General features: G+C 43.7%; 2 protein-coding genes and 1 long non-coding RNA gene across 6 annotated transcripts; 1 reads left to right on the top strand and 2 right to left on the bottom strand.

The window, feature by feature from the left end:
* Positions 1 to 27,625: 27,625 nt before the first annotated feature.
* MMADHC (metabolism of cobalamin associated D) lies at positions 27,626 to 50,620 on the top strand. 4 transcript variants are annotated; one of them, XM_069982682.1, is made up of 8 exons: positions 27,626 to 27,694; positions 31,091 to 31,133; positions 32,723 to 32,867; positions 35,880 to 36,097; positions 37,196 to 37,304; positions 42,755 to 42,885; positions 48,158 to 48,244; positions 50,144 to 50,620. In XM_069982682.1, exons 2-8 carry the CDS (start codon positions 31,125 to 31,127, stop codon positions 50,336 to 50,338), a joined length of 894 nt encoding a protein of 297 aa, XP_069838783.1. In that variant the 5' UTR covers positions 27,626 to 27,694; positions 31,091 to 31,124; the 3' UTR covers positions 50,339 to 50,620. The 4 variants fall into 4 exon arrangements, with proteins under 4 accessions (XP_069838783.1, XP_069838781.1, XP_069838782.1 ...); XM_069982680.1 differs by lacking the exon at positions 27,626 to 27,694 and adding an exon at positions 28,011 to 28,106; XM_069982681.1 differs by lacking the exon at positions 27,626 to 27,694 and adding an exon at positions 28,036 to 28,110.
* Positions 50,621 to 67,387: 16,767 nt separating this feature from the next.
* On the bottom strand, positions 67,388 to 90,102 carry LOC138802101 (uncharacterized). The gene is made up of 3 exons (XR_011364688.1): positions 89,957 to 90,102; positions 70,212 to 70,256; positions 67,388 to 67,617 (listed from the first exon to the last, which is right to left on the bottom strand). It is a non-coding gene; the product is annotated as an uncharacterized lncRNA (long non-coding RNA).
* A 400-nt stretch (positions 90,103 to 90,502) lies between these two features.
* On the bottom strand, positions 90,503 to 136,703 carry LYPD6 (LY6/PLAUR domain containing 6). Its single transcript, XM_069985080.1, has 6 exons — positions 136,595 to 136,703; positions 113,004 to 113,134; positions 110,715 to 110,882; positions 107,623 to 107,721; positions 95,409 to 95,539; positions 90,503 to 92,975 (listed from the first exon to the last, which is right to left on the bottom strand). Exons 3-6 carry the CDS (start codon positions 110,830 to 110,832, stop codon positions 92,805 to 92,807), a joined length of 519 nt encoding a protein of 172 aa, XP_069841181.1. The 5' UTR covers positions 110,833 to 110,882; positions 113,004 to 113,134; positions 136,595 to 136,703; the 3' UTR covers positions 90,503 to 92,804.
* Positions 136,704 to 144,179: the final 7,476 nt, after the last annotated feature.

The raw sequence follows: 144,179 nt of genomic DNA, 5'->3' as shown, positions 1-144,179 counted from the left end.
AAAAGTATAGGCTCCACAATCCTTCACTGTGTTATGCCCTTGTGTACTAACTGTGCTTTATTTGGGTAGAAATATACCACGTATATATGTATTGTTGCCATATATTGCCTCCTATACACAGCCAACAACATTTTTGGCAATTCCAGTATGAGCAACTGTAACATTCCCATTAGTCCATGAAAGAGCGATTCCTACGACCTGCGATATGATCTTTATAGCGGCCCTGGAGCTAGAGCTTCACTTTAACTGCCTGCTATGTAACCAGAATCTTTTGATGTAACAAAAGACAAAGAACCACAGACAGTAATATGTACCTTAGAGGAGTTTTATTGATCCTTCATTTATTTCTATGGATTTCGCCAAAGGCTAATTGACGAACTGATTTCTACAAACCACTCCAGAGAAAGAGCAGCGGTGAATGACTGTATTCACTTTGAGTCGTGAGCGTGATAACAATAGATATTACAGGCCGGCGAGTTCTAACATTATACATGGCGCGGAGCATTCATCACAACTGCTCCTGGTGTACCGGGAATTAAAGGAGTTTTCTAGTCTTACATAAATCACGTTTAACCTCCGTATGAATAATTTCTGAAACTTTGACCGGAATTTATTGTATTTTTTATTGTTTGTACCTTTTTTTACTCCACTCTTCTAATTATTCATCCAAAAAGCTGGTGCAATAAATCTTTTATGTATTTTTGACACTGTTTACACCCCTTAAGGTGGCTATGAGTCATGAAGTGTAGTGAATGTGCAGAACATTGGAGCATAGCACAGTATGACCAGACAAGGAGGACTTGATATTCCCATGGCACGTCCATTTGTTATGCAATGCCCACTGGGTGTAATTGGTTGTTGCCCCCACGTCCTGATTTGTGCCCGATGCAGTTTATCTGTTTACTATATATTAGGGGTACTCTGAAGAAAAAAAAAATGTTTTTACATTAACTGGCATCAAAAAGTTTTACTAATTTCTCAGGAACTGTCCGGAGAAGGAACAAATTCCCATAGAAAACCTCTCCTGCTCTGGACAGGTCCTGACATGATCAGAGGTGGCAGCAGAGAGCTCTGTGTCAGACTGGAAAGAATATATCACTTCCTGCAGAACATACAGTAGCTGATAAGTACTGGAAGACTGTTCGTGCAGTTCCTGACACGAACATTGGTGGCAGCCTGTGTCACCCCTTACTGCTGTAACTCAATGGAATTAATATAACTTTATTAAAGCTAGATTTTAAAAGAAAAAAATAACTTTCCGGAGTACCCCTTTAACACAATTCTCTGATGTAGCAAAACTTGTAAGTGCTAAGATTTCCTGCAGCTTGACAACCAGAGTTTTCAATAGAAATAAATCTTGGAAAAAGTTAAAAGGGAGAGCTACCTCCACCACAGGGCGGGATTGACCGCCGCAGTTGTACTTAATACAGTACACTGCAATACGATCCATTGTTCACCGGAGACAATACAATGACTGCGGGGAAATGAAACATGGGAACAAAGATGGAATTCCTTACCCAGAGAGCGAGAGCAGAACGTAAGAATGTAACAACAGACCTGAGCGGCTACCTGAACAAAGGAGCATTGTGCGATGGCCAGCAGGCATATAGAGCAACACAATGTAAGACTCCATCTGGATGTGATACAGCTATGTTATAATGAGAAACCAGGGAACACAAACAGCAATAGTCAAGATTAGAAATTGTTATTGAACATTGCATGTATATATTTAGTGAGGGAGAGAAGATAGCCAGATATCCCTCTCTTCAGAGAAGGAAACCTGTTGCCAAGAAGTGCCTCCCAGTGGGGAGAGCACCAAACCCCCCTGATACGTAGTCCTTCAGATCCTCACTCTGTTGCGAGCATTGGGACCTAACCAGGGAAACACCAGGGTGTCCCCAATATGTCAAAGTCTAACTCTGTTGCGAGTGTAACGACATACAAGGGTTATCAAGGCTAGGCATCCATCCACAGACAGCTGAGTACTCCATTGGATTTTTTTCTATGATCTTCCTGAGTTCAGTGATTGTTGTGTTTTCTTGGTCTAATTTCCATTGCTCCTGGTAGCCAGAATCCTGCTCCACACTGACGAGGGACAAATACCCCGAAACAGCTGTCTGAGGATGGATGCCTAGCCTTGGTAACCCTTGTCTTATGTTGTTACGCTTGCAACAGAGTTAGACTTTGACTTATAGGGGCCACCCTGGTGTTTCCCTATTTAGGTCCCAATGCTCGCAACAAAGTGAGGACCTGAGGGGCTATGTATGAGGGTGGTTTGGTGTTCTCTCCACTGGCAGGCACCCCTTGGCAACAGGCCCCTACATAGATAGATAGATAGATAGATAGATAGATAGATAGATAGATAGATAGATAGATAGATGTAGGGCCAGACTGGCCCTTCTGTCAAATGCCAGATGGGCCTGTGCCCTCTGTGGGCCACTCTTCTCCTCCCAACCAGTGAATCAAGTATTGTTCTTCTATGTTGTGCAAATAAATACACAGACTTATAAGCAGCTAGAAGCTTTGATGATGTCATTAAAAGTTCTTGAGCGCTAGCCAATCAGCAACTTAAAGGTTAAGGACCTTTGCATGAGGAAGAGAAAGAGGCAACAAGCAGTCTGTAAGAAAGCTTTGCTAAAGGCAGAGAGGGTCACAGAGAAAAGCTGGTAGTGCTGAGCAGATGGTCTAAAAAAGAGACCCATAGACAGTAGTCTATATTACAGAGCAGGAACCTTGAGCAGAAATTAGGGACCTTGGAGTCTAATCAGTTTAATGTATACAATCTAAGCATACATTCAATGACAACATTCTAAGCCTTCAGCCTATGTCAGCATTCTAAACCTACATTCTATGCCAACATTCTAAACATAAATTGTCAACATGCTATGCCAACATTCTATGTCAAAATGTTGAATTAAAGGCATATTATTATAGAAGGTTGACATAATATTCAAAACCTACATTCTAAGTCCACATGCTATGCCAGAATGTTAACATATAATGTCATAGAATGGTGACATGGAATATAGATTTACAACATTCTAAGTAAACATTTAAGACCACATTCTACACCAACATTCTATGACCGAATGTAGGCTTAGAGTGTTGAGATAGAATGTTGGTTTTGAATGCTGGCTTAGAATGTTGACATAACATTCTAAGCCTACATTCTATGTCAACATTCTACAACAACATTCTAAGCCTACATTTTGTGTCAACATTATAATGTTGTTATGTGGGCTGGTGGGGTAGTTTGTGTGCCAGGGCAGATTTTTTTCGTCCTAATCCAGTCCTGGATAGACGATAGATAGATAGATAGATAGATAGATAGATAGATAGATAGATAGATAGATATCCAAAGCAAAGTACTGCAGCACTCCAATTTTCGGCGAAACAAAGTTAAAGTGGTTTATTCAATCCATAAAGCAGGCAATGCGACGTTTCAGTCTCACCATTGAGACTTTTTTCAAGCATGTGAACATATTGCAACACACAGGTGTATTTATATCAATCCAAATCAAATACAATTACAGTGAAAAGGTCGTGTACATTATTCAGAAAAACATTCCAGTGTTAAGGTTAGATACATTCAATATCTAACTAGTGTTAAGACATGAAAAATGATCATTCAAAGATCGTGTAAAGCTAATATATACAAATATTTAAGTAAATTACTAACCTCATTTACTCAACCTCATTTACTTAAATATTTGTATATATTAGCTTTACACGATCTTTGAATGATCATTTTTCATGTCTTAACACTAGTTAGATATTGAATGTATCTAACCTTAACACTGGAATGTTTTTCTGAATAATGTACACAACCTTTTCACTGTAATTGATTTGTAATTGTATTTGATTTGGATTGATATAAATACACCTGTGTGTTGCAATATGTTCACATGCTTGAAAAAAGTCTCAATGGTGAGACTGAAACGTCGCATTGCCTGCTTTATGGATTGAATAAACCACTTTAACTTTGTTTCACCGAAAATTGGAGTGCTGCAGTACTTTGCTTTGGATATATACATACCGGCTGATCTCCGGTTTACCGCTGGCACCCGTGCATTTACAAAGAGTGCTGCGTTATTTGCTATCTTGTAGATAGATAGATAGATAGATAGATAATAAATAGACAGATAAGATTATATGTAGATAGATAGATATAGTTAGATTAAATAAAAAAGAGAGATAGATAGATAGATAGATAGATAGATAGATAGATAATTCTGGTCTCTTGTCTCTAGTAGATAATAAGCATGTAGCTCACACCAGACGTCACTTTTAAAGGGAAGAAATGACAGACAATGCACCAGAGACTCAGCCCCCGAGTCGTTTGACATCCCAGACACAAAGAACATCATACGTGTAGATAAGAAAATCCCACATTCATCCCCCCCTCCCGTCTATTCTGTCACCAAAGACCCCTAACACTTTGTAACATTAGAAGAGCAGACTTCAATGGTTCACACAGACCATGAATAAACACCGTCCTCCCTTCCTATAAGAAGTTTGGGTTATCATACATTTTCATTACTCCGGCAATATTTACAGGATACAAAAAAAACCCTTAGTCTGCAGATTATTTCAATCTGTCATCTATTTTTATTTAGAACCACAACAGAGACCCTAGGGCAGCCGGTACCATTATTATGACAGATGTGGAGGGGGGGGGATGGTCAGACTGCAGTGCTAAACATACGGCTGGAGACATCCGGCCATAACATGGACACAGAAATGCCCCACATATAAACCTAACAGGGAGCCGGCTATAGGGGGCGCTAGAAATAAAGATTTCTTCCGTCTGGAGGAGAGCTAATTCTGCAAAGAATAAGGAAGGAGCAAAACTAGTAACCAGGGGACCCAGCTGCAACAACTGGAAGAAGAGCAATGTATTGGGTGGACGCAGTAGAGAAATTGGTGTACCCTCGCAGGATTTGGGGAGGTTGGTTCATAAAGGGTTCATTTGGGCTGGAAATGGTGAGTTAGGTCGTAGTGGCTTATCTCTCTGAGAACAAAGGGGCAGTAAATATCCTTCACCCTTATGACCACCAGCATCATATGTTGGTGAAGTCTTGGGAGACCAGGGGGGGGGGGGGGGGGGGGGGGGTGGGGGGGTGTCGGCCATGTCTTTATCTTAAGAATACACCTATGGCTTTTCACCACAAGAAGTTTTTAGAAGTTTATTTAATTCCGTAATAATTCTAGGTATATGGGCCAGCAGCTACCCACACCTGGCCACTCAGCACCATCTGATCTGCTGGTCCAGCAGCCCCCGGCCCAGGACCACTTTCAGTGATCTGCTATCATATGGAAGCTTCAACCAGTTTGTGTATCCTGAAGTAAGATAATGGAGGAAAACTAGAGAAGATCGAATATCAAGCACGCTCAGGTCCGATCCCGAACTCTCGCCATCTGATCACTTGTGGCTGCAGAAGTTGGATGCAGCCCTGTAGAGTCCTGGAAAACATGGGCACAGACGTAGGCCCTAGCCTCAGGGGTACATACAACTTCTCCAGCCACAGGTAATCAAATGCCGAGAGTTCGGGATCGGACGGCCCTGAGCATGCTTGATATTCGCTCTTCTCTAGTGAAAACCCAGAGGTCGCTTAGGCTCTGCTCCAGGGTTGGGCCCAAATCCAGACTGGTTGGATAGCACAGTAGTTCCATAGTTGCCATACATTAAATAAGAACAGTGATAATATAATATGTCATAATTAAATATACTGTTAAAGGTACATTTTCAGAGACCGACTTTAGGGCACCCACCCACCTCTGGTTAGTCCCACCCACCCCTGGTTGGTCCCACCCATCCCTGGTTAGTCCCACCCACCCCTGGTTGGTCCCATCCCCTTTGCTACGAGATAGTAAATACTTGTACATGATGCCTTCTCCAGAGGAAGACCAATTGGTCTATTAAAGGGGGAAACAAGCAGCGGCCCTGCTGTCACTGATAGCAAAACTCAGCACTATAGGGGCAACTCCCTAGATTAAAACATATAACCTATCCAGAGGAAAGGAGGGATCCCTTATCCCCCCAGCTGTCGCTCCATTCACTTGTCATAAGAATTCCAAAGAACGCTAAGGACAGTTATCTTTAGAAGTCCTTTAGAGAGTGAAGGGAGCTGAACCCCCCCCCCCCCCCAAACTACTTGTACCTTCGGATAGCTGCTTTTAATCCAAGATCTGTCCTGGGGTCCGTTCGGCAGGTGATGCAGTTATTGTCCTAAAAAAACCACTTTTAAACTTGCGGCCCCGTGCCCAACGGGAGTACCTGTGCCCTAACATTGCACCACTCCTCCGTCCCTCCTCCCCACCCTCTTCATCATTAGGAATGCCACTGAAACATTTTCTACATGCTGAACATTGCACAGGTCCTTAACGATCCAGCCCATGTGCCGGGCTGCCACAGGTGGGGAATAAGAGGCAATCTGCCTGAAGAATTCCTAATGATGAGGAGGGTGGGGAGGAGGGACAGAGGGGTGGTGCAAAGTTAGGGCACAGATACTCCTGTTTGGCACGGGGCTGCAAGTTTAAAAGTTGCTTTTTTAGGACCATAACTGCATCACCTGCCGAATGGACCGCAGGACAGATCTTCAGTTAAAAGCAGCTATCCGAAGGTACAAGTGGTTTGTGGGGGGTTGTCAGATTGTAGGTACAGAGTCGCTTTAGGGAGCGTTGGGGGTCAGACCTCCACAAGTTTAATACTTGAGATAACCCCTTTAAAGGGGTACTCTAATGCAATGTTTTCCTTTCAAATCAACAGGTGTCATTACAGATTTGTAAATTAATTCTATTTAAAAATGTCAAGCACTCCAGTACTTTTTAGATGCTTTATGTCATGCAGGAAGTGGTGTATTCTTTCAAGTCTGACACAGCGCTCTCTGCTGCCATCTCTGTCCATGACAGGAACTGTCCCAAGCAGAAGAGGCTTTTTATGGGGATTTGCTGCTGCCCTGGACAGTTCCTGACATGGACAGAGGTGGCAGCAGTGAGCACTGTGTCAGACTGGAAAGAATACGCCACTTCCTGCAGGACATACAGCTGCTGATAAGTACTGGAAGACTGGAGATTTTTAAATAGCAGTAAATTACAAATCTGTATAATGTGAAAAGTTGATGTGAAAGAATTTTTGGAGTGCCCCTTCAATACTTCTCTATGGTCCCCCCTCCCCTCTATGTCCACCACTGTCTCCAGTGGGTTATCAGGGTTATTTTGCAATGAATGAGCCATTGTGAGGTTATGTGCAGACAGACACACCTTCTATGGGCCGGGGAGAACATTCACTCACAATGATGTTTAATCACATTGACAAGACATGAAATACGCTGGGTCTATGGAGGATACTTCACAACTCCACATACTTCCACCCTGACATATTTCATCTCTGCCCCAGAGACTGGGAGGTAAGAGAAAATACTGAGGAGAATTTCGGGAAAGAGTCCAAAAACAATGTACCTAAGAGGTAGGAAGGTGGTGGAACTGAAATGCGTCGTATGAGGAAGGAGGCTTTCACCACCGACTAGTCGTATACAGCACAAATGGTGCTGAGTGAGATGGAGGTGGAGGGGGGGGGGTCTTTATTTCATCAGTCTTCACCATAGAACATAATGTTATTCCCATAGGGGCATGTAGCTAAGTAGGGGGTACGGCGAAACATTTCAGTGTATAATGGAGAATAAGTTAACATATAGACCCTTTACAAGGTAGAAATTGTATACAGATGTAGCAGTGCTGGATCAGCTGGCGTTGCATAGTTTGTGCATAGAACATGCATTAGGGCAGAGATGGGGAACCTTTGGCCCTCCAGCTGTTGCAAAACTACAATTCCCATCATGCCTGGCCGAAACTTTTCATATGTTGTAGAGGCATGTCAAAATTGGTGATCAGACAAGTGTTTCGGCCCTGACCAACACATTGGGAGTTTGTTTCGGTAACATGGCACAGAGTTAGGAGGGTGCGCTTGTCTCCAATATTACAGCCTAATATGTAACACGGGCAGTAGATGAACACTCATGTGATTTCACAGTAAACCAAGTAATGGCTCCTCCTTTGGGAACATATATCGGCTTATGTAGTGCATATGTCCCAAGTCAAAATAAACCTATCTTCCCTGAATGGCCCATCTGTTCAATAGTGCAAAACAGAATAATAGAGCAGCCTGGGAGGAGGTCAGTCCGCTCCGGGAGAAGAGGGCCATTGATTTCTTTTCACATTCCTTTAGAGACTCCCGAGTCACATCACCCACAGGAAAGCATCTCTATTCCCTAAAAACATCATCGTGAGTGATGGACGACAACCAGTGACCTCGATATCGGGCTCTTAGTCTTTAATGCTTGTGCTTTGCCATTACATACTGGATGGAGGAAACTTGCTGTTACATTAGTCAATGATGCCCCTGGGTTATTGCTGATCTTATAGACCCGCTCTCATAATTGTGATATTAAACGCCAAACAGAAGCAAAAATGTCTGCAGGCCCCAATGGAATAGATGGGAAATCTAGTAGGAATAGTTCATGTATCATTACCCCAGAAGTCGAAGGTGGGGACGGCCCTAGCTAATGCCACCCCCTACATCAAACCAGTGTAACAATAGATAGTATATAGAGTAGAATTCCCTCTATCTAACATTACACAGGTAGCTATTAATAGAGAGGCCAAATACAGCATCCAAAAATTAAAAGCATATAAAAATTAATGGTGGCAATCTGCATATTTTAGGGGCGTAAACTGGTGTGGGGAGGAAAAAATAAATAAATAAATAAAAATTATATATATACACACACTTTTTTTATACAATATAATAATATATTAATATATAAAATTCAGTCTCCTTCCCCCAGTTCTCAGCTACTGCTTTCTGCTGAAGACACAAAAACTGTATCTGAGCTTTTCTCTGTCTCCCCCTCCTCCCCCCTCCCTTCTTAGATGGTTGATGTAAACAAGTCCCTATCTGCAACTTTGTGATAACAGGAGGATATATCACAGTTAATCAGCAACTTGACATCAGGTTAACCCTCCCGGCATTACAAAGAAGCTACAATATTGCAGATAAAGCCAGCCAGGGACTTGTTTACATCAGCTGTCTCAGAAGCGAGGGGGGAGGAGGGAGAGGGAAAAGCTCACACACATTTTTGTGTCTTCAGCAGAAAGCAGCAGCTCAGAACTGGTGGAAGGAGACTGAATAGATAATAACAAGTATGGAAGGAATTGTTAGACATATCAAAAGTTAAAGAGAATGTACCATCAAGTACATCCTTTTTAACATGACCCACGGATAGAATGGCGCCGTCACGGGGAAGCTTGTGCCACAGTTCGTTTTTTGAACCGCCGCCCGGTTTCCGTGTACGGTGCCGTTCTATCTACAGGTACCAGGCCGGGGCTGAAGCACTGGAGGCGGGCCGGCTAGCTCGAGGCCGGCCGGCCCGCCCCCAGTGGGAGGGAATTCCCTCCCCTCCATAATGCGGCTCCATTAGAATCAATGGAGCCGCGTCATGGAGGGGCGCGGGATTCCGCCCACTGGGAGCTAGCCGGCCCGCCTCCAGTGCTTCAGCCCCGGCCTGGTACCTGTAGATAGAACGGCACCGTACACGGAGACCGAGCGGCGGTTCAAAAAACGAACTGTGGCACAAGCTTCCCCGTGACGGCGCCATTCTATCCGTGGGTCATGTTAAAAAGGATGTACTTGATGGTACATTCTCTTTAAGTTTGAGTGGAATACCCCTTTAAAATATAATAAAAAAAACATAATATAGGTCATTATTACATTGAGTAGCATAAGTAAGTTGGCGACAATACAACTCTACCACCACCAATGACTGTGTCTAGAACTGCAGAACTGTTGAAGTCCTCGTCCTGATACAGTTACATATGACAACACCAATGTTACAGAGTCTCCCCTGGTGTCTGTTGTGAGGCATATTAGCATTAGAATTGACATTACACTGGGAGAAGATGTAGTGTCAGTAAGGGCCAGTTCACACAGAGTAAAACTGTCAATTGTTCCGAGCGGAGAGAGGAGGCACCAAGCCCTCCTATACACTGCATGTTTGACACGGAGGCAGGCTACTGGCTGCATCGCCAGCTTCCCCAAGTGTAATAGCTAAAGGAACCTATACATCTTCAATAACGATAGTTCAGACTCCTCATACACACCCATTCAACACGACCAAATGTGTTCTCTATGAAGAGGGGTAAGCAGACAGACTGCTCTGGAGGTGGCTTATCTCTCCAAGAACAAAAGGGTCAGGCAGTAAAAATTCATCATGCATAATGTGTTAGTGGGGCCCCCATACACTTTATACCATAGGGCCCAACTGCCCCTTTTGCCCTCAGGTGCAAGGATGCTATACGATACTAAATATGCATCTCCTCCTCTTCGCTGCAGCATACAGATAGAAGCAAGGGGAGAGACAGGAGGGAGAAGGGCACTACATGCCAGACAAACAGGGGTTGTTATTTGGCCCCAACCTTTAGAAGAATCCTAAACGGCCCCCATGTAGACTAGGAAAGTTGAATGATAAATAGAGCAGACAATAAGCATACAAGTGGGGACGTTTCCCCTAATAGAACATGGCTAAATTATAATAACATAAAAATCCCAAATCTATTCATATTTAATGTAATGGAGGTAAAGTGAAATCCTAAAGTAAACATTCATTAGCGGCAATCTGCTCTAATAGGGGTGGTGGAGGGAGTGTTGGTGGTGGTGGGGGCTGATACATCTACATAATGTGATTCTTAAATAGTTTACAGGCGATTTGTTTTTGTCATAAAACAGCCGCAGAGAGTTACCCCCCGCTCACACCCCGCACCGCCATGTTAATAACCTGCTTTAAATTCCCATTATAGCTCAGTGTGGCCGGAGCATCTCTCAGACAAAGCGAGGATCTCCTGGTGTGATAAGATAGTTATCGCTCAAGAAGCAACTATGTATAATTCATTATACGCCAAGCCTTTCCTATCCCCCATCCTTTGTTTTATTTGTAATGTTTCCAGGAACAGAGGAGTCGTGTCAAAAAGCTACTCTTCTATTAATATCTATATATTTATTTATTTATTTCATTTTTATTAATATTTTACATGCATGTATATTTATGAAACTGACTACAAACTATAAAACAGCTTTGACCCCCATCTACAACCTTTAAGGGGATCTAATAGCAAGTGACCAATTTCCCTGCAGCGCCACCACACGAGAAACAAAGCATTACACTAATCTTATTAAAGGGGTACGCCAGGTACAAAAAAAAAAAAAAAAAAAAATCAGCTGGTGTCAGAAAGTATGCATATTTGTAAATTACTTCTATTTAAAAATCTCATCTTCCAGTACTTATCAGCTGCTGTATGTCCTGTAGGAAGTGGTGTATTCTCTCCAGTCTGACACAGTGCTCTCTGCTGCCACCTCTGTCCATGTCAGGAACTGTCCAGAGCAGGAGAGGTTTACTATGGGGATTTCCTGCTGCTCTGGACAGTTACTGAAATGGACAGAGGTGGCAGCAGAGAGTGCCGTGTCAGACTGGAAAGAATACACCACTTCCTGTAGGACATCCAGCAGCTGATAAGTACTGGAAGGCTTGAGATTTTTAAATAGAACTAATTTACAAGTCTGTATAACTTTCTGACCTCAGTTGATCTGAAAACTATTCCTTTTTTTTCTACAGAGTACCCATTTAAATCAATGAAAGCCTATAGTACATGGATGATACCTGGAAATGAAGGGGAATCTACTGGATCACTATAGATTTTGCTTGGGGCTACATCAGGGAGTGGAGTCTAAGGGCCCTGTTACATGGAGCGATAATATGCCTGATCAGGCTGATTCGGCAGATTATCGCTCCGTGTAATAAAGACAACGATTATCAGCTGATCATGTCTTTTGGTCCTGAATAAAAATTATCTACATGTAAAGTTGATGTACGGCCGACGGCTGATAACCATGTAAAGTAAATAATGAAGTTATACTTACCTGTACAGGTTCCCCGGTATCATCTTGGCTTCTGCCCGCTGCTGCCAGTCTCTGAAGTGATAGACTGCTCATCCAATCACTGGCCAGTGACAGCACCACGGCCAGTGATTGGCTGAGCGGCCCCCTCACTTTAGAGAATGGTTCTGAAGTTCCACCGGCAGCTGTGAACAGTGGGCAGAAGCCAGAAGAACACCGGGGAGCAGGCAGGAGCACTGGGGAATGTGGACAGGTATGTATACACTTAACCTCTTAAGGACATATGCCGTACCCATACGGTGGGGTGGTTACGGACAATCTGGGGTGGTTACAGACAATCTGGGGTGGTTACGGACAATCTGGGGTGGTTACGGACAATCTGGAGTGGTTACGGACAATCTGGGGTGGTTACGGACAATCTGGGGTGGTTACGGACAATCTGGGGTGGTTACGGACAATCTGGGGTGGTTACGGACAATCTGGGGTGGTTACAGGCAACCTGCTGTGGTTACGGATAAACTGAAGTGCTAATAGGTAATCTGAGGTGGGTACCTGTAATCTGGCGTGGTTACGGGCAATCTGGAGGGGGTCACTGGCAATTTGGGGTGGTTAGAGGCAAGGTGCAGTGGTCAGAGGCAAGGTGCGGTGGTCAGAGGCAAGGTGCGGTGGTCAGAGGCAAGGTGCGGTGGTCAGAGGCAAGGTGGGGTGGTCAGAGGCAAGGTGCGGTGGTCAGTGGCAAGGTGCGGTGGTCAGAGGCAAGGTGCGGTGGTCAGAGGCAAGGTGCGGTGGTCAGTGGCAAGGTGCGGTGTCAAAGGCGACGTGCGGTGGTCAGACGCAACCTGCGGTGGTTGTGTGCAATTTGGGGGGTTACATGTAATCTGGCATGATTACGGGGAACCTGGGGTGGTTATGCGCAACCTGCGGTGGTTACGGGCAACCTGGAGGGGTTACAGACAATCTAGAATTGTTACGGATAGACTGAAGTGCTTATAGGTAATCTGGGGTGGGTACATGTAATTTGGGGTGGTTACAGGCAATCCGGGGTGATTACGGACAATCTGGAGGGGGTCACTGGCAACGTGCGGTGTTTACGGGCAACGTGCGGTGGTTACGGGCAACGTGCGGTGGTTACGTGTAATCTGGGGGGTTATGTGCAATCTGAAGTGATTGCGGATAACCTGGGGTGGTTACGGGCAACCTGCGGTGGTTATGAGTAATCTGGGGGGGGTTAGGGGTAATTTGGGAGTAAACTGCAATTATTACTATAATAAAAAGTGTGTGTTTTATTTTTTTGTATGTTTGTCCCTTTTTGTACTTTGCACATTCATTTTCACTGTATTACTATGATTACTGTGATATTTTCTATCACAGTAATCATAGTTTAGTGACAGAGACCAAATTGGTCTCTGTCACTTTAAATTTTCAGAGCTGGCTGGTTGTGGAGCGCATGCGCACTTCATAACCAGCCAGGACGTCGAGGAGGAAGGAGCTCCAGGATCAGGTGAGTATATGGGGTAGGGGAGGGTGACTGGGGGACGGGGGGCGACTTGGGGGGTGGGGGCACATCACTTTATCCCGGGCACTTTTTATCCCCTGTCACCATGAATGATTGGTGACGGGATAAAAAGTGCCGGGGAGCACATGGCACAAGCGATCAGCGGTATATAGTATATACCGCTGATCGCTTGTACCGGGACCCCACAGGGGGGTCCCCGAACACTGCCCCATGCTCTCCGCTACCTCCGGTGGCGGAGAGCATGTGGCTTTCATTCATTTTCACTTTAAATCACTGTGAACAGACATTAGTCTGTTCACAGTGATGGCGGCGGCCATCTTGGATCTTGGATCTGATGGCCGCCGCGGCGTGGGGGGGTTAGTTACCGGGGCACTAGGGGGGCTGATCTGGGGTCTGATTTTACTTATTTCATCTCCCCCCACCGTGGATTCATGGTGGGGGGAGATGAAATACAGCGGCGGCACCGGCCCAAAACGGCGGTCACTAAGGGGTTAATGGGGTCAGGTGCGGGATCACAGCTGATTCTCATTATCTCCGGTGCTGTACTCAGATGAGAGCGGGATCGCTATCCCTGCAGCGATCCCGCTCTCATCATAAAGCCCCCTGAAGTCAGGAACTTATATATACATTCCTACTGCACGGGGCATGTGCAATAGGAACGTATATATACAGATTGCTGACGTGAAGGGGTTTAACACAAGGAGGAATAAACAAAAACGCAAAAACGAAAATTGGCTCCTTCCTTAAGAGGTTAAAGTGTCACTGTTGTTTGTTTGTTTTTTTTTTTTGCAGAAATCAATAGTCCAGGCGATTTTAGGAAACTTTGTAATTGGGTTTATTAGGCAAATATGCCATTATCTGCATTCAAAAGACTTTCCCCAGGTCCCCCCCCCCTCCCTCACGTCACATCTTATGCATCAGACACGCACCTGTCTGTTCTATGGAGAGGGGAGGGGGGAGGGGGGAGGAGGTTGATTAGTCACCAGCAGAGAGTAGAAAACAAAGGATTACACAGTGGGAACTGTGTGAAAGCTGGTATTTAGAGGTCAGAGAGGTCAGTGCTGACTTCAGAGAAGATATCCCTGTGATGTAGCTATAAATTAACTCTTTTTTTGTCCTGTTTTGGTGCCTCATCTCCATCCCCCCCTCCCCTCTCCACAGAAAAAAATGAAGCAAGGGTGGAGAGCTTCAAACTGCTTTCTCATGATAAAAATGGATTTTTCGGCTAATAAACCCAATTACAAAGTTTCTTAAAATCGCCTGTACTATTGATTTCTGAAAAAAATAAATACATAAACGTCAGGTACTCTTTAATTATTTCACACAAAAGGCAAGGACTGCATGGACATCGATGACGATAGATAGATAGATAGAGTGGTTGCTGCACGATTATTGAGATGTGTATTCTAGCAGATCAGCACTTGTTTACTTTACTGATTGGGCCGTGTAACACAGCCCTAAGGAACTTATCTCATTCCCATTAGGGATATTTATGGCACATATATGCTATAGTATATACAGTACAAGTTATAAATGTCTGATGCAGTTCCCAACTTTGGCACTGCCACTTATGTTGGGATTGAGGATCCCCTATTATCTGCATAGGTGATCTGGGAGTTTCTGTAACTCCCATAGAGGTAAATAGGAGGTGTATTAACAGCTTGACACCACTACGCTGTTTTTGTAACTTGGGAGATATAAACCAAAGTGGTCTCCAAAGAAATGAGCGGAGGTATCCAGTGCAGTACAGCAGTGTTACAGCCAGAGGTCAGGGCAGGCAGAGGTCAGTCAGAAGGTCAGGACAGGCAGCATACCAGGGGGATATTCGAAAAAACAAGCCGGGTCAAACATATAAAGAATAACTTTACTATTCACTCATAGTAATAAATCTTAATTATCAGGCACTGAGGAGAAGAGAAGGGGTCCTTAAATAGAAGTTAAAGGGGTTATCCAGCGCTACAAAAACATGGCCACTTTCCCCCTACTGTTGTCTCCAGTTTGGGTGGGGTTTTGAAACTCAGTTTCATTGAAGTAAATGGAGCTTAATTGCAAACCGCACCTGAACTGAAGACAAGAGTAGGGGGAAAAGTGGCCATGTTTTTGTAGCGCTGAATAACCACTTTTATAGCAGTAGTCAATAGCAATATAGCAGAGCTGAAGCGTAATACGAGAGTGGTAAGAAACTGAAAAGGAAGCAACGGACATGGTGGGCATTGGGTGCGACAGGTTACATGTACTCACCCCTGGAATTGCTCCAAATCCCATGTGAGTCCTCAGTGGTTATGTGCAACAGCAAGTGCATGTGCCAATTGAAGCCAGTGACTGGCGGCAGCATCCTGTGCACTATGTGAGGTCATGTAACTGTACACCAATGAGGGTCCCACAGGCCAGACAGCTTTGGCTGTCCAGGCATGATGGGAATTGTAGTTTTGCAACAGCTGGAGGGACCAAAGGTTCCCCATCCCTGTCTTAAAGGGGTAGGTCACAAATAAATTATTCTTTTAAATTAACTGGTGCCAGAGATCTGTAATTTATTTCTATTATAAAATCTACAGTCTGCCAGTACTTATAAGCTGATATATGTCCTGCAGGAAGTGGTGTATTATTTTCAGGGTATTTTGGGGATTTGCTACTGCACTGGACAGATCCTGACATGGATAGAGGTGGCAGCAGAGAGCACTGTGTCAGACTGGAAAGAATACACCACTTCCTGCAGGATGCACAGCAGCTGATAAGTACTGGAGGACTTGATTTGATTTTTTAATAAAAGTAAATTACAAATTTCTGGCAATTTCTGGCACCAGTTGATTTGAAAGAAAAACATTTTGGGGTGACCTACCCATGCCATAACTTCATGGTACCCCTTTAAATCTCATACTCTGCTTTTAGCGGATGCTTAATTTAGTGTTCATCCTGAACCTCCTGGAGCATGAATATAATACTAAGATGAGAGTAAAGACTGACATTGACAATCATGTGATGCAATATAACAATGCATACCAGCACAAATGTAATGCCATTCAGAGTCTGTAGGAAGCGGGGTGTATTGGCAAACTGATACGTTCCAGGATAATATTTTTTTATTTTTGTCATTTTTCTATATCTAAACATCATATACGCTTATGTAATACTAGATTCGTTGCGTTGGTCGGGATTTGATGGCTGGTAATGCCGCTCTGTGTGCACACACCAGCATGTTACATGGACGTGTCTGGTTTCCATTAGATGTATACATCACATAACACAGCGCAGACATCCAGGCACCACCTGAAAATCATTATGGTTCCAATTAGCCGCCCGGACCCTCCGTAAATATGTGTTAAAAAAAAAAAAAAAAAGAATTTGACATGACAGACGTCAGTAATGGGATTTCTTGATCGTCTTCATTATACTTGTTTATTTCATTTTTCTTTATATGATTAACAGGACCAAAGGGAGATCTGCCCGGACCCCATCCAGCGCACAGAGTGGGTGACTTACAGGACCAAAGGGAGATCTGCCCGGACCCCATCCAGCGCACAGAGCGGGTGACTTACAGGACCAAAGGGAGATCTGCCCGGACCCCATCCAGCGCACAGAGCGGGTGACTAACAGGACGAAAGGGAGATCTGCCCGGACCCCATCCAGCGCACAGAGCGGGTGACTTACAGGACCAAAGGGAGATCTGCCCGGACCCCATCCAGCGCACAGAGCGGGTGACTTACAGGACCAAAGGGAGATCTGCCCGGACCCCATCCAGCGCACAGAGCAGGTGACTTACAGGACCAAAGGGAGATCTGCCCGGACCCCATCCAGCGCACAGAACGGGTGACTTATAGGACGAAAGGGAGATCTGCCCGGACCCCATCCAGCGCACAGAGTGGGTGACTTACAGGACGAAAGGGAGATCTGCCCAGACCCCATCTAGCGCACAGAGCGGGTGACTTACAGGATGAAAGGGAGATCTGCCCGAACTACATCCAGCGCAGAGCGGGTGACTTACAGGACCAAAGGGAGATCTGCCCGGACGCCATCCAGCGCACAGAGCGGGTGACTTACAGGACCAAAGGGAGATCTGCCCGGACGCCATCCAGCGCACAGTGAGGGTGACTTACAGGACGAAAGGGAGATCTGCCCAGACCCCATCCAGCGCACAGAGCGGGTGACTTACAGGATGAAAGGGAGATCTGCCCGAACTACATCCAGCGCAGAGCGGGTGACTTACAGGATGAAAGGGAGATCTGCCCGAACTACATCCAGCGCAGAGCGGGTGACTTACAGGACGAAAGGGAGACCTGCCCGGACCCCATCCAGCGCACAGAGCGGGTGACTTACCACAGCCTCTCCAGCAATCCATCTATCAGGAGGCCAGAGATAAAAGGACACTGACTTTTTGGGAAATTGTATTTTTGGAACTCCCATCATGATCTGACAGCAACAATCATCTCCAATGGATGGTTCTACAACTTTCGTAAAAGTACGACTCCCATCATGCAAACAGTAGCAGTGATCCCCAACCAGGAGCTGTCCTAAACATATGACTCCCATCATCCAACTGCTGCACTGATCTCCAATAGTAGCTGTCCGAAAACTACAACTTCCATCATGCCAACAGCTGCACTGATCTCTAATGGTAGCTATCCCAAAACTACAACTCCCATCATGCTCTGACAGCCGTAGTGATCTCCAATCAATAGCTGTGCCAAAACTAAAACTCCCATCATGCTATGACAGCTGCAGTGATCTCTAATAGTAGCTGTTCCAAAACTACGACTCCCATCAAGCCATGACAGCTGCAGTGATCTTTAATTATTAGCTGTCCCAAAACTACAACTCCCATAATGCACTGACAGCCGTAATGATCTTCAATTAGTAGCTGTCCGAAAACTACGACTCCCACCATGCCACGACAGCTGCACTAATCTTCAGCAAGATGATGTCGTAAAACTATGACTCCCATCATGCCTTGATGGTCACAACGATGCCCAACCAGTAGCTCTCCAACTATTATACAACTATGACTCCCATTATGCTAACAGCGGTAATGATCTCCAGCAGGTAGCTGTCCATCTCTCCCAAAAATACAACTCCCATCAAGCCCTAACAGCTGCAGGGATCTTTAATCACTTGCTGTTGCAAAACTACGACTCCCATCATGCATCATGCTGCAGCGATCTCCAACCAGTAGTGGTCCCAAAACTCCAGCTCCCATCGAGCCTGCGGCTGTCAGGTTATGTAGTTGTGGGACAGCTGAACGTTTACTGGTTGTAAAATATCATGGTGTTCGTGCATTTATATCGCTCGCCTGTATATGCAAATGTAAATTTTATTACAGCACAGGAAAGAATGTGCATGTGTTGTATAATTCATAGAAACATCCCATCCAGGTGTATATACAGAAAGAGAACACATTGTTACATTCACCTGGGTGACTAATCTGTGTATAGTGTGATCCTGAGGTCCTGTCACTTATCCCCTACCTCTTACTAAGGGTCCGTTCACATATCCGCGCCGCAGACTCCACTTGAAATTCCATGCAATTTCCGTAGTGTGAACGGACCCCAGTAGGAGATTAAATGAATTATATGAATGGCAAATTGACTTCAGGATCAGACTACACAAACGTGTATGTAGTCTGTTACCATGGAAACATGTAGGCACAGACACTTTTTAAAAAAAAAGATTAGAAGCAACAGAAATTTTTAGATGCAATGAAACTATTAAAAAAAATTGTTGTGTTGATCCTTTTATGGATCTAATACATAGCGTCATGAAGGCACGGGATACATTGGGACATGGGGTGGAGTGAGTCACAGTACGAGCAAAGGATTACTGCAAAATTACATCAGTGTTTCCCTATAGGTTCAAACAGGTAAGTCTTTGGCAATGTACTGTATATCGAAAATCATATTTCTCATAGGGAAACATTGAGGGTGTGAAATTATTGCACAAGGATGCCGCCCCTGCCTTAAAGGGTTGTTGCATTTAAAGGGCACTATGGGTGGTTTGCTTTAGGCACAGATGAGCTGCAGACATTCTGGTTTTATATAAAGGGATGGTTTACCATAGTGCAGGTGTGATTATGAGGGTCCTAACTCCAGGACCCCCAATGACCAGCAAGTGGGTTCCTTACACAATGATACAGACATAGCTGGGCATCTGTACATGCTTAGGGTCGTATTCCACGGGCCGATGGGGGGCCGATCAATAATGTAAACGATTTGCTCATTTACTGGGCCTATTACACGGCCTGATAATCGTTTAGCGAGGGCTGCAGGGACATCGTTACCAATGTCCTTGCAGCCCTTGTTTAAACACCATACTTTACCTAACCATGTTGCAGGTCTACTACTGCGCTCCTCTTCCTGCGCTCCTCTTCCTCCGGTCTCAGCAGCAGTTTCGGTGCGGCCTGTCTGAGTTGACAGACAGATGAGACGATCATCGGCTGATCATTGTCTCTATTTCACAGAGCGATAATTGTCCGAATAGGGCCGTTCGGCTTGATTATCGCTCCGTGGAATAGGACCTTAGTCTATGGTCAAGTCCAGAACCACCAACAATCATAAACTAATGGGCTATACCACAGCTGTTGAACTCACGGCCTTACAGCTGTTTCAAAACTACAAACCCCATCATGCCTGGACAGCTAAAGATTTGAATGTCCAGGCATGATAGGAATTGTATTTTTGTAACAGCTGGAGGGCCGTGAGTTTGACCCCCTGGTCTATACTATCATATGATATAGCTTTACATCCAGCCTTTTTATTTAGATACCTGTCCGCAAAACCTACCAACTTTGGCTTAACCGGCCAAACACCTAACATGTATGGTGGGTGCCCAAATCTCACCTCATGGCAGATTTTGGAAGAGTGAAGGATCAGACATGTTGGATTTCAACCGATCCCTCCTATTTTTCTATAGGAGTCTGAAGGCAGCTTTCTTTTCTCATTGAGAACACATACTTAAAGCGGTACTCCGGTTAAAAAGATTGTTTTGGTTTCAGAAAGTTATCCAAATTTGTTAATTGCTTCTATAAAAAAAAAAATCTGAAGTCTTCCAGTACTCATCAGCTGCTGCATGTGCTGCAGGAAGTGGTGTATTCTTTCCAGTCTGACACATTGCTCTCTGCTGCCACCTCTGTCCATGTCAGGAACTGTCCAGAGCAGTAGCAAATCCCCATAGAAAACCTTTCCTGCTCTGGACAGTTCCTGTCATGGACAGAGGTGCCAGCAGAGAGCACTGTGTCAGACTAGAAAGAATATACCACTTCCTGTAGGACATACAGCAGCTGATAAGTACTGGAAAACTTGGGGTTTTTAAATAGAAGTATGTTACAAATCTATATTATTTTCTGACACTAGTTGATAATAAAAGTAGTTTCTACTCTCCGGAGTACTCCTTTAAGACGTGTGCTTTGGCACGCGGAGGTCTGGTACAATCTGTGCCACACATAACATGACAGGAAAGATGACTCTGCCATGACTACTAGACAGAGTGAATCAGGAGAGAGAGGACCGGCAGGAACTATAGACTGTGGCACAGAGCCAAGGTCAGGATCATCTATAGCTCCATTATCCCCCAAGTGTCAGATATGGGCAGAGGTTCAGGCTGATGTCAACAAGAAAGGATATTACTATGGCCGGGTTCATGAGAAATATGCATGGGAGGTGCGAGTGGGGAATTACATTGAGAAATTTTTTCTTTGAACATCATGAAAAATGTTTTTGAAAAAAATCTTAGCTGTGACATATTGCCCCCAAAATCCATAAAGTTAGCTGTAAAGTTTTCCCTTAAAATTCTTTTCAGCCTTTTGGCCGCTGGTTACAACTCTCAAAGTGGTTATTATGTCACTTTCCTATTCTCCTGCTTAGTTACTTATCTCATCATGGCAACCCCTGTGTGTGTGTGAGTGTGTGTATATATATATATATATATATATATATATATATATATATATATATACTGTATATGTATATACTACCGTTCAAAAGTTTGGGGTCACCCAAACAATTTTGTGTTTTCCATGAAAGGTCACACTTCTTCACCACCATACGTTGTGAAATGAATAGAAAATAGAGTCAAGCCATTGACAAGGTTAGAAATAATAATTTCCTTTTTGCAGCAATTCCAGCAGTGCACACCTTTGGCATTCTAGCTATTAATCTGTTGGGGTAAGCTGGAGAAATTGCACCCCACGCTTCTAGAAGCAGCTCCCACAAGTTGGATTGGTTGGATGGGCACTTCTGGCGTACCATACGGTCCAGCTGCTCCCACAACAGCTCAATGGGGTGGTGATCTGGTGACTGCGCTGGCCACTCCATTACCTATGATAGAATACCAGCTGCTGCTTCTGCTGTAAATAGTTCTTGCACAATTTGGAGGTGTGTTTAGGGTCATTGTCCTGTTGTAGGATGAAATTGCCTCCAATTAAGCGCTGTCACTGGGTATGGCATGGCGGTGCAGAGTGACAGCCTTCCTTATTCAGAATCCCTTTTACCCTGTACAAATCTCCCACCTTACCAGCACCAAAGCAACCCCAGACCATCCCATTACCTCCACCATGCTTAACAGATGGCGTCAGGCATTCTTCCAGCATCTTTTCATTTGTTCTGCGTCTCACAAACGTTCTTCTTTGTGATCCAAACACCTCAAACTTGGATTCATCCGTCCACAACACTTTTTTCCAGTCTTCCGCTATCCAATGTCTGTGTTCTTTTGCCCATCTTAATCTTTTTCTTTTATTGGCCAGTCTCAGATATGGCTTTTTCTTTGCCACTCTGCCCTGAAGCCAAAATCCCGCAGCCGCCTCTTCACTGTAGATGTTGACACTGATGTTTTGCGGGTACTATTTAATGAAGATGCCAGTTGGGGACCTGTGAGGCGTCTGTTTCTCAAACTAGAGACTCTAATGTGCTTATCTTCTTGCTTAGTTGTGCAACGCGGCCTCCCACTTCTTTTTCTACTCTGGTTAGAGCCTGTTTGTGCTGTCCTCTGAAGGGAGTAGTACACACCGTTGTAGGAAATCTTTAATTTCTTAGCAATTTCTCGCATGGAATAGCCTTCATTTCTAAGAACAAGAATAGACTGTCGAGTTTCAGATGAAAGTTCTCTTTTTCTGGCCATTTTTAGCGTTTAATTGACCCCACAAATGTGATGCTCCAGAAACACAATCTGCTCAAAGGAAGGTCAGTTTTGTGGCTTCTGTAACGAGCTAGACTGTTTTCAGATGTGTGAACATGATTGCACAAGGGTTTTCTAATCATCAATTAGCCTTCTGAGCCAATGAGCAAACACATTGTACCATTAGAACACTGGAGTGATAGTTGCTTGAAATGGGCCTCTATACACCTATGTAGATATTGCACCAAAACCCAGACATTTGCAGCTAGAATAGTCATTTACCACATTAGCAATGTATAGAGGGTATTTGTTTAAGGTTAGGACTAGCTTAAAGTTATCTTCCTTAAAAAGTACAGTGCTTCTCCTTCAAAAATAAAGACATTTCAATGTGACCCCAAACTTTTGAACGGTAGTGTATATATATATATATATATATATATATATATATAGGCCAGAAAATCACCAATGCAGTTAGCTGACTAGTTCCCAGGCACTCCACCTCCCATCTACCTCTTTCCTCCTCCAGCCGTGTGGCCTCAGTTTGAGTTTCCACCCGTCCCATAGACTCTAGACATAGATTCTTTTTGGGCGAACGGCGGAATCGGTCAGCAAACACCATTGAGTTTATGGGACGAGCGGAACTTCAAGCGAAGGCAGTCCATCGGAATTGGCTTGAAGTCTCCGCATGTATTCTGCAGTGTGAGTGTACCCACAGAGTGGATGAAGAGGGGGATGCTTGATAACAAGAGAAGGAAGCATTTTGTCTAATAAGATATATTACATAGTTTATTATATTTGCCTGTACTATTATGTCATGCCAAGTTTGTTGAAACGACATGATGGAGCTAAGGCTGCAGTTCAGTACTGTGTACGTTCAGTTTCTGCACACAGCCTAAGATGCCAGTCCTTTGCTCTACCCCGCCTGTAGCTTCAAATCATGTCAGTCCCCTGAGATATCGAGTGTAAAAGTGTAAAATGAGCCCCCTACCATTAATAATACAGGTGTCTTATGTAGCGGAGGGACATTTGGGTTTCCTTTTGCAATAGGGTTTGGATGCAACTGCTACCTCTGCACCCTCCATAGCTTCTTCAATGTCTTTGCATATGGCCTTGGTGCATTTGAGATTACAAGGGTCGAACCTTCCGCCCTGCAGATGTTCCAAAACTACAATTTTCAGCACGCTTTAGCTTTGGCTGTCCAGGCATGATGGAAATTGCAGTTTTGCAACAGTTGTAGATCACATGTGTCAAACCTGCCGCCCTCCAAGTCCAAATCCCTACAACCTAGTATTATAGGAATATTCCTTCTTAGGGTGGTATTACACAGGCCGATAGGGGCCCGATAATAACTGTAAATGAGCGCCGATCTGCTAGATCGGCGCTCATTTACAGGGCCTATTCCACGGCCGGATTATCATTTAACAAGGGCTGCTTGATCATCGTTACCGATGTCCTTGCAGTCCTTGCAGTAATGTAAATCGTCAGTCGCCGGCCACGCACCACTTTTACGCGTAGCGATGCACGGTCGGCGCCTGACACTTACACATTCACACCTTTATCAACGATCAGCAGATGATCGTTGTCATCGGCTGATCGTCGTCATCGGCTGATCATTGTATTTATTCCACGGAGCGATAATCGGACGAATCGGGCCGGTTTGCTGATTACCGCTCTGTGGAATAGGCCCCTTACACTTTCCTCTTCTTCTTGGTGTACATTTTTAGTACATCCCCCTGCACCACCTATTTCAATGGTTAGCTCCATAGCATGTAAGGTCTCATTCACTTAGTATAATAGTTAAGTTGCATGGTGTATATGGGGCTTGTGGTTCTACGTCATACATATTGTCTACAACTTCCATTCCATGGCAGCCGGTTACTGTTGTGAGACATTGCACAAGGGGAGACAGGGGCTGCTTCCGTGTTCTTTGTATGCGAAAAAATAGCAAATACAAAAAAATGTGTGTTTCCAATAATTTCCTCCATTGTGTTTAGTTGCACACATTTGTCTTTGTTAGAGATCAGTGTGTGCTACTATGGCAGGAATGAGCCAGAGGGCATCCCTAACACTATACATAATATTGTAATAAGTGGGAATACAATATGCTTGACATCTATCCTTTCACAGCTTTGTGTTATTTTGTTTTTTTTAATGGGAAGCACAAGAGTGCCCCCTAGCGGCTGTAGATTGCAATATGTAATAAGATATACAGTACACAAATATTACTTCAATAGACAACATACATAGAGACTATCTACCTCCTAACATTACAGAAATAATACTGCCATGTACTGCTGAAATAAGGTCAAATACTTCTGGTCCATCTAGTCCACCCTTATGTTATCATCTTGCGATAGACATATGTTTATCCTATGTCCCTACCACATCTGCTGGGAGTTTGTTCCAAGCATCTACTACTCTTGGTTAATGTGTGAACCAATAAATGCTCCAGAATCCGCAGTGTCCACTCCTGCTGATCAAGGTGAGGAAGTTCTGAAAGAGACAAGGGGACCATCCTACTCATTACTTATATAGTGCTAACATATTCCATAACTCTCAGGATCCCACACACTCATTGCTGTTTCGGACTAATGAATTTGTATGAAATTTGTCTCCATGGTTACCCCATTACTTACACATCGCCTGTTACTGACACACATCTGCCTCCTCCCACCTGCCATCTATTTGCTTTCTATGTTTACAGTGATAATGTGTTGGCCTGGTGTGTACAGCATGTACTTCCAATGTGTAACCTAAAGTATAAGGAAGGACTACACTGCCACCTAGTGCCGAGATAGGGAAACTGTTCTACAGCGATATCTACATTTATGTGCCAGGAAAACAATTTGCAAATACTAAGTATAGAGATGGAATCTGTATGCCATCCGCATTGAAGGGCGAGCCTAGTCTGCAAATGCTAACTGTATTGTCATGCGGACAGGACGTTCTGCAAATATATGGACTGTGAAGAAAAAGAAAAAAAAAAAAAACACGGTTGTGCGCACTGCCCCATAAACATCAACAGGTTTTATACTCTCTGTAATTACAGACAGTATACAAAGAGAATTAACCAGTCACGTGAAGGAGGCCTTAAAGTGTCACTGTCAAAATAACTTTCAAAATCTAAATCATGGTAGATGTGATATAAAGCAAGTTTGCAATTTACATTCATTATTTTTGTTGTTGTTATCATGCTGTAAAACAAAGCTGTACTTACCAGAAATCCAGGTCCAGTCTCCTGAAGGCAGATACATAACAGCTATACTTACCAGAAATCCAGGTCCAGTCTCCTGAAGGCAGATACATAACAGCTATACTTACCAGAAATCCAGGTCCAGTCTCCTGAAGGCAGATACATAACAGCTATACTTACCAGAAATCCAGGTCCAGTCTCCTGAAGGCAGATACATAACAGCTATACTTACCAGAAATCCAGGTCCAGTCTCCTGAAGGCAGATACATAACAGCTATACTTACAAGAAATCCAGGTCCAGTCTCCTGAAGGCAGATACATAACAGCTATACTTACCAGAAATCCAGGTCCAGTCTCCTGAAGGCAGATACATAACAGCTATACTTACCAGAAATCCAGGTCCAGTCTCCTGAAGGCAGATACATAACAGGCAGATTTTCTGACTTGTGCTGGTTGTAAAAAACAGACTAAACACAGGAATTGCGGCCAGTACAGAGAGTCACGGCTCAATGTGTCCATCAGTCACCTGGCTGCCTTCTCTCTGATTGGCTGAGTGCTAAGAGCCGAGACACACCAGGGGCCCCCCGAAGCAAGCCGGAGCGTGGAGCAGGTAATGTATCCGCCCGGGCCGCAGGGGTTAATGGCGCTGCGTTTGACATACTCGCAGTGGGATGACAAGTATGCAAGGATGTCAGCCCATTGAAGTGAATGAGCAAGTATCTGCAGCACATTTCGCTGTAAATTTGCAGTGAGAAATCCGCTGTGGATACGGATGAAGAAAACTGATGCATTTGTGTGCATCCGTCTTTCCATTGACTTCCATTGTAAAAAAAAAAAACGGATCAAAACGGATCCGTTTTTTTTCTGACAGACACAAAAACGTAGCTGACACTATTTTTGTGTCCGTTAAAAAAAACGGATCTGTTTTTTTACAATGGAAGTCAATGGAAAAAACGGATCAAAACGGATGCACACAAATGCATCCATTTTTTGCAAAAAAAACGGATGAAAAAGCGGATTGCAAAAATGCAGTGTGAACCCAGCCTTAGAGGGGCCTCCCGATGGGGGTACCTCTCACCAGATCCCCTTCCATTGTGAGACTAACAGGAGGACAGGGAAGTTAAAGGGGAAATCCTTATATTAAAGTATTGTATTGCCTCCCAAATGTGCATCAATGCACAAATGCATCTGTTTTTTGCAAAAAACGGACGTAAAAAACGGATTGCAAAAACGCAGTGTGAACCCAGCCTTACCGAAGCAATCTGAGAAATGAAAGGCGAGCTCTTATAGGTTGCTATGGGCAACAACAAACATTCGTTACCAAGGGCAATTCGTTACCAAGGGCAATTACTGCTAATTGTCGCACTGCACCCAGGCTTGTAGCTCACAGCGATGGCAAGTACAACCGCTGCCCTCTACTGTCCATGTTCACACCATCAAAAACACAACCTCAAATGCCCCCCCAAAAAAGGGCGGTTTCCCACAGACCCGAAGCATCAGCCTCTTCACCCTCTGCTTAGAAAGCCCGGGAACGCGGCTGACTGAAAATAGCTCCGCCCACATCAGGGGGGCTGACTAAAAATAGTTCCGCCCACACCAGAGGCTGACTGGACATAGCTCCGCCCACACCAGAGGCTGACTGGACATAGCTCCGCCCACACCAAAAGCTGACTTGAAATAGCTCCGCCCATACCAGAGGCTGACTGGATATAGCTCCGCCCACCCAAGAAGATGACTGGACATAGCTCCGCCCACCACAAAAAAAGATGACTGGACATAGCTCCGCCCACATCATAGGTTGACTGAACATAGCCCCGCCCTCACCAGAGGCTGACTGAACATAGCCCCGCCCACACAAAAGGCTGGTCACATGGGCAAGATGTCATCAAACTTTAGCCCACTTGGATAGCATCTACTTACAATGCACACCACATCCGCGGTAAGCCAGATTCATGACAGGTTACCGGCCCCCTGAGGTGGCGGGCATGGCAGTGCAGCACATTGTCAGGCCTAGAATGGTACGGCAGGGGATGCGTACAGACACCGTGCGCTTCTCTACTGTCATAATAAAACTATACGGCAGGGGGAGACCTCTGAGCAAGTGTTGCTACCAATATCATTGAGTATGCGTCTATTGGTTTATAGACCCGTCAGTCAAAAACCGACACCCAATAAGATCCCGATGAAAGCCAACGCTTCCGTGTTTACAGCCAATCGCGGGAGAGGTTACATTTCACAGAGGGGCGGGGTTCTCTTAGCCAATCAGAGGGCGCGTGTGACGGAGGAGACTGGCACGGTGGAGGACACGGGCTGGTGGGCGCTTTGCTAGTAAGCGTGGCCCCCGAGGACAGGTAGGTGAGGGGCCACACCCTGTACCTGCCTCATACTCCTGGGTGTATGATGCAATATCCTGCTAGCAGCTGATCACTCTATTATTATTATAACATATGTTATTATGTAGCCTAATATATGGATGCGGTCACTTTAAGAATTTAAAGGGGCTTTCCACTCCATTTTTTTTTTCTTATTGGGTTAAAATACTTACATTTCAGGGATGGAGAACCTTTGGCCCTCCAGCTGTAGGAAAACTACAACTCCCATCATGCCTGGACAGCCTTCGGCTGTCCAGGCATGATGGGAATTGTAGTTTTCCTACAGATGGAGGGCCTAAGGTTCTCCATGACTGCTTTATCTGCCAAGGCATGATGGGAATTGTAGTTCTTCAGCAGCTGGGAGACTGACACCCCTGGTGTATATACAGTATCTTCCCTCTGATTCCAATGGCCGCCCTATTCTACAGCTTTAGTACTAAAACGCCATACAAGTGTAGAGTCGTTGCCCTTAGCAACCACTTAGCTCCCATCTCCATCATGATTATGAGTCCCAGAATACACAGTGTGAACACGACCTATGACTGTCCGGTACAAGTAGCCTGACCCTCCGTGTTTACAGCAGTTTAGTTTATGGTCGCACTTCTTTAGCTTTATGACTCTGTTGTTGAAATCTGAGACGTAGCGACGTGTATAGGGAAGCTGCCTGTTCTTGTCAGCACAGGAGTAGTTATGTAAGCGTCATCCCGGCTCAGTAATTTAAAGTGTCACTGTCGTTCATTTATTTATTTATTTTTTTGCAGAAATCAATAGTCCAGGCGATTTTAAGAAACTTTGTAATTGGGTTTATTAGGCAAATCTGCCATTATCTGCATTCAAAAAGACTTTCCCCAGCCCCCCCTCCTCTCTCATCCACTGCTCATTATCAGGAAATCATGACTCTTTTACATTAGTCAGGCCCTGTCTGATCTATGGAGAGGAAGATTAGTCACCAGCAGAGAACAAAGGATTACACAGCGGGAACTGAGTGAAAGCCGGTATTCAGAGATCAGTGCTGACTTCAGAGGAGATAGCCTGGTGATGTAGCTGTAAATTAACTCTTTGTTGTCCTGTTTTGGTGCCTCATCTCCCTCCACCCTGTCCGTAGAGAACCATGAAGACAGGGGGGGAGAGCTTCAAACTGCTTTTTCATGATGAAAATGCATTTTTTTGGCTAATAAACCCAATTACAAAGTTTCTTAAAATCGCCTGTACTATTGATTTCTGCAAAAAAAAAAAAAATTTAAACGACACTTTAAAGGGATCCAGTCGCCACCAAAGCACCCATAAAGTTATACATATTGTGTAAGAAAGCCTCCAGAAATGTATCTGACATGTACCCGCTTTCCCCATTTAGCTAGGCATCCTTATAGCGCTTTTATTTTTTTAGGCTATTTTAGGCGTAATTTTTTGCGCCATGATCAGTACTTTCTGTCAGTACCTTGCTTGCGTTTGTGTCTCTCTTCGAACACTTTTTATTAAAAATTTTTCTGCATGTGATGTGACCAAAAATCTGCAATTTTGCACTTTGGTGAGTTTTTGTATTTGCGCCATTTATTGTGAGTGATCAGGATTGTGATCGTTTAAAGGGGTTGTCCGGTGTTCAGCTTTTTTTTTTTAACATATTGCCATTGCTGCATATAAAACAATGAACACCCTATACTTGTCCCCTGCTGACTGCAGAGCCTCCACTTCTGAGACAGACTCATCCCAGGAATGACAGCCCGGTCAGCCAGTCACTGACGGACAGGACAGCACTGCACCCAGCGATCACTCCTGTCATGTGGAGGCTCTGCAGTTTTAATTTATATGCACCAGCTGCGGTATATTAAAAAATGCTGAACACCAGACAACCCCCTTAAAGGGGTACTCCGGGCTGGGTGTATTTTTATTGTATGGCCGGGAAGGGGGTGGCTATAGCGGTCCTGGATTGTGTCGCCCTGTTCTCCCGTCCCGCTGCCGCTTCCTGGTCTGAGCTGCAGCTTGAGCGGCCGAGGCGGGACCCCGCTAGGACCGCTAAATGGCTGTGCTGCCTTGAGACGTCACGTCTCCAAGCTGCAGATTAGACCAGGAAGCAGCAGCCGGATGGGAGAACGGGGTGGAGACATCCGGGACCTGGCGCTGGAACCAGGGAGGTAAGTGACCGGCGGCCTCTATATTCACCCCCTCCCCAGCCATACAATAAAAATACCCCTAGCCCAGAGTACCTCTTTAATAATCCAGGCGATTCCACATGTGGTGATAGCAAATGTTTATTTTTTATTTTATCTCTTTTTTTTTTTTTATAAAAAAATATAGGAAAAAGAGGATGGGATTTACTATGGGTTGGGAACAGCATCATTGTGTCTTTTCACAATCCCATCATGGGAGGCCGATTCCCCTCTCTCACCTCCACCCCCACCCCCAACCATACCAGCACCCCACCCCCAACCATACCACCAATGAAGGCTTTTTGACCCCGGTATTTAAATGCACAATGTCGGCTTATCGTGGTCTTTCAACAGGTTGAAAAATCACAATAACGGCCGCAATGATCGGCTGCGCATGTGTAATGGGAGCGCCGTCTGCAGACTACCACTTACTTTGATGGGAAGCTCCTCCCCAATCGCTGTCAGTGGGTGTAATAGCACAGACAGCGAGCACTGACCTGACAGGTTGGTGCTCGCTTCCTCCTCTAGTGTAATACAGCCCTATGGGTACGTGCACACACAACGGAAATCACGCAAATAACAGTGCAGATTCCGTTGCTGGTCCCCGCGCCCCCTCTTCACTCTCCACCCACCCCATAGTCTCCATTCTATGGTCAGGCGGATTCCGTCATCCACCAGAAGAATTGATATTACAAGTGTGCACATACCCTTAGATTGTAACTTATAGCTACCATGATTTTATTACCTGGTTGTACTGTATATATTATAGATGGTGACAACTTTCTTACACTCCAATTTCTTTTTTTTCTGTTTTAGGTAAAGGACTAAGGTATTAAGGAAACACAATAGAATGGCTTCTGTGAGTAATATACATTGTTATTGTGATTATAGATTTATCCATCTCTGAATATTGGGCCCTCTAACAGGGGTGAGACTACAACTCCCAGTAGGTGCCTGCAGCTGGCTGAGCATATTGGGCATTTTAGTAACATAACACATTAAAGATCATTAGCAGGTTCTCTAAAAGGGGTACTCCAGAGGAAAAAAAAATGTTTTTAAATCAACTGTCAGAAATGTACACATGTTTGTGATTTACTTCTATTTAGAAACCCCCAGTCTTCCAGTACTTATCAGCTGCTGTATGTCCTGCAGGAAGTGCTGTATTCTTTCCAGTGTAACCCAGTGCTCTCTGCTGCCACCTCTGTCCATGTCAGGAACTGTCCAGAGCAGGAGCAAATCCCCATAGAAAACCTCTCCTGCTCTGGACAGTTCCTGACATGGACAGAGGTGGCAACAGAGAGCACTGTGTCAGACTGGAAAGATTACACTACTTCCTGCAGGACATATAGCAGCTGATAAGTACTGGAAGACTTGAGATTTTTAAATCGAAGTAATTTACAAATCTGTATAACTTTCTAACACCAGTTGATCTTAACCCTTTTTTCTTTAGCATACCCCTTAAAGTGCACACATCATGCCCAGGAAAAATGTATACAGTCCTATGAGACCTCAGCCTGTCATCTTGGACGTTTTCAGGAAACTTTGAAAGTTGCACCAATATACGCAGAATAAACTAACTAAACTACTAAATCATCATTTTAGTTTCAGGTGCATTTATTGTATTGCCCGTTTGTGCACAAAACTTAAGAGATATTTCAGGGAAAATAAACTTGTCCCCTTATCCAAAGGATAGGGGACAGGTAAGAGATTGAGGAGGGGTCCAACCTTCACACCCCTGCTGAACTCTGTATCTGGCCCCCGGCTTCTTTGTTATGAATAGAGCCGCGGCTACAGTACGTGACTCCTGCCTCTATTCATTCCTATGGAGCTGCCAGAAAGAGCCGAGTAAGCACTTTCTGGTTTACTTGGCTCTTCCCAGCAGTTCCATAGGAATGAATAGAGCCACAGGTCACGTACCCGCGGCTTTATTCAAAACTAAGAAGCCAGGGGCCCGATACGGAGATTTCCGGGGGGTTTGGAGGGCAGACCCCCATGATCTTACTTGTCCCCTATCCTGTGGATAAGGGGACAAGTTAATTTTCTCTGAACAACCTCTTTAACATAAAAGATACTGGAGCTTACCATAACCATTACCCGAATACCGTAGCCCCAGTGATCATGTGACCCTATAATAGTTGTGTGACAGCAATTAGATGACATAACATCAATATAGGGGTAGTAACTTAGGCCTAGTAAATTCACAGGTCGGAGTTCAGAGGTCAGTGCAAAATAGTATTTGACGTGAGAAAGTTTGGGGGTTTTATGTTACATTCATAGGCTGATTCTCTGTTGAACAGCCCATTCAAGGGTACTATCCAAGTTTAGAAACACATGGCCACTTTCTTGCAGAAACAGCACCACTCTTTGGTTTGGGTGGGGTTTTGTGAAGTTTGCGAGTTTTGTGAATGTTAAGACTAAATTATACTCCAATGATTTTGTGTTTTCCAGGCTATATGTAGCAGAGCCAGACTGGTCACCTACCTCCCCGGGTTCTGCTCTCTCATAAGACGGGTGAGGGGAACCCGAGCTTTTTCTGCTGCTGGATCTTCAGGCTCTGATGAACCTTATATTGCTGCTACACCACCAGACATATGTAAGGCACCATGATACCTGATCACAGTCATAACAATGAGCTAGTGCAAAGCTGCAGATAAGCCAGTTGCATCACTGCAGATGGCTATTTAAAGTGTACCTGTTGTTATAAAAAACATTTGACGTGTCAGATAGACTTGAAACGTTTTTATCGGTCCAGGTCTGAGTGTTCAGACCCGTACTGATCAGGTGAACGAGCCGCGAGAAGTCCGTGCTCAGTGTGGTCCGCTCCCTGTTCTGTAAACTGCGTACAAAAAAAAAAATGGAAAACGGCTGCTAAATAGTTTTTTTTTTATTTGTACCACCTCATGAAAAAAGCTCTGCTATTATTATTGTCATTATTATAAGAGATAAATACACACAAAAAGGTTCGAGGGGGAGCGGGGTGATTTAAAACCTGGGCTGCGATACTAAACTACACCGCTGGATGTCGCCCTATTAATACTGAAACAACCCAGAAAGAATAAAAAAAGAAATTTTTACACAAAAAAAACAATGGGCTTCGTTCATAAAAATCAATTCATTTTTATTAATGTTTTTATTTATATAGTGCACACAGATTCCGCAGCACTTTACATAGTTTTTTGCCAATTATTGCTCCCTGTCCCCATTAGGGCTCACAATCTAAATTCACCTATCTGTATGTTTTGGGTTAAAGGAAAAGTCCGGCGAAAATTTTTATTACAGTATTGTATTGCCCTCCCAAAAGTTATACAAATCACCAATATTTACTTATTACAGGAAATGCTTATAAAGGGCTTTTATCCCTGCACTTACTAAAGCATCAAGGCTACACTTCCTGGATAACATGGTGATGTCACTTCCTGGATAACATGGTGATGTCACGACCCGACTCTGAAAGCTCTGCGGGCTGTGTCCCCCTGCTATCATCCTCTCCAGCAGCCACAACCTGCACAGCTCTGTGAGTCGGGTCGTGACATGACCATGTTATCCAGGAAGTGACATGACCATGTTATCCAGGAAGTGACATGACCATGTTATCCAGGAAGTGACATGACCATGTTATCCAGGAAGTGACATGACCATGTTATCCAGGAAGTGACATGACCATGTTATCCAGGAAGTGACATGACCATGTTATCCAGGAAGTGACATGACCATGTTATCCAGGAAGTGACATGACCATGTTATCCAGGAAGTGACATGACCATGTTATCCAGGAAGTGACATGACCATGTTATCCAGGAAGTGACATGACCATGTTATCCAGGAAGTGACATGACCATGTTATCCAGGAAGTGACATGACCATGTTATCCAGGAAGTGACATGACCATGTTATCCAGGAAGTGACATGACCATGTTATCCAGGAAGTGACATGACCATGTTATCCAGGAAGTGACATGACCATGTTATCCAGGAAGTGACATGACCATGTTATCCAGGAAGTGACATCACCATGTTATCCAGGAAGTGACATGACCATGTTATCCAGGAAGTGACATGACCATGTTATCCAGGAAGTGACATGACCATGTTATCCAGGAAGTGACATCACCATGTTATCCAGGAAGTGACATCACCATGTTATCCAGGAAGTGACATGACCATGTTATCCAGGAAGTGACATGACCATGTTATCCAGGAAGTGACGTCACCATGTTATCCAGGAAGTGAAGCCTTGATGCAGTAGTAAGTGCAGGGAAAACAACACTTTATAAGCATTTCCCGTAATAATTGTATATTGGGGATTTGTATAACTTTTGGGGGGGCAATAAAAATTTTTCCCGGACTTGTCCTTTGATTAATTAAAAGGTACCAATACAAACAACATATATTATATGTAAGATAGATTTAAAAAATGACCACAAGAATAAAAAACAATAGTATAAAAAATTGTGTCAGCTACTCTAACTCATTAACAGTGCTGTGGCTGTGAAACATCCTCTGTCATGACCTCCAACTAAATGGTAAAATGGGGGTACACATAACCTAATTGCATGGGGTTCTTATTATAACAAGTCTCACAGTGCCCCTCTATACCTTCCCTTATATTATACCAAGGAGTCTATGACTAGTTTCTATCACAACCTTGGTCCCTATTGCACTCACCCATATTGCTGTACACCAAGGAGCCGTCCCTATGTACGTTTCGCTAAATGAGCTTCATTAGGGAACTCTATCGTTATTATAAGAGGAATGAATATCGAGTTGTCAGTTAGTATTTGCTGTGTTAGAGAAAAGAATATCTGCCAAAAAAAAATTTAATATTCAAATTCCCCCTCCAATTTGCCTAAATTTCTGTGAAACAACTAAAGGGTTAATAAACTTACAAAATGTCCATTTGAATACATAGAGTGGTGCAGTTTCTACAATGGAGGGATTTATGGGGGTAACTAACATACAGGCCCCACAAATCCACTTCAGAACTGAATTGTTTCCTAAAAAAATTTTGAAGCCCTTTAACATCTGGATAGTTATAGGCATTACAAAGTTATTACTGCATAAAGTCAGACAGGTAAGGTTTGAAAAATAGACCCTGGGCATTAAGGCTAAAACAGGCTGCAGAGGTCAGGGGTTAAAGAGAACACCTCGTATAAAGGGATTATTCAGACATAAACTATAATTTAAAGTTATTCTATACGTCGTTTCACTTAGTTCAACGTGGTGTTAAAAATATATAATCTTCAGTCATTCTGCAAAAAAAAAGACATTCTCTCAGGTGTCAAACTTGTGGGCATTCAGCTCTTTAAGAACTACAACTCCCATAAAGCTTTGGCTGTCCAGGCATGATGGAACTTGTAGTTTTGGAACCGCAAGGAGGGCCGCAAGTTTGAGATCCCTGCACTACAGCTGTGTTCTCCAGCCTGGGACTTTGCAGTTGCTGCAAAATCACAACTCCCCTGATGCCATGAAAAGATTTCCTGGCATCATGAGAGTTGTAGTTTTGCAACAGCCGGAAAGTGGCAGACTGGGCAACACTACTGTACGATGTCCGGATCACAAGTATATAACATGTATGAGACCCTGAGGTTGTGTCTTCTCCCCCCAGTACCCCGGACAGTTTGGCCTGATGACGTAATGGGACCTTTTGGTCCCCAGGACCAGCGCTTTCAGCTACCAGGAAATGTCGGCTTTGACGCTCATGTAAACGGAATAAACGGGCAGAGGAAAGTTCAAGTGCAAACAAACTTACCAGATCTCCTGTCTGAACCAGCCGCCAGCGAGAGACATGAGTTTGTAATGGCGCAGTTTGTCAACGAATTTCAGGTAAAGCTCATCGATCAGCATGGAGATAATACGCACTACGAGGCGAATCCTTAGGGTCCTATTCCACGGGCCGAGGAGGGCCCTATCAACGATGTAAACGAGCGTCGATCTGCTAGATCGCCGCTCGTTTACTGGGCCTATTTCACAGCCCGATGATAGTTGAGCGAGGGCTGCAAGGACATCGTTACCGATGTCCTTGCAGCATCATACATTACCTGTCCAGGCTTCTTCTCCGTGCTGTCTTCCTCCCCGGGTCCCGCGCTCTATCTTCTGAATGGCCGGTCAGCTGAGAGGCCACACTCACAGGCCGCGGCAGTCCCGGCCTGTGATTGGCTGAGCGCTCCGTCAGCTGACCGGCCATTCAGAAGATAGAGAGCGCGGGACCCGGGGATGAGGACAGCGCGGAGATGCCTGGACAGGTAATGTATGATGATGCTGCTGCTGTCAAATCGTCGGTCGCCTGCCCCGCACCGCTATTCAACCGTAGCGATGCGCGGTGGGGGAACAATGATTTTAGGTCTGGCCCTAAATGAACGATCAGCTGATGACACGATCATCGGCTGATCGTTCTCTCTATTTCACCGAACGATAATCGGCCGAATCGGGCCAAATGGGGCCGATCCGGCCGATTATCGTTACTGTGGAATAGGGCCCTTAGCCTTTATTATCTCTAATAGCTTCACATTATTGATGGATAAAATATTGAAAATTACTGGAAGAAATTTTTTCTTGACTGTTAAGCCGATCATACACAGAATAGTCACATCTGGGATTGTTCCTGCTCTATGTTTGGGGCCACCTGATTCTTCCCCAATGACAGATGAGAATTAGGCATGTTACTGTATATCACATAGCAATGAAGAATCCTAGAGGAAAACTTCTGGAAACTTCTTTGATGCAATGCTCTTGGTGATATCTATGGCTTATGTTTAATATCTGGGCCAGTTCCCCAGTTGAGACAGCAGATGTCGCCTTCTGGCCGTGTCTGCGTTGTGTTACTCATATTGCCCTATGTGAGGATGTCTTTTCCTCTTTTCTTACTTCCATCCTCAGGAATACGTCAGAACGGGAGATTCTTCACATATTTTCTTCTTTCAGGGTAATGAAGCTTCTCTGCAGCAGCAGGAGGTAAACCGCATGGGGACGTACTTTGAAAATGCGAAAGTAGAGTGTGCCATGCAGTCCTGTCCAGAACTACTGAAAAGAGGTACTAAAGACAATGAGAAGTCCTATTACCGTAATGGGCTCCGTACACATTAGACAACGGACGGACAAAATAGAGCCGCTGACTAATGTGTATGGAGCATAAAATCCAATCGTAGCAGCACAGAAGTTTGTTGTTTGTAGTTTGGTTTATCTAAGGTGCTAGACTTGGGTTATAAGGTCCACATATCACTAAAGAATATATGAAGGATTCAACACTATTACAGAGGGATCCCATTTATTTCACCATGGGACATTGCATCATATGGTGAAACAAACGTGATCCTTTTTAATATACTCTGCCACCTTCATATATTTAGTAATGTGTTAGGCGGTCTTCTGGACCCCTCCCCCCAATATGTTGAATTTCAGTCCCACAACCCTTTTTTTTTTTTCCTTTTAAAGGGGTTATCCATGCTCAGAAAGGGGTAGCACTTCACTTCCCTGCCATCACTCATCTCTATCCAGCAACCCCATAGACTTATTATGGAGCCACTTGGACGGAGATAGCAGTGAGTCGCGTAGTTACATGTGCTGCCGCTCGTTCTTCTGATCAGTGGGAGTCCAGGCAGTGAGACCCCAACTGTTTCAAACCTTTGATGTCCCTGTGACATGTTGAAAGTTTTTTTCATTATTAAATTATAACAGGTAAGCGGTGTGCAGCTATTCCCCTGTAGTATTCCCCATTGCGTGCCGTATGTATAGAAATATTCTCTTCTGTAGGCATCGCTTCTAGGTAAGAATATCTCTCTTAACCAAACCAATTCTGAACCAATCTGAGCTAGTTTGCAGATGTCACGCAGCTCCATACCAGTGACTAAAGATGATTGACATCGGTCACAGTCAGCAAAGTGCACACAGTCACCAAGTCACCAGTCAACTAAGAGATTCTCAGTGTTGCAGGTTGAAATTAAAAGTGAAAATTAAAAGGAAAAACTTTTTATGATTAAGACATTTTCCTGACATTTATCATACATGTAGCGTTGGGAAGGGAGTATAGAGTGGGCTTATGAGATGGTTGGCTACCTTCAGCTCCCATACAGAATGGAGTGGCACCTCGTGTCATCCCGCAAAGGCATTCGAAACACAGCAGTCAGTCCCCTGGAATAGGCCTCTGTATTTTTATTTATTTTTTTTTTTTTACTGTGCAATGTTTCTGCTCTTGTGTAGTTTTTCTTACATGAGCCAAAACATTGCGCAGTGAAATGGGATTCTTTATTAATAGAGCTGCGCCTTCCTCACATACTACTCACTAGTAAGGTGTAGGGAGGTCTCCTGACTCTCACCCCAACTTGAATTTCAGTGCTCCAACCCTTTGTTCCCCAACGAGGTAAGCCATGATTTTAATAGTAAAGAAAAAGTGCACAATCGGCCAAGCTCTGCACGCAGATGTAGGTCATTAATATCATTGCACTTCTTCCAGAATTTTTGATAAAACATAATAAAAGTCCAGTTATATAGATAAGGATACGACTCCTGGCGGCAGTAATGTGTGCGGGTTTCCAGCTTATCTGAATTTTATTGCACTTGCTGTAAATCCTCACTTGCTGCTGATAATTAAAGGAGAAGTCCGGCGGGGGGTGTAAAAATCATTACGGGCAGGGGGGGGGGGGGGATAAAAAAAGACACTATGCTTACCGCTTCCCAAGCCTGCGCTGCGCCACATCACAGAGCTCCTCGACCCCGCCAGCTGTCATCTTCTCCTTGATTCCAGGTATGTCATGTTATGGGTTCCATGCCACAGAATGGTGGGATTTAGCTTGCTCAGCCAATCAGTGACTGCAGCGGTGTCCCGTCCCAGTCACTAACTGTCTGAGCCGGGCATCCGTCAGCCGGGTCGTGGTGTAACCAGCATGAAGTTTAGAAGACAGCCGGCGGGGTCCAGGAGCGGGATGCGCCTCTACTTGGGCACCAGGACAGGTGACTATAACTTGTTTTTTAATATCGCCCCACCCCCTGCCTGTAATGATTTTGTACTTTCCCATCGGACTTCTCCTTTAACGCCTGAGCACCTTTCCTCTATAGATGCCAGTATAGGGGACCGTTCACACTGAAGTGTACATCAAAGGAAGCTGGGAACATCCTACAGACACCTCAAGTGAATGAGGCCACTTCCGTACCTCTGAATTCTTCCTTTCTAAGGGTCAGTGCACACTGTGGAATTTGTGCAGAATTTCTAACTGAGTCCACTTGGAAATTCCGCACAGATACCGTAGTGTAAAGGGACCCTTACGTGGAGGATTTTTTGGGGGGAATTATAGACAAAAACAAAGTTGTGCGCTCCATTGCGTGACTTATGTAAAGAAATATTCTCTCCTATAGGCATCGCTTCTAGGTAAGAATATTTCTAAGGGTACAAACCCACTTGACGTATTTGCTGCGTGAATTAGTCTTAAAAATAAGCAGGCAAAACTCACGCTTTAAAAATACGCAATTGCGTATTTTAACGCAGAACAATTGTATAAAGCCAACCTGCGTTTTGCCTGCTTATTTTTAAGACTGATTCACGCAGCAAATACGTCAAGTGGGTTTGTACCCTAAAGGTTCAGAACCAAACTGAGCCTGTTTACAACATATAGATGTCACGCAGCCCCATACCAGGGACTAAAGATGATTGATACCGGTCACAGTCATTGTGGTGCGAACAGTCACCAAACTGCAAAGTCACAAAAGCATCAACCATTAGATTCTCAGTGTTTAAGTTAAAGGTGACAGAAGTAAATCATGTAACGTGTTTATGCCTCTGACATTTACCTGACATATACTGTAATGTGTGACACAATGTCGGGAAGGGAGTATAGAGTATGGAGTGGGCTCCATACATAGTAGGTAGAAGCTGTGTATTACAGAAGACACCTGCCGGCATTGAGCGGGGTCAGAGATGGTTCTGATTCCATTTGTTCAGCTTCACCTTGCTACGTTTCAGCTCATGTCGAGTCTTTCACGATGGCTTTGAGCTGACGCGTTGCTTGGTTAAATACATGGGATTCTTTGATAGAGTGCCAACGCCTTGATTTACTATTTAGTAAGGTGCATGGATTTTCCCCTGACGTGTTGAATGTTCCCCCAAAGAGATAGGCCACATGTGCAGACGCAGCCTAGCTGTGCATGCATTTGTATGGGGGGAAGTATAGGGATGAGTAGCCTTCTGCCATCAGCCTTTGTAATCTGGTAAATAGTTCATCAGATTGTTTTGCCCGGAACGCCCTTTTCACCTCATTCCTGCATTAGGACGTGCCAGCATGTCCATGGTTAAAACGGGCACAAAAGCTGTCAGTGATAGCTGGGCACTAGCTGCAAGTGCCAGGACTCGAGCCGCACTCTGATCCTGGCATTAGGAATGCTCCAGGCAGATTGTCTCCTATTCCCCACCTGTTTGTATAATGAACATGGGCTGGATCGTTAATACACCTGTGCAAAGCTCAAACAGCAGTAAATGTTCCTGGATCATTCCTAATGCTGAGGAGGGTGGGGAGGAAGGACAGAGAGGTGGTGCCAGCCTTATGCATATACAAATGTAAGCCCCGGCCGTTAGACACAGCGCTGCTGGATTAAAAGTTGTTTTTATGACAATAACTGCATCCCCTGCCGAACAGACCCCAGGACAGATGGATTAAAAGCAGCTATCCGAAGGTACAAGTGGTTTGGGGGGGGGGGGGGGTCAGATTGTGGGTGCAGAGTCACTTTAAGAACTTTTCATGTGTCTTTATTGTTTGGGATGAAGCTGCCCCTATAAGGCAGTCAGTTATTGTCCTTCCACTTCTGCTCATTGTAAACATAAAAAAGTCCAGGTACATAGATGAGACTATTGCAGTTGATGTTCCGTTTCCTCTATAGATGTCCGAACGGATCTGCTCACACTGTGTGTGCATTTAAGGAAGTTGGGAAGATTTCCCATCATACACCTCCTGGAGACACCACTTCCATTCCTCCATGTTCTTTCTTTTTAACATGGAGGGTTTTTTTTCCCCGGCAAATAGTCTACAGGAAGACAGAACAATGTAGTTGTGCGCTCCGTTGCGTGCTGAGTATATAGAAATATTCCCCCCTATAGGCATTGCTCCTAGGTAAGAATATCTCTATAAATTCAGAACCCAACTGAGCCTGTTTACAGAACATGGATGTCACGCAGCTCCATACCAAGTACCAAGAATGAGAACCAGTCACAGTCGGTACAGAGCGAGTCGTCTCCAAAGTGCGAAGTCATGCAGTATCAGCCGGGAGAGTCTCATTGTTTCAGATTGAAGTTAAAGGGGTAGTTTTTAATTTCTTAAATAACTTTTTATAGCTATGTATATGTATATATCTCTCTTTATTGAAGAAAATGTAATTGTTTTTACTTTTTTTAGTGAGGAGTGACACAGCTCCTCTGTTATCAACGATGGCCGTGTCAGGAACTGCAGGGCAGCACAAGCTTTGGTCCTGACACAGTTGCATATTGCTAGTGCTGCTGCATGCAGTAACTGAGCCTCCTTTGGTGTCTATAATGTATTTTATTAATAAAATAGATATTACAGTTGGGGAAGCTGTCTGTGTCAGTAGCGCTGCAGACACAGCACCCTGTGAGCAGTGTTTGACTGCTATCTCCACTCGCTCTGATTCACTGTTCTGCAACTCTAGCGCTACTGGTAGAGACGGCTATCGCTAACACTGCGTACAGCAGCACTGTGAAGGACCAAAGCTGCCTTGCAGTTCTCAACTTAGCCATTGGTGGCAGCAGAGGGGCTTTATAATCCCTTACTGCGGCCACTCAGTGTAACTTATGTGATACAGTACAGTGCACTATTAAGAAGTACAACTGGACTTTCAGACCATCAACCCCTGTGTGTTTTTATTGATAGAAAAATAATAAACTGTATCGCTCTTAAAAGGAACGGAGGAAAAAAATCAAAAGGCCAAAAGGGTTAATAATCTTTTATGATTTGAGTTTAAAGGGGGTTATCCAGCGTTAGAAAAACATGGCCACTTTCCTCCAGAGACAGCACCGCTCTTGTTTCCAGTCTGGGTGCAGGTTTTGCAAATCAGTTTCATTGAAGTGAATGGTACTAAATTGCAAACCACACCTGACCTATTGTCTCTGAAAGAAAGTGACCTTGTTTTTCTAATGCTGGAGAAACCCTTTAAATAGACATCAGTGATTGTTTTCTGTCATTTATGTTACATTTTTTAAAGGCTCCCTCTAGTGGTGGACTGGGGAAGCTACCGGTTACTTGCATTCTTTATGTAAATATAATGACATACATAAGTCACAAACCTAAGGGATCTATCATATTGCATAAACCATTCGTGTCAGTGTGACCCTCTCCCCCGATACTTTTATTTACTTTTAGTTTTTTCCTTTTTTTTTTTTTTTTCCCCTCGATAGGCCGTTGTTACTGATCCATAAACAGCAGATTTCTACTTATAATTATGTATACTCTGTATTACAGCTTCTTTTCTGATAATCTATTGCAGATTTTGCATCGATGTTCCCCGAGGTTCCCAGTAGCCACTTAATGGTTTTAACAGTGACACAGAGAACCGAGAACGACATGACCACGTGGAGCGCAGAGGTCGAGAATGAAAGAGAAGTGATGATGGAGAAGGTCAGTGTCGCTCCTGTGTTACATTGGCTTCATGCTGACTTTTGAGATTAATAGAAGCAAGCATTAATGTAAAAAAGAACTAACGCCAACAGCCTATTTATACAGCAACGGCCATCATTATGTAACTTGCTGTCAGATCTGTAGAATCGTGTGAATAATAATAGCAGGCTTTCGGAGGAGCTGTAACACTGGGTCAGCCACTTACTTAAAAGAAGCCGTGTCCGGATGTTCTAGGCATCGGTGATCAGCAGTCACCATAGCTGGAAGCTGTATATGATGTCTCTATAGGGATTGTTACGGTGAGACCATGCCTATTAGAGCACTCCAGATAGTGATGGTTAAAGTACCAAAATGACTTATCAGCATAGGGAGTATCACAGAAATGGTGCCGAGGATGGAGGTAAGACCTACCTTCATCCTCAGCGCCCTGTGTGCTATAGGGAGATATCAGCAGGTTAGATACTTCTAGTTTCCCTTTAAAGTGTACCTGTCGTTTGTAAAAACTTATGACATGTCATAGAGACGTGTCAAAAGTTTTGATCAGTCCGGGTCCAAGTGTCCAGACCTGTACCAATGGGGAGAATAAGCTGGGAGAGGACAGCGCTTTAGCTGTGTAAGGAAAAAAAAAAAAAGTCAGCCTCCATAGACTTACATTATGAGCCGGACTTTTTTTTTTTTTTTTCTTTCTTTCTTGTGTCTTACACAGAGAGGGGAGAGGACCACCCTGCAGCACGGTCTTCTCCCAGTTATTCCTCCCGATCAGTACAGGTCAGGACACTGACCCGGACCGATCAAAACTTTTGACATCTCTCTATGAGATGTCAAATTTTTTTTCAAACGACATTGACACTTTAAAGCCAAGCAGGTCTCTCAGTATTGATCGTAAAACTCTTTAAGGGTATAAACCCACACACCGTATATGCAGCGTACTTACTGCTGCGATACGCAGCAAATACGCAGCAGATTAGATCTAAATAACTGAACACAGCATCAAATCTGCCCCATCAAATCTGCTGCGTATCTGCTGCGTATACGGTGTGTGGGTTTGTACCCTTAGGGTACAAACACACACACCGTATACGCAGCAGATCTGCAGCAGATTTGATGGTGCAGATTGATACCCTAAGGGTATAAACACACACACCGTATACGCAGCGTATTTACTGCTGCGATACGCAGCAAATACGCAGCAGATTAGATCTAAATAACTGAACACAGCATCAAATCTGCACCATCAAATCTGCTGCAGATCTGCGTATCTGCTGCGTATACGGTGTGTGTGTTTGTACGTGTAAATTCACGATCAGGCTGCATCTGAGGCTCCCAGAGGTCCCAGGCAGCCAATCAGTGCATGGCCCCACCGCAGTCACTGATTGGCTGCGCAGGACCTCCGGGAGCTGGAAGCCTCAGATGCGGCCTGATCGTGGTACAGGTAATGTATCTTCACAGTGGTGGGGGGTTAATGGGGTCGGGACTTACAGCGGAATGACAGTCCCGCTGCGAATATGTAATCACATTGGAAGTGACAGGGGAGGTATCCGCAGCAGATTTAGTTGTGAACTCACTGCGGATACGTCCTGTGTGAATTTAGCCTTAGGATTAGTTTCTGCTTTTATTTTCTCTTTTTGCTGAATTTTTTTGTCTCTTTGTTGGGTAAGCTGCATTTCGATGTCTTTTCTTTTAACCCAGTTAGGATACTTCATAGGAAAATGCAGTCTGCTATTTTTTCTATACAGTAATAATGGAAGTATGCCAGTGCCTGACCACCCCAATGGGTCAAAAGGATCCATTTTCGTCTCCATTTGGTAAATTCAACATATGTGCTACATACACAGCATGTACACCAAACTTCAATGTGACTGTAGCCAAAGCTGGACACTGGTTGCCCGATATAATCACAGCATGACTAAAGTACGGCACTCGCCCTAATGTAGGATCAACTGAGCGTTTATTGTGGCAAGGGTATGGAGAAAAACGGGAGCAGCAATATAACAGCCGATTCATCAGGCCCTGAATGGTTAGCGCCAATGGTTCACACTAGGATCATATTGTGCATTAAAAGTCTTGCCTCCATATATCTATGCCCAAATTATTGGCTGGATATGTCTACAGTAACAGCAGTCAGTGCCAAATGCATATGTGTGTATGGGCATAGATAAATATTGTATGTGTAAGTAGATATGTACACGCAGTCAATTACCCCAGCGTCTCTGGAGGATGACAGGAGGAGGTAACTTTTTCCTCTTTTTTTTTTTTTTCCCATCAGTGGCCACTAAGGCCATTGCAGGATGTTGATGGGTTACTTTGGTAGCCAAGGACAGGCAAAATTGCTAAAGTTTTAAGCCCTTTTTACATGTGGCAATTATCAGTGAGGAGCATTGCTATAAACATTCCTTCTGCCTATATTTGTCCCATGTAAAAGAGTCCGTGATCAGCTGAAGAGCACCTGTTGGCTGATCGCTTCATTTGTGCGACTTCAAAATATATAATATATATATATATATATATATATATATATATATATATATATATATATATATATTAAACCGCACTGTGTTGGAGAAAGACAGGATTGTATCCTAAAACTATATGGACCTGTAAAGTATTTTCTGCATTGCTCTGTGCCCTCTCACTCTGCTCATGTTCTGCACTGGAAAATTCTAAGCAATCTGCAACATCGGTGTAAAAATCTAATTCTTGGATCAAGCCCCCTTTTGTTTGAGTGGCCACTCGTCTCGGGGGCTCGTTCTGGTCCGTTGCGTTTTGCTGCTGTAACGTGGTCTAATTCTGTATTAATTGTCATATTTCCCAGCTCATCGCCTCCCTGTCAACTCTAATATAACAGCGATGCTGGTGTCTGCTTGTTAGACGTGACCTCCGGGGGGAGGCCTTCCCAGGCTTAATGAGGGTGGGTTACAATAGAGCCAGACCTGCTACACGCACATGACAGGAGTTAATGTGTATTAAGTGACTATCAAACTAGAGCATGAGGGCGGTCTCTTCCAACATTATTCTAGGATACCGCGTCCTCCTCATTGAGGCCCAGTTCTTTCAGTATGAATTCTTTGGGGGACATTTATCAGTCCGGCGTTTTCTGTGCCGGGTGTTAAAATGTCCCCGCAGCGCTGACAATACACTGATTTATGTACAGACAGCCTCTACATAAATCCCCTGTGCACCGAGGAAACCTACCCCAGCTCGGAGCTGGCGTAGGTTTCCTGATCCTTTTTTGGCGAGAAAAATTATAAATTAAGCGCCTCCCCTTTCCATCCCCGCCCCCCTGGCGAAGCCTGCAGAAAATGGCCGTTTTGAGAATAAATTTTCGCCTCTGGCTATTTTCCGCCAAAAAATACATCTTTTTGGAATGATAAATGCCCCCCCAAATGTCCTATTTTACATATATACATACTGTATTGTGAATAGATGACAAAATCCACTGATCTCAGAAACTTGGAGCATGGCTTGGTCATCAGGGCTAGAGGATGTCCCTGACAACCTTGTGGGGTTTTCTTGCGCAGTGGTGTAGAAACTATAAGGATAATAGTGTGACCAAGAAAAAAATATCAAGTAAGAGGGAATCCGGAAACAACAAAAGGGGTCAGAGAGGCAAAGAATACTGATGGGTTCAGATCTCTATAGAGAAACAGGGTCTGATGGATCCAGCTCTCTGTGGAGGAACACGGCCTGGTCTGATGGATCCAGCTCTCTGTGGAGGAACATGGCCTGGTCTGATGGATCCAGCTCTCTGTGGAGGAACACTGCCTGGTCTGATGGATCCAGCTCTCTGTGGAGGAACACTGCCTGGTCTGATGGATCCAGCCCTCTGTGGAGGAACACGGCCTGGTCTGATGGATCCAGCTCTCTGTGGAGGAACACTGCCTGGTCTGATGGATCCAGCTCTCTGTGGAGGAACACGGCCTGGTCTGATGGATCCAGCTCTCTGTGGGGGAACACGGCCTGGTCTGATGGATCCAGTTCTCTGTGGAGGAACACGGCCTAGTCTGATGGATCCAGCTCTCTGTGGAGGAACACGGCCTGGTCTGATGGATCCAGCTCTCTGTGGAGGAACACGGCCTGGTCTGATGGATCCAGTGGCACCATGCTGATGGGAGGGTCAGAATTTGGCACAAGCCGCATGAACCTGTGTGCCCTTCCTCTCAAGTGCAAACAGTTCAATTTGGTGGAGAAGGCGTAGTGGTGGGGGGCATGTTTTCTTGGCACACACTGGTTCTCTGATGTTGGGGCTGAACATGTTTACCCTTTTTGGCAGCCATTCCCCTTATGGCAGAAGAGTCTGTCCAAAAGACAATGCACAGTGCCAAAAGTGTTGTATAGTCATTGTTTGGCTCCAGGAACATGATGACCAGCTTTGCTTGCTTCCCTGGCTTTGCCTGTTTCCAGACATCTCTTTGACAAAGCAGGATGGACTGTTCAGAGCCTGTCAGGACCTCCATCTGATTTACAGTAACTGTGTGAAGTCATCCTGTCTGCATAGGCCGATACTCCTGCAGAATGATTTCATCACTCAAGGTTTCGCGTAGAATAGCTGCTGTCCTGAAAGCCAAAGGATTTCTATCATGCCACTTCGCAACCAGGTTTTCATTGATCCAATTCAGTAAAAATGAAAAATTAAGCAACTTTGTAAATACTCAAAGTTCAAATAATGATAGATAATGATTTATAATGTAGAGCTATATGTTTTATAATGTAGAGCTATGTTTCCATGGTAACAGACTACAAACCATCCCCTGTGTAGTCTGATCCTGCACTTCTGCTACCTTCTATCTTTCCCTTATTCTTAGTAACTTAGATTTGGTAGGCTCACAAGAAATACAGGGCAGATAGGCACGTAGGTCTGCATAGGGGCTGTAGACACAAACTGATGCAAAGTAGCAATTGCCCAAAGCAACCAATCATAGATGTATATGCATATGTGTGTATATCATCTGGGTAAGAGCGTCTGCTACATAAAACCCTAACATAACATTGTCCAAGTGAAACCACAAGTCTGGGAAAGTCTCCAGAGCTGCAATCCGACTACATGTTGTATTAGTTGTAGTAGTGACAGTAGCTTCATTATGTATCTGAGGGGGTCCATGACCCACTGCCGGGGTAAGATTTATTTTGTGCCTTCTCTATAGCATTTCCTATGTAGCCATGGCAAGAGCGTCCATGCTGTCAATACTTATAGAATAGACATTTTAAATAAAGTTTTGATTTACTTCTATGCTTCTTAAGTCATGCTTTGTTTTCTTTTATCCTATTTTTTTAGTTTATTAATGGTGCCAAGGAAATTTGCTATGCCCTAAGATCAGAGGGATACTGGGCAGACTTCATTGACCCATCCTCAGGACTGGCGGTAAGTTAGAAAACCTCTTGTTTACAGCTCAGCAGCCTGCAGGTCAGGGGTAGGAAACCAAAGCCAAAGGCTGTCCAGGCATGATCGGAATTGTAGTTTTGCAACAGCTGGAGGGCCGCAGGTTCCTTGCACTTTCTGTAGTTCTAAAGCCTTATTACACAGGGGGAATATTGTCTGAGACCACTGGCAATCACCCCGTGTGATAGGCCCAGCAATCAGCCGTTTCAGGCCTGATCTAGCTGCCCGATCAGGCTCGTAAATATACATTGTTGAGCCTATTTATATGTAAATGTCTCCTTCAGAAAGCACCGTTCCCCCAGGACCACCCTGCCCTGAACACAATAAGTGTGCCACAAGGCCAAATAAATCTATGTGGTGGGAGGGGGAGGGATTGTGCTGTCATGCTGAAATCTGATATTTTTCTGTATAGACTTTTTAGGGTCTCTGATTCGCTTTAGGTTAGCTTCACACTAGGGCTGGGCGATATGGCCAAAAAATAAAAAATTTGCTTTTTTTTCCTCTTATTTTTTGCTAATTGTGATGCGTGTAGTAGTAGAGGCATAGTGGATAAGGGGTGTAGTAACCGTAGAAGCATAGAAAAAGAGGGGCGAAGTAGTAGCAGTTTTGGGTGCAGTAGTATCAGGAGTGTGGGTAGTGGTAGCAATGGTATTGGGGGTAATAGTAGAGCAGTATTGGAGGTAGTAGTAGAGCAGTATTGGGGGTAATAGTAGAGCAATATATTCGGGGTAGTAGTAGAGCAGTATTGGGGGTAATAGTAGAGCAGTATTGGAGGTAGAAGTAGAGCAATATATTCGGGGTAGTAGTAGAGCAGTATTGGAGGTAGTAGTAGAGCAATATATTCGGGGTAGTAGTAGAGCAGTATTGGAGGTAGTAGTAGAGCAATATATTCGGGGTAGTAGTAGAGCAATATATTCGGGGTAGTAGTAGAGCAATATTGGGGGTAGTAGTAGAGCAGTATTGGAGGTAGTAGTAGAGCAATATATTCGGGGTAGTAGTAGAGCAGTATTGGGGGTAATAGTAGAGCAGTATTGGAGGTAGTAGTAGAGCAATATTGGGGGTAGTAGTAGAGCAGTATTGGAGGTAGTAGTAGAGCAATATATTCGGGGTAGTAGTAGAGCAATATTGGGGGTAGTAGTAGAGCAGTACTACGCGCACCTCTCTTCTCTGTCCTGCAGCCTCCGAACAGCGTGGAAGACATAGCCGGACATGCTGGACATGCCTGTAGTCCCACACCCCCCTCACACAGGAGCTGCAGCTCTGCTGGCAGGGTCCACAGCTGCACTCACCCGTCATAGGATGCATCACAGTCGTCTCTGGTCCGCAGCGGGTCGTGCTTGTCCTCTCGCGTTACTTCCCGGTGACCCCCAACTCCTCAGCCTGTCCTTGTCTTCCCCTCAGCCGTTCATATCCATTACGGAGCGTTGGGTGGTTGTTATGGGTGCGGGTGGCGACTGCGGTCCCGCTCTGACCTGCAGGAGGAGCAGCTTTTCCGGAGCGCCACTGCTCCCCCTGCAGGTCGGAGGTATTTCTTTTTCTTTTCTTTGAAAATCGAATTTATGATTTTCAAAGACATTGAAATTAATTCTGAAAATCTAGGCAACTTAATCGAATTAGATTGATCGCCCAGCCTTACTTCACACATACCGTATCGCAGCGTATTTGGATCCGCAGCAGATTTAACTCAATGAATGAATGAACACTGCGTCAAAACTGCTGCGGATCCGCACCATCAAATCCGCTGCAATACGGTACGTGTGAAGCTACCCTTAGGATAAATTTACACTTGGAGAATATATTGTATACTTCTGCCTGTATATCTGCACATTCGTAACCAGTTTATATTACCATTATATTTTCTATTGTTTTTGCTTTCGTCAGTACTTCGGACCTTATACAAATAACACTCTCTATGAGACCGACGAACGCTATCGACATCTCGGATTCCGAGTGGAGGACCTGGGCTGCTGTAAAGTGATCCGCCATCCCGTCTGGGGGACGCACGTGGTGGTGGGGAGCATATTCACCAATGCTCCGGCTGATAGCACCATCATGAAGAAGTTGGGAGAACTCTAACTCACAGCTTTACTACTCAGCCATTACCTCTATACTTGATGCTTTATCTTCCTGACTCTTGAAAGGGGGAAGATTGTACTTCAGAGAACAAACTGTGCAGGTGTATTTAAGTAATATAAACCTATCATTTATTTATGAGAAGCAGGACCACCGGGGACGTGATCAGTGTAAATTGTGTGACGGGTCAATCTTTTCCTTGTAAAATATGTATGACCATTGTGAATGGATTTAAGATCTATAAAGAAATAGATCTTTAATTAAAAAAAAAAGTTTTACAAATGATGCCATTTTTTTTCTTATTTGTTATTAGTTTTAAAACTACAAGATTTTAGGATTATTTTTAACTCTAGCCGCTGAGCCTTACAATAGGCTTGACATTACCAGTTCTGTAGAGAAAACTTTCAGTGGAATTACACCTCTATACAGAACACAAAGAACTATATACAGTCACAGCTGCTCACCCTTCCCTGCACCATGAAGAACTAGACTGGAGCTGGTCACAGAGCATGCCCACAACACTGTCCCTAGAAGTCAATGAACAGCTCCAGTCTAGTTCTTCCTATGGTCCATGTGGCTTCTGTATAGTATGTCTCTAAATGCCATCAACAGAGCAACAGCTCAGACAGGATGCCTGCTTACATGAACAAAAAAATAGATTTTTTTTTAGGATTTGGATCTAGTTCCCAGTAAAAAATACAGGTGGTACATTACCCTTAAAGAGAACTCTGAGCAAAGGTTAAAGTGAATGTACCAACAAGTACATTGCAGATTTTTTTTTTTACCTTCATCGATCAGCACCGGTAGTTCTTTTTTCTCTTTTTTTTTTTTTTTTTTTTTTTTTTAAACGCCGTCCAGTTCCTGCGCTCAGCATCAGTCTTTTCCCGAGCACTGGCCCTCCCCAGAGCATTGGGGGCCAGTGTGGTGATATATCCCCTCCCCTCTGTGATGTGGCTCCATTGATTCTGCCCCCAATGCTCTGGGGTGACCAGTGCTCGGGAAAAGACCTGTGCTGAGCTGAGCTGTGTTTCAAAAAAAGGACCGCGCCGCTAATCGACTACAGTAAAGAGAAAAACAGCAATGTACCTGATGGTACATTCAGTTTAAAAACAGTGAGGACAGGGGGTGATGGGGACATAATAAGGTAATACTGGCGGTCCCCTGGATCTCCTAGTCCTGTGACATAACATTACCCTGCTATTTGGGCTCCCTATTTCCTCGGTATCTGTGCTCCCTATTACCCTGCTATCTGGGCTCCCTATAACCCTGCTATCTGGGCTCCCTATTTCCTCGGTATCTGTGCTCCCTATTACTCTGCTATCTGGGCTCCCTATTTCCTCGGTATCTGTGCTCCCTATAACCCTGCTATCTTGGCTTCCTATTACCCTGTTATCTGGGCTCCCTATAACCCTGGTATCTGGGCTCCCTATAACCCTGGTATCTGGGCTCCCTATCACATTTGTATGTGCTCCCTCTTATAGAACTACACGGTGGATTAGTTTGTAGATCACACAAACCAATGTAACCTCTTCAGCCTGATCGGGCGGAGCACACAGGGGAGCAGCTCCTAATAATATCCATTCATACAAAGCTTTGAGATAAGAGGAGGACGGTGCAGCCGGCGTCATTCAGGGTCCCGTGTGATGTAAAGGAGCCTTTATCTCCTCTCCGCCTGTATAGTCTGCTATTAAAAGGAATCTTAAAAAAAACAGGTTAAAGGTCGTCCTCCAGAGAGAGTGCCTCCTTTCTTGTCTGCCATCTTGATTTCCAGATCCTTTTATTTTTCCTTCATAATTGAGGTGTCATTCAACACAAGACGTCCCGGCAGTAATGCCCGAAATCTCATGCTCTGTAACTTTAGATTAAGTGACCCACGACGGGCGAGGTCTCACAGAAGATCTGACGTCGCCCACAATGGCTCAGGTATGTTTTATTCATGTCGCCCTGCTTTGAAACAATCCAGTAATTTTTGAGAACTCCTTCTAGTCTGCGTTATCGGCTTAGTGCGCTCTTTAATAGCTTTATTGTTTTGCCATGTGTTACTGTGCAGGTGCCCCCGTGATCTGGATAAAATTCAAATTAAATATTTAAAAAAAAAATTGTTTTATAAATTTTTTTTTTTTTTTTAAAGTAAGATCCCTACCATGGAGCAATACAAAGTGGAGCTTGCTAGAGTTACAAATGCCTTAAAAGGGGTTGTTCACAAAAAAAAATGTGTTCTTTCATATCAACTGGTCCCAACAAGAACTAGGGATTTGTTATTTACTTCTATAGAAAAAAATCTCAAGTCTTCCAGTACTTATCAGCTGCTGTATGTCCTGCAGGAAGTGGCGTATTCTTTCCAGTCTCACACAGTGCTCTCTGCTGCCACCTCTGTTCATGTCAGGAACTGTCTAGAGCAGTAGCAAATCTTGCTCTTCTCCAGACTGGAAAGAATACACCACTTCCCGCAGGACATACAGCAGCTGATAAGTACTGGGCTGACATTTTGTAGTTTTGCAACAGTTACAAGGCCAAAGGTTCCCAATCTATGTCTAAGGCTGGGTTCACACACTGTATACTTCAGGCAGTATTTGGTCCTCAAGTCAGGTCCTCATAGCAACCAAAACCAGGAGTGGATTGAAAACACAGAAAGGCTCTGTTCACACAATGTTGAAATTGAGTGGATGGCCGTCATATAACGGTAAATAACTGCCATTATTTCAATATAACAGCCGTTGTTTTAAAATAACAGCAAAAATTTGCCATTAAATGATGGCCATCCACTCAATTACAACATTATGTGAACATAGCCTTTCTGTGTTTTCAATCCACTCCTGGTTTTGGTTGCTATACAGCCTCACAAATACAGCCTCAAATATACATAGTGTGAACCCAGCCTTAAAGTGTATTTAAAGTTTACAGCTGTGATGCCCAATAATCTGTAATCCATTATGAAGCATAGCATAGAGTGTTAAATTTTCCTGCAGCTCCCCCACAGGGGAAATAAAGTATTACACATTGCTCAGTCTAAGGAATAGATTGTCCACTCTTTGTGATCGAGAGATGAGGATCCTGAACATGAGAGCATGTTTTCTAAAATAGACGACCCCTTCAAGCCACCCTCTAGGAGAATTTTGAAAAATAGTTTGTTTTTTACATCTGTGGATGAAAAATTGTGCAACTGACACTCAATACAAGGGTCAGTTCCTTTAGAAGCATTTACGATGGACAATTTGAGGGCCCAGACTCATCATACTCTTGCTAGCTGATCCACATCTGCTGGAAGGTTGACAGAGAGGCCAAAATGGATCCTCCAATCCAGACAGAATACTTGCTGCACCATGAGCTAACATTAAACTTACTAAGGCCCTTTCACATTCCCTTAGACATTTTTACGGTCAGGAAACACTGATCAGGAAGCCTCTCAAGAGGCTTCAGGAAACCATTAGTGTTTTTTCTGACGGTAAAAATGGACGAGGAAAAAAACATAAACATATTCACCTGCTGCACCACTGCAGCAGTGCTCTCATCTGGCTGCTCTCTTGGTCTTTCGGCTTTGCCAGAGCAGGGATGGAAAGAGTGGCCTCTTCTAGCCGGAGGCATAATGCTGAAGAGTTATTGACAGGGCCAGGAGCCAATGGCCGTCGGCCCTGTCAAACTCAGCATGCATTTAACTGTATGTGCTACATGTGCTACTTATTAGGAGTGCATACAGTTAAAGGGCCAGCATCCACACCCAGTGGCAATTGCCTGGGTAATGCCATTGTTCTGGGCTGCCAAGCCATGTATCCAGAATTCCATACAGTTTCTGGATGCCCTCTTCTATGGAGCATCCGTGCCAGAATTCCAGACAATTATGGGGCATCTCCTATAATTTCTGGGCCCATTCTCTGGCACGGACACCATTCAGGAAAAATCTGTGTCTGTGCCCAATAGAATCCTATAGGTCAGAAAGTCCAGACGTGTGAAGCGAGCCTAAGGGGGGGATTTATCAAACATGGTGTAAAGTGAAACTGGCTCAGTTGCCCCTAGCAACCAATCAGATTCCACCTTTCATTTTTCTAAGAGTCTGTGAGGAATGAAAGGTGGAATCTGATTGGTTGCTAGGGGCAACTAAACCAGTTTCACTTTACATCATGTTTATTAAATATTCCCCTATGTCTTTTTTTCTTTTCTTCCACAACCTGTCCAAATTACAGGTAATGGTTGCAAAAAAAAAGAAAAAAGAAAACCCCAGCAACCAATCAGATTCCACCTTTCATTCCTCACAGACTCTTTGGAAAATGAAAGGTGGAATCTGATTGGTTGGGGAAGAAAACCTTAAAAACAATTCAGAATCATATTATAATTATATATATATATATATATATATATATATATATATATATATATATATATATATATATATCTCCAGCTTGACACAATATGGGTCAGAAGTTACAAGCCCAAGCAATTACTTTCCTTTCACTTAATCTTATTGAACTCCAATCTAGCCGTGAAGTCCGTTGCAGGCAGATTACGGATGAGAATGGATTCTTACAGATTAGTTATTTTAGCCGATCTCCCGGCTCTTATTGGATTTAAAGTTTCCAACAAAACTGCAATTATCAGAGGCCGAAGCCTGAAGGAAATTTAAGCCTCTGCTTTAAAGAAGAAAAAAAAAAAAGCATGAAAAGAGAAAGCGGGATCCTATTGAGAAGTGGGGCAGGAACAGGGCGGCCTGTGTTACAGGAGATATCCTTATTTCCAGATTAGGCTGACATGCCGGCGCTCTAATCAGATTTTCCGCTCTCGATATCAATCTTCTTTTTATTATTCTAAAAGTAACTTCACAATAGAAGCGGCCGCCCTATGTCATATGGGCAGATTCCTGTGCCGGGCCTACCTGTACATCTGATGCTTATATCCAACAGGGTTTCTACTACAGCCAGGTAATTGCAAACTGCTGCAACCTTGGAGTCAATAGGGAAAAATGATTATGTTTTTGTGCTTTAGTGGTGATCTTTGGTTCGGCAGTATGCTCAGGGTATGGTGTTTTCCCCCATATACTTGTTATGGTGCCCCCTTGTGTTTTTTTAATTTCCTTATACAGTGGTCAACATATGATATTAATTTATTCCAGGACGACCATTGTATGTTGAAACCAATATTCTATAGAAAACTGGTAACTGGTTCTAAATCCCCAAAATGAGAAAAAATGTAAACTTCAGGTCCTGTACAGATCCCACGGGGTCCCAGAAAAATAAAATGAAGCCGCCCGCCCTCACCTGGTGCCCAAAGGAGCAGCTCATCCTGACACTGGTAAAGAGCAATACAGGACATGTAGTATCACACTGTACTGTAGAGGAGATACTAGACACACAGCAGTACAGGACATGTAGTATCGCACTGTACTGTAGAGGAGATACTAGACACACACAGCAGTACAGGACATGTAGTCAGGGCTGGTTTTAGACTAAATGTGGCCCTGGGCAAAGTTGAAGGTGGGGCCCCATATGCTGAAATATTGTAGCAACAATTTAAGGTCCCCATGCATTTTACACTTTTGTTGGTGGTAACTGCTGCTCGTGGTGGGTTCGGCCATCAGTGTAAGGTGTATGGGGCTCTCTGGACAGTCTAAAAGATGACATCAGTGGACATAGGGGGTCGGACTTGATGGAAAATCAACACCCAACCTCTTTGTTGTCAGAGAGATAAGCCACCATCAGATCTGTCTGGCTATAGCTTATCCCTCTATATAATGACTCTATATACACTATATACAGACTAATATTACCCCCATACAGTGACCACCACCAGTGACTGAATACCACCTTATTTTTTTCTCAATAAAATACACCGTATTGCCTTAGTGACATCATCATACACTATACATAGGAGCTGCAGCCAATCACCGGCCTCAGTGGTCACCTGCAGCAATTACATAGGACTGATGAGGCCGGACAATGGCTGCAGCTCCTATACACAGTCTATTCACTGCTACACTTCTGTTGGACAGTGGAGTCAGTAATGCTAATACACACACACACTATACAATATATATATATATATATATATATATATGCACACACTAACACATCCATGAAAACACATACAAATCAAAACCATACAGTCCATACAGTACACAGACATGTAACACACACTACATTCATCCCTCATACACCTACATTTATACACACTACACACTACATATACAGTATACTTACTACCACTAGCAGCATGCTGGGAGTAATGGTGCATCCTCTAATGTCCATGCAGCAGCAGCAGGCTGGGATCCTCACACTGCAGCCGGCAGCCCTCTCCTCCATGTCCCGACTGCTGTAATATTACACCATGTGACACAGAGGAAGTCACAAGGTGCAGTGAAGCTGGAGGGAGGGGGAGGGGAGGAAGCACACTCCGGAGCAGAGCGGGTCCTGCAGCCTCTATGTGACCCGATATCAGCCATCAGCTGTAGCCAGGGATCACTGCCAGAGGCTGCAGACGCTGTCTGTGCACTCCTGCCCCTGACACATACTGCAACTGCCGTAGGGGGCCCCCAGGGCATGGGGGCCCTAGGCATTTGCCCTGTCTGCCCCCCCCTAACGCCGGCCCTGCATGTAGTATTGCACTGTACTGTAGAGGAGATACTAGACACACACAGCAGTACAGGACATGTAGTGTCGCACTATACCGTAGAGAGGAGATATTAGACACACAGCAGTACAGGACATGTAGTATCACACTATACTGTAGGGAGGAGATACTAGACACACACAGCAGTACAGGACATGTAGTATCACACTTTACTGTAGAGAGGTGATACTAGACATACCGCAGTACAGGACATGTAGTATCACACTGTACTGTAGAGAGAAGATACCAGACACACACACAGCAGCAGAGGACATGTAGTATCACATTGAACTATAGAGAGAAGATACCAGACACACAGCAGTACAGGACATGTAGTATTACACTATACTGTAGAGAGGAGATACTAGACACACAGCAGTACAGGGCATGTAGTATCACACTATACTGTAGAGAGGAGATACTAGACACACAGCAGTACAGGGCATGTAGTATCGCACTATACTGTAGAGAGGAGATACTAGACACACAGCAGTACAGGGCATGTAGTATCGCACTATACTGTAGAGAGGAGATACTAGACACACAGCAGTACAGGGCATGTAGTATCGCACTATACTGTAGAGAGGAGATACTAGACACACAGCAGTAAAGGGCATGTACTGGTGCCCGCTGAGCACCACGCAACCGCCCACATTATAATCCGCCACTGATCGCTGCGCATTGCCGGGGAACAAAACACAGGGGCACCATAGTTTGGGGAACTTTCCCCGCGGCACACCCGACCATGTGTCGAGGCACACTGGTTGAAAATCACTGTAGTATCACACTATACTGTAGGGAGGAGATACTAGACACACAGCAGTAAAGGGCATGTAGTATCACACTGTGCTGTAGAGGAGATACCAGACACACAGCAGTACAGGATATGTAGTATGCCACTATACTGTAGGGAGGAGATACTAGACACACAGAGCAGTACAGGACATGTAGTATCACAATATAGTGTACAGAGGAGATACTAGACACACAGCAGTACAGGACATGTAGTATCACACCATACTGTAGAGAGGAGATACCAGACACACACAGCAGTACAGGACATGTAGTATCACATTGTACTATAGAGAGAAGATACCAGACATACAGCAGTACAGGACATGTAGTTTCACACTATACTGTAGAGAGGAGATACTAGACACACAGCAGTACAGGGCATGTAGTATCACACTATACTGTAGAGAGGAGATACTAGACACACAGCAGTACAGGGCATGTAGTATCACTTTATACTGTAGAGAGGAGATACTAGACACACAGCAGTACAGGACATGTAGTATCACACTGTGCTGTAGAGGAGATACCTGACACACAGCAGTACAGGACATGTAGTATCACACTGTGCTGTAGAGGAGATACCAGACACACAGCAGTACAGGATATGTAGTATGCCACTATACTGTAGAGAGGAGATACCAGACACATAGCAGTACAGGACATGTAGTATCACACTGTACTGCAGAGAGGAGATTCCAGGCAGCCAACCAGTGCATGCACTTCACTAATACTGGGATTTTAGCAGTAAAATAGCCAGTTTCATTAGTCAATCAGGTTTTTTTTACATGTTCCGCAGATCTGGACTGTCTGTAGCATTGTATGTTGAGTCTGTATCTTGAGGCCATTGTAAGTTGAGGTATCACTGTAGAATGTCTACTTCATGTCCACAGTGATGGTCACACATGCTCAGTAGCTCAGCCAGGTTACCTCAACACAGGTGGAGAAGGGATTTCCGCTATTTTATAGGCCAGCCAGGAGCACAATAGAAGCAGCTTCTTTCCTCCAGCATTGGATGCCTCAAGGGAACGGTTTGAGAGGATGTCAATAGAACTCCAGGGGGCGTTATAACAACTAGGTAATAGAAATATTGACACACAAACAATTTATATGGTTCCAACTGAATTTTTTTATAAGCAAATTCATATGGATTTGTGGAACATCTCCTTTAACCTCTTAAGGACGGAGCATATTTTCGTTTTTGCGTTTTCGTTTTTTCCTCCTTGTGCTTAAAAGGCCATATCACTTGCATTTTTTCACCTAAAAACCCACATAAGCCCTTATTTTTTTGTGTCACTAATTGTACTTTGCAATGGCTGATTAAATTTTTGCATAAAATATGCTGCGAAACCAGAAAAAAATTATATGCACGGTGTAATTGAAAAAAAAAAAAAAAAAAAATTTCTTTGGGATTTTTATGTTTTTGCGCCGTTTGCCCTATGGAAAAACTGACATGTTATATATGTTCCTCAAGTCGGTACGATTAAAGCTTGCATAACATTTTTATTTTCTTTGATGGCTTTTAAAAAAATAAAACCTACAGAAAAAAAGTTCCATAAAATCGCCCCATTCCCAGGCTTATAGAGCTTTTAATTTCCCAGAATCCCGTATAAAATCTAACTTTTATTATGGTTATTGTTTAGAGATTATATAGAATTGTTGTGTTTAAATAAATAGAAAAATCAGATGAATATTAGAGTAGGGTAGGAGACAAGTGGGGATATATATAGTGTGTATACTCTGTGTGTGCGTCGGGTGTTCACCCTGGCCCGGCCTCCGTCACCATCCTGGGCACGCTGGGGGTAGTGAGTAATCCTGTGGGGATGAGTGCACCATACCTGCACTGTGACTTTCTATCATGATGGCTGTCTTGGCAAACACTGTCAGTATATATGACTCATGCACTTGCCAGTTTCTGTGATTGTACCTGCTGTATGAGACTTTTTTTTTTTTTGGCAGTACTTGGCAGACATAGCTAGTATATGCATGGTTGCCATAGGTTATCAAAGAGGTTATGCATGTTACATACCTCCCAACCGTCCCGGATTTTGCGGGACAGTCCCGTTTTCGGGGTGCTGTCCCGCGGTCCCGGAACGGCCCCCCCGTGTCCCGCATTATATGTGGCCCCAGCGGAAAAAACAATAAACCAGTAACTCACCTGTCCTCCGGTCCCAGCAGCTCCTCTCCCGGCAGAGCGCGCACTCCCGTCATCCTCCGGGGCGGGCAGCGGGGTACAGAGTCACTGACTGTGCCGGAAGTGATTCATGTAGAGGCTGCAGGTCACTTCCGGCACAGTCAGTGTCTCCCGCTGCCCGCCCCGGAGGATGACGGGAGTGCGCGCTCTGCCGGGAGAGGAGCTGCTGGGACCGGCGGACAGGTGAGTTACTGGTTTATTGTTTTTTCCGCTGGGGCCACAGAAATGGGGGGTATTGGCTACTCTGTGGGGCGCTATATGGGGGATTGGCTACTATATGGGCACTATATGGGGGATTGGCTACTATGTGGGGCACTATATGGGGGATTGGCTACTATGTGGGGCACTATATGGGGGATTGGCTACTATGTGGGGCACTATATGGGGGATTGGCTACTATGTGGGGCATACATGGGGATTGGCTACTATGTGGGCACTCTATGGGGGTTTGGCTTCTATGTGGGGCACTATATGAGGGGATTGGATACTATGTGGGGCACTATGTGGGGATTGGCTACTATGTGGGGCACTATATGGGGGATTGGCTACTATGTGGGGCACTATGTGGGGATTGGCTACTATGTGGGTCACTATATGGGGGATTGGCTACTATGTGGGGCACTATGTGGGGATTGGCTACTATGTGGGGCACTATGTGGGGGGATTGGCTACTATGTGGGGCACTATATGGGGGGATTGGCTACTATGTGGGGCACTATATGGGGGCATTGGCTACTATATGGGGCACTATATGGGGGCATTGGCTACTATGTGGGGTACTATATGGGGGGATTGGCTACTATGTGGGGCACTATATGGGGGCATTGGCTACTATATGGGGCACTATATGGGGGCATTGGCTACTATGTGGGGCTCTATATGGGGGCATTGGCTACTATGTGGGGCACCATATGGGGGCATTGGATACTATGTGGGGCACTATATGGGGGATTGGACACTATGTGGGGGATTGGATACTATGTGGGGCATATGTGGGGGATTGGATACTATGTGGGGCATATATGGGGGCATTGGATACTATGTGGGGCACTATATGGGGGGATTGGATACTATGTGGGGCATATGTGGGGGATTGGATACTATATGGGGCATTATTGGGGGCATTGGATACTATGTGGGGCACTATAATGGGGGATTGGATACTATAAAGGGCATTTTTGGGGGGATTGGATACTATATCAGGCACTATTCAGTCAGCAGCATGTGGTGACTGTAGGGGAGTGGCTATGGAGGGTTGCTATGGGGGCGTGGCTATGGAGGGTCGCTATGGGGCGTGGCTATGGAGGGTCGCTATGGGGGCGTGGCTATGGGGACCGCGGCGCACATGTCCCTCTTTGCTCTTTGCAAAAGTTGGGAGGTATGATGTTATCATATTTGAATGTGGCCTATGACACCATAGGATACTGGTATCCAACCTGAACCCCAAAGGACTGTCTCTGAGGGTCATTGCTATCCCTATTGGTCATACATACAGTTCCTGACGTGTAAGGGTGCGTTTACACAAAAAGATTTATCTGACAGATATTGGACGCCAAAGCCAGGAATGGATTTGAAAAGAGGATAGATCCCAGTCTTTCCTTTATGACCTGTTCCCTGTTTATAGTCTGTTCCTGGTTTTGGCCTCAAAGATCTGTCAGATAAATCTGTCTGTGTAAATGCACCATTATAAGACTGCAGCCATAAAAGTGTACTCCTGATTGTGTGTGGTTTGTCTGTGTCTTGGGGTTATCCTGACCTGCCGCTCGAAGTGCTTATCGGAGGCCGGGGCAGGGTGAACACCCGACGCACACACAGAGTCTCCTACCCTACTCTAATATTCATCTGATTTTTTCTATTTATTCAAACACAACAATTCTATATAATCTCTAAACAGTAACCACTGTGTTTTTTTTGAAGGTCTCCTGATGATCCCAGGGACATATCTGGGTGAAACGCATAGAGTCTTGGAGACAGAGATACTTGTTTATTGCAATTTTTTCTGAAGTCTGGTTTCATCTTTATACATCTGGGCTAATCTATCCCTAAGTATACCAGTCTATCAGAGGGTCAACACCCTAGATCTGTTGTGAACTGCCGATTTCATATGTGTAGAACACTTGTTTTAATACATTTTTTACTTTTAATGCATATCTAATAAAAGTTAGATTTTATACGTGATTCTGGGAAATTAAATATAATTTACACGTATTTGGACCGTGTTTATTGCACGCCCATACGAGGTGGTGCATCTGTGATTTTTATAGCGCTTAATGCACAATTTTTGCACTTTGGCGGGTCTTTGCGCTTACAACGTTTACCGTGCGAGATCAGGAATCTGGTAAATTAATAGTTCGCGCGATTGCGCATGTGGCGATACCAAACATGTATTTCTTTATTTATAAAATGGGAAAAGGGGGGTGATTCAGACTTTTATTAGGGGAGGGGGTTTTGTATTTATAAGAACACTTTTTTTTTTCACTTTCACATTAATTTGAAGTCCCCCTGGGGTTAGGGTTATTCCCCCTGGGGGACATTCTAATACAACTACACTGATCTCTCATAGAGATCAGTGTAGCTGTATAATACAGCACCGATCCATCAGATCGGTGCTCTATTGCTTTGGTCTGCTGCAGACCATTGCAATAGAATACCAAGCCGGGATCAGCGTCATTCCGACGCTGAGGCCTGGCCCGGTAAAACCAAGGGATCCCCCCTCCGCGATCGCATAGCGGGGAGGATTCCGCCACTAGACACCAGAGATGGGCTGCAAATGACACTGTTGAATGCAGCTGTCATGACAGCTGCATCTAACGGTGTTAATTAGCGGGAGCAGCCATCAGCCCGCTACCGCTAATAGCCGCGGTCCCATGCTGCAGATAGCAGTCGGGAACGCGACAGTTCAGAGCGGGGTCGCGGCGTGGCCCCCCTCTGAACTCCTCTTGCGGACATATGCCGTACAGGTTCGGCATATGTCCTTAAGAGGTTAAAGCGTAACTGTCATTTAAATTTCACTTTTCAGAAATCATTAAGTATCAATAGTATAAGCAATTTTAATAAACTGTGTAATAGGTTTTATTAAGCAAAAGAGTTTCTTTCTGTATTCAAAAAGCTGTTTTCCTACCTCCCTCCCTCACTTCAGAAGAAGCAGGATTTTGGTGTCTATTATGCTCTATGGAGGGGGGAGGGGCTGAGGGGGGTTGTTAGGATGGAGAGGAGAAAAGGCAGCACAATACAACATCTTGCAATTTTATCTCACCAAGTTCCCAAACACTGAGCAGTCTGACCTTTAAACTGCAGGGCTTTTTGTCTCCTCTTCTTCCTCACTCATCCCCCTCGGCCCCTCCCCCACCATAGGTTATAATTGACTCAGCAAGTACATCTTTACTTTGCTCCTCTGTAATGAAGACTGTTTTGCCTTATAATGAACAAATAAGAAGTGAAGGGGGAGAGGTAGGAAAACAGCTTTTTGAGTAAAGACAGAGATTTTTTGCCCAATAAAACCTATTACAGAGTTTCTTAGAATTGCTTGTACTATTGATTTCTGCAAAAAAAATAAAATAAAATGACAGTTACACTTTAAGCACTTTAAGACAGTTAGGTGACCACACCTTACAGGGGCTGTAATGGTGGCCATATAGCTGATCATCCACTGTTTCTAGACACCAATATAGTTTGTTGGTATTTATATCCAAGGAATTATCCTCTATCCACAAGATGGGGGAATAACAAGCTAAGTTTGTCCCTCTTTTCCAAATTAATGGCGAGGTCCCAGCTACCGCACTCCCACTGATCTAGAGAAGGGGGACAAAATTGTCCCTGGAATTAAAGGGGTTATCCTGGATTAGAAACAGCGCCACACCTGTCCTCAGGTATTACAGCCGAGGTATTAAGCCGCAGTACCACACACAAACTGAGGACAAGAGTGTCGCTTTTTGTTGCAGAAAACGGCAATGTTTTTGTAATCCTGGCTAACGCCTTCAGCATTGATCGGCCGGCTCTCCATTCATTCTCTATGGGGCTGCTAAATATTTTCAAGTTCAGCCCCCAGCAATGTAAGAAACAAGTGGGGCACCACCCGTCGACTCCAGAACAGGGCCCTGTTAATCTACCTACAGCAGCCCCATAGCCCCATAAATGGAGCGCCAACACACACAACTAATACCGGTCCAGGTTTTAGAGATCTCAGAGGGTCCCAGCGGTAGGACCCCCACAGTTTGACACTTATCCCCTATGACTCAGAATACCCCTTTAAGGGTCACTGCTATTTCTGCTACATGTATGATTTTTTATTTTTTTTTACATAACCTGAACCCTGACTTAGAGAAAGGCAATTTGTAGAACATTATAAGGCGACTAGATTAGCCCCGAGCTGTCTGTAATTCCAGCCCTATAATCCTATCTGCATTTCCTTTCTCAGGACATGAAACAGAATTGTGATCTGTAAATTTCAGCCGTCCACTGGGCTGTGACTGTGTTTCTTAAGGGGCTAGTGGATAAAGCGTATTCTTTGTATAATGAAAAGCTATACAATCTTCCTGTTTGCTCTCTGTAGCAGTACCTACTGGTTTTTAGGATCTCTGCTTGCTTTCATTTCTTCCCAGTCTAACACAGTGCTCATTGCTGCCACCTCTGTCCATATCAGGAACTGTCCAGAGCAGTAGTAAATCCCCATAGAAAACCTCTCTGGTGGCAGCAGAGAGCACTGTGTCAAACTGGAGAGAATGCACCACCTCCTGTAGGGCATACAGCAGCAGCTCTGGCAGAGGCTTATCTCTTCCACAACAAAGGGGTCCGGCAGTGATTTTCCATTACGCACAATCCCCTATCTCCACTGACATCATCTGTCTGTGGTTGGTCAGAGAGGCCCATACACCTTATATTGGCGGCCAATATATATGGGGACCTTTAAGATGCAATCAAAGGGGTTAGAATAAAAAGAAGCACTTTTCTTCCCAAAACAGTGCCACCCATGTCCATTGGGTTGCTTCTAGTATTGCGGTTTGGAATACTTTACTTGTACACAACCTGCAATACCAGGCACAGCCTTTGGTCAAGAGAGGCGCTGCTTCTGGTAAGAAAAAAAAAAAAGCAGTCATGTTTTTCAAACCTCCTACATCCAATTGAATCAATGTCTGCCATACTGCAAGTCCACGGCCTTTTGTACATGTATCATATACGTCCTTTGAGCACTTTGAAGTAAATCTAGCAGAACAAAGCTTTGTATATGGCTTTTGACACGTTCGAGCAGGGCGCTGCAAGGTGACACCATTTTGTACTATGTAAAGCTGACACTTCACTGGATTTACAATGTACCATTAGAAAGCTAATATTGACTCATGTCCCTTTTTTATCATATTTGTGCAAAAGTTCACGTCCTCTAACACGCCCTGAAAAATAACGTTTACCTTGTGAACTTGTGACCATCTCGTAAAACATATGTTTGGCAAGCAGAAAGCAAAATAAACATGACGGTAAAATACAGATCCATAAATACATATAAATATATTTTACTTCAAAAGACTTCTTCTTCCTGCATCTAACCTGTTGTTATGTCCCTAAAGTACACGGGGTGCTTAGGATGAGGGGAAATTTCTTACTTTGATCTTTGACACCATTTTCGGGAACTTTTTAGTCTATTAGATATGCAAATGGCAATGTTTGGTGCACTGGGGGCGGGACTACCACTGATCCCGCCCCTTCTAATGAATATTCATCCGGTGCTCTGCAGTGATGAGCACCAAAGTGATGTCACTGAGCAGCATCATTTAGTAGGTGGGGTGGATTAGTAAACCAAGGGTGCTAGTCCCGCCCCCAGGACACCAAACCACCTCATTTACATATCTAATAAACTACTAAGTTCCTGAAAATGGGGCCAAGGGACAAGGTAAGAATATTACCTTCCTCATCAGCATCCCTCGCACTATGGGACATCGCTCATCTCTCGCCATAACCTTATTTTTCTGTCAAATTAGCTATTTGAAGGCTTGTTTTTTCTGGGACAGTTTGTCATTTTTAGGGTCTATATAATGTAATAAAATATTTGTAGTTTTTGTGGATGTAATGTAAAAATAAACAAACAATTCCACTTTTTTTTTTAAGATTCAGCAATAGAAAATTGACATTTTCCTCTTTGCTACTTTTGCACAAAAATTATTTTTATTCTATGTTGCCAAATTGTGATTAAATATCTGTCGGTAGCAGAGAGACTAGAATGGGAATCCTACAACTGGTAGTAGAGATGTAGGAACAGTAATCCTGTGGCTGATACCAAAGGCAACTGAGCAGCAATCATATGGCTGGTTCAAAGGCAGAAGGACTACAATCCTTTGACTGGGAGCAGAGACAGGACAATTGCAATCTGATGGCTGGTAGCAGTAGTAGGAGAAGAGCAATCCTATGGCTGGTAGCAGTAGTAGGAGAGCAATCCTATGGATTGTAGAAGAGGCAGCGATGCAGCAGCAGAGCCAGGGCATGTGGCTGGCAGCATAGGCAGGAGAAAAGCAATCCTATGGCTGGTAGCAGTAGTAAGAGAAGAGCAATCCGATGGCTGGTAGCAGTAGTAAGAGAAGAGCAATCCTATGGCTGGTAGCAGTAGTAGGAGAGCAATCCTATGGCTGGTAGCAGTAGTAGGAGAGCAATCCTATGGCTGGTAGCAGTAGTAGGAGAGCAATCCTATGGATTGTAGAAGAGGCAGCGATGCAGCAGCAGAGCCAGGGCATGTGGCTGGCAGCATAGGCAGGAGAAAAGCAATCCTATGGCTGGTAGCAGAGGCTGGAGAAGAGTAATCTTATGGCTGGTAGCAGAGACAGGAGAGGAGCAATCCTGTGGATAGTAGCAGAGGCAGGAGAAGGGTAATCCTATGGTTGGTAGCAGAGGCAGGAGAAGGGTAATCCTATGGTTGGTAGCAGCGGCAGGCCATATCTGGTATCAGGAGCAGGATAAGAGCAATCCTATGGCTGGTAGCAGCGGCAGGCCATGGCTAATAGCAGGGGCAGGATAAGAGCAATCCTATGGCTGGTAGCAGAGGAAGAAGAAGAGCAATCCTTTGGATAGTAGCAAAGGCAGGAGAGGAGCAATCCTATGGCTGGTAGCAGAGGCAGGATAAGAGCAATCCTATGGATAGTAGCAGAGGCAGGATAAGAGCAATCCTATGGCTGGTAGCAGAGGCAGGCCATGGCTGATAGTAGGGGCAGGATAAGAGCAATCCTATGGATAGTAGCAGAGGCAGGATAAGAGCAATCCTATGGATAGTAGCAGAGGCAGGATAAGAGCAATCCTATGGATAGTAGCAGAGGCAGGAGAAGAGCAATCATATGGCTGGTAGCAGAGGCAGGAGAAGAGTAATCCCATGCCTGGCAGGAAAAAGGCCATTAACATACTAAAAAAAAGGGTTGCATCAGATTTTGTTCCTGGAGACAATAGTGTAGGGGGCTGAAATAAACACATTTTAAGTGTAAAAACAGCACATTTTTATTATTAGTAAAATGGAAACTGCTCAAAAAAACTATGAGCATAAATTGTCTGAAAAGTGATTTGACTGTGATGTGACCACAATTCAAGTGACCATGTCCTCTATCACCAATAGAGATGAGCACAACTGAAGCATACTCAAGTCCGATTGTTTGGCATTTGAAAATCGGTGGCTGAAGAAGTTGGTTGGCTGAAGACTGTCACCATAGTTATTAGATTGCTGTGAAACCTGCAAAAAAGAAAACACATTTATGTCTAAGGAACAAGGCACGGTCAGGACTTCTAGTTGTCATTATAGTAGGAGATGAGCGCAACTCGAGTGTTCAGCAGTAGACATGAGCGAACCGGGTTCGAGTTGATCCGAACCCGAACGTTCGGCATTTGATTAGCTGGGGCTGCTGAACTTGGATAAAGCTCTAAGGTTGTCTGGAAAACATGGATACAGCCAATGACTATACCCATGTTTTCCACATAGCCTTAGGGCTTTATCCAACTTCAGCAGCCACCGCTAATCAAATGCCGAAAGTTCGGGTTCGGATGGACTCGAGCATGCTCCAGGTTCGCTCATCTCTATTCAGCATTTAATAAGCAATGGCTGCAGAAGTTGGATGCAGCCCTAGGGAGTCCTGGAAAACATGGATAAAGTTATAGTCCATAGGCTGTATCCATGTTTTCCAGGACTCCTTAGTGCTGCATCCAACTTCAGCCATTGGTATTCAAATGCCGAACGATCGGACTCGAGCTTGGGTTGCACTCATCTCTGATTATAGTCATGAACACGTGTTCATGTAAAAGAAGAAGGTCAGAGGAGAATTCTGGACATTGGTCACAATCCACCCAAAGTCAGAAGTAAGAAAGAAACTCATCAAGATAAACCTAAGGTAAAGTCGGAGGAAATGGCCAACCATAGTGAGACACATTCTTTAGGTGATATTACTACTAAAGCCTCTATTACACGGGCGATCAGCAGGCACAAGCGAGCGCCAACATGTCCGATCAGTGCCTGCTTGCTCCTCATTCCCCGCCTGCAGGTAAGTGTGGGAGGGGGGCTGTCCAGGCGATCTTTAGTGCATTAGGGGAGCCCATAGGACATAGCGGCGGTTTGCTGCTGACGCTCCTATTACGCGGAGTGACAGCAGCAGATCGTTGCTATCCTAGTCGTTAATCTTTCAAAATGTTGAAAGATGTTAAAAGATAGCGGTCAGCCGACATTGTGCATTTTGGCTGATCATTGCCTTTTATTACATGAAGCAATTATTGGCCGTAATGGCAGATAATCGGCCAAATACATAATTGCTTAAAGCGACCCTGTACCCACAATCTGACCCCCCAAACCTCTTGTACCTTCGGATAGCTGTTTTTAATTCAAGATCTGTCCTGCGGTCCGTTCGGCAGGTGATGCAGTTATTGTCATAAAAAATTACTTTTAAAATTGCAGCCCTGTGCATAACGGGCGCATCTGTGCCCTAACTTTGCACCACCCCTCCGTCCCTCCTCCCCGTCCTCTTCATCATTAGGAATGCTCCAGGCAGATTGCCTATTATTCACCACCTGTGTTACCACGGCACATGGGCTGGATCATTAAGACACCTGTGCAATGTTCAAACAGAAGTAAATGTTCCAGTGGCATTCCTAATGATGAAGAGGGTGGGGAGGAGGGACAGAGGGGTGGTGCAAAGTTAGGGCACAGATACGCCCATAGGGCACGGGCTGCAATTTTAAAATTAAATTTTTTATGACAATAACTACATCACCTGCCAAATGGACCGCAGGACAGATCTTGGATTAAAAGCAGCTATCCGAAGGTACAAGTGGTTTTGGGGGGGTCAGATTGTGGGTACAGGGTCGCTTTAAGTATTGTATTGCCCCCCAAAAGTTATATTAATCAGTAATATACACTTATTACAGGAAATGGTGATGTCATGCCCCGACTCCCAGAGCTGTGCTGGCTGTGCCTGCTGGAGAGGATGATGGCAGGGGGACACTGAGGGACACAGGGCACTGGAGGGACACTGAGCATCCCCCTGCCATCATCCTCTCCAGCAGCCACAGCCCGCACAGCTCTGGGAGTCGGGTTGTGACTAGAGATGAGCGAACCAGCCGGATTTCTGGTTCGTATGAATCAGAAATCTCGGCATCTGACTCCCGCTGTCTGCCGACTCCGTGCAGCTGGTGGATACATCATAAGGAAAGCCTGGAAAACTGGGATACAGCCAAGCCAATGGCTGTATCCCAGTTTTCCAGGCGTTCCTTACGATGTATCCACCCGCTGCACGGAGCCGTCAGACAGCGGGAGTCAGCTGCCAAGATTTCTGATTCATACGAACCAGAAATCCGGCTGGTTCGCTCATCTCTAGTCGTGACATCACCATTTTATCCAGGAAGTGACATCACCATGTTATCCAGGAAGTGACATCACCATGTTATCCAGAAAGTGACATCACCATGTTATCCAGGAAGTGACATCACCATGTTATCCAGGAAGTGACATCACCATGTTATCCAGGAAGTGGCATCACCATGTTATCCAGGAAGTGACATCACCCTGTTATCCAAGAAGTGACATCACCATGTTATCCAGGAAGTGACATCACCATGTTATCCAGGAAGTGGCATCACCATGTTATCCAGGAAGTGAAGCCTTGATGCAGTAGTAAGAGCAGGAAAAAAGCACTTTATAAGCATTTCCCGTAATAAGTGAATATTGGTGATTTGTATAACTTTTGGGGGGCAATACAATACTTTAATAAAAATTTTCGCCTGACTTCTCCTTTAAGTTCTCATTTATTTTGATTGATGGTAGCTAAATAAGTCCACACTTACTGTAATATAAGAGTTGTCAATCTCAGGATTGCTGGGTCAAAGGTACTGTTAACAAGAGAAAAAAAAGTAAATATGGGCGGAAATTTTAAATGTATGAGGAATTTAGGTGGATACTAGAGATGAGCGCTCATTCTCTAACCAGTATAATATTCATTTGAGTATTGGGCTACTCAAAAGTGCTGATACTCCAGTGTAGGTATGGTCCGAACTCTCCGAGGTTCGGGTTCGTATGAACCCGAACGCTCGGCAGCAGATTCCCGCTGTTTGCCCGCTCCGTGGAGCGGGTGGATCCAGCGGGAGGACGCCTGGAAAACTGGGATACAGCCTATGGCTGTATCCCAGTTTTCCAGGCGGTCCTCCCGCTGGATCCGCTAGCTGCACGGAGCGGGCAGACAGCGGGAATCATTACCGAGAGTTCGGGTTCGTACGAACCCAAACCGAACTCGGTTCGGACCATCCCTACTCCAGTGAGTATTGACTGCTGCTTGGGTGCTCGAAGCTTGTTGAAAGATTGTGGATCAGCAGCAAGCTCCTCTGCTAATCTGGAATTATTGTCTGACAGCGTCTATATATCCAAAGAGACCCAACCTTCCGGATAAGCAGAGGATCGCTGACCGTGACAGGTACACTTTAAACCACATGGGGGGAAGGATACTTACCGCTTTGGTTTTCTATCTGACTTTACTATTGCCTAATCAATGGCTGAGGTTGTACATGTTGCCTACCTATAGCCTGAGGTTTGTCCCAAAAAGTGATGTGAATGGGGTCAAATTTGTTACATATGAATATTTTTAGTCAATGTTTTAGTCCATCATTCTATGCTGATTAATATCCTAAAGGGAACCTGTCACCAAGACAATGCTATCTCATCTATCGCCATGATGTTATAGAGCAGGAAGAGCTGAGCAGATTGATATATATCTTTGTGGGAAAAGATTCAGTATAACTTGTAATATGTTGATTGAAATCCCTGATCATTTTGTGTTGAGGAGTCCAGTGGGTGGGGTCACTCAATGGAGATTTCAATCAATAAATTACAGGCTATACTGAATCTTTTCCCATAAAGATATATATCAATCTGCTCAGTTCTTCCTGCTCTATAACATGATGGTGATAGCTTAGGTAATATTTTCATGGTGACGGGTTCCCTTTAAAATATCAGTGACAATGAGACAAAATTGTAGACTTCCACACGAACTCCATTTTGTCTTTTAAAGGACAGCCATAAAATTTAAAGCATACGAGACCATATTTCCTGAGCCTCCAGATGGTGTGTGTAACATACACCTGAAGTGTATTACTGTAAATGAGGTGTCCTGTGAAGTGGCTGCTCATTGTGTGTGAAGTGTTGTGTGTGTGTAAATTGTGTACATGAAGTGTGTCGGCTGCCAAAGTGAGTGGAGGACGGTGAAGGATGGGGGGCAAACAATAAAAGAAATATTTGTAAGAACATTAGCAATTTATGTTGGCCTGCGGGCTACGCTGCGAGCCGGGGAGGGGGCTGACAGCGACCATTAAAAAGGTGTTAGGAGTAAGAGCTATGTAGGGTCAGGGGTGACATTCCTGACGGCACAAATTCATTACACCTGGAAAATGAATCTCTTATACTTAAGAGCAAATACCTAGACACTAGTTTATAGAAGGGCCTGTGACTGAAGGTAATGCTGAGACTACGATAAACACCTGAACAAATTACCCCTCCCCCTCCCGAGCCCCGGGCCCACTCTATGTCATGTTCCTCTTTCGGTATATTCGGCTGATTCCAGTCATTAGCATTGTTTAAGGTGTTACATTTTTTTCGATGTTTGTTAGATGCTTTAGGTTATTAAGGCCATAATTCTATTTCTGACAGGTGCTTCCTGCAGGTGTTTTATTATCTGCCACGATATGTGTTGTTTATGGAAGTCATTACCTTATTTCACCAGTATGATGAAAGTCATTACCGTATTTCTCGGGTGCGTAAAATATTAGGAACAATTAAAAAAAAAAAAAAGATACGAATGTGTACCTGTAATTGTAGATGATTAAATGATTATAGTGCAGGACCGTGCACTGTAATCATTTTTTTTTTCTTTCAAATTACTTTCACTTTCAGATTGGCTTGTTGATACTGTGATCTGCTCATCCGGCTGCCTGTAACTAGGCATTGGGACATGGTGCATCTGCATGGCAGGCATAGCCATTGCAAGACCCAGTCCAGTATAATCACATTGCATTCAACAACGCTATGTTTGCTACTGGCTGCAACTGCTATGGAGACTCCTAATCCATAGCTTTTAGAGGCCTACAGCCAGTAACATATCTATTCACAAGCCAATCTTGAAGTAAAATTAATTTAGACAAATGATTATAGTGCACTGTCCTGCACTATAATTATTTTTCATCAAGGATTGCAAGGTACACTTTAAATATTAAAATCCATTTGAAAGGGAATAACAAGCTGATCGGTGGAGGTTTGACTTCTGGGACTACTACTAATGATCCCAAGAAACAGTAAGGCGAGACTCCAGGGGGGAAAGGAATCCAGATCTCTGTGAGGATATGATGATCGAAGGGTCAGAATTTGGCAGAAGCAGCATAAGGCCGTGACCCCTTTCTGTCAGGTGTGAATAGTTCAGGCTTGTGGAGGTGGGGAATTGTTTCTCTGCAAACCCTGGGTCCTCTCATACCTGTGGATGAACATTAGGGATTATGTAAGCATAGTGGCTGGCCAAGTTCATCACGTCATGGCAGCTGTATCCCCTATGGCAGAAGAAGACTGTCAGCAGGACCATGAACCATCCCCAGGGTCGTATAATTCACATTTAACAGTAAAAGCTGATTCCAGCCCCTGGCACTGGAAAAGTTCCTCTAAGGTCAAGTTGTTGTAAGGGGAATCAATATGTCTGAAATAGGCGACTGTAATCAATTATCTTGTCTTTGTGTTAGGTTTGGGGCCTAAATCTCAGGTTCCATTCGGCATCGGGAAATGGATTCTGCGACAGGAGCGCAAAATAAACCTTTAACACAAGCACTATTGGGTTTGAATCAAGTGTGGGGGTGTGAGTATGAGGATGAGGGAGTCTAATCATGCTCAGGGGGTTAGGTATGAGGACAAGGGGGTGTGAAGCTGAAGGGGGGATGTTAGTATGAAGCTAAGGAGGGGGGATGAATCAGGCACAGAAGGTGTGAGTATGAGGCTGGGGGTGTATCTCTAGTAGATTGGGTGTATGTATGAAGCTGAAGGGGCATAAATCTGGCTCAGGGTGGTGTCACTTGTTCATCTGAAGAGCACGTAAAAAGAGGAGACGGCAGTGGACTGCACTGCAGATAGGTGAGTATGTGTGTGTTTTTTTATATTCCAGAGGGAAGGTTTACATACCCATGGGATTGCCTTTATGGGTTGGCTTATTACAGGGGCATTACCTACAGAGCGATTGACTACTTGGGAAGGCTTACTACACAATGATTAACTAGAGAGGGGATTGCCTACATAGAGAAAGCAGGGGAGTAGATATCTAAGATAGGGGATCTGGCTAACTATGACCAGAGGGATGACCTACAGAGTGGTAGTTACTTAATGGGGCATGCTACATACTGATGGAATGAAGCTGAGGGAATGTGTATCATACTCAGGGTGTGTGAAAATGAGGCTGTAGGGGAGGGTATCAGGGTCAGGGTAAATGAGTATAAAACTGAAGAAGCATGCATCAGGCATATGGAATGTGAGTATGAAGTGACGTAAATCTGGCTCAGTGGGTTTGAAAATAAGGCTGAGGGGTGAGACTAATGGTCCTCTTACACGGAACGATTTATCGTTTGAATTTGCACGATAACGATCGAATTCGAAGGATAATCGTACGTGTAAACGCAGCGAACGATCAAACGACGAGCAAGAAATCGTTCATTTTGATCTTTCAACATGTCCTCAAATTATCGTTGGTCGTTCGCAAAAAATTCGCATTACGATTTTTCCGTACGATGTATCGTTCCGTCTAAACGCTGATCGTTATAAATAAAACATTCTTCATTCAAAATCGCTAATCGTGCGATCGTGCGAATTATCGCTCCGTGTAAAAGTACCATTAGACTCAAAGGATATGAGTATTAGGCTGTAGGTGCGTAAATTAAGCTCAGGGGGTGTATGAAGCTGAGGGAATGTGAACCAGGCACACGGGGTGTGAGCATGAGGCTGAGAAAGTGTGAACCAGGCATAGGCAGTGTGAATATGAGGAGGTTGAGGGGGTATGAATCAGTCTCAGGGGAGGTGAGTATGAAGCTGAGGGGGCATTAATCAGGCACAGGAGGTGTGAGTATGAGGCTGAGGAGGTATAAGGCTGGAATCAGGGCATCAGAGGCTACAGAATTATATAAAAAGCCATATGACTAGACAAGCTTATAGCAGTAGTAACAATTACACCTCTTGAGTTGAAGTGTCCTCTTGTGAGTCCTCTTTACTAGATCTTGACTTTCTTTAGCTAAACCCTTTACAGATGTCTGAAGCACGAAATAAGGAGTATACTGTTAGATTACTATGTATATGAAGTGCTGGACATAAAAAGAAATTGCTGTATGTAAACAATGCTATAGCTAATGATGATATATTGTCATATAAAGAGCCTAGGGGCCCTAGAGCAAAGCTTAGTTACAATGTGAGCCGCCAGCATTGTGACCTTTGAAGAGTTTCTCCTACTTTTTTATTTGGTACCTGAGGCTGAAATGAAAATTTAACTCCTCCTTCCACACCCTTAAAGGGTTATTCCGACCATACCCGTTTATGGCATGTCCTATTATTGAAAGTTTGACCCTTTGAGAGAATGGGGGCCTATGACCAAAGACTCTGCATATGCAAACTATGCATATAGGCAGCTCTCTCCTTTATACTCAATAGAAGTTACAAAGATAAATTGGTCCTATAAACACGCTACCCATATAATACCAACCATAAGGTATACTGTATGTGATACTACCTGTTATCACTCTATATAAAAGTACCAGCCTTAAAAATGCCAATGGGAGTCCTCAAAAGTGCAGATGCAGCAGGCACATTATTACTGATACTGTTGCTCCTCCTGGTATTGTCAGGACCACCTCCTGCTGTCTGAGAAGAAAACTACCTGAGGCAAGGTACTCTGCTCACCTCACCCAATAGAAAGAGAATCTTTGACCTTTGTGTAAATTACATCAAGTGATCATCTGTGGAGAATGGATAGTCCTGCCTAGATTTGGATTGCCCATGGGAATGCGGGCAGAACCAATCTTATGTAGCCCCCTTCTCACTGGTGGAGGAAGTGAGTTAGTTCTACTTAGGTTTTCAGTGAGAGAGGACACACAAAAACCAAGTTCCTGCAGAAACCAAGCCAGGGCCTGGCTAACGCCAGGACCCTTGTCAAAGACACAAGTCAGTTGAGTTTAGCCACCAGAGTGGGCAGATGCAGCAAGAGACCAACACTTCTTTCACAACTACCAATACGTTCACTATGCACTGCTAAGCACCAACAAGGGAGAGTAGTCACCAAGGAACACCCTGAACCATGCCAGGAACACGTCAGAAAAGTGCAGGGCAGTATCCTGAAGTAATAGGAACTAGCCTCGGTAGGACAAAGCAACCAATATAAAGAGGTCTACGTATCCTACTGTACAGTGCAGGTAAGTGGGAAAACTCGGACACCTAGCTACACCCAGATAAACACGGCTGGCGTTTGTACTACCCTACTGGAATGGGTTCTACGCCACCAGAGGGCAGATGGTTGTAAGACAGTGTCTAAACGTGAGTACGGGTAACACTTCACTACTAAAAGATATCTACTAAAGGTTCCGGCAGAGTACAAGGCTACACTGGGTTAGGGCTCCTCTGACAAACTCTTCTCCTCTACTCGAGCACTAAGGTCTCTCCCTCGAGCACTAAGGTCAAGCACTCAAGTGTGTGTCAAGATTTGTTACTTGTCAATCGTGTGCTGTGAAATAACAAAACTTCCAGTAAAGTTGTTATATTTTTATCCTAAAGCACAGGACTTTGCACATCTCTATTCGCACTGGCACCTATGCACACACCACCGCACACCTTGGGTTATTTTTCCCCATTCTGTGGGTGGGGGTACCAACAGTCCAGGTGGGTCAGTTGCCACTCAGGACTACCATGACAGGAGCCCAACGCCCGGCAGGTTACCAACCATTTTAGGGACACAAACCAGCCATTCACTAAACAGGTATCCTGTGTGCTTGACTAGCACTGGAGTCACAAACTATCTCAACTACTGGCCCACCTGGGCTGAGTACCACAAGTACACAGCCCAGGAGTTTCCAGGCTCTCTGTCCTTCACATAGCAAATGTTAAGCCCCACCCAACTTCCCAAATCTAAGCGTGCAGCATTTGATTACCGGTGGCTGAAGAAGTTGATTGCAGCCCTTAGGCTGCCTGGAAAACATAGATACAGACATAGGCCATAGGCTGTATCCATGTTTTTTAGAACGACCAGGGGCTGCATCCAACTTCTTCAGCCACCAGTAATCAAATGCTGCACGCTTGAGTTCAGACAGACCCAAGCATGCTCAAGTTGTGCTCATCTCTACTATCAGGCAATCTGGTAATAGCTAGATTGGGACAAATTACGAGAAGTTGGGTGGGGATTAACATTTGCTATGTGAAGGAGAGACAGCCTGGGAAAGCCTGAGCTGTGTACCTGCAGGTGAGCCAGTCTGCCTGCTGAAGATGATCCACACGGGTCCTAAAAGGTAAAACAAAGCTTCCCTCTCATCTCTGACCACTGGTAAAGTTCAGGGCAGCTGACACCCTGTGTAAATACCAGTGTGTGTGCTGTTCATATTGGGCTCATCTCTACCCGACAACAAGCAGTGGACAGCAGATTGCAGAGAAGTGAGACACCTAATGGGCAAGACTTTTTAGAGTTGTTTTTCTGGGGTACGTGCTTATTCCTACATCCCGTATAACACAGAACCTACAGACTGTAATGACACAGCCACATGGCTGCTTTATTACAGTGCAGCGAAGATTCAAACACTCCCCCCGGCATAATATTGATACATGATACCGTACTGGGAAACAGTCTATTACAGAGCTTCCCCATCCGTATGCTCTGTGTTATACGGAACGTGGGACCCTTAGGGGTAATTTTTGGTAAATTTTGGGGGATTTACAAATATGTTAGGAATCACATAGGCTATCACATATAGGAAAAAAAAGTTTAAAACGACAGTGACTATTTAATGCTAAGTATACACGGTGCCCTTCTTGCTTCCATGTTCTTGAAACATTCCTGTAGAAATCTTGTAGCAATCACAATGGTTCTCTTCTCAGACATTCTTATGGGATCATGGATATTATTTTTGTTCTCATATTAGAGACATTGAGGGAGGGCTCCTGCTGCAGCCAGTCGTCCTACAGTCAGAGACAAATCCGAGCTTAGGTTTTTATACTACCTTTATGAAGGCAGAATAAAACAAGACTATAAATAGGTTATGTAGGGTAAATAGAGCATGGCAGTCAGGACACAGAGAACCATAAAAAGTGAGTGAAGTAGCAAGTGAGCCATTCAAAAATTAGGCCAGACACAGCATGGCGGTGAGGACACAGAGAACCATTAAAAACAGAGGTAGCATATAAACCACCCTAAAACTTAGCCTGATACCACAGACCCAGACCAAGATGGACAATACAATCATCCAATTAAAATAGCCGGATTATGGCTAGATTTAGCCTCACCCCCTCATGCAGTTGTGCGTGAGAGGCATATCTTTGGAGGTAGGGACCAAGAATAATAATACAGTCTTCTTAAGAGGCCCCAGAATTTAGAATTTAATTTGATCGAATGAATACACTTTCAATCCTTTAAAGATTCTCTAAGAGAGGGCAAGTGCGGTAGCCTGTCTATTAAAAAGACCTGGTCAATCCTGCCTTTAAAAAGGCTATGACAACATCCAAGGAAGGATAGAAGCTACTGGTGAAAGGCCTGGTCAATCCTGCCTTTAAAACGGCTACAACATCCTAAAAAGGTAGAAGGTGCTGGTGAAAGGATGGCAGAGGACACCTGTAAGATGACATCCACAGATAATATGGTTCGAAATGGACAAGACAAGGATGCTAAATTGAATTTGACTATGAATTTGACTGTAACAGTTGAGGTAACTTTACCTGGTTGACTTGCCGAAATGCGCACAGATGCGGTGCACCTTGGTGAACAAGTAAGCCAAATTGGGGTAGGTTTTAAGGAACGGCAGCAACACTAGGTTGAAGACGTGGGCCAGGCATGGTACATGTGTGAGGCTGCCGAGTTGCAGAGCCGCCACCATGTTCCGCCCCTTGTCACACGCAACCAAGCTCACTGCTAATTACACAGGGTAATTAGCAGTGAGCTTGGATATGGCTTCAAGACATAAATAAATTAAAAAATTAATAAATGTCAGCCTGTCAGCGCTGTCAGTTGACAGGTGGGTGGGCTTATTAGTGACTGATGGTGCCACCAGCTGCACTGAAGACCCGCTCTGACAACACACTAGGGGCAGGGCAGCCCAAAGTAAGAAAGACAGAAATCTGGAAATATACTAGTGGTCCCACTAGCGTAGCTACCATGGGGGCAGGGTACGCCGTCGCTATGGGGCCCGGGGGTTTAGGGGGCCCGGGCCCCCATGTTAAAGTATGCCCCCGCCGCCTGTATTGCCGCTCACTATGCATATGCATAGTGAGCGGCCCTGAGCCATCCCCTCCGCCCGCCCCTTCTATCGCTGCTCAGCTGAGCCGATCAGAAGCCCGGAAAAGTGCAATGAGCAGCACTTTCCTGGGCTCCTGATCGGCTAAGCGGCGATGGAGGGGGCGGGCTGGGCGTGCGGAGGGGATCGCTGTCCTACTCACCTGTCCGCCGGCCCCAGCAGCTCCTCTCCCGACACTCCGGTCTCCCGTCATCCTCCGGGCACAGGCAGTGGGGTACAGAGACGCTGCCTGTGTCCCGGAAGTGTTCTGCAGCGGCAGTCTCTCTGTCCCCCGCTGCCTGTGCCCGGAGGATGACGGGAGACCGGAGTGTCGGGAGAGGAGCTGCTGGGGCCAGCGGACAGGTGAGTAGCCTGTTTGTTGTTTTTCTGGTCGCAGGGGGGGGGGATTGGCTACTATGAGGGGCACTATATGGGGCATTGGCTACTATGGGGGCACTGTATGGGGCATTGGCTACTATGGGGGCACTGTATGGGGCATTGGCTACTATATGGGGGCACTGGCTACGATGGGGGCACTGTCTGGGGGCATTGGCTACTATATGGGGGCACTGTATGGGGGCATTGGCTACTATATGGGGGCACTGGCAACTATATGGGGGCACTGTATGGTGGCATTGGCTACTATATGGGGGCACTGGCTACTATATGGGGGCACTGTATGGGGGCATTGGCTACTATGGAGGGCACTGGCTACAATTGGGGCACTGTATGGGGGCATTGGCTACTATATGGGGGCATTGGCTACTATATGGGGGCATTGGCTACTATGGGGGGCACTATATGGGGCATTGGCTTCTATGTGGGGGCATTGGATACTATGGGGGGCACTATATGGGGGCATTGGCTTCTATGTGGGGGCATTGGATACTATATGGGGGCATTGGCTACTATGGGGGGCACTATGTGGGGGCATTGGCTACTATATGAGGGCATTGGCTACTATGGGGGGCACTATATGGGGGCATTGGCTACTATGGGGGCACTATGTGGGGGCATTGGCTACTATGTGGGGCATTGGCTACTATGGGGGGCACTATATGGGGGCATTGGCTACTATGTGGGGCACTATATGGGGGCATTGGCTACTATGTGGGGCACTATATGGGGGCATTGGCTACTATGTGGGCACTATATGGGGGCATTGGCTACTATGTGGGGCACTATATGGGGGCATTGGCTACTATGTGGGGCACTATATGGGGGCATTGGCTACTATGTGGGGCACTATATGGGGGCATTGGTTACTATGTGGGGCACTATATGGGGGCATTGGCTACTATGTGGGCACTATATGGGGGCATTGGCTACTATGTGGGGCACTATATGGGGGCATTGGCAACTATGTGAGGCACTATATGGGGGCATAGGCTACTATGTGGGGCACTATATGGGGGGATTGGCACCAATCACACTGCTGCTATCCAGGCCTGTATTTAGAGTTCATGCTGCCCTAGGCACTTTGCACGCAGAGGCGCCCCCCCCCCCCCCCCACGTAGCTGTACATGCATGGTATATACCCTGGCACTTGGGTGCCGCTCTGCTTGATGCCCGCTGTTCTCATCAAACAGACGTGATGGAGGAAGGAAGGAGGCCGGGGGACTGGTTCTGTCCAGTGTTGGACTGGGGGACCTGGAGCCACCAATATACAACCAGTGAGACACGACATGCTGACCCCGTCCTTTCCTGAATTCATCTGTATCTGTGACAAATCCCTACATTTATACAGCTCTCAGGGTATGCTGGGAGTTGTAGTCTCTGAGAGGACAACCCTGTAATAAATCACTGTGTGCAGAGTCTCCTGGTGGCTGCAATCTGTGGGTGACAACCATCAGCCCTGAGGGTCCAGCAATACATCTGTCTACAGCCGCAGTTATCATAGGATTGTACTTTACTACAACTCCCAGCATATCCTGAGGGCTGCAGACTGTCAGTACATGCTGGGAGATGTAGTGCCTGCAGCTGTTGTAGTTGGGTCCTATACACTGAATGCTTTGTGGCATATAAGAATAAAGAGATCTGTGGGGGCTCAGTGCAGGGAAGTGACCCCAGAACATTACTAATAGGGGATAGAACAAAAACATCTCCCCCAATATCTTATTAGTGATGTTCTGGGGTCACTTCCCTACACTGAGCCCCTACAGATCTATGTATACTTATATGCCACAAAGCATCCAGTGTATGATGCACCTAGGACCCAACTACAGCAGCTGCAGGCACTACAACTCCCAGCATATCCTGAGGGCTGCAGACTGTTCTGGGAGTTGTAGTGCCTACAGCTGTTGTAGTTGGGTCCTGGAGGCGTTGCGGGAGATCAGAATACATAGATCTGTGGGGGCTCAGTGCAGGGAAGTGACCCCAGAACATCACTAATAGGGATAGGGGGAGATGTTGTTGTTCTATCCCCTATTAGTGATGTTCTGGGGTCACTTCCACACACTGAGCCCCCACAGATCTATGTATTCTTATATGCCACAAAGCATCCAGTGATGATGCACCTAGGACCCAACTACAACAGCTCCAGGCACTACAACTCCCAGCAAGTACTGACAGTCTGCAGCCCTCAGGATATGCTGGGAGTTGTAGTGCCTGCAGCTCTTGTAGTTGGGTCCTAGTTTAAAAGTTTGCACTAGTGTACTGTAGTGACCGCAGGGCTGTGTCAGTACACTACCGCAAACAATAAACTGACCCTTATAGACCCCAATGGTACACAGGCTCTGCACACTATAGAAGTGATTACAGTGCAGTTACTAATGACTCACAGGTGACGTCTTCTCGAATTGCTGTCGCTAACTTTTTGCTTTCTTCTCCATCTGGCGCAGCATCATGAAGACTTCTCCGACCACAACTTGTCTGCAGGGGCAGCTGGGGGTGACTGGGGCAGGAGGGCAGCTGGGGGGGGCTGGGAAAGGGAGGCAGCTGGGGGTGACTGGGAAAGGGAGGCAGCTGGGGCGACAGGGGGACTGGGGAAGGGGGGCAGCTGGGGGTGACAGGGGAAGGGAGGCAGCTAGGGGTGACTGAGGAAGGGAGGCAACTGGGGGTGACTGGGGAAGGGAGGCAGCTGGGGGAAAGAGAGAGCAGCTGGGGGAAAGGGAGAGCAGCTGGGGGGCAGGGGACCAGCAGGGAGGGGCAGCTAGGGTGGCAGGGGAGAAGCTGGGGTTCAGGGGGGGCTGGGGCTCAGGGGGAGAGGCTGGGGGTCAGGGGGAGCGGTAGGGGGGCAGGGAAGAAGCTGGGATTCAGGGGGAGAGGCTGGGGTCAGAGGGAGAAGCTGTGGGTCAGGGGAAGGGGCTGGGAGGCTGGGGAGCAGCTGAGAATGCAGGGGAGAGAGGCTGGGGGCAGGGGAGAGGCTGAGAATGCAGGGGGGAGAGGCTGGGGACCAGGGGAGAGGCTGGGGACCAGGGGAGAGGCTGAGGGTTAGGGGGAGAGTCTGGGGGGGCAGGGGAAAGGCTGGGGGGGGCAGGGGAGAGGCTGGGGGGCAGGTGAGAGGCTGGGGGGCAGGTGAGAGGCTGAGGGGCAGGTGAGAGGCTGGGGGGGCAGGTGAGAGGCTGGGGGGGCAGGTGAGAGGCGGAGAGGCTGGGGGGGCAGGGGAGAGGCTGCAGGGGGGCAGGGGAGAGGCTGGGGGGCAGGTGAGAGGCGGAGAGGCTGGGGGGGCAGGGGAGAGGCTGCAGGGGGGCAGGGGAGAGGCTGGGGGGCAGGTGAGAGGCGGAGAGGCTGGGGGGGCAGGGGAGGGGCTGCAGGGGAGAGGCTGGGGGGCAGGTGAGAGGCTGAGGGGCAGGTGAGAGGCGGAGAGGCTGGGGGGGCAGGGGAGAGGCTTGGGGGGGGCAGGGAAGAGGCTGGGGGGGGGCAGGGGAGAGGCTGCAGGGGGGCAGGGGAGAGGCTGAGGGGCAGGTGAGAGGCTGAGGGGGCAGGTGAGAGGCTGGGGGGCAGGTGAGAGGCTGAGGGGCAGGTGAGAGGCTGAGGGGCAGGTGAGAGGCTGAGGGGCAGGTGAGAGGCTGGGGGGGCAGGTGAGAGGCTGAGGGGCAGGTGAGAGGCTGAGGGGCAGGTGAGAGGCTGGGGGGGCAGGGGAGAGGCGGAGAGGCTGGGGGGGCAGGGGAGAGGCTGCAGGGGGGCAGGGGAGAGGCTGAGGGGCAGGTGAGAGGCTGGGGGGGCAGGTGAGAGGCTGAGGGGCAGGTGAGAGGCTGGGGGGGCAGGTGAGAGGCTGGGGGGGCAGGTGAAAGGCTGATGGTTAGGTGGAGAGGCTGGGGGGCGGTGAGAGGCTGGGGGGCAGGTGAGAGGCTGGGGGGCAGGTGAGAGGCTGAGGGGCAGGTGAGAGGCTGGGGGGGCAGGTGAGAGGCGGAGAGGCTGAGGGGCAGGTGATAGGCTGGGGGGGCAGGTGAGAGGCTGAGGGGCAGGTGAGAGGCTGGGGGGGCAGGAGAGAGGCGGAGAGGCTGGGGGGGCAGGGGAGAGGCTGGGGGGGGCAGGTGAGAGGCGGAGAGGCTGGGGGGGCAGGGGAGAGGCTGCAGGGGGGCAGGGGAGAGGCTGGGGGGCAGGTGAGAGGCGGAGAGGCTGGGGGGGCAGGGGAGAGGCTGGGGGGCAGGGGAGAGGCTGGGGGGCAGGTGAGAGGCTGGGGGGGCAGGTGAGAGGCTGGGGGGGCAGGTGAGAGGCTGAGGGGCAGGTGAGAGGCTGGGGGGGCAGGTGAGAGGCTGGGGGGCAGGTGAGAGGCTGGGGGGGCAGGTGAGAGGCTGGGGGGCAGGTGAGAGGCTGGGGGGGCAGGTGAGAGGCGGAGAGGCTGAGGGGCAGGTGATAGGCTGGGGGGGCAGGTGAGAGGCTGAGGGGCAGGTGAGAGGCTGGGGGGGCAGGGGAGAGGCGGAGAGGCTGGGGGGGCAGGGGAGAGGCTGGGGGGGGCAGGGGAGAGGCTGGGGGGCAGGTGAGAGGCGGAGAGGCTGGGGGGGCAGGGGAGAGGCTGGGGGGGCAGGTGAGAGGCTGAGGGGCAGGTGAGAGGCTGGGGGGCAGGTGAGAGGCTGGGGGGGCAGGTGAGAGGCTGGGGGGGCAGGTGAGAGGCGGAGAGGCTGGGGGGGCAGGGGAGAGGCTGCAGGGGGGCCGGGGGGAGACGGTGCGGCCTGGAGCAGGATGGGCAGGCAGGCTGGTTCCCTCCCCCCATGCAGCGCCGAGGTCGGAGGTCCGGGGTCCGGGGTGCAGGGCTGGTGTTGAGCTTCCGGCACACACAGTGTGACAGAGGCCGGAAGCTCCCAGCTGCAGCCCCGCGTTCCTGGATCTTCTCTCCTGCTAGGCGATGACGTCACATCACGTGAGCGCCGCCGAGCAGGAGAGAAGATCCGGGACCGCGGGGCTGCAGCTGGGAGCTTCCGGCCTCTGTCACACTGTGTGTGCCGGAAGCTCAACACTAGCCCTGCACCCCGGACCCCGGACCTCGGACCTCGGCGCTGCATGGGGGGAGGGAACCAGCCTGCCTGCCCATCCTTCTCCCGGCCGCTCCGTCACACCTCCCCCCCCCCCCCCCCCCCCCGGCGCGGACTAGGCATTATTTTTTTTTTAATAATAATAAAAAAAGTGTTCCCTGCGGGTGCCGCCCCCCCAGGGCGCCGCCCTAGGCACCGGACCACGGGTGCCTAGTGACAAATACGGCCCTGCTGCTATCTCCAAACTGTGACAATGAGCAAAATATTTTTTTTCTATTTTCCCCCCTAAAATCAGGGGTGCGTCTTATCAAAAGGCGTGTCCTATAAAGCGAAAAATACGGTACTAAATGTGGGGGGGGCAGAGAAGGGTCTAACTACTTAATGAGGGACACAGTTGTCTAACTACTATATGAATACAGAGGGGACCACTATATGAGGGAACAGATGGAGCAAATAGATGCATAGGATATTGGGGCATGAGTGAGGAACCTAAACTGTCTGGCAGATCCTACTGAGAGAAGTCCTTATGGTGGCCAGGCTGGATGGAGAAGAAGGGGAAAAGTGAGCAACTCCAATTGGAGAAGACGCCTGTAACTGCACTGTGATCACTTATGGTGTGTAAAGCCTGTGTGGAGCCTATACATGCCACTGTATGGCCAATGGTGATATTGGACTGTGGATTTTATTCCGTAGCAGTGGTAGCATTATTCAGTATGTGGGGGTTTTAGTCAGTAATAGGTGGTAATATTTGTCCCATGTAAACTGGTACTGTTTATATTATTCATCTTAACATACTGGATTTGGTTGGTAACAATATAGTGGTAATGGCAGTGGTCATGGTGCTATAATGCTTTTCCTAATACTATATATACACATTGCTCTCTCTTCACAGCTTAGTGGTCAGTTGTTTGGGGGGGGGGGGCCCAATCAAAAGTTTGCTATTGGGCCCAGCTAGTTCTAGTTACGCCCCTAAGTGTTCCCACTAGTTTTTGAGGGGCTGTGAGATACAATTTGGTGGTGGCTGCACCAATGCACTCTGTGACACCCCCTTACAATGAGCAGTGAAGTTCTAGGCAGGAGTACTACAAATCACAGCAATACAATGTACTACAGCAGGACCACCAGCCACAAAATCATAAAAGAGTACTGAGCACTTCTTAGGGGTCTGTATGCAACACCTAATGTCCCCTTTCTGCCAGCAGCCAATCACCATCGTGGTAGCTGCACTGCAAGTCCCAGCCAGCAGTCTGCAGTAATATAATTTAGAAACTATTTGAAGCCCTTACAAGGGCTGTTTGGTTGTTTCGCTAGTATTCCCTGCCTACTGGAACGCTAATTCCCTCCCTAACGTTCTCCCTGACCAGCAGCAGCTCTGTCCCTGATCTCTTTCAGTATACATGTGAGCCGAGCCTTGCAGGCCGCGCTTTTTATATGGCAGGGTCATCTGATTTGGCCAACCAATCGCTGCTATCGACATGTATGGGTCCCACGTGATCGCAGGATGCACCAAAGAGTCTCCTGCATGTTTAATGGCTGAGAAATGGCGCCCAAACTTACAGGAAACAGATGATGAGTTTTTTTCCGAGTATCGCGAGATGCTCGTCCGAGTAACGAGTACCATCGCTCATCACTAGTTATTATTATTATTTATTTTTAAAGCGCCCTTCATTCCAGAGTGCTGAGTTGCAGTAACTGCACGAGCACTGCACCCCCTATAAGCAGCCAATCAGCAGGGGTCTTGGGACTGGGATAGGCTATAAATTTCCTAAGGTTGGATAAGCTAATTTCTATGCACTCTACACTTATCCAACTGGATGTAAAAACCTGATGAAGAGGCCAGTAAAACCTTAAAACAACCCGTTTTCTGTACATTAGATGTTTTATTAAAGAAGATTTATTTTTTTTAGATGCTTCATTGTAAAGATCTGATCCCCCCTATAGGAGTAAAGTGTGGGGTATTCATAGATGATTATCTGTGACTAGCTGGAGAAAAATGTGAATTGTTGGTGGACAGTGCGAGGTTAATCTCCTTTCATGCGTGCACACACACACACATACACACTTGGTTTGGTAGCCCGAGCTTCCTGACTAATTAGTATGCATGCCTCCAGGTAGGGGGTGTGGAAGTGGGAATTGAACAAGGAATTGAACCAGAGAGAAAAGGAGTAGAGAGAGAGAGAAGGAGAGAGCTAGAGTCATCTGGAAGACATGCCAAGGAACATCTGAGACCAATGCCTGGTTCTTGGGAGATGCCCTTTGTACCAGCTTTGCCCTGGCCTGAGGGACGCACTATTTCTGTGGCCATCAAGAAGAAGACTATCATCACATCAATTGGCCTTAGAGGGTAACTTTTTGTCAAGGACCTCTATGGACTGGTTTGGTCCGGACTTTACTTGCTGCCATAAGCCAAATCTCATGTATCTTGTTGTCTCAACCATCTCAGGAACTGACTCCCAACATCTACAGACTCTGCACCAACCCCACCACCTACTGCTTCATTTATGATGGAACTGAGAACCATTGAAGACATGGATTTCTCCATAGTTTTGTTCATCCATCTCCCGGTGACACAGCCTCACCTGCACCGCCATCACATCATGATCACCTTCAGGTTCCATCAGGGCTGTTGTGCCCTGGGGAAAAAATAATCTATCAAGGGCCCGAACATCTCCCACCTCTTCTGTGTAGCCCCCCCCTATTGTCATTGAGGTCAGTCTGCCATGGGAGAATCGTTGTGGTCAACTTTTACTCTGGCTACCAGGAAATCCAGTTTGCCGTCTCCTTCTGATCGGATCAGATCCAGGAAGAATTCGGAGGTAAAGGGCTCAGGCTGGGGCCTCCATCCTTTGAGCCTCTATGGAGGCTAGAAATTGGTGGTCTAGACCCCCAGAAGTCCCATTATTGCCGCCTATGACTTCTCCTAAAAACAATAGCAGCGAAACTGCTTACTCATTGTTAGTCAGCTCACAGAATCGCTGTCCCCATCAGAAGTTCAACTGGAATGGCCCTGAGCCTTGTTTCCATGGTAAAGTACAGTAGGCTTGTCACACTGTCGCACGCTCGTGCCTACAGGCGGCGAAGGTTAAAAAGGCAACTTTTTCTTTGCACGTTATGTCAAATATATTTTCTGACTTTACACGCAAAAACGAAGGAAGAAAATAGAAGATAAAACCCAGCGAGAAGCGCTGTTACTGTCCTATGAAGAGAGAGGAATGGCCTTCGGGGCCGTCTCCATGATGAAGTATGGTAGGCCTGTCACACTGTCGCACGCTTGTGCCTACAGGCAGCAAAAGGTTGAAAGGCAACTTTTTCTCCGCACGTTATGTCTATTACATGCCCTTTCTTTACATGCAAAATTATGAAAGGACCTAGAATAAAACTTATATATGAGGCCCAGTATCATTGTATATATGGCAGATGAGGAAACTTACATATACTATATTTATATATTATAATGTAACGGACACCTGGCTTGGTAGTAATGTTATCCACATCAAACACATTGGGCCCAGCTATAAACCTGTGATGTTTTACATCCCGCTGTGTTGGATCAATCACTTCACTTCAGTAAATAGAGACTTTAATATCCTCGAAATAACCGCGCTCCGCAACGTTAATCCAATAATTGGTGATTTCTGCTCCGCTGCTTTTTAGCTGTCAATTTAACCGGACTTCTAAAGTCAAAGCGGCATTTCTGGTTTTAACTAACAATGAAAATTTCTAAATCCCCCCCCCCCCCATAACACCATAGACAAAACTGCAACCTCCACCCAATGGTGAAAATGTTTCTTGAAGTAATTTAATCACCAATCTCCAGTGTTAATCGTATATAACATATGTCCCTCAGTCAAATGAAAAGTGATGGATGGATAATAGATATAGAGATAGATAGATAGATAGATAGATAGATAGATAGATAGATAGATAGATAGATAGATAATAGATAGATAGATAGATAGATAGATAGATAGATAGATAGATAGGAGATAGATAGATAGATAGATAGATAGATAGATAGGAGATAGATAGATAGATAGATAGATAGAAGATAGATAGATAGATAGATAGATAGATAGGAGATAGATAGAAGATAGATAGATAGATAGATAGATAGATAGGAGATAGATAGAAGATAGATAGATAGATAGATAATAGATAGGAGATAGATAGGAGATAGATAGATAGATAGATAGATAGATAGATAGATAGATAGATAGGAGATAGATAGAAGATAGATAGATAGATAGATAGATAGATAGATAGATAGATAGATAGGAGATAGATAGAAGATAGATAGATAGATAGATAGATAGATAGATAGATAGGAGATAGATAGATAGATAGGAGATAGATAGATAGATAGGAGATAGATAGATAGAAGATAGATAGATAGATAGATAGATAGATAGATAGGAGATAGATAGATAGATAGATAGATAGATAGATAGGAGATAGATAGAAGATAGATAGATAATAGATAGATAGATAGAAGATAGATAGATAGATAGATAGATAGATAGATGATAGATAAAAGATATAGATAGATAGATAGATAGATAGATAGATAGATAGATAGATAGGAGATAGATAATAGATAGATAGATAGATAGATAGATAGGAGATAGATAGATGAAAATTACATGAATAGATAGATAGCTAGATAGATAGGAGACAGATAGATAGATAGATAGATAGATAATAGATTATAGATAGGAGATCTATAGATAGATAAAGTCCAAGAAAAGCAGCGGCACTCCGGTTGTGGCAAAGAAAGTGGAAAATTAATTCACATCCCAAAAAAGAACACAGCAAACAGTGCCGCTGCTTTTCTTGGACTTTATTCAGTTGCTTGGAGGCTCCCCGGCATGCATGCTGGCACCCACCTGCTATTGATTTACTTGAGTGCTGCGAGTTTTAATTTTTGTTTATAGATAGATAGATAGATAAATAATAGATAGATAGATAATAGATAGATAGACAGACAGATAGATAGATAGATGATAAATAGATAATAGATAGATAATAGATGAGAGATAGATAGGAGATAGATAGATAGATAGATAGATAGATAGATAGATAGAAGAAAGATAGATAGATAGATAGATAGATAGATAGATAGATAGATGATAGATAGATAGATAGATAATAGATAGATAGGAGATAGATAGATAGGAGATAGATAGATAGATAGATAGATAGATAGATAGGAGATAGATAGATAGGAGATAGATAGATAGATAGATAGATAGATAGATAGATAGATAGATAGAAGATAGATAGATAGATAGATAGATAGATAGATAGATAGATAGATAGGAGATAGATAGATAGATAGAAGATAGATAGATGATAGATAGATAGATAGATAGATAGAAGATATATAGATAGATAGATAGATAGATAGATAGATAGATAGATAGATAATAGATAGATAGATAGACTGACTATCAATGGCCATCAATAGATAAGACATAGACAGTATATCACAACCGTAAAATAATACAATGACCTACACCATAATGAACCAGTCTCATCTATTAACCATATATGTATCACCCAGGTAGGGATTGTGGCCTGTTTCCATAGTGCCGCCATTTCCATAGACTTGTGCCGTAATTATAACTATGCAGATTATTCTGATACCTGGGCCAAGGTCACTTTGAGTTCTGGGACATCACCAGATGCTGAGATGCTCTGCCAGGCCTGTCCCGCAGTGCAGACGTCTTCGCTTGCTGCTCGTCTTTGGGTCTTTCTCCCTTGAGTGTCGTCTTCTTCAGTGAGAGCTAGGTCAGGGTGATGGCAGGTGACTGAGCCATTGAGGAATGTTCCATTTATTTTGCCTTAAGAAGGTATTAGATCACTTGTGTGGTATGTGCTATCCATCCCTTCTGTTAAGTGCTGTTCTACATACCTGGCACATAATTGGGACATACAAGCTCCGCCCCCAGGGAGCAATTAGGACCGCCCCCGAAATGTCTGTAATTCCTTAATAGTAATTGCAGTATTCTGGTGAAAGGCCTCAAATGAAAGCCGCACGCCTACACGTCAATGACGTACTGATGGCTTCGTATCGCATCCATTGTGGGGGTGTACAGGCGGAAACCGTGTCACTATAAATATCTATGTATAAGAAGCGTCCAGGACACAACTGATGTTCAGCACTATGGTTTATTTACCATAAAGCATCTACATCAAAAACATATAGATGTTCTTTTCTGATATATATTACATTGCGGCTTCTAATATACACCCAGGAGATGTAATAAAAGTACAAAGCTATACAATATATACAGCTTTACATCAATAAATATTCGCATATTACATGGATAATACATATTTCGTAAGTACATCAAATGAGACGGGAGCCAACAGTACAATAGAGGAGGCAACACCCTCAGGTTCCTTCTGATAGAGTTATAACATGTGACGACACGGCCATAGCTGATTCAGGATAGATGAGTTCCAATTTGATGGACATATGGATTGTCCGGTCTGAATGATCCTATAGTCCTCCAATAATGAGCTGAAATCCTCAGCGATCATTATGATCTATGGAGGAATCTAGCAGCAAGTATTCAGTTTCTCTACAGCACCCCCACAGGGGAAAGGAGGAATTACACAGTTCATATTGAAATCAATGAGATGCCTATGTAATGTACAGACTTGATGGGTCCTCCAGAGCTAGAAATGCTCTCTCTCTCTCTCTCTCTCTCTCTCTCTCTATATATATATATATATTTATTTATTTATTTTTAATTATTATTATTATTTTATTTTATTTTTTTTAAGGAAATTTTTTTTTGTCCATTTCTTTAAACCATAAACTGACAGTGTTTGATTTACGAATCAAGATACTCTGTGTGAAGCAGGCTGAATACAGATAAATAGGTAGACTAGGCAATAGGTCAGGGACAAACTGAACTGTTTTCTCTCCTTGCTGTTACACAGTCATACCTGCACCCGCCACTAGGGGAGCTCACTGCGTACAGATGTACGTATATTAGATATCAGCGAACCTTATTTGAACCCGAACACTCTGCTTTTAATTACTGCGGGGGATAAAGAAGGAGGATGTCGTGCTAGAGAGTTCTAGAAAACATGGATACAGCCTATGGCCTATGGCCTAATCCATGTTTTCCAGGCAGCCTTGGGGTTGCATCCAACTTCTTCAGCCATGCAGAGCGTATAGATTTGGATGAAGTTCGCTGATCTCTTATGTATATGGCTTCACTGAGTAAATCCATGTGCAATGAGGTTACCCTAGTGATGGCTGCATACACCCCCAAATATCAGAAACATAGAGCCCCCTTATACTGTTATGTGATGAAATGGAGCCGTACAGGACTGCAGCATGGTAGATATGGGGGTATACAGGTGCAGCAGATTGGACGGAGCTCTCATTGGGAAGTGGGGCTCATTTTATAAGTGCACAATGTCACTGGTTGAATTGGGCTCTAGGTATATAACATAACTATAAGACAGCTATCTGTGTATGTATCTCTATGCACATAGATTGTCACACAGCCTCTATATATATATATTACATGACATGTCCGGCTCATCATACTATGATGTTCTGTGCTGATCTCTGATCTGTCGGGGCCCCTGTGCTGATCACTAGATATATCCAGGAGAGGAGATATATCCTGGCAGGCTCCACAGACTTATAATAGAGCCCATCTATATCTGGCGATCAGTGGGGGTCTCAGCACTGATCAAAAGTTTTTACGACTTGTCAAAAGTTGTCAGTAACTCTTCAATATATGTACATTGCAGTAGGAGCCAAATTCAATGCATAGAGGTAACATACCATTCCGGCTATGTGCGGTCACCACTAGGAGGCAGTATGGCATAAAGCTTATACACAACTATACAAAACTACATAACTCCCATTCTAATCAGGGCATTCTGGGAGATGTAGTCAGGTAACAGCTGGGGGGGCACAGGGTGGAGACCACAACTCTATGATGATAATATTATATATTGATATTATTTTCTTATGGTTTTCAAAATATCTGCTAGCAGTCAGTGAACCTGTCATTCATTATTTACATCCTTTCACCCAATCCCAAATTTGAGAGATTTAAGGCCAGCCTCATTGTATCCGAAACACCCCAAAATTACATAGAAAAACCCCTTTAAATGCAAATGTCCATAAGAGCCAAAGCAACTGTCGGTGATATGCTGGTAGTGCAGACCTAGGTCCCATTTTCTCCTGAATTCCATTCACTGACAGCAAGCAGACATCTTAAAAATTGTGCAACTTTTCATTACAAAACGAATAGGATTCAATAAAGAGGAGCGTAGGATCCGAACTAGTTATATACACGAGCCAAGAACCGAACTGATCTCCAGCAAGACCTTGATGTATATATTATAGAACTGCTATATACTAATATGTTTATTATAAAAAGTTATAAAAATAATTCTATACATAATGTACACAATAAGTCACATAAATAAAGCCTATGTACACGTCCATGGATCCAGCTCACGTCAGCAACAGCCATAAGGTGAATAATAAGCATGGCAGGTAGGTGGCGCTGTGGGCAGAATGTCTCTGAGAGTGACTCAGTGGGGACGTCGTTGCAAAGATAGAATCTGTATCGTTCCTGGGTACCGGCATGTTACATATATTCCCCTCGCAACACGATGTGCAGACCTAGAGGAGCAAGAGAATACAGGTTATTAATATTCTATATCCACCATCATCATTTACTATATATACAACTAATACACTATCATTTACTATATATATACAACTAATGCACTAGCACTATTCACTATATGCAACTAATACACTAGCATCATTTACCATATATACAACTAATGCACTAGCATCATTTACTATATATACAACTAATGCACTAGCATCATTCACCATATATACAACTAATGCACTAGCACTATTCACTATATGCAACTAATGCACTAGCATCATTCACCATATATACAACTAATGCACTAGCATCATTCACCATATATACAACTAATGCACTAGCATCATTCACCATATATACAATTAATGCACTAGCATCATTTACTATATATACAATTAATGCACTAGCATCATTTACTATATATACAACTAATGCACTAGCATCATTCACCATATATACAATTAATGCACTAGCATCATTTACTATATATACAATTAATGCACTAGCATCATTTACTATATATACAACTAATGCACTAGCACCATTTACTATATATACAACTAATGCACTAGCACCATTTACCATATATACAACTAATGCACTAGCATCATTTACTATATATACAACTAATGCACTAGCAGCATTCACCATATATACAACTAATGCACTAGCACCATTCACCATATATACAACTAATGCACTAGCACCATTCACCATATATACAATTCTGGGCCGTAGCTAGGATTCATGGGGCCCCATAGCAAAAAAATTTAAGGGGCCCCCCTCCCCTACGCACAACACAAAGCACTATATATATATATATATATATATATATATATATATATATATATGCTTTACTGCTGGTGCACTGATAACCCCTAATCTCTGCTCAGAGCTCTGCACATTTTCCTTTCCTACTTGATTGCCTGCTGGAACAGAGGTCAGAGGTTATCAGTGCAGTGAAGCAGAGATCTCTGTCTTCTGCTTGTTAACCCTTTTTTTGTGTTGCAGCATGTAAGTAAATATTGGGACACTTACACATTGCAGTACATAAGGGGTTAAGCAGAAGGACACATGCTCATACCTTCTCCCCCGGGGCCCCCCTCCTGCAGGGCCCCATAGCAATCGCCTACCCTGCCTCTATGATAGCTACGCCACTGATACAATTAATGCACTAGCACCATGTGGACATCTGATATACAAGGCACCATGAAATAAGCTCCCCTGATGAATATGAGTGTATACAGGAAATGCGTCTGGCACTGTAAGTTGCTCTGTACTGTGCATTCTGGTATGGAATTTTCAATATGAAGTGAAGCAAGATTTATGGTGTTGGTGTGTAGTTTATTTACTCCACATATCAGATGGACCAGATTTGTGTTTTGCATTTATTCTTGGCTGCAGGTTTCCTGCAGTAACCCGGCATGGCCACTACATAATGCATGGTGCTATTCATCCGCATGCACAGAGCCGTGTGTTGTGGTGGACAAAGATGCATTGAATTGGCTACATAAAAAAGCAGGGGCATTTGTTGGCAACAGGTGTCCCTAACAGAGCTTATAGGCCTACAACAACATGGTGTTATAAGCAGGACAATCACTTTAATCATTTGACGCTTTTGCAACAATGGCCTTTAAAGGTCAACAAACTTCTTGAAAATGTTACTGTCACTTTAAAAAAAAACGTTTTAGCAAAGAAACATGTGAAAAGTATCAATCAGTCAGAGTCTGGTTGTCCAGACCCCCTGCCGATTACTAGAACAAGGCAGGGGAAGCAGACATGGAAGCACTTCTCTCCCCACTGCAGTCATCACTACACAAGATGGACTTTATAGAAAGTCTATGGAGAGACATGGGCCTCAATTACCCACCTTATGGGTGTCCTGAAAAACTGTCCTGAAAGGGGCACTCCGGTGTGTGTGTGTGTGTGGGGGGGGGGGGGGGGCTTTAAAATTGACTGGTTTCAGAAAGTTATATAGATTTGTAATTTACTTTTATTTTAAAATCTCAAGTCTTTCCATACTTATCAGCTGCTATATGTTCTGCATTAAGTGGTGTATTCTTTCCAGTCTGACACAGTGCTCTCTGCTGCCATCTCTGTCCATGTCAGGAACTGTCCTGAGGAGTAGCAAATCCCCATAGAAAACCTCTCCTGCTCTGGACAGTTCCTGACATGGACAGGAGGTGGCAGCAGAGAGCACTGTGTCAGACTGGAAAGAATACATCACTTCCTGCAGGACATACAGCAGCTGATAAGTACTGGAAGACTTCAGATTTATAAATAGAGGTAAATTACAGATCTGTATAACTTTCTGACACCAGTCGATTGAAAAGAAATAGCGCCGCTGTTGTCTATGGCTTGTGACTGGTGGATGAGATCAGACCATCGGCCATTGGATGGGCAGGGTATTACTGTATGGTAATGTAGCTTCATACCTTGTGACCCGGAAGACTGGACTCTCTGCATCCCGTGTTCAGGCACTGCTGCAGCGTCGCACAGCGCTTAGTCACTGACCAGCTCTCCCCTGATGCATCCATAACGTGCTGAGAATAACAGTATCTGGCCTCTGGTAAAGAAATACTAGGTGTTAGCAATATACATCTCCACAATTTATATACCAGCAGCTGCATCACCTTTGGAATCAGGGAAATCAACATTTTCATGCAAGGATCGTATATAAGGCTATGTTCACACTACGTAAGATCCACAGAAATCGCGGTTGTTGTAACAACGGCCGTGATTTCTGCAGTTCTTACGTAGTGCTGGAGGGTGAGGGAATCCCGGACAGAGTGTATACACATTGGGGAAGATTTATCAAACTGGTGTTAAGTAGAACAGGCCCAGTTGCCCCTAGCAACCAATCAGATTCCACCTTTCATTTTCTAAGAAATCTGTGAAGGATGAGTCTGATTGGTTGCTAGGGGCAACTGGGCCTGTTCTACTTTACACCAGTTTGATAAATTTTCCCCATTGTCAGTTTACTGCGGCCGCTATTCAGTGAATAGCGGCCGCAGAACACCCTGTCAATTCACAAAGTGGAGCGAGCGGATCCGGCCGCACACTCCATTGTGTCCTGTGGAGAGTTCTGATGCAGGCGTGCCAGTTCACGGAACGGCCGGCTTCATACTATGTGTGACCATAGCCTTAGATTGTATCAAGATTAGAAAAAACTGGCTGCTTTCTTAAAGAAACAGTGCCATTCTTATATATTGGCTACATGAGGTATTGCAGCTCAGCCCTCTTCATTTAAATGGTTACTGTCACTTTAAAAAAAAATTTTTGATCATACAGGATCTAAGTATTCCTACAAAACAACTCACACTCAGCATGTTTTCCCTATGGAAGTCTATGGAACTGTCCTGGATGTGCACACGGTGAGTGAGGAGAGAAGCGCTCAGCAACACACTTCTCCCCCCAATGATCGGTGGGAGTCTTAACGTTCAGATTCCGACCAATCAAAAAATTGTTAACATTTGTTTTTTCAAAGTCACAGGTTTCCTTTAAATGAAGATGAAGTTACAACCTATAGACAAGAGTGGCGCTGTTTCTCTTATAAAGCAGCCATGTTTTCCCACCCTCATAGAATCTCTTAAAGGGGTTTAGGCAGAATAAGCTTATTCATTGTATAATCCAAACAAAGTAGATTAGAAAGTTGCAAAATATTTAATAATACAATGATGATTAACAATAATCCCTTTAATCTAGAAAGTCTTAGCTATGTAAAGGCTATAGGGGTGGATTTTACAATCCAATCCGGTGGGATAGTCTTCACATAGCCTGGTATACATATTGCTGGATAGGGGTCTCATTCTTGGGAACCCCACCTGCCCAACCAATGCAATAAGGGGGGGGGGGTGCAGTCAAAGAGAATAAGACTGCAGCACCATGATCCCTTCTTTCTGCTGATTTGTGGGATATGAAAAAAGTTTAGCTTTTTTAAAGAAACAGCACCACTATTGTCTAAAGGTTGCAACTGGTATTGCAGCTCAGCTTCATTTAAAGAAGCAGTTCACAAAAAATTATTATTTGTTCCGGTCCCAAGGCGTCATTGAAATCCGGAGCGCGCTCACATCCTCCTCTGCTGTGACTCCTCTTCTGTCTCCTGTGATTGTATGCCGGAAGTCACACGCTTCAATGCATTCTCTAAGGAAGCGCATCACTTCCTGCGTTCAATCACAAGACACAGAAGAGGAGTCACTGCAGAGGCTGAAGTGAGCGCGCACTGGATTTGAACGGTGCCACGGGAACAGAAAAGAAGCTGTGCGACACCGATCAGCTGCGGTGAGTATACGCTTCTTTAAAGGGGTAGTTCACAAATAAAAATACCACTTCCTGCAGGACATACAGCAGCTGATAAATACTGGAAGACTGGAGATTTTATATAGAAGTAAATTACAAATTTCTGGCACTTTCTGGCATCAGTTGATTTGAAAGAAATTTTTTTTTTTGTGAACTACCCCTTTAAGTGAATGGGCTTGAACTGTAATACCACACACAGCCACATATAAAAGTGGCGCTGTCTCCATAATTTATTTTTGTTGCCTTATATTTGCGGTTTCTCATGGCGGTCGATATACCACTGGGTAAAAAACTCACAAAGAAATCTGACTATGTCATGTGACCTCTTTCCTATATTGAAACGTAGGAGTCTTGGCCCCCTTTGTTACGTGACCAGAAGTCACCATGGAGCTTTATCGGTTAAATCCACGAGGATCTTTTCACAATCAAATGATGATCTCAGCCTTTCCCCCGAAACAAAACAAGACCATAACAAAACCTGCGCACAGAAGCCGCCGCCGCCGTGTTATTACAAGTCGTCTTACAGATCTCTCATCTCCGTTCCCAACATATAAGGCTGCGAATCAAAGAGCAATATTTATCCAGCAACGAAAAAACATGAAAAACAAATCACAATTCTGGCAGATGACGGCCCTGATAAGTGATCTGCGACGGGTGAGGAATGAGCAGATGTCAATGAGGTGAAATACGGCTGCAAATATGTAACCGCAAGAACCGCGTAATTCATACCGGCCGCGCTTTATGTTGTTGTTCCAGGTCTGTACATGATTCCAGCTGGTCTAGTCACATGGTGTGATTGTTCTGCAACTTCATGAAGAATTGTCAATACTCAACAGGTCACAACCTAATAAAAGAGCTGATACAGTGTGATTCAGTGTGATACAGATAGTCAGTGTGATACAGATAGTCAGTGCGATACAGATAGTCAGTGCGATACAGATAGTCAGTGTGATACAGATAGTCAGTGTGATACAGATAGTCAGTGTGTCATAGATAGTCAATGTGATACAGATAGTCAGTGTGTCATAGATAGTCAATGTGATACCCATAGTCAATGTGATACAGATAGTCAGTGTGTCATAGATAGTCAATGTGATACCCATAGTCAATGTGACACAGATAGTCAATGTGATACCCATAGTCAATGTGACACAGATAGTCAGTGTGACACAGATAGTCAATGTGATACCCATAGTCAATGTGACACAGATAGTCAGTGAGACATAGATAGTCAGTATGACACAGATATTCAGTGTGATGCTGATAGTAATTGTGTCATAGATAGTCAATGTGACACAGATAGTCATTGTGACACCCATAGTCAATGTGACCCCGATAGTCAATGTGACGCCCATAGCCAATGTGACCCCGATAGTCAATGTGACACCCATAGTCAATGTGACCCCGATAGTCAATGTGACACAGATAGTCAATGTAACACCCATTGTCAGTGTGACATAGTCATTGTGATGCTGATAGTCATTGTGTCATAAATAGTCCATGTGATGCCAATAGTTAGTGTGACATAGATAGTCAATGTGACACTCATAGTCAATGTGATGCCAATCAGTGTGACACAGTCAATGTGATGCCAACAGTCAATGTGATGCAGATAGTCATTGTGATGCCGATTTTCAGTCTGATGCTGATAGTCAATGTGACGCTGATAGTATGACACCGATAGTCAATGTGACGCCGATAGTCAGTGTGGCACAGTCAATATGATGCCGATAGTGTGATGCCGATAGTCAATATGACACTGATAGCCAGTATGAGGGGGATAGTCAGTGTGGCACCAATAGTCAACGTGGCACCTATAGCCACTGTGACACAGATAGTCAATGTGACGCCGATAGCCAATGTGGCAGCTGTAGTTTATGTGGCACCTATAGTCAATGTGACGTTCATAGTCAATATCAAGCCTGTCCCTCAGCATCTTCCAGTGCAGTGAGCGATTTGACAATGGTTGATGTGACAGATTCTCTTTAAGCAGGTATAGACTAAACATATACCTTAGAATTACCTTTACTAATGGCGGACCCATGTATGTAAAAGGTACTTCTGTATGTTTACTGCCCTCTACAGGTGGTAATGGTAAATGTTTTCCCACCACTAACACCTATATTACTAGTCCTGTTATTTACAAATGACTGGACACAGTGTCCCATCAGTCCCTGTCCCCCTGGGGGTCTCTATGTAATTTTTGAAGAATACACAGAGGTCAATTAACCTAAGGTATGTTTTTGGAATGTAGGAAGAACACCCAGTGGAGATCAATACACCTGAAGAAGGCAAACTGGTTGGATTAAGTTCCAAGCCCCTGTAGTCAATGCAGCCATTATGCTGTCCATCAATACAACATTTTTAAGAATTAGCAAAGAATCCTGGATCTAATAGTCCATGTGTAACAATTTTCATATCTCATTTTATTAGTATTTGTGTACTTTTTAAGGTTTCTGCGTCTGGGGGTCTTTCACTTTTTGTGCTCCTCTTCCTCCCATCTCTCTGGTTTTAATCTCCTGTCAGAGTCACTTAAAATGAAACAACTGAGCATTATGATAACCTACAGGTTTAATCCGCCGCAGACAGGACGCCATTGTGCCGTGATGAATTACCGTGTGTGGTTTCCAGACGCATTTTATCATGCAGAGAAAAACACATTCTTTGCGGATGTTAATGTTTGGTAAATAGAAAAGTCACTTTCCTCTTGGAAATAAAGAAGACTTCGAGGGCATGCTGAAACGCTGTCTCCTCGCTAGTAGTAGACGCCAGGTGAGGTGCCGAATGATGCGCAACAGGTAACATATAAATCACCGGAGCTGTCAGGAGTCTGGGGACGCAAACACAGCTACAGCACACAATGACTCTCTCAGGGGAAAGTGGTAACCTTCAGGGTGAACAGGACAAACCTAATATAATCGGAGGATCTATAATGGGGTATTTACATAAAAAAAAACTATTCTAATATATACAACGTTGTGACCACAGACATTTAAGGGGTACAGTGGAAAAAAAAATTTCAGCTGGTATCAGGAAAAAAAAACGTAAGTCTTCCAGTACTTATCAGCTACTGTAGGTTCTGCAGGAAGTGGTGTATTCTTTTCAGTCTGACACAGTGCTCTTTGCTGCCACCTCTGTCCATGTCAGGAACTGTCCAGAGCAGCAGCAAATCCCTATAGAAAACCTCTCCTGCTCTGGGCATTTCCTGACATGGACAGAGGTGGCAGCAGAGAGCACTGTGTAAGACTGTGGAAAAAAACACCACTTCGTGCTGGACATACAGCAGCTGATAAGTACCGGAAGATTGGAGATTTTTAAATAGCAGCAATTTACAAATCTATATAACTTTCTAACACCAGTTGATTTGGTGAAAAAAAGAATCTCAGGAGTAACCCTTTGTTTTAGCTTTAGTTTTAGTTTCTTTTATCTGTTTAATTTGTATTATTTAATGCTGTACTGTGAATGCCAGTCTTGGCCCAATCTAGCTCAATCTAGACAGACCCTGACCCGAATTGGTAGTCCATGTGAATATACAAAACTGTATATGCCTGAAGGATTTCTTTAATAGTTTATAAATTTTCTGAAAATCCATCTAGTGTAAAACAGTAGACTGGAGACAAGAAGTAGGGGGTAGGAGGGGGATGCAGCTGCAGCTTCTCTCAGGGTTACTGCATCAGGAAGAGATATCTAATTGGCTCAGAGCATACAGCATAGCTCTGACATCACAACAGGGAGAACCCACCTTCTCAGCAAGCCTGGAATAAAAAAACAGCACTATGGACTAAAGGCCCTATTAAGCCAAGCGATTATCGGCTGTATTTGGCTGATTATCGCCTGTTACGTTCTATAATCGCTTGATGTAATAGCTCCTGGAAAAAGGCAGTGATCAGCCGACATGCACATGTCGACTGATCCCTGTCTTTCAACATGTTGAAAGATTTTTTTAACAATAATGACGGTCAGACCACCGCTATCTCCTATGGGCCCCCCTCCCGCAGCTCTCCGCTCCGCTCCGCTTGGTGCGTGTAATAGAGTGGAACGAGGAGCAAGCGAGGGCTGATCTGACCCATGTAATAGGGGCTTGAGACTCAGGTCACGCGCAACATTTTTGTCTACTGTACACCTAACACAGCCAACAACTATGCCTCCCAACCCTAATGTGCGGGGATGTTTGTCTGTGCATTAATGTGTTCTCTATTAAGTGAGGGGGTGAACTACAGCCAGACTCCTTTGGCTGCAACTTATCTTCCCGAGAACAAAAGGATCGGGCACTTGAAATCCAGCAGGCTCAACCTTTCTACCTTTCAAACTTATTAGATCATGGATGGGGAACCTCCATCCTTCCAGCTGTTGCAAAACTAAATTTCTCTTTATGCATGGACAGTAGAGATGAGCGAACCGGGTTCGGGTTCGAGTCCATCCGAACCCGATCGTTCGGCATTAGATTAGCAGCGGCTGCTTACCTTGGATAAAGCTCTAAGGTTGTCTGGAAAACATGGATACAGCCAATGACTGTATCCATGATTTCCACAAAGCCTTAGGGCTTTATCCAAGTTCAGCAGCCACCGCTAATCAAATGCCGAAAGTTCGGGTTCGGATCGACTCGAGCATGCTCGAGGTTCGCTCATCTCTATTGGAAAGCCTAAGATTAGGTTTTGGCCATCCAGACATAAAGGGAATTGTTGTTTTGAAATAGTTAGAGGGATGATGGTTCCCCATCCCTGCATTAGGTGGTCAGCTAGTCCCGAAATTGAGTGTGACACGTCCAATGGTATAAGCCATGCCCAATGGAAATTGGCCTCATGCCATTATCTCCAACTGGGTCAAATAGAGTCAGCCAAAGACGTAAGTTTTTTTTGTCTGCAATTTCACAGGATCCACTAATAATCAAGTGTCTATAGTTTTCGGAAGACCATCCTCCAATGTAAGCCAGATGTCAACATGCACATTACCATTAGTTTGCTACAAAAATGGCGCCAAGGAGGCCCTTTTTCTCGCTCCCACCATATCAATTTTATACATAGAGTTGGTAACTGTGCCTGCACACCCTTACTTTTTGGCTTTATAAAGGTTCTAGTGGTCTGACCCGAAAAATATTTTTGGTTGGTATACCATGTAAGTCAATGAGAAATCCCCTACTGATTACAGGGTCATGGAAGAAAGATGGCGGTATTATAGAGTCAGCACTGTAGACAAGTTCATTACGTGAAGGTCAGGGCTGGAGATCTCCATCTACTAATGGCATCTGTAAATTAGCGATCTGCACGATAAAATCGCCAAGAATTTCTGCGCTGAATTCTGAATCCGTACAATTACCTGCTGGCGGTGTTGTCGTAAAAGCATAAGCGGAGCATCCGAAGAAAAGTTATTGTTTCCAGACATTGACAGGCCACATTTCTCCCCATAGCTGTACTTTCCCACCATCATTTAGAGCAGATTTACAGTGAAAGTTGGATATATCAAGTAGAGAAGGTTACGTGCCCCGGGGGGGGAAGCAGTAAAGCCTGATCTTGAACTTTCTCGTGAATACCAGAAATCAAAATGGCGGTTGTTATTTGGGTTTATTTCTACAGCTTGGGCTTTTTTCGACCTTACATATCGCCCCAAGGTAGCGAGACTTCATGTATATCCAGTTACCTGACAGCTATAAAAATGTGCACGCAAAGCCGACAGATGTCCTGTATGTACAGTAACAAATCATAGATGAATGTAATATTACATGGCGGCCATTCAACTATAATGTATAGACAGAGACGTACTTTGTAGCTCCTGGGCCCCGACATCTTTGACAGGAACCTTATCAACCAAGTGGCCTTTATAACATCTTCTTCTTACATGGTTGGGTCTCCTCAGGTACCAGGGCTCAGGTGCAAGTGTTACCTCTTTACCCCCCATTGCTTGACCCTAGTGTTGAGCGGAGAGGCCCAACTGTTCGGACTCCAAACCCAACCTCTTGGCATTTGACTCCCCCACAGCTGCAGAAGTTGGATGCCACCCTAGGAAGTCCTGGAAAGCATAGTCAACACTACTTGACCCTTCTGGCAGTGCCTTATCTTCCTGAGAAGAAAAATATAGGGCAGTTTATCTCCCACTGCCCGATCCCTATCTCCCCCTTTTCCAGTTGGGAGTCCACCATCCACATTAGATGATTCGTCCAACATATATCCAATAAGTATGGCTAACTTTATATCCATGCACATGATACTGCCCTGGGAACTTTCACTTGATTCCGGTCTAAGGGCCATATTACACCAAACTATTATTGGCCGTACTTGGCCGATTACCGACCATTCCAGACAATAATCGTTTAGTGTAATAGGTTAAGTGGCATCGATTTGGCACAATGGTGGCTGATCGTTGTCTTTTAACATGTTGTATAAAAACAATAATGACAGCGATGGTCTGGTGGCTGTAGCTCTGTGTAATAGGAACGGTGGCAGCAGACCTTTGCTCTCTTCAATGGGCCACTTGGACGGTCTAAGGATCGGGGAACAAAGAAGAAGTAAGCACTGACATGACAGGTTGGCGCTCGCTTCCTCCTATAGATAATGTTGTACAGCCCTTACTACACTGAGATGCCAATTACAACCAATATGCAACTATCACTTATCTAAAGGTCACCATATACTCCAATAGATGACACTCAACCATCTTTCAGCCATCAGTTATCTCTCCTGTTCGGCCCCCATCAACAAGAACACGAGCCGCAGCCATCTCCATCGCCTGACCCCTATGTCTACTTTCATTATCTGTCGGTGGTCGGTCGGGAGAGACCCATACACCCTTTACCAATGGCCGAACTCGCCATGAGTAGAAGGGAACAGCCAATAAAAGTATAAGGTGTATGGGGACCTTAAGCTGGCTCATTTTCATGATCACTTGGTCAGTGGTAAAAATATACGTCATGGGATGCCTTATGTCAACCATCCGCAACATACATGTTTACCATGGGCAAACAGTTAAAGGGAAACTCCAAACAGTCCTTCTGTTATACTTCCTGCCTAATAGAGTTTGGGGATCCAGATCACAGTCAGTAAAGCTACTTTAGGTTTCACATTATTTAAAAGGGGTACTGCTATATCAGCTGCTGTATGTCCTGCAGGAAGTGGTGTATTCTTTCTAGTCTGACACAGTGCTCTCTGCTGACACCTCTGTCCGTGTCAGGAACTGTCCAGAGCAGGAGAGGAGACTGAAAAGAATACACCGCTTCCTGTAGCACATACAGCAGCTGATAAGTACTGGGAGATTTGAGTTTATTAAACAGAAGTAATTTACAAATCTATTTAACTATTTGATTTGAAAACATTTTTTTACAAAGTTCTCAATCTACTATGTACAGATCTTGGCCCATACATGCTTCTGCTATGACCTCACCCTGACCAGCGTTTCTATTGTTTAGCACATGTGCAGATGCGAACGGAGGACATCTCTCGCCTTAAGGCAGCGCAGGAAAGCAATGGAAAGAGGACAGCAGGAATGAGGCAGCAGGTCGCTACACTGCACTGAAATTCCTTCCAGTACGGTATTACAGCAGTGCACAGCAAACACACCGCACTAAGGCCTACTCCGTCATAACAAAACGAATGGCTGTACTATCAGCAAGGTCATGTCGTCTAATGTCTGATGTTATTAAAGGGCAGGTCTGTTCACTTTTCATATTTGTCAAGTGTAAAATCTATGCACACTCGACACTTTATGCAATATATAACACCTTGACAAATACACATAGGGGGAGATATATCAGACATGGTGTAAAGTGAAACTGGTTCAGTTGCCCATAGCAACCAATCAGATTCCACTTTTCATTCCTCACAGACTCTTTGGAAAATGAAAGTTGGAATCTGATTGGTTGCTAGGGGCAACTAAGCCAGTTTGACTTTACACCATGTTTTATAAATCTCCCCCCATAGAGCGATGCAGAGAGCCCTATACATCAGCCTTATAGAACTAGCTGCCATCGCCTTCTTCAGTCTGATGAGAGTTCCCATTGACAGTAGCCGAATCTCAAGTAACACTGAAGAATTCTGTGCCATGTACAGAAGGCCGAGACTTTTTTTTCCTGGCTGCTGTTTGTGGGAATACAGTCATTGAGGGGAGTGCTTGTGAGTAGTCTGCACAGACTGACAGACCACGGTGGGGTCAGACGGCTAGAATGAGGAGACTAGGACTGTATGGAGAGTGGCCGTCTCAGTTCATCTGCTCTGCCCCCCTTGGGTAAATCCCATGAAATCTAAGAGACTTATTATCTGATCAGATGGGGCTAAGTGAGTATCAGGATATTGGGTTACATAGACGATCTTCAGATTAGATCCAGACTTCCTAATGTTGTCTGTCTCCGTAGATATGGAGCTGGGTTATTTAGTGTGAACTAGAATCAGAAAACCGATTAAACGGGTCGTCCAGGAGCAGAAGACGGCTGAAGCCACTTTTGTATACCTGCTTTTGTATAGTGATATCCTAAGTACAGCTAGATATGTGTCAGCCGAACCCTCCAACTTCAGCAAGAGCGGCCAACCATCAGTATTAAAAGTCACGATAGTAGGGGGAAGCGAGCGCCGGCCTGTCAGGTCAGTGCTCATTCCCCACTTGCTGTCTGTGCTACTACACTCACACAGACAGTGAGCATGGAGCAGCAGGACGGGCAGCCGGGACGATCCTTTGATCGTTTGGGCTGCCCATTGGAGTCAGAGGCGGTTAGCAACCGTCCCTGTAAGAATCGGGATCTTAAACAAGTCCTATTACACAAAACGATTATCGGCCTAAACAATCGGTAATAGGTCAAGTAAGAACGATAATCAATTCATGTAACAGGGCCTTAAGGTGTACAGTGGTCTCCTATGTGGCAAATATATAGCCGTCAGCCAAACTCTTGTTCATCTGGCTGCCATCTTATGGTCGGACAGAGAACCATAAAATCCCCTGATGGGCCTGGTCTCTGACACATTAATAGACCTCTAAAATCCAGCAGAAGACAGGCCATTTTGCAGGTGACTAGAAATGGCCATACACTTTCAATAACTGTCCCCCTGTCCCAGCCAAACATTCCTATGTTCCCTATGGAGAGAAGTAGGCCAGACAGGTCTGGCAGTGGTTTATCTCTCCAAGAACAAAGGGATTTATCACACCTGACCCCAATCTTACAGATGGTGTCGATGGAGTTTATACTTTAAACTTACAGCCAAACCCGACGCTCGTTGGTGTATGGAGCAAGGAAAGAAATAGCTTTTCTTCCTGGATGACCCCTTTAAAAATTCACACAAGGCAAATGTTTGCAGTAATGCAGTTGTATCAGTTCTGCTGCATGTGAATATCCCCTAATACTTGCCATTTTTGCTTACAGATGAACACTTCCACATTTGAACACAATAGAGATCAAAATATGGATTAAACTTTTTGGGGGACATTTACGAAGCCTACGCCCCCTACTCTCTGGCGTACGCCTACCGTACGCCCTGCTTGCCCGATGGGTGGGCTGGGGGAGCTTGGGGGCGTGATAAGGCAGGGTGGAGGCGTGGCCTCCTCCTGCGCCTCATTTATCATGGTTAAGGCCTGCTCGCAGGCCTAAATCATGACCAAAATCTACACCTGTGTAGATTTTGGTCATGATTTAGGCCTGCGTACGCTGTGCGCATCTTAGTGTATCCAGCCGGGGGAAAGGGGGCGGAGCCTAACATAAGACCGGCGTATTTGTACGCCAGTCATCGTAGATCCCCCCCTTTGTCTTATTATACGGTGGAAATAATGGAAGATGGTGGTTGACTTTAGCATATGCCCAGGCTGTGTACCTGGTTGCTGAGCCAGTCTACCTGCTAAAGATGATTCACACTGTTCCTGAAAGGTAAATCACTGCTTCCCTTCCATCTCTGCTCTGCAAACAGCTCAAGGCTTTGTCTGAAGGGTTAATCTCAGCCCTATTCATACACCAAACAAGAGAACCTTATTCTTACCATCATGTGCGTTCCGGACCCAGGAAATCCCAGACTGTACAGGACAGGTTTGCTGGGTGCTTTTCCCTTTAACCCTCAGTTAATTCTGCATTAATAGGATCAGGGTATGGAATTCCCCAACATTCAATTTATCCGAAAATTAAAACTGACACAAACTTCAAAACCTTCGACATAACAGATTAACATTCTTCAAAGGAAATTCTTACAATTAACTAAGTTCACAAAGACGGAGGTGGAGCGGGCGGGGGCGGGGTGGGCAGATTTAAAGTGACACATTGACGAAGTTCTGAAGCAATGCTCCGCAAAGTATAACCAATGTGCTTTCATCAAAAGGGCAAAAATTCATTGTGTGACAGTCATTAAAGGATTAGAGAATATGGATTTCATGCATGATAGCACTCACCTCTTGGGCAGTAGACATCAGGGGCCCAGCGATTGCACTCGTAATTATCTTTTGCCTTTTCGCAGGTGAAACATTTGAAACCCCCGGGGTACGGCGTTGCTATAAAAACAGTACACCCAACTGTTAGGAAACACGTATATGTCACCAAGGTGTTCATTAAAGCGGCCCCTCCTCTATAGGTTCTTATTACAGGAATGTAACCAAATGTTCCTTATCAGAAAAGAAACCCGCAGGGACACAAGAAGAATGGAGCAGGTATGTCTGCCATATAAAAATAAGAAAGCATCCAGACACTCTTGTTTTGTTTTTATAGAGTGTCATATGTGGAAAAGCTACTGTATGAGAGATCATACTGATCGCTGATTATCCACTTTCTGCAGCTATAGGTTTCTACAACAGTGGCCACTGCTGGAGGAATGCAGCATTACATGTCTCCCATTGAAATCAATGTGTAATACATGACTGTGTGAGTCCTCCAGGGAGGAAGTCGTTCTAAGGTTTTGTTCTCACTATTTGCAGAAGTTCATTGGTATGAAATAAAAAGCATTCTGCCCTATTCTGCTGGATGCCACAAAGGAATCCGACAGCCAATGAGGCACAGCTTCTGTCACTGTTTGATAGGTCAAGCGCTGCTGTCATGGTTTATGTTACAAAAACATCCACTGTAACACTGTAAATGTTATGGGACAATTTATTGATGTATATTGGATCAGTATGGCTTGCCAGTGTATGTGTGTGACACAGATATCAGGATGTAAGGGATTGTGTAGACTCCATGGAGATGATTGGAATTTTCTTTACAATCCTTGAAAGTAAATCCAGAGGCAAAAGGCGCCATACTGACAGGGCATTACTCGCCCCCTGGATCATAGGTTCCCCCAGCATTGCTAGCTGTGTGAGATGTAGGGATGTGTCACATCCAATATACCTATGTTATTCAGTCAGATAGAACTGGATTAGGTACAAAACGTTCTCCCTAACCATTATATATACAATGGTGTTTTACGTGAGACCCTGTTCACACAGAAATTTTATTAAATATACAATGTTAAAAAAAAAAAATATATATATATATATATATATATATATACAGTGGTACCTTGGTTTAAGAGTAACTTGGATTAAGAGTGTTTTGCAAGAAGAGCTCACAGTTTTTCAAAATTGTAACTTGGTTTAAGAGCATTGCTTTGGTTTAAGAGCTCCCTGTACTGGGTGGGAGTGGGGGAGGGGTATGGTCTGCACAGCCTGGTCTACAGCACTGTACTCTGACCCAGGAAGTCTCCCTCACCTTCCAAATCATAGCAGATCCACTTCAGGCTGGGGCTTGCATCAGGGGACAGGACTCTACCTCGCCTTGGACAGAGAGGGCTGCCTTTATGTGTTCATATATGTCCTGTTCATTCCTCCCTGCAGTCTCTGTCAGTCCTTGTGTTTCCCATCCTCTCCATTCCTGCTATATTGTGCCTGCACTTACACTCAGCTATACACACTGCTGCTATAATGTGCCTGCACTTACACTCAGCTATACACACTGCTGCTATAATGTGCCTGCACTCACACTTCTGCCATTCACACTGCTGTGTAGAAAAGTTTGTCACTGTCCTCCTGCACAGCTCTGCACTTCTCACTTCCTGATTGGTCCATGCTGAGCACACCCCCTTCCCCATTGCTGTCATGTGACCACACAGAACTCTGACAGCAGCCCTGCTTCTCTGTTCTAGCCTGTTGTACTACACTACTGCATTATGCGAATCTGAAGTTCCATCCTGTATCTACAAACTGCTGGTTCCGGAATGAATTATGCTCATAACCCAAGGCACCACTGTATATATATATATATATATATATATATATACACACAGATAGATATATTATATATACAAAAACAAAGTGTACAATAAATATACAATATTAATTGCAATATAAATTAAAAAAGTGAACAAAACCTATACATATGTATGTGTAAAAAATAAATAAATAAGGATTGGTCAGTTAAAATCTAACATGGCTGATCCTTCTCTCCCCTGACAAACGATGAAGAGTAGGAAGGCCCCTATACACATTAGACATTTGGCCGGTCCTCCTAAAATTTGTTGGTTCTGACTTTTTTTCTAATGTGTATTGGGGCCCTCAGAATTTTTGAGATTTGTCAGCTGACTGTCAGTCACTTACCTGTCAGTGTTGCCCATAGCAACCGATCATGGCACAGTTTTAATTATTTAAGAAAAGAATAAGAAATTAAACTGGCCTTGTCTCCCATGGCAACCAACCATGTCGAGGGAGAGAATGATCGGGCACGTTGGATTTCATCTACTTTTAGTAAAGGGTTATCGAGGATTAGAGTAAGTGCAGCTACTTTCTTGCAGTTCCACCTCTATCCTCAGGTTTTGTGCGGTATTACAATTCACCTCCATTCACATCAATGGAACTGAGCTGCAAAACCCCAGACCCAAACTGAGAACAAGAGTGGTGCTGTTTCTGGAAGAAAGCGGCCATGTTTTTCTAAGCCTGGATAACCCTTTTAAGGGTGTGCAGCTACCTGGCAACAACTATCTCCCCCTCCCTATTCAGAATACATTGCTGAGCTGAGTGTGCACACGTATAGGGGAGTCGGGGGAGATAGCTTTTAGCCAAGAGCAATCTCTCCTAATGCCGCCATACACATGAACGCTAAGAGCATACATGTTTCATGAATGCAGACAGGATGGAAAAGCTGATGCCATCATCTGTTGGGGTAGAGTCGGGATGCCCCCCCCCCATACCCCATTCTCTGAAGCCAGAAGTTTGGGTATCCATGGCTACAAACACGTCGAGACTGTAATGCGGGCGACCCCAATTCTGATCCAATGGGGGTCTTACATGTTACAGTCTCAGTGTCTTCGTTGCCATGGATAACCAAACTTCTGGACGCAGATAAGAATTCACCAGCGGATGTGCTGACAAGTGTACTTTACCTTAGAACTCGACAAAAGAGGCCAATACAGTGGTTTCATCCCCCTTAAAAAAGGATATATCATTCTTAAAGGGAAACTCCACAGAGATTTCCATGTTGTGCATACACGGATGTGATAAATCTTGGGACAGACACTTACTTGATGGATATAGGAAGATGATGTCTTGTACTGTAAAGTCCCGGGAGTGAACTGTGTGCAGCCAGTCAGCTATGTGACTAAAGAGCAGGAACCAGGCCAGCGCCGGCCACGTTTCCATCGCAGAACAAGGTCCAACTCATGCAGCCATTAGTGTAGCCTCCCTAGTACCTGAGGATATAACGAATAATATATATATATATATATATATATATGCACTGTAAATGATCAGGTTCAGTATTGTACTCTACCAACCTGCTTGTTGATGGTTTCCATATTAGTTAAAGCAATTAGCATTGGATTTATAGATAATAAAAGTGCAATCTAGTATATGTGTTATTTATAATCATTACTATTGTGATATATTATTATTATTATTATTATTATTATTATTATTATTTCATTTATAATATTATACAGTATATGGAAACTGCCAACAAGCAGGCGTCCTTCTGCCGACAAATCTCATAATGGTCGTCGTAATCTAGTTATGAAATATGTAAATATCCAAGACAGCATAACAAAAATAACATCACTATTAGACGCCCTTTGACCCAACATTATATGTATTTTTGCATTGTGTAACTATGTCTTGAAGGGCTACTCCGGCTTTCAAAGGGTTTGACATCAACTGGTGTCAGAATGTTATGTTGATTTATAATTTACTTCTATTTAAAAATCTGAAGTTTTCCATTACTTATCAGTTACTGTATGTCCTGCAGGAAGTGGTGTATTCTTCCCAGTTTGACACAGTGCTCTCTGCTGGCACCTCAGTCAATGTCAGAAACTGTCCAGAGCAGGAGAGGTTTTCTATGGGGATTTGCTACTACTTTATACAGTTTCTTTCATGGACAGAGATGGCAGCAGAGAGCACTGTGTCAGACTGGAAAGAATAAACTTCCTGTAGGACATACAGCAGCTGACAAGTAATGGAAAACTTCAGATTTTTAAATAGAAGTAAATTACAAATCTGTATAACTTTCTTTAATGTAGGATACAAAGCATATCTGACCCACAACAGTTTCAGGCAGAGCAGTACACCCTTGTGCGCCTAGGTTACTAAGTAGAGACAAAATAGAAAGTATTAGCTGCCAAAGACCCTGCTTGCTGATGGCGAAACACAGCCACCTTTACTAAATATGATATAAATGAGATTTAAGAGGTGGCAACCAATCTGCTTGCTGATTGTTTTCATGGAACAGGATATTGTATTGTGTATCTCTGTGATGACCATTAAGTGCTCAGTCTATGGAGAGCACTACAGTACAGAACATGTTGGTGCCAGATATATATATATATATATATATATATATATATATATATATATATATATGTATATTCAGTGCATGGATCAGTGACATCATCAGAGCCTGTAAAAGTGACGCTTATCAGTTCCCTAAGAGCCTGCGGCATCCATTGACTCCATTCACGCCGGTTGCCAGGATAAGCACATTATCCGCTGAGAACATGTGTAATAAAAATAACATTTAATCTCGGCGCTGCAGCCACCCCGGCTATTTTATTTGGCTCCGATTCACAGGATGTTTTTCCATATTTAAGCCACAGAAAAAAAGTCCTGACAAAACACAAATGGCCTTCCTGCTGTTTATTTGTATAGAGGTACAGAGGGTGTTTTGCTGACCGAAATCCCTTTGTCACATCCATGGAGTCAGTGTTGTATCTCCTAAAGCAAGGATGGGGACCCATCAGCCCTCCAGCTGTTGTAGAACTACAATTCCCATCGTGCCTGGACAGCAGTTATACTGGTTGAGAATAAGATATGAAAGCTGTAATGGCTGTTATACTGGTTGATAATAAGATATGGAAGCTATAATGGTGGCCATATTGGTTGAGAATAAGATATAGTAACTATAATGGTGGCTATATTGGTTGAGAATAAGATATAGAAGCTATAATGGTGGCCATACTGGTTGATAATAAGATATGGAATCTGTAATGGCGGTTATACTGGTTGAGAATAAGATACGTAAGCTATAATAGTGGCCATATTGTTTAAGAATAAGATATGGAAGCTATAATGGCGGTTATACTGGTTAATAATAAGATATGGAAGCTGTAATGTCGGCCATATTGGTTGAGAATAAGATATGGGAGCTGTTATGGTGGCCATACTGGTTGAGAATAAGATATGGAAGCTATAATGGCGGCCATATTGGTTGAGAATAAGATAAGGAAGCTATAGTGGTGGCCATATTGGTTGACGCTGAACAGGATTTCAGGATGACATAAACCTTGAACAACCACTCTTTGATGGATGAGGATACAACTTACCAGTCAAATGATGAAAAAAACCAAGAAGCATGCAGAATGATGGAGTGATCGGTGCATGTGCTTCACGTGTTCAGTCCTCTGGATGACAGGTTATTCACTATCCGGCCCAATTCTGAATGTCCATCCATAGCCTGGAAGACAAACACAAGGGTTGTTATGTCATGTGTTACAGCACATATATAATCAGTATGTGGAGTCACGTTAGCCGTGCACTGTTACATCCATATAGCCATGATCACAGTTCTACTCTCTTACCCAGCTTTCCTTTGCTCTCTACTGCCACCTCTGTCCATGAAGTTTTCCATTACTTATCAGCTGCTGAATGTCCTAAAGGAAGTGCATTCTTTTCAGCCTGACACATTGCTCTCTGCTGCCATCTCTGTCCATGAAAGAAACTGTATAAAGCAGTAGCAAATCCCCATAGAAAACCTCTCCTGCTCTGGACAGTTCCTGACATGGACAGAGGTAGCAGCAGAGAGCACTACGTCAGACTACACAACTTCCTGCAGGACATACAGCAGCTGATAAATACTGCAAGACTTCAGATTATTAAACAGAAGTAAAATACAAATCTATATAACTTTCTGACACCAGTTGATTTTAAAAAAATATATATATATAGTTAAAACCCCTTTAAATGGCTTTACTGCAACAGAAATTCTAATAGAATTGTAAAGTTATATATCTCAAAACCTTAATTCAGTTCCTTAAAGTTATGTAGTCACGTCAGAAAGGTTGTGCATTCCCGGATGGCAGGATATGGAGTCAAGTACATTATGACACAGAGCATGCCCCAGATCCAATCCTTGTTAATTTGCACCCAATGAACCTGCACATTATAGGATTAGGTGTTAAAGTGACGGCCCGTCACCCATCGCTGTCCCAGCACTCCCAGTTCAGTGTCTCCAGAGCTCAGCTGATATTTCCAACAAAAAACGCTGGTACGGAATTTTTCGTTTCCTTCCATATAACCTTTCTTTATAAAATGACACATATACCAGGTATACATATATGTTATCCAGGAGAGGATGTTATAAAATCTGTTACTATATGTAAATATATCTATGTTAGCTATCTTAGGTTTGTGTGTCCAAGGTCTAACTACTACACATATATTAGTGGAAGTCCCTTTAAATTCGGATGTAGTGGGCGTGCTCTGCTTATTCTGGATCTTCAGTTGACCATGACTATACACATACTCTACACCTGGGGGAATTTAGCTCTGTATTATTAAGGAAGTATTAGGAAATCCCCATCCCCTACACAGCAAATAATATGTCCATGTCATAGCGTTCCCAATTCTAAACTAATCCCTATAACACATAATAGGGGGAGAACACTCTTACTGGTGCTGAATTTTCTCCTATCTGTATCTAGCGATAACCATAGGTGAGGACTCTGGCTCTCCAAGATGTGGCAGCTAAAACAAAACTTTTATTTCTTCAGGTTAAAATAGAAAGGTGCAGGTAAACAGACCAACGTGTTTCACCAAGATGTGCTTAATCGTGGGATCATGAGGAAGCGCATCTGTGTAAAACACGTTGGTCTGTTTACCTGCACCTTTGTATTTTAACCTGAAGAAATAAAAGTTATGCTTTAGCTTGGAGAACCGGAGTCCTTACCTATGGTTTACGCTGACTTCACGTTCCAAGTTCCTGCGCAGCGGACATCCCTGCCCCCTCCTGCATTTAAAACCGCTGCAATCCGGGTAAGATTAATCACACCTTCTTTGTATTTGTATTCTTATCGTTATGTGCTGACCTTAGAGCCACCAAACCCATAGAGGAGCGCCCGCTTTCTGAGCTGTCGTGTAAGTTCCTGCTGACTCAGCACAGAACTCTTTTCTAATGAACGCGGGTTTAGCAGGAATAAATAATTCCGTTAATTTGGTCTCAATGTGACCTTGGATTATCAGATGTTCTGGATTACCAGGTTTTCAATTGGTTTGGGTGTTCAGACCCCCACTTTTTGCTAGAGACAGGAGAAGCGCACGTCAGAGCGCTTCACTCTTTGCTCACTGCCTTTTCCGTCTCTTCAGTCTCCATTGTAAAGGTACTCATATACTTTATACAAACATCAGCCTGCAATCGGTTTGACCTTTGATTGAAAGTGTTTGTGGGCCTCCCGATAAGGGTTGCATGTGATGGATTTTTATTGCCTGACTCCTTTTATCTTGGTGAGACAAGCCACTGCCAAAGCTGCAGATTACCCCTCCCCATAGGGAACGCAGGCACGTTCAGGTGTACAAAATGTTCCCGTCTATGGGAAGGACGGCAGAGATAACTGTCGCCTAATTGATTGCCGGGCTTCAGGTTTTAAATTGTATAGGCTCCTTGGGGGAGATTTATCAAACATGGTGTAAAGTGAAACTGGCTCAGTTGCCCCTAGCAACCAATCAGATTCCACCTTTCATTTTCCAAAGAGTCTGTGAGGAATAAAAGGCGGAATCTGATTGGTTGCTAGGGGCAACTGGGCCAGTTTTACTTTACACCATATTTGATAAATCTCCCCCCTTAAAGGGGTTATCCAGCGCACAAAAACATGGCCACTTTCTTCCAGAGACAGCCCCGCTCTTGTCTCCAGATTGGGCAGGGTTTTGCTGCTCAGTTCCGTTGAAGTGAATGGAGCTTAATTGCAAACCGCACCTGAACAACACAAGAGTCGTGTTGTCTCTGAAAGAAAGTGGCCATATTTTTGTAGCACTGGATAACCCCTTTAAGTCTATAAAGAGTGTCTCCTGCATTAAGAAGGAGATTGCAAGAAGCCAGGGAGTGAAGCGCTCAGCCAAGCTCTTCTCCCACCTCTAACAATCTGATCATCTGGACCCTAACGGATTAAAGATTTGACATGTCAAAGTTTTTAAAAGAAAGGCTTTTAAGAATTTTATGAAACATATGTGTACCATGCAACCCGAAAAAGGTTAGCTGGACTTACGGGTGTAGTCTACAATGCTTTTTGGGTTCGGGAGACAGACTAAACGCAATGAGTAATCAAAGTCAAGGGGCCCGCCATGGGTGCGAGACAGAGTTAGGATTTGAACACCTCAGGGTGACACTACAAGCATTTTAGTTATGGTGCTGCCCTTCTGCATGAACCAATATGACAGGTTTTTGAAGAAGACAGTATAATTAACACCTACAAGAAAAAAAAAAATGGCGGATTATCATTCACAGGGTAAGATCGTTAGTAATGGTTTATTGCAGCTAATCCCACCTCCCGGCGAATATTTCAGAGTGACCTCTTCATGGTGTCTGTCCTGTCATCTTGGTGCTAAAAAAAACCCTAATAATTTCATGACTGATCTGTAAGCTTATCCACCTCTTGAACCAAAAAGTGGTCTTGCCGATAACAGCCAGGGGTTACGTACAGTCTACTCACTTCTCCCGTTTCAAATCTCATCAAAGGAAATTTAAATAATTTAAGAAGAGCAGCTGCAAAGAGCGGGACCCATAGATTCCTGCAAGATAATGAGGCCCGCAAGACGCCCCGGGAGAGGTGCAAGGTCAAAGGGGAAAATATTCCGGGCTTTTAACGCACTGACGAGGGGATTCCACTAAAGATGAGAAGAATGAGAAGATGGGCTCAATGCATTTCTATAGTTATTTCAGTTTTTTTAAAAAATTTTTGCTTTTTTTGTTTTTCTGCATTTTTCTTTATTTAGTTGTTCTTTTGAGTTTCCATTCTTTTTGTTTTTGTTTTTCATCACAATGAGAAAGATGAGTCTTTTTCTACCCTCGTGTCCCCTTAAAGGGAATGTGTCATCAGAAAATGACTTATTGTTTAATAAATGTTTTTCTGTTACACATGTTTTTTAAGAATATTTGGTGAAAGTATATTTTTTTTAAATTTTCCATTTTCCTCTCAAAAATAAAAAATAAACCTGAGATCTTCAGTTTTCCTTCTCACCACTGGGGCTAAAACTAAGCTGAGACTTCCTGTTGTGTCTGTGGTGATAAGAGGAGGCTGCTGTAAAGTGATCTGTACAGCATTGCAGCGTCATGTGACACCAGTAGATAGAGGAGACAATAGCCGCGCCCTGGTCACAGAATACGCTCAGTGATTGTTTACATTCATCTCAAGGGCACAGAGTCTATCTATTGTCGTCTATGTCCATGAGGCTTGCTGTAAAGCATGTCACTGAATGCTGTACAAAAAGATGAAATAAAAAAAATTACAGTCAGTAAATAGAAACAGATTAGAAGAAAAGAACAAGTTTTAGTATCTGACTTAAGGCTATGTTCACACTACGTATCTTTCCGCTCGTAGTGCGAACCGCAAATATACGCCCGTAGTTTTGAGTTTGATGCGTTCGCTTGAAAGTATACGATATACGGCTGCACAGTTCACACTACGTATGAACTTACGACCGGATCGTATACGCCGCCGTGAAAAATGAACAAGACCATTGTTTGAGGACGGAAATGTTCGAACTCACGGCCGTGGATTTCCATGCGGTCCCGTACGAAGTACTTATTTCAGCCAAATTGAACTTGATTTTTCGATCCAAAAGGTTCTGTGTGTTTTATTGGGCTGAGCGAAGATTTCCAAGTAAATGACCTGTTTCAGATCGCTTCGAAAAAAGGTAGGGAAGCATAACTCTACTACGGGCGTATGTTCACGGTTCGTACGCATCCGGCCGCATGTCGATTTTTCCCACGCCCGGTTTCGGCCGCACATGTACGGCGGAGTACGAACTGCGGACGGAATCGTACGCCATGTGAACATAGCCCTAATCAGTAAAGAAAAATTAGAAAAACTTTTGACGCGTCACAGGATGTGTCAAATGGCTTGATTGGTCGGTAAGGCTTTAACTAACTGCGACTTAATATTTGGCAGCTTTAAGGCTCATTCACATGTACATAGAGATATTGTCCCCTAGAAGCCCAGTTTATTTAGACATCCATATGTACAGAGTGTAATAAAAATGGATTTCTTTCTATTGGACTCCTAAGGACAGAAAAATGCTCTGTGTGATATACATAGCTATAGTAGAGTTCTCATGTAGAGTTCTCAGTGTATATGGAAACCCTGTTATGGTTCCATTATGGAGCACAAGCCATCAGCATTGTCCGCTAATCCATCCAAATAGTTACATGTTTATATAACAACCAGCGGGTATGGACCCCCGGTGTCACCAAACCAGCTTGACTTTGGACCATTCCTGGGAGCACCGTCTAAGTGATCTCCTGGTTTCCACCCTTTAGCCACCAGGTCGCTACTTCTAGGTGACAGCTGACCCTGCGGGCCTGGAGACACTAGTGGAAACCATCAAGGGGGCAGAAAAAAAAGTTTAGGAAAACGCTGATGATGAGAGCGGTGGAGTTTTCGTGTAGTCAATGGGCAAGTCATTTGGCAGATATCAAAGGTTCAGTAGTGAGGAACAGATCAAGGTCAGACAGCATATATTATGGAGTAAAGGTGGCCATACACCTTTAATAACTGACGGCTGAACAACCTTTGCCGCCAGTTATCCCTCCTGTCCTCCCGCCATCCTCCTCATACACCGGAATGTTGTCCTAGGTTCTCTACGGGGAGAGAGCTCTGGCTGTGGCTTATCTAGTTTTTATCATGCCTGAATCTATCTCCACCGACATCATCTGTTGTTGGTTGTTCGTGAGAGCCCCACACACCTTACACTGACATTCAAATCCATCGCGAGTGACGGATTTGGCCAACCAAAGTATAAGGTTGCTCCTGTTGCACTAAGCTACGGCCAGCAGACCATCACCATCGTTTTAATTCAACCTGCCAGCCGGCATTCTGATAGTTGATTTCAACGTGAGCTCTTACACCAAATGATTATCGTCCGGAGAGGCTAGTAATCGGGCAAGTATGGCCAATAATCGTTTTGTGTAATTGGGCCCAACCTATAGAACACATAGCAAGATGCTAGCGCCTCATGGTGTGGCTGAGAAACCCAGAAGCATCTAGAACATGGGGGTTATTTAAATCCTCGTCCCTCAAAATGGCATCTTTTTTATTTTAATTTTACTTAAAAACCTACATTTTTCTATAGTCTGGATTTCCCAGTAGACTGTAGCATAATTTCCCATTCAGGCGTACTTATATCTCCTACACAACATACATCCAGTAACCAAGAAACCAAATAAACTCGCCCTGACCTTACATACAAATATTATTTTACCGTTTTTGAAAATGCTAAACGTCTAGTTATTCAGCTGATGATAGCGTTTAGCCAGGAAAAGTGGACATGAGGTACAGCTTCCCTTCTGTCCTAGAGGAAACCCATAAATCCTTAGCGTAGGGGAGAAGAATAACAAAAAGATCTTGAGTTGTCCACAGGGGATGGAGATATGACTATAGACCATTGTATCCAGTTGGATCATTTACGTCCTATTGTTCCATACGTCCTCTTAGGCACATAAGCATGGTAGAGGGGGCATCGAAATAGGGTCCAGACCATGTTATTGTTTGATGGTGGAGATATATGTGACTACAAGTACGCCATACTCGGCATCGCCTGTTAGAATAAATGCGGGGTACAATTTCGCTCCTTGGTCATCAGTTTAGGCCAGGATTAAAAATATTGGAATTGAATACTTACTTAAAGGGATAATTTACATATATGTCAATCACATGGTGGTGCTCCTTTAAGGAATTATAGCTGGTACAATGAATATCACCATGAGGCTATTTTATCGTATTATATCTAAAATGACTGGTTTAAAGAGGTACTCCAGGCAAAACTAAAAACTTACTCAGGAAGGGCAGGGGTGGAGGGAACATAACAATCAAGTGATACTTACCTATCCAGGTGCCCCCACAGAGTGCCGAGTTCTTTGTGCTGAATGACGGCGTTTACAAGGCTGACATCTGATTAATATGAAGACAGCCACAATGATATAAGGTCAATGATCACAAAGCCGAATCTGAGTCACTAAACAAGACCAGGTGTCTGGATCTAAGCAAGGTGATGAAAACATCTGTAGTTACAGCAGCTCATGATCCAAGAGGATGGGGAGACCGGAGCCCAGTAACGTCTCTCGTCCCTCCACACCGGGGTGAGTGCTGCTCCATATGAAAGGGTTGTCTGCTCTTATGGATGATGCATGATGTCTATGTCTCAAAATTTCAAGACTTTTGCTGATAGAGCATTGTAGTTGTGATGTCATGATATGACAACATCATTCATATATATATATATATATATATATATATATATATATATATATATATATATATCCAGTGCAAATTAATGGACACATTCATGTTTATAATGAGGGTCTCTGAGAAGACTTTATGTCCTGGTGATACCTATTGCGTTCCTTGACTAAGATGGTCATAAACATTAAGGGTCTTAGGCATGTAGTTTACAAGTCTAGTCAGTAAAACTGTTAGTTTGGGGTGGGCAGCCAGATTCAAAGTCAAAGGCCAAGGTCAGGAGTGGCAAAGGAAGCAGGCAGAAACAGAGTCAAAGAGGCAAGCCGGGGGTCATACATCTCCCATTGGTGTGTGGTACCTCTCGGCAGACATGGCCACCAGGTTACTTTTTGTTGTGTATTCTGTTCCTGGCCCCCTCGCCTATTCCTGTTCCTGTTGCTGCTAGCCCTGTAGTTCTCAGGTCTGTTTATAGGGTACGCACACTGTCTTAGTCTCTTTAAAGGAGAAGTCCGTCGCAGAGCCAAAAAATGTTTTCGGGTTGGGAGTGGGGTAACACAAAAACAAAGTCATATTCACCTGTCCTGGTGCCTGTACAGAGCCACAACGCGCTCCTGGATCCCACCAGCTGTCCTCTAAGCTCCCTGCCAGATGCGTCACAACCCTTGATGGTGCCCCGCTCTGCCAGTCAGGGACACTGCTGCAGTCACTGATTGGTTGAGAGGGTTAAATCCCACCCGTCTGTGATGTTGAACCCAGGTCATGACGTACCTGGAACCCGGGAGAAGATGAGAGCCGGCGGGGTCCAGGAGCTCTGTGATGCAGTGCGGTGAAGGCTCCGGGTGCGGTAAGCATTTTGCCTTTTTTAATTTCCCCCAACCCTCTGCCTGTAGTGATTTTTTTCCCCCCGCTGGACTTCTCCTTTAAGGAACAGTGTGTGCACTGGAAACCAGTCCCCGGCCAACCACTACTAAGGACCACCTATATCAGGCACCATCACCCTTACTAAGATGCCTTACAGCAAGGAAACACTAAGGAACCTTATTGTTCAGGCCGCATGGTGAGGGTGAAGCTGCCTGATATAAGGGATCCTTAGAAGTTATGGGCCGGGAACTGGTTCTGAGTGCACACACTGGCCCTTAAAGGGGTTATCCAGTGCTACAAAAGCATGGCCACTTTCTTGTCTCCAGTTCAGGTGTGGTTTGCAGTTAAGCTCCATTCACTTCAATGGAACTAAGTTACAGAACTCCACCCAAACTGGAGACAAGATTGGTGTGATCTCTGGAAGAAAGTGGCCATGTTTTTGTAGCCCTGGATAACCCCTTTAAAGAGACTGAGAACAAGCAGCAGGAATAAGAATAGGCAAGGAGACAAGGAACAGACTGCACAATAAGAAAGTAACCTGGCCACTGTGTCTGCTGGGAGGTACCACACACCAACAGGAGGAAGTTAGCGGCATTACACTCTATAATAATTCTAGATACTAGAGAGGAGCACAATTCGAGCAGGAACGTTCGCCATTTAAATACTGGTGCCTGAAGAAGTTGGTTGCAGCCCTAGGAATACCTGGAAAACATGGATACATCCTATGGCCATAGGCTGTAACCAGAGAGTAGCATCCAACTTCTTCAGCCACCGGTATTCAAATGGTGAGCGTGCTCGAATTGCGCTCAGCTCTAGTAGATACTGATTCTCTATGATGTATGCTGAAACTCCTCCTAAATTATACTAAGATCCCTATGATCTATAACTAAAGGGCCTATTACATGAAGGGATTATCAGCCGTATTCGGCTGATATCGGGTGTTTCGGCCCATAATCATCTTGTGTAAGAGAAGACAATGATCAGCCAACATGCACGATGTCAGCCGATTGTTGCCTTTCAACATGTTGAAAAATAAAGGATCACAATAGCAGCGATCTGCTGCTGTCGCTCAAGTAATAGGCCACAGCTATCTTCTATAGGCTGCCCGGACGATCCAGTGATCACCCTTCCGGCTCTTCCGCTTGCTGCCGGCAGGTGTAATAGCGTCGGCAGCGAGCTGGGAACGAGGATCAAGCGAGAGCTGACCTGACAGGTTGGCACTCGCTTGTTCCCTCTTGTCGCCCCGTGTAATAGGGGCTTAAGGAAGGATACAAGCCCCCTATGGAATACAATCACATGTGCCATGATGTATACTGAACTTAGATACAGCCCTTCCATGGTCTATGGTGGAAACATTGCTCACAAAGGAGTAAACATCCAGTAATCTGCTATAACACCGTCCATCCATCGTCTCTTCTCCGGCTGATTTACTTAATATTTAGTGAAGATTATACTACTTATCTTTGCCCTATTTTTGACCTCGATGATTCCGGGTGTGACCAATTTCAGTCTAACTAGTGGCCCCATCCCATGGTATTACCCGCAAATCTCCTCGATATCAAAGAGTTTTACACGGCATGCACCGGCTGCTTGCTAATGCTTGGGTGTTCCCTCCGAGCGTGTGTTATTACCAGCCGTATTATAAACAGATGGTAATGATCACGTTGTGTCACATTCGGCCCATCACAGAACAGGTGGAGGAGACAAACGTCTTATGGGAGCAGGTTGAGCGAGGAATCCTGACGGATAAAAGTCTTCTTGTGGTTTGATAATGATAGATCCTCGCCGGTGACCTGTAGCTGCTTGCCCTCCGTAGGGTAATTACGCTTTTACTTACAAGTTCACTGCAGACGCTGTAAAATCCCAGAGACAGACTGGCAAATGTAAAAAGTGCCACAAATCAAAGGTGAACGCCACTAATGGAGGATTTTATTAGTCTGAAATGACAAGCCACCAGCCATAGACGAGCAGTAATGTGACGAGTAATTGACGGCTTCTTCAATTTATTGGGGAAACAGGAGCGGCTGATCCCTATAATAAACTTATAACCCATAATATAGATATATAAATAGATATACAGTATAAAAGAGCATAAGTGTGTCTATAAATGGTGTAGACATGTGTACAATACCAGCCAGTTCTGCTATGGGAATATAGTGACGGGCTTTGTCATGCAGCACATGTCATCGTTATGGGGGCACTCTGGCTGGCATTATTATGGGCATAATGTTGCTGTTATTTCTAAACCCCCCATTACACGGAGAGCTTATCTGCCAAATCATACAAATGTCGTCCTGTGTAATAAAGACAATGTGCAGCCGAGGAGTGAGCAATCGATCGCTAGACGGCTGACCATTGTCTTTCCACTTATTTTAAAATCTTGCATCACTCCGTATAATAGGTGATATGCTGCCGAATGGGTACTCCAGAAAATAATAAAGATGTTATGCTTTTGTGGTATCCTACCATGGGTGTTACTATTGATTACACCCTTTAGAAAAGTCTATACTTATTGTTAGTTAGTGGTGATGAAAGTAGTGATAAAGTTTCGCCACTAGATGTCGCTGTATTAGATTTGCGTATTCAGGTGCTGCACAACTGAAGTGTGTAAAGGGTTATTGTTTGTTTGTATGTCACACGGATCTGCGGACCAACAGTATTCTGTTCTTCTTCTCTACTATCACCTCTCTCTTTACTTCTTCTGATGCACTCTTCACCCACTCACAGTGCCTTTTAGATACGCTGAGGAAGGAAGTCACATGGGTGGAGGAAGTACATGGGTCTTTCGTGCTGGACTTTGTAGAGGAAGGACACAAGCTAGACAGCTCTCTACAGTGGTCCTCTCTGGGCCCTCGCCCTCTGCCAGGTCCCCTACTTAGTTCAGTCTTAGCTAGAACCCCACATGGGTAGGAAGCAAGACAGGACACAGCTAACAGTTTTCTCCTCAGTGATGCTACACAACATTATGCAGTGTTAAAAAACTTTAAAGAGAGGACAAGTCAGAGACCACCTCAACCCACGCCGGGGACTAAGAGAGTCACAGAGCAGGACAGTATCCACAAACAGCAGTAAGCTAGGAACTGATTCGGATAGAGAAAAGTTGCAGTAAGCCTAGGATCTCTACCTCGCAGCGCGGTTGTCAGCAGGGAACCCTCAGCATTCTGCTCATCCCAGGTAACAAGGTCTGGGGCCTTGTGTCACCCTCTAGAACAGTTTGGCCAAATCTAGTGGGCATCAGGTGATGTGAAGACTCCAAAGTCAATACACGGGCACAAGTATTCTCTTCTAAGAATTCTTCTACCTCAACTTCCAACATCCCGGCAGAGCACAGTACTATTTGGGTTGAGACTCTCACAACATCCTCCTCTCTGCTACTCTGCTTCTTTGTATCACTCAACACGCTACTCAGTCAGCACGACTGTATTGCTCACTCTATTCCTGTCGCAGAACTTGTTATCGTATTATCAAGTGTATTATCCAGTGCTTTATCAAGGGAACTGTCAAGTGTAACTTATCTTGTCAATGCACAGCTGTATGTCTTGCTGCACACAAGTACCTTTCAAGTAAAACCAAGATTATTTATGCTAAAGAGCTTCCGTGATTCTTCACCCTGCACCGACACAGTATACACCACAACCTTGGGACATTTCCCCTTTCTGTGGGTGGCAGTTCCGCTAGTCCGGGAGGGTCACTACACCACTCCGGCCATCCGTGATTACACTATTCCAAAGGACCCCGTAGCAGCCTGGCAGGACACTGTCCACAGGGGAGAAGGGTACAGCCAGCCTCCTAAACTAAAAGCAGGTGTGCCACCATTTCTGTGTGCTTCCCTGGAACTTGCATCATGAAGTAACTCCCTAAGGTCCGGTTGTATTTTGGCCAACCACAACCTGAGTGGCGTCACACTCTACCATCTAGCAAGTGACTGGCTGATCCCCTGAGACAACATCACCGTGGATCACCAGCTTGTCCGCCACACATAGCTTCTTGATCTCCTACCGTTTCTCTGGGTCCCCCCTGACCGCAGCCAACACTACTGCCACAGACGAACACATCTCTACAGTGCCAAATCGCTCAGCCAGTCATTGACTGAGACAGGACATCGCTGGGGCCAGTGACTGGCTGAGCAGGCTGTCACTGCAGAGACAGGTTCCTCAACGGAAATGTCATCAATGGCTGCGGTCAGCAGGGGACCCAAAGACACGATAGAACATCTTAATTATTTTCTATATACCAGTGCAGGAGTACCTCTTTAAAGCAAGGGATCATTTAAGATATCCGTGCAGCCCTGCCTGCAGTACCGGCCAGGATGATCTTCTCTGAGACCCGCCGTTGCGTGACCCGGCCGGGTCACAGAACGGCCGGTCTCATACTAAGTGTGCACATAGCCTTATACTGTTGCAGATATTGTTACTATGGGGTACCGAAGCTGGTCTTGCTATTAAGACACTGTGGCAGGCACTGCTGTTAGAGCACATACTATGGCGACCACATACAGATCGGCACTCATTTATTAAACCATTATTTAGGCGGTATTTTGCATCCATCAATCATCAACCGCATATGTGATATGCGACCAAGTGATGATGGTTTGTTACCATAGTCACTCCTAGGGCCCCCGTACTGCTCGTGGCGGGTCCAGCTATCAGTATAAAGTATATGGGGCTCTCCTGAAGCTCCACCAACAGATAATGTCAGTGGAGATCGGGCATGATGAAAAATCACTCCCTAACGCCTTTGTTCTTGGAGAGATAAGCCACAGCCAAGGCTATCTGGCAGCGGATTACCACTCTGCTCCCGATAGAGAACACAGAAACGTTGACGTGTATGGGGAGGACGGGAGAGATAACTTTTGTCCAACAGTTATTGAAGGTGTATGTAAAGACACCTAAGGATTCAATGACCACAAAGAAGACCTAGATGCACCATGAATCCTCTCTCCCCACACACCTCACCCACATCAGCCACATGACAGGTAAATTCAGCTTTCTGATGCTAATTGTCTGCATTTCTGGGAGAGGCAGCCGGTCCTCCCTAACAATGACGGGTGTTTCCAAAACCTTATCACTGTATCAACCCTGTATGTTGTTTAAACATCAGGGGGTCAGTTCTGAGCGGGGGAGGGTCACAGCCAAATAGATGGGGGTGTCAATTTCAAGACCAGATTTTAAAAATGTAAACAATTTTTTAAATTCAATTTATTTTATTTTTTTAAATCCTTGGAGACACCGTGATTACAACAAGTATGAACATAAACTAGGGCCCGAGGATATCTGCGTTGTGAGGGACTGTGGATCCCTTCGGATCTTAGGATTTTGCAACCACTTTAAAACATGGAAGATTATTTATAGTTAATCATCATTCAGAAATATATGGGAAATTATGATGGACATATGTTGGCGGCATAAATACACACGCCCTGTAAATTAAGACTTTGCCTTCATTAAGATATGACAAGATCAAAACACAACAGGTGTATACTGGATTACGCATTGAACTATGTATATCTTTTCTAATATTTTTTACAGCCATGTTATGTTTGTATGGTTGAGAATTATTGTCCCCGATAAACAGGTTTTGCTCATACAATAAATTTTGCTATTACACCTACAGACATTGAGCGGGGAGAAGGGGGGGGGCACGGGCAGTAGCCGGAAGGGCTGCACGGACAATCCTTAGATCGTTCAGGCATCCCAAAGGGGATAGCGACGCTCTGCTGACGCCACTCCTATTACACAGAGTGACCACCAGCAGACCGTCGCTATCGTTGTTGTTTTGATAGGTCATGTTTTAAGACAACGATCAGCTGACATTGTGCATGTCGGCTGATCGTTGCTTTTTAACAGGACCTACTGTATTACACCAAATGATTATCAGCTGAAATGGCCAGTAATGGGCCAAGTATGGCCAATAATCGCTTGGTGTAATCACTTGGTGAAAATCCATCATGCCTGACCCCTATCGCCACTAGAGAGACTCGGGAGGCCTTCATAGTATTAAGCTTATAGGGACCTATAGAATGCAATGGTTGAGATTCTGCCACCAAGTTCTGTGTGCATGGGTTTGCCATGCTCATGAGGCCTTAGGCTGGCAATACATATCAGACAGCTGACGGCTATTTTAAATAACTAATTAGCAAAAAAAAATGGAAGAAAAAATTTCTGAAAATTCTAAACAAATTTGTAAATATTTATATTTAAATATTTTAAGGAAATGTTTTTTTATTATGCTTTTCAGTTTTCATTTTAAAGGGGTTATTCCAAGATTAAACGCTATCAACTGTTCACAGAACTGACAGCTGTCAGACCCCTGCGATCACGAGAACAGAGGTTAATGGTCGCACGCGCTAGACCATCGCTCTGTTTGTTCATTCCGTTTATTAAACGCTGACCGTTGAACTTGGCAATGTTGGCAGAAGTCCCATAGCTGTAGTGAATGGAAGGGTGACCGAACTGGCACGGTGCCGTTCCATCCACTAAGAGGGCAACTGACCTCCATTTTCATGATCAATGGGGATCCTAGCGGGTAGACCGTCACCAATCAGCTGGGTATTCCCTACTCTGTGGATAGGGGATGATTTGTAATCTTTTTTTTTTTTTTTTTTTTTTAATCCCTTTAATTTTTTTCAATTCTTTGAAATCAAGTAGGTTAATATTTGGTGATATGGCACAAAATAATAATAAAAAAAAAATTTATAAGCAAAAAAAAAAATCAGCCTCTGTTCACCAGGGACCACTTCATCTTCGCTTTTTACTCTTATGTGTTGAGGGGTCCTGATTCATGTTCTTGCATATAAAAGTAAACCTCGCCCGCTCCTCATGACTGATCTCTAATTCCTCGCCCTTAGAACTTTAATGAACGGCTATTATCCCAGGGGGGAGAGAAGTTCAGTGTTTTACAATGCGATTGTCAGTGACTGTTTGTCCATTTAAATTTCTATTAACCAAGAGGCTGAAGATACAATAGGTACAAAAACTGATCATTACAGCCTAAACAAATAAACCCATGAATAAAAAAAAACTAATAATAAAGTTAAAAAGATCAAAAACTTTACAAAAAAATTCTACAACTTCATCGCAAAAAACGAGGAATGATATTCACCTCAACTGTTCCACAACAATTAAAACCAATTACATTGATGAATTGCCCCGCTATCTACCATGCACATATTTCAATGACTTTCCAGATAAACGTGTCATTAGATAAACTTCTGTAATCACCAGGATCCCATTGTTCTGCGCCTCACCTGTCAGATGCTACACAAGGGTCCTAAATCCTTCGCTTCAATTATAGGTGTGACACAGAACAATGATTAAGCTGTTTTGCTGTATGATCCCAAAAAGAATGTAAAGAGTAAAAAAAAAACAGAAAAAAAGAAAAAAAAATGATAATCTTACTTGGGCCAGTTGGCAAAATCAGGGCTCCTTAAATATAAATGTTCCAAAACTCTGATATTTAACTGTTTGTGTTTTTTTTGTTTTTTCACACATTGAACTGATAATCACAATTTAAAAATTTTTAATAGATAAAATATGAAAAAAAAAAAAAAAAATTTTTGTTAAAGACTTACTAGGTGAAACTCCATAGAAAAATATTATTATTGTTATTATTATTATTATATAATGACGATAGTTGTTATTACTTACTATCAGTTTATTATCTGAGATGATAATAAAAAGTTTACATTTTTATATAATTTAGTTCTTTACTATGATCAAATTTTAGATTTTTTTTAAAACTTGTATTTGAAATTCTTACTTTTTATCTTTTACTATATGCTTCAAAATGACAATTTTGAATACATATGTACGGTATGTAATGTTACCATATATTCATGTTAGTATATGGTTCATGTATCTTTTAAAATAGAACTTTACCCCTTTCCAATTACGTAGAGCAGAAATGGGGAACCTTCGGCCCTCCAGCTGTTGCAAAACTACAATTCCCATCATGCCTGGACAGCCAAAGCCTTGGCATGATGGGAACTGTTGTTTTATAACAGCTGGAGGCATGAAGGTTCCCCATCCCTGACATATGTTATAAGAAATAAAAGAAAATCTCTTTATAAATTGAAACCTAAGCCATCTTGTTTTTCTGTCACCATTGTGTACTATTGTCTATTTCCATGTCTGGAAATCAGTTCCATTCACCATGTTTGGGACGAGATCTTGCAAATGGGGCACAACAAATTTGTGAATTCACTCATATCTGAATGCAGCTTATTTTTTGTACAATAATATATAACATAAAGTATTGTCGGCAAATATATAAAATTTTTGAAAAAAGTAACAAAAAATACTATTTTAATTCAAAATCAGTTTGAGCACTGATAAGTGAGAATTTGTTCCGGATTTGGTTGTTACAAACACAAATGTCATAAAATGTAATTTCCTAAAATGTCTAAGGCCACGTGGGTCAACCCGTAGGTCACTCAGATAAAAGCAGGAAGGGAGTTGTTACTATGAAGACACGAAATTCTGAACTGTGCGTGCCTTAAAGAAATGGCTTTGCAGATAAGAAGTTGAGACCACACAGGATTTTCCTTCTCGGGGCCCAGTCGAAAACCAAAACACACAGATTTTCCAGCCATTGAACCACCATTGACTGTATAATAGAGAGCGCACGCAAGTCCCTGGGCTACATTCCAACAAACACCTTTCACGATATACCCCTTTCAACACCCTTATGCCCCCATCGTATGTAAGAGCTCTATCTATTTTTCTCAATTGCCCTTTCACCCTCGATCTCTCTGAATTTTATGAAAGTTTTTGAAAATAATTTTTTTTTGCATTGAAACAAATTAGCTTAGTATATGTCATAAATCGTAGAGAGTCCATCGGGACTGTAATAAATTGCTTTTGTAGTTGTAGCGAGTTATTGGAAATTCCATCACTTTGTAAGACCAAAGAGGAAGCAGATAACAGGCTTAGCACCACTATGCACCTGTGTGGTTCTCCTAATTCCTATACAGCAAGCGAGATAACAGGATAAACCACAGCAAAGTGGGGAGGGAGATAGTGCGGCACGCAGCCATGTACAACACTGCTACATTTCATTTATAGGAGCCTATTCAAGTCCTAAGGAGTCGCTTTCATTCATAAATTAAATGTTTACTTACATGGCCTCTCTGTAATCTGCCAGAAGCAACCCTGTCATTTACTACCACGAATACAAGTCATGGGTTTGTTGTGGTTTTGGCATATAATGAGCTTAATATAAGTAGCATGGGCCTAGACATACAAACATTGCAGCCATTATTCCCCAAGCTTGGAAGAAAAAAAAAAAAAGTAGAAGGAACATATTCATAAGTGGTGGCAAAAAAAAACTTTATTCTAATTGAAAATTTTTAAAAATTTGAACAAAAATAAAGCGTTGGATAAAATTTTTTATTCCAATTAAATATTTTCAAAAATGTTAACAAAAATTTTAAGTGGTGGGCAAAAAACAGATTTAAAAAAAAAAAAAAAAAAAAAAATTTCACAAAAATAAAGCGGTGGGCAAAAACAGTTGTTGTTTTTTTTTTACCTAAATATTTTCAAAAATTTGACCAAAAATTAAGCGGTGAGCAAGAAAACGTTCTTTTAGTTAAGTATTTTCAAAAAATTTTTAAGTGTTATACAATGGGCTTAAAAAAAAAATCCAATTATCACAAAAATAAACACCCTCAAAATCCCTATAGGAAGGTTAGCATTTACTTAATTTTTAGTTTTTTTTCTGGAAACTTTTGAGCCACTGTAGAAACAGTAATAAACAGTGATGTCATTGAGTCACTTAGGATGATCATTTGCTATTAACAGTAAGTTATTACGTGTTGCTCATCATGATACCAAGCTCATTATATGGACATCAAATTAAAAAAAAATAAATAAATGTAATTAATAATATAACATGTAAATGTCAACGTATTGTATTTCTTCTTAAACAATATCTACTTTACATTGAATGAGTTCTTTATAATAGTACACACCCAAATTTCAACATTTTTTCCCCAGGGGAAAAACAGAAAAATATATAAGGCCAAGGTAGTAAACCTGTTGTGGAATTTATTCATCTCCACATCAATCTCCAATATTATTGGGTATTTTTAGTGTTAAGTTGTTATTTTTTAAGAGTTTATAAAATGTTGATTTTCTACAATATTATATTATATGATATGGGCCCTGGGCTTTTTTAAAATTCAGTGTAGAAAATATAACCATGGATAAAGGGGTGTCAAATTCCTTTAAATTTTTTTCATGGCACTCCATGATTTACACTAGTTTACAAATAATTTGCACATTGGTTGCACGTTTTGTTCAACTGATAAATTCCGATTTATTCCGCACCTCGAAAACCAAGTGTTTCCAACTTTGATATTGGATCTCATCCAAAATGTCTTTACACAATCCTCTAAAGCCTCATTCACTATAGCCATCTACTCAGTTACATCGGGGAAGGGGGGGGGGGATATCATCCTATAAACATTGCACTCTCATCTGCTCTCTAGCAGCAGGTGCCGTCCAGCTACTCCCAAAATAAACACCAGTATTCTCTGCTATCCTATCCTCCTAGCCTACATTCTACAATACTTTACATTAGGAAAAAATATCTCTCTCATATCTATTTCTTATCTATCAATCTATCTATATATCTCCTATCTATTTCTTATCTATCAATCTATCTATCTATCTCCTATCTATTATCTATATATCTATCTATCTATTATCTATCTATCTATCTATCTATCTATTATCTATCTGTCTATCTCTCTATCAATCTATCTATCTCCTATCTATCTATCTATCTATCTATCTATCTATCTATCTATCTATTATCTATCTATCTATCTATCTATCTATCTATCTATCTATCTATATATCTACTATCTATTATCTATCTATCTATTATCTATCTATCTATTATCTATCTGTCTATTATCTATCTATCTCTCTATCAATCTATCTATCTCCTATCTATCTATCTCCTATCTATCTATCTATCTATCTATCTATCTCCTATCTATCTATCTATCTATCTATTATCTATCTATTATCTATCTGTCTATCTATCTATTATCTATCTATCTATTATCTATCTATTATCTATCTGTCTATCTATTATCTATCTATCTCCTATCTATCTATCTATCTATTATCTATCTGTCTATCTATCTATTATCTATCTGTCTATCTATCTATTATCTATCTGTCTATCTATCTATCTCCTATCTATCTATTATCTATCTATCTATTATCTATCTATCTATCTATCTATCTATCTCCTATCTATCTATCTATCTATCTATCTATCTATCTATCTATCTATCTCCTATCTATCTATCTCCTATCTATCCATCTATCTCCTATCTATCTATTATCTATCTATCTATCTATCTATCTATCTATCTATATATCTACTATCTATTATCTATCTATCTATTATCTATCTATCTATTATCTATCTGTCTATTATCTATCTATCTATCTCTCTATCAATCTATCTATCTCCTATCTATCTATCTCCTATCTATCTATCTATCTATTATCTATCTATCTATCTATCTATCTATCTATATATCTACTATCTATTATCTATCTATCTATTATCTATCTATCTATTATCTATCTGTCTATTATCTATCTATCTATCTCTCTATCAATCTATCTATCTCCTATCTATCTATCTCCTATCTATCTATCTATCTATCTATCTATCTATCTCCTATCTATCTATCTATCTATCTATCTATCTATCTATCTATTATCTATCTATTATCTATCTGTCTATCTATCTATTATCTATCTATCTATCTATTATCTATCTATTATCTATCTGTCTATCTATTATCTATCTATCTCCTATCTATCTATTTATCTATCTATTATCTATCTGTCTATCTATCTATTATCTATCTGTCTATCTATCTATTATCTATCTGTCTATCTATCTATCTCCTATCTATCTATTATCTATCTATCTATTATCTATCTGTCTGTCTATCTATTATCTATCTATCTATCTATCTCCTATCTATCTATCTATCTATCTATCTATCTATCTATCTATCTATCTCCTATCTATCTCCTATCTATCCATCTATCTCCTATCTATCTATTATCTATCTATCTATCTATTATCTATCTGTCTATCTATCTCATATCAATCATCTATCTATCTATCTCCTATCTATCTATCTCCTATCTATCTATCTATCTATCTCCTATCTATCTCCTATCTATCTATCTATCTATCTATCTATCTATCTCTCTATCTCATATCAATCATCTATCTATCTATCAATCTATTTATGATCTATCTATCTATCTATCTATCTATCTCCTTTCAATCATCTATCTATCTATCTAGATGCAAAGGTACTTCCACGGCACTCCAATTGTGTTAAAAAAAGAAACTAATTTATTTCATGCAACAAAGTAGTGCAGCCCTGCAAACTAGTGAAGACATGGCGATCTGCTGGCACCCCCTGCATTATCAGATTGTGCTGCTGACAAGTACCTAAGCTATCTATCTATCTATCTATCTATCTATCTATCTCCTATCTATCTATCTATCTATCTATCTATCTATCTATCTCCTATCTATCTATCTATCTATCTATCTATCTATCTATCTATCTCCTATCTATCTATCTATCTATCTATCTCCTATCTATCTATCTATCTATCTATCTCCTATCTATCTATCTATCTATCTCCTATCTATCTCCTATCTATCTATCTATCTATCTATCTGTTTATCATCAATCTATACAGCTATTATGTATCTATATATCTATTATATGAAATATCTATCTATTGATCGATCTATTAATCTAATATCTATCTATACATAGGATATCAGCAGCACTTTCAGTTTCCAGGTGAATACGTAGTTGGTGCCAGCAAACTCGATTCTGACCAAGGTATCAATCTCCTATCTATCTATCTATCTATCTATCTATCTATCTATCTCCTATCTATTATCTATCTCCAAACAATCATTCAATCTATCTATGTATCTATCTATCTCCGATCAATCAATCAATGTATCTATCTATTTATTTATTTAACTATCTATCTTCTTTCTTTCTTTCTTCTATCTATCTATCTATCTATCTATATCTATCATCTATCTCCTATCTATGTATCTATCTATCTCCTATCTATCTATCTATCAGCTATCTATCAATCAGTCTATTTAGAGGTGACTAAATACAACATACTATGGTTTCCTATGGCGGTCTATCTATGGTCCATACAAACCCAGTGTGTGGTAGATCACCAAGCCCAGCTCTGTCCTCCAGGTTATAAATATTTCGGGATTCCGTCACAAACAACAACACTAGGAAATGTTCTGAGATTGAAAACAATGATTTACAAAATAATCCATAATATTATGATAAATATAATAAATCGGCTCCAGCTTTGTAACCTACACAGCTCACATCTCTGAAACCTTTGTTAGCTGAGACTATTAGGAGGTTAAAGATTTTGCAGATCTGAAGGGATCTATGCCAGGAATCTAGGATCTACCTTGAGATATTGAGATCTGTTCTTGTCACTTGGCCCGTGGGCTGGTTGTATCCTCGCTGATGTGTTGTCAGGCTGGTGACGTACATTAGAAGTGTCAGTGTGAGACCTGACCGCGTGCTTTACATAACTTATTATAGAGAGGCAGAAAAACTTTTAAGTAGTTACCTCTCACACCAACCACATGTGAGGATTCCCCGCATTGTACTCTGACAAACCTAGTGACCCTGACTGGCTCCATACTGATCTCCAAGTAGGGTGTCTGGACCTTTGGGGCCTTGCTGTATTATAGGCCCATCATCATATCACAGCCTGGACCACTGGGGCATCATCTGGCCTATTGGTGGAATAGACTACCCTCACCGAATACACTTGACGAGAACGGTGCCGTAATTTTAGTGAAAACATATAGACTCCCAATAAAGTTTTGCCAAAGTTCCTCTTCCTCTCTTTTTAATATGCGATGCTTGTCCTTATACAGACCCTCGAAATTTAACAACCTCCAAACTGTTATCCGGATATTTTCTAGAATAGGCAGGGTATGTCCGCTTTCATCCTGTTTATTCAAGATGAATACATGGTTATTCCGGTTTACACCGGTCAGTTATCATTATGGAGACGGAAATACATCGTCTATGCTCCGGATCCTCACCTATATATTTTTTTCCTTTATCCGTATAATACTAATTCAATCCATTCAAACGGATGGAAAATCTTCCATTATCTTTAAAATAGTTATTGTAAAAAAAATTCTTAGACTCCTTACTAATATTTTCTACAATAGTATAGATTTATCAGAAAATATACAGAAATAGCAATGAACAAAGAGCAATGGTATCCAAAGAGCATGTCTATAAGAAAAAGTATCCGATTTCTCATTGGGTTTGTCTCTTTTAGTTTTTTGTTTTTTTACCCACAATTCATACTTTCAACAACCATACACTTATATCTCAATGGGCCTGTACACCTACAAGCTCTAAAGTTGTAGCAACGCAATGTAAAAGGAAGAAAAAAACGTAAATGATCAAATTCCAAAAATACCAAAAAGTCCAGGTCTGTATACAAGAGTAAAGCTGTGAGCTTTGATGTTTCCTACAGGCCAGAGAAGGTATATATATCATTCTGTAGGGTAACTGTATAAACAGATTGTAAGTGTTATTATAACATGGACATGGCTGGGATAAAGCACCACAAAAACTGGAATATAAAGGGACCCTCTACATTTTGATACAAAGGGTTCCGAAATGTGAATATTAGGACCCTTATATATTAGAGTAAGATCCATATATTGTATATTATATACTGTCCTTGTGCACAAGAGCCTAAAGAGCCTGTATATAACAACTGGACTATCTGTATTAGGCTACAAAGGTGCTATTAAAAAAGAAGAACATGCACATGAAATAAAACAGGGCCTGCATATTAGGATATAAAGACATTAGAATATGAGATCAGAATGAAGGGCAGCACAATGACCCTTATATAAGCCCAAACGTACAATAATAACTTTACAGCAGCAGCCTGGCATTGAGCTGTCGCCAAACTGCCAAAGACCAATACACCAAGGGGACCCAATAACCCTATAACATGGTGCCCATTCATCATACCGCCCTTCATCAGCAAGGCTGGCATGGCCGCCACAACTTGTTTACCCTATTTATTAACAACATCCTCGGATAATCACGACGGTGTCCCGAATCGATGCGGTTAAATGTGTCTCCAAGACAAATACTGAGTCAGCTTAGGTTAAGTGCCGCAATAAAAGTGACAGTGGTTGGGAAACATTTTTAAGCGCGTCTAATAAATGTTCCGGATCAAAAGAACTTCTTTTTATTGTAATGTTGTCATCACAGACGCCCTTACTATAGGGATAAGCGGTCCTTGTAGTCCCAGTCTCCAGCACGTCTAAGGCCTACCTGCTGGGGACAACCTGAGACAGAGCAGGTATACAACCACGTCAGAGACAGGTGAGAGGAGTATACAGAAAACTAACGTGCTGACAGGTAAAGAAATGACTTTAAGGAAAAGAGGAGTTTCTTGCCAGAGGCAGAAGATGTATCCGGCCCAGTCGTGGCCCTTTGTGTGCTGGTCCTCACCCACCTTAGTCCTCCATAGGCTGCTCGGTCAGGATACAGTATCCAGCAGGAATGAATCCCCACACTGTGTATTGTGTATAGTGTGAGCTGTGCAGGGCTGAGAGCACTGAATACATTAGAGCAGACACAACAAGGAGCCAGCTCAGAGCAGCCAGCACCACCGCCTACTGGGAGGACTCAGCCCCACAGCACACACCGCCATTGGCTCAGTGACAATGTGGCTGCCCTGCCCTGTGTGATCCGGCACAGCCAGGAGAGGAGGGGGACACCAACTCCATGTTCAACTACAGGACACCGCTGATGGAAAGTTTACAGGACACAGAGATAAACACCGCAGAACTATTCACTGTCTATTATATATACAGATTTACCTGCCTACACACATATATACATAACTACATATACAAACATATATATATATATATACCTATCTGTACACATCTACATAGATACATATACAAATATATATATACCTACCTACAAACATATCTACATCTACAAATACGTATACAAACATATATATCAATGTACCTACCGACATACATACATATCTACATGTACATATATACATGACTACACATACAAACATATATATATAGTATCTACCTACCTACATACATACACACATAAATATACCTACCTACATACTATATGTATATATATATATATATATATATATATATATCTGTATATATACACACACATACATTCATATATACCTACATACAAAGGTAAATATATAACTATTAACTATATATATATATATATATATATATATATATATATATGTATATATATATATATATATATACCTTCCTTTACATAACTGATAACTGATTTACATAACTGATGTTGGTTTTTCTAATATGTGGTCTATATCTAACCCGTATCCTAGTTCTACTATATGTCAACCTATCTTCTATCTGTTATAAGTAAACATGTTCATAAATGTTTGTAATGGTTATAACGATCACTTTCCAACGTATTCGAACATGCAAACGTTTATCTTGCAAATCTGTACGTAGACTGAAACGTACGCTTCTACTGTATGTTCGTTATTTGTTCGTGAATGTTAGGGGAACACAAACACAAACCGATCACAATACTTTTTTTTTTTAATGTTCATGTTCAGGATCCGATCACTACTATTATCTATCTATCTATCTATCTATCTATCTATCTATCTATCTATCTATCTATCTATCTATCTATCTATCTATCTCCTATCTATCTCCTATCTATCTACATACATATCTATCTATCTATCTCCTATCTATCTATCTATCTATTTATCTATCTACTGCACGAAAATCTTGAGCACTCCAGCATAAGGGGAAAAAAAGTGGTTGTTTATTAAAAAATGTGCAAAAATACAAAGGATGCAACGTTTCAGTTCTCTCACAGAACCATTTCCAATAGGGATGGTCCGAACCTGCCGAGGTTCGGGTTCGTATGAACCCGAACGCTTGGCAGCAGACTCCCGCTGTCTGCCCACTCCGTGGAGCGGGCGGATCCAGCGGGAGTAACGTCATGAAAACTGGGATACAGCCTATGGCTATGGCTGTATCCCAGTTTTCCAGGCGGTCCTCCTTGCCAAGGGACTTACATCCAATAGCACCCGCTACATCAGTTAAGAAGTACGGCTCCCTTCTTATCTATCTATCTATCTATCTATCTATCATCTATCTCTTATCTATATGTCATCTATCTATCTATCTATTATCTATCTATCTCCTATCTATCTATCTATCTATCTATCTATCTCCTATCTATCTCTTATCTATATGTCATCTATCTATCTATCTATCTCATCTCATATCTCATATCTATCTAGAAACAGATAACTATGAAAAGGATAGCTTAGTCATATATACGCCAGATAGATAGATAGATAGATAGATAGATAGATAGTCCACGGCACACCCAAATAACAGTGAAAACTTCAGAATTTATTCACAGCAATTCATGACACAGCACTCTCGGTCTAGACCTAGGACTGCTGGCACCCACCCTACACAGAGCAGTACTGCTTACTCTGTCTTGCTTCTAGATAGATAGATAGATAGATAGATAGATAGATAGAAGATAGATAGATAGATAGATAGATAGATAGATAGAAAACAAAGTTCATGCAGCACTGAGGGTCAAAGCAAATCTTGCTGGGTGCCTGCGGTCACACCTTGGTCCACAGGTGTCTATTCAGAGATTAAAGAAATTCGACTGCGGCACATCCAGACTTTCGAGGTGAAAAATAAGTGAAAAATGTATTCCATAAGTAATACACAAGGGAAAAACAGCGACGTTTCGCTCCTACAACAGGAACTTTTTCAAGCCGGTGAATACACACGTAAAACACAGGTGTTATATACAATCGTGATAAATCAATTAGTGACGTATACATAAGTGGGAGTGGTCAAATCAACAAAGTCCAATGCTATTGGTGTAACATACATGGGTGCTTCTCGTAAGGGAATTAATTCCAAATACAGTGAATAATCTGATACATAACAATTAAATTCATCAAATAAATGTAAAATAAAAATTATGATACAATATAGGGCAATGGTGGTTTCCTCACAGACAGTAACTGTGTCGGCATCCTCTTCCATATGCTAAGCGTGAACCGCACGCTCACTTGGAACGCACGGCCATGATTGCAAAAGTGAGGCGTCTCAGTAACCAGGCAACCAGTTGTGACGTCAGATGAAGACACCAGATGGAACAATAAGTTCCCGTATTCAGCCCTGCTGATGAGACCTGCCTATTATCACAGATTTCCAAAAACTCTCTGCAAGCGGAGAGCGATCTCATTCAGGCAGCATCCCTCTCTCACAGGAGTGCAAATCCTAAGGAGAGTTTTTGGAAATCTGTGACAATAGGCAGGTCTCATCAGCAGGGCTGAATACGGGAACTTATTGTTCCATCTGGTGTTTTTATCTGACGTCATATGGAAGAGGATGCCGACACAGTTACTGTCCGTGAGGAAACCACCATTGCCCTATATTGTATCATAATTTTTATTTTACATTTATTTGATGAATTTAATTGTTATGTATCAGATTATTCACTGTATTTGGAATTAATTCCCTTACGAGAAGCACCCATGTATGTTACACCAATAGCATTGGACTTTGTTGATTTGACCACTCCCACTTATGTATACGTCACTAATTGATTTATGACGATTGTATATAACACCTGTGTTTTACTTGTGTTTTCACCGCCTTGAAAAAGCTCCTGTCGGAGGAGCGAAACGTCGCTGTTTTTCCCTTGTGTATTACTTATGGAATAAATTTTTCACTTATTTTTCACCTCGAAAGTCTGGATGTGCCGCAGTCGAATTTCTTTAATCTCTAGATAGATGGATGGATGGATACAAAAATATAATTTCCCACAGCACTTCTTGTAGTAGAAAAAAACTGTAATTTATTCCATGTTGCAATCAAATAACAGTGCAGCACAGCAAACAAAAAACGAGTACGATGCAGCGTTTCAGCGGTCTCTACCACCTTTTTCAAGCTCTGGAAGCTCTGGAAGAGGAAGTGCTGCTGCATATATTTTTAGATAGATAGATAGATAGATAGATAGATAGATAGATAGGAGATAGATAGATAGATAGATAGATAGATAGATAGATAGATAGATAGGAGATAGATAGATAGGAGATAGATAGATAGATAGATAGATAGATAGATAGATAGATAGGAGATAGATAGATAGATAGATAGATAGATAGATAGATAGATAGATAGGAGATAGATAGATAGGAGATAGATAGATAGATAGATAGAAGATAGATAGATAGATAGATAGATAGATAGATAGATAGATAGATAGATAGATAGGAGATAGATAGATAGATAGGAGATAGATAGATAGATAGATAGATAGATAGATAGATAGATAGATAGATGATAGAACATAGATAGATGATACATAGATGATAGATAAATAATAATGGGGGAGATTTATCAAACTGGTGTAAAGTAGAATTGGCTCAGTTGCCCCTAGCAACCAATCAGATTCCACCTTTCATTTTCTAAAACATTAGTGAGGAATGAAAGGTGGAATCTGATTGGTTGCTAGGGGCAACTGAGCCAGTTCTACTATACACCAGTTTGATAAATCTCCCCTATGTTTTTTTTCCTCTTTCTCTGTCTATTTATCTATCTGTCTGTCTATCTGACACAGCAGTATAAGGGCCTTTCCCATCAGGTTGTAGTGTCTCTTGTTCCCCATTACACAGTCTCTCAGTTGTGGTTGTATCAGCATATACCTCAGTCCCCGCCATACTGTTAGGGTTATTGGCTTTCTATATTATTTTCCTGAGGTTGGTTACAATCTGTGTACAGCGCTGTGGAATAGGTCACCGCTATATAATAATATATGTAATTCACCTGAGTATTTATTTGGAGAATATAAAGTGGGAGCCTCCTGTCTCCATCAGACGTGATGGCGGATATGAGGCCACATTTTCAGGTGATTGGGCCTGACTTCTCCTCCTGGGTGCAGTAATACAGGTTATTATGGGGCTGGGTGACCCCACCTCTATGATAGAGCTGATACACAGGCCTGTATTCTCCTCCCACTCCTTTGTACACCCTCACTGCTTTGCATGCATCTTATGCATAATACAATAATCATTACGGACAGTCACAACATCTGCATCACACCTGAGAACCTGTCTGGTTAGCTGCTGTGCGTGTCTCTGGTGGCAGGTGATATTGATGGAGCTGGAGTCACTGCAGGGCTCCTTATTCTGTATGAGGATGACAGTGACATACGATGCGACGAGCAATTACTTCAGGTCCGAGCGGCAGGTCATAAATCTCTTACTGACTAATTACAGCCCCAGACTAAAATTTCACACATTTTCGAGTGACAAACTAACACTTTTACTATATGGTGTAAAATGGAAGAAAGTCCAGACTCTCCTATCTGGTGGGACCATCTTCCTAGCCATAGGGGTCAGCGTTACTGCAGGAAAGACGCAGCGCTGACAACCATTCTCTAATCTACAATCGTGTTCAGAGTAGTTGTCAAATCCCTTCCCCCACTCCTGTTTACAGCTCATTTTACAGCCCCACCTCCAGTTTCTATCATAGGCATATACAGGCTTAGTGGTGAATACTGGGGGGGGGGGGCATGGTCACATGCTCCTCCATGTCAGCCATCTTATGGACAGCCTCACCACAGAGCAGGGCAGCACAGCCTGGAGGAGGGAAGTCTGATATTAGCTCTATGAGGTACACAGTGAGCTGCTCTCAGTAATTTTACTATAAAGTGGCCGACCCCTTTAAAGACATTGACCAGCAGGAGGTGATAATGAGCATGTACTATAGGTGAACATCCTGGGACATGACGCTCCATTGATTCTAATGGAGGGGGTTTGTCACACTGGGGGGCGGCTGGCCTTCCACCAGTGTGTCAGTGAGGGCTGGTGCCCGGGAAAAGACTGGCGCAAGCACAGGGATCGGTCAGTGTCTCAAAAAAAGTAATGCACCACCTTCATCCCCTTACCGGCACCAATCGATTAAGGTTAAAAAAAGCAGTAAGGTACCTGATGGTACATGTGCTTTAACTGAAAAGTGAAGTCTAAGAGATTGTGAGTTCTTCATACTAAAAGGGGTGACTCCTACTCAAAAGGGTTGTCCAGGTTTAGAAAAAAATGTCACTTTCTTCCAGAAACAACACCTCTCCTGTCCTCACTTTGGGTCTAGTTTGGCAGCCCGATTCCTTGGAAGTGAATGGAGCTGAATTGTAATACCACAAACAACCTAAGGGAAAGGGTGGTGTTGTTTCTGAAAGAAAGTAGCTGTGTGTTTTCTAATTTTGGATAACCCCTTTAATCCTCATAAGAAGTTTGCACCTTTCCACAAACAATCCCCTGGAGCTGTTGACATTAAGAAGAACATGAGTGACAAATTCATGGTACCAAGGCCGACAACAGAATCTGTAGTCAGATCAGGCCTGGCAGACCTGGCAGGGTAGGCGGCAGACAATAAAGGACCTTACTGCACTAGGGGCTTATGGATCCTATGATGACAGAGCATTGACTGAAAGGAAGCCATTAAAAGTGATTATCTATGACTTTCTATTATTGTTTACCTCTTTTACAGCAAGAATCAGAACCCGACTACACACAGAGTTTTGTTTGTAGTCTGTCACCTTGGAGACACGGTAGTCTGCATAGGAGCTGTGTACACAAATCACATTTTTATCAAGGCAACTTGGAAAGTTTCTAAATAAATTGATCGATGGATTAGAAGCATTGCTGCTGTAACAGTTTATATGATGAAGCAATCTGTGTCTGTTCCCCATGTCTCCATGCAGCAGAAGGCAGTACCTGTGTTACGGATCACTACACCTTTCATATTGACAGTATAGCATTGTTATCTCAGCATTGTTACACCGGTCACACCCAGCTGTGTCTGGGATATTATTAGCTTTCTCTGCAAACAAGTGATCTTTAGCAAGAAAAATGTTTGTGCCCTTTATGAGACATTGCAAGGGGCAATAAAAAGATAGAGCAAATATACTGGTATTACAGACAGTCACTGGTTTCTGGTGCTCGCCAAATAATGTCTACTAATAACATATAGTTAATGTAAGAAATAGCATTAAAGGGTTTTTGGGGGGCATTATTTGACAACCTATTGTAAAGATCAGCTCTTAAGGGGGTATTCCAAGAAAAATTAACTCGTCCCCTATCCACAGGACAAGTAAGAGATCACAGGGGGTCCGACCTCCGAAACCACTTTTTGTTTGTAGCTATCTTAAAGGGAACCTGGCTCCCGACCCCCCGTTAGAGCCCCCTATACTCACGTGATCCCCCCGTGTCCCGCTTCTGGAGATGGTCGGGTCACGGAGATATCAGCCGCTGCAGCCCGGCGCGCGCGTTACTCAGATGAGTCCAACACTCATAGAGAATGACGGAGCGCTGGACTCTCCTCTCATTCTCTATGAGTGTTGGACTCATCTGAGGAGCGCGGGATCACGTGAGTATAGGGGGCTCTAACGGGGGGTCAGGAGCCTGTCACCCCGTCACCGGGGGTGACAGGTCCTCTTTAAGTCTTAAAGTTTTTCTGGAAAGTCTGGAACTTGTACGGTTTATATCAGAGACACACCCTGCATAAAAACACCTGAATTCTGCCAAGTACAACAGAAAATCTGTCATCTGAAGCCATTATGTCAGAATCGATGAACTTAGTTCTAAAATAGTTTGTTGTTGCTACTGAAAGATGAGAGTGGAGGCTACTGCAAGATGAGAGCAGAGGCTACTGCAAGGTGAGAGCGGAGGCTACTGCAAGGTGAGAGCGGAGGCTACTGCAAGATGAGAGCGGAGGCTGCTGCAAGGTGAGAGCGGAGGCTACTGCAAGATGAGAACAGAGGCTACTGCAAGGTGAGAGCGGAGGCTACTGCAAGATGAGAGCGGAGGCTGCTGCAAGGTGAGAGCGAAGGCTACTGCAAGATGAGAGTGGAGGCTACTGCAAGGTGAGAGCGGAGGCTACTGCAAGGTGAGAGCGGAGGCTACTGCAAGATAAGAGTGGAGGCTGCTGCAAGGTGAGAGCGGAGGCTACTGCAAGATG

Source organism: Dendropsophus ebraccatus, chromosome 9, assembly GCF_027789765.1.
Source record: "Dendropsophus ebraccatus isolate aDenEbr1 chromosome 9, aDenEbr1.pat, whole genome shotgun sequence".
Taxonomy (NCBI): domain Eukaryota; kingdom Metazoa; phylum Chordata; class Amphibia; order Anura; family Hylidae; genus Dendropsophus; species Dendropsophus ebraccatus.
The sequence above is the reverse complement of the archived record's forward strand: the minus strand, read 5'-3'. Positions and strand labels throughout refer to the sequence as shown.

Excerpts from the sequence above, each read along its gene's own strand:
- LYPD6 (XM_069985080.1), bottom strand. The coding sequence starts at position 110,832 with ATGGAAACGTGGCCGGCGCTGGCCTGGTTCCTGCTCTTTAGTCACATA. Across the intron at positions 95,540-107,622 it reads TGATGTCTACTGCCCAAGAG|AGGCCAGATACTGTTATTCT; the intron begins GTGAGTGCTATC and ends TTTCTTTACCAG. Across the intron at positions 92,976-95,408 it reads CCAGTCTTCCGGGTCACAAG|GTCTGCACATCGTGTTGCGA; the intron begins GTATGAAGCTAC and ends TTGCTCCTCTAG.
- MMADHC (XM_069982682.1), top strand. Across the intron at positions 37,305-42,754 it reads TCCAGAACTACTGAAAAGAG|ATTTTGCATCGATGTTCCCC; the intron begins GTACTAAAGACA and ends AATCTATTGCAG. Across the intron at positions 48,245-50,143 it reads ACCCATCCTCAGGACTGGCG|TACTTCGGACCTTATACAAA; the intron begins GTAAGTTAGAAA and ends TGCTTTCGTCAG.